This window comes from Uloborus diversus, chromosome 8 (assembly GCF_026930045.1).
Source record: "Uloborus diversus isolate 005 chromosome 8, Udiv.v.3.1, whole genome shotgun sequence".
In the NCBI taxonomy this organism is placed as follows: Eukaryota; Metazoa; Arthropoda; class Arachnida; order Araneae; family Uloboridae; genus Uloborus; species Uloborus diversus.
The window spans coordinates 147942550-148081651 of NC_072738.1; the positions used below are offsets into that span (position 1 = coordinate 147942550).

Sequence of the window (139102 nt, forward strand, 5' to 3'; positions counted from 1 at the left end):
CAGTTAAAAAAACAAACTGACTTGACTCCTCCCATTCACATGACGCCCGGCGTTTTATACCTAGCAAAGAAAGATCCAGAAAATTCTACAATGTTCTACCAATTTCTCATATTTTCTTTTTATTCCATTCACAAATCTTATCATTCAGAAATGGGATCACTGTATACTTCATTCGAATGTAAGGGTTGTATATTCATTACGAGAAACAATTTACAGGTGACGTTACTAAGACAATTTTAGATGAAAGGTAATGGAATAAACGCCAAATTTAGCTAGATTACAACAAATTAATCATAAAAATAAATACTATTTACAGAATTTGTAACAATATACATGTCAAACTTATGTACCCCCCTTAAAATCCGAAAATGGGCGGGTCACTAATTTGGACTCATCAGTCTGGAACAGAGAATAACCGAGCTGAAGCTGGAGGCAAAAGTCATCTGATTTAAGTTGAGAGTGCCAACAAACTGGCAGATAAAGGAAATTTATCTTACCAAGTGGTGTCACTACGGGGGGAGGGGGCGTTTCGCCCCAGGTGTCATCCGTCTAGGGGGTGACACCAGAAGTGGAATTGCAATTTTTTGAAAAATACAAAGTTAAAATGCATTTTTAAGTCTACAAATCTGAAAATTTTCCGGACCACACCACAAATTACCGCCCCGGGTGTCACCCTTGCTAGGTACGCCACTGTTCTTACCTGCGAAAGTCCACAGATATGGTGCGGTTCAACTCGTAAATTGAAGGCAAAGCTTGGATATTAAGCTGTGAGTTACAACCACTAAGCAAGGGCTAAGGCAAATTACATACGATATACTGGAAGTCCGGCCCCATGCAGAGACTGCAGGTTCGTCCACGTTTGAAACATCAGTATGGAATAGGGAATAACAGAGCTGGAGGTAAATGTCATCTCTCAGCTTCAATGAGATGTTTTTTTTTTTTTCGAGAGCATTAGTTTTCCAGATATTCCACCGTTTTTTTTTTCATAATTACTATTGTTTTTTTTTTTAATTCTACGTAATTTTGCAAATATATTTTCAAGTGTTTTACCATTGCTATAAAGAATAATATATGTCTTTTTCAGTAATTTTCAATGATGAAAGGTTTTAAGTTTGTAATTAATTATGAACAAATGCTTTTTTTTTTTTTCATTTTCAATTGTTCACGCTATTTGTAGTCCAGTCATATTATACAAAAAAAAGGGGGGGCTAAAATCGCAAAGCACGATGTAGTTCTGATTTTTCAATATGTGGTTTGGGTCGGTTAGGGGAGTGCAAATCTAAATTTGCAGTTTTCAAAAACCTGTGCTCGCTGTGTAATTCGCGAAAAACTGCGATAATTTCTTTTTTTAGTTTTTCCTTTCTAACTCCTAAACTATGCAACTTTTGATGCTACATGTGCATACCCGTTTTAAAGTACATTAAATTTTGAACAATTTAAGCTCAAGTGATGCTCTGTATGACCAATAATTTCGGAGATATCGTAATTCAAATATTGGTAATTTTTGGGCAAAAAATAAAAAGAGTATGCTTCGATCACATTTCAAGCCAAATATCGACATAAATTCCAACTCTACAAGAAAGCAAACTGGACATACAGTAACAGTAATTTTCATTTAAGCAAAAAACAAAGTCTGTAGCTTCATTAGTTCTTTTGCAATCGCAAAAGAAACAAATAATCAGAAAATTTGATTTTTGAAGATAAGAGACATAATACTTTTCAACACAATATGGATGATTCTATTCTAAACAAAGGGGAAAAAATGATGTAATAAGACTCTAATGTGTGTTTATATAAGTTATCGTTGCTGGGAAAACACGCCGGTTAGGAATTAAAAAATTAGGACAATAGTTGACGACACAGGTAAAGCAAACATTCCTCCCCCTACGTAAATATACTTATCACATTGATGTTTGGCCACATTTCGTTTTTCGACAGGAAAGTTACCTACCGAGTTTTATTTTGAATAGAGAATATTTTTGATATCACATGAATTTGAAATGAGATTCAATTATCCGGAGACAGACGAGCAGAGAAACAAAGAATATTAAAAGAAAATGAGAGTTCACTCATCCTTTTTACAAAAGAAAATGAAACTGTCCAGGTTCATCATCATATCAAACGTAAAACTTCAGCTGGAAACCTAGAATGAAGAGGGCCTACCTTTCCACTACAATGCAATATTATCGAACTAATTGAAAAAATTATTCGAGAAGAAGGAATGGAAAATAGGGATATACCTGGAAACACTAACCAAAATGCTTCCATTTTTTCACTTTGCAAGTCTCAATTTCAACGCCAAAAGTGCTCGCCTATATTTACAAGAGATCTGAAAAGGGAATGTATTCAAAGGATTTTTTATGTACACTGAAAGAAACTTGACGGTTTTTTGCGAATCAATAAATTTTCGCCTAGTTTGTGAGCATACTTGTGTAATGAACAAGTTCTAATTAAACTGATGCAGAGCCTGAAAGAAGTAATCCATAGTTGTAACATATTAAACAGTTCAGCTGTGTGCTTTATCGGTGAGTTTAATAAATTGTGTTCATGTTAAACCATAGACTAATAATAAGAGTAGAACGAGCTTTCACAGACTTGCTGATGAAAAAATTGGTTCATGGATACATCATGTGACTGGTGGGAGGCTTGGCGAAAACTTTGGCAGCGCGGTTGCTAGATGGCAACATCTATATATATAATTCTCTTACGTGCCGGCAAATGAAGGGGTGAATTTCTAAACCTCTGTTGGCAACACTTCGCCGATAAATCATGTAAACAAACTTCTACGTTGTTTTGAAATCTTGAATCACAGAATACTCAACGAACTTTTTTTTTTTTGAGATGAGTTTGAGTCGGGCTGTGGCCCATTTCAACCTTAATCAGCAAAGAAAAGCTCAAAGAAGGCAGGAAACCGTTCTTGAATCCAATTTAAGACGAGCCATTTCCAGAGTTGTATTCTCTGATTCGCTGCCGATAATTTTTAGCGGCTGGGGAATTTTCAGTCAGCAGTTCCTTCAACAGATCAGGTGCGTCACACAATGCCGGTAACCGCACCTTTCCGTCATGGCAACATTTAGTATATTTATTTGCAGTATTACGCTCTTTCTGCCAATAAAGAGCACCACAAAATTCGCATTCTTCACACATTGCTCCACAATCATGTTCATCGGCAATGTTGTTTTGAACGCGTAGGCGCTTTGAGCGTCGTCTATTCTCTGCTTCAGTACGACAGTTCAGTTCAAAATGAATAACCGAGAAAGAATTTACTTTATTCCTTTTATTCTCAGCTGAAAGGTTTCGCCAAATTTGTTTAGGGTTATAGTAGTTTTAGTATTGTGCAAGCAAAGTAGCCTTGGCGAGTTTTCGCGTTTTTAGTTAAACCATTTTTTGTTCGTGACGTGGCTGCTTCAGTACGACAGTTCAGTTCAAAATGAATAACCGAGAAAGAATTTACTTTATTCCTTTTATTCTCAGCTGAAAGGTTTCGCCAAATTTGTTTAGGGTTATAGTAGTTTTAGTATTGTGCAAGCAAAGTAGCCTTGGCGAGTTTTCGCGTTTTTAGTTAAACCATTTTTTGTTCGTGACGTGGCAAGGATTCAGAATAACAACAAGAAGGACAAACGTTTGAGAAAATATGTTTGGTGCTCTCTGAGCCTGTTTTTAGTCATGGCCAGCTCTATGTGGCATTATCAAGAACAAGATCTTTTGGAGCAGTGTCAGTTGTGGCTCCCAAACGGGACATTTTTAATTGTGTATATGAGGAAGTTTTCTCAGATTAGAATATATAAGAGTGTAAATATGTAAATATATAAGAGTGTAAATAATGTAAATACATCCCTCGGGGGAGCCTGTAACCCCTAGAGGGCGCGTCCCCAGGTGGCGGATAGGGGAATGCCTTCATTGGTTTTCCAATGGGTGGTAGAAGGGAAATAAAATACCTTCCGCGGACCAACAGGTAGAAGTGCAATCTCTCCAAAGCAATGACAGACACTTTTGTATCTATAATGGTAAAGTTGTGCACATTGCCAAGGCAGTCATCTTACATACAGCAAAGTTAAACTGTCGAAAATCTGGCTAAAGCAGACAAATTAACATTATGAACGTAATTTTCATATTGGTTAAATGGATGGTGACCTAAATGCAATTACCAACTTTAATTTTTACGGAAAATTTTAGCTAGGCTAATGTATTGGCATACAGCGAGCGAGCGAAGCGAGCATGGATCGCGAAGCGATCCACAGGGAACTGCGTAAGCAGTTCCGGGGGTTGGCGAGCGATAGCGAGCAGGGGGCGATAGCCCCCTAGTTATCTATAGTTTGGCACTCGACATATATTTTAAGACGTAATGTGTTTGCATTATAATTTTTTTCCAGGTGCAGAGATTGAACTGTTTTACTTTTAGTTATGCATTATTTTGACATTAGTAGTTAGTTTTTGATCACAGTTTTCAGTAACTTTTATTTCATTTGGAACTACTACGTCAGCGTTAGCGTGAACGTAATGGCGTAAACGTTTTGCGTTAACGCAAAAATGTACTAATCGGTATCTTAAATTGAAATTGTAGGTAAAAATCTTACCGTTTGCGATTCTTTTTGGGCGCTTGCATCTTTAATTGCTTAGAGAGTTATTGAAACTGACTAAAGAAAATGCACAGTACTATCTAAACGAAAAACACACTATATTAACAAAATATTTACAGCCTAGAATAACAAATTTACAAGTCGGACTCCATAAAATATCATTCTTCCGTTTTTCATCAATTCTATTTATTTTATTTCTCGCGATCGTTGATCGTCTGCTACGATCAACGCCCGCTGTTGCTAGGATATCCACTAGTCACATGGTTTGGTTTATGAGCAGCAAAAGGGTTGCCATAGCTCGGTCTATTCTTATTATTAATCTATGTGTTAAACTTTATTGAAGAACTGGAATGACTCTGGGATGTTTATACTGTCTTTGGATACATCAGAATGACTGCGAGCTAGAGCAATATGATTATACTACTCAACATCATTTGACTACTCAACATCAGAGTGCTCCAGATGAAAAGACTTTTCAAATCGTGTAATAAACGACACTTCAATAACGAGTTGCTCCCTAGGTTTGGACTTGAGAGCATTGAAAAAACAAAACAAAAAGTGTTTACAGGTGTATCTCTATTTTCCATTCCTTCTTCTCGAATGAGTTTTTCAATAACCCGGAGAGTTTCATTTTCTTTTGTAAAAAGCATGAGTGAACTCTCATTTTCTTTTAATTTTCTTTATTTTTCTGCTCGTCCGTCATCGGATGATTGAATCTCATAACAAATTCGTGTGATATCAAAAATATTCTCTACTCAAAATAAAACTCGGTAGATAACTTTCCAGTCGAAAAACGAAATGTGGCCAAAAATCAATGTGATAAGTATATTTACGTAGGGGGAGGAATGTTTGCGTTACCTGTTGTCAACTATTGTCATATTTTTTTTAATTCCTAAACGGCGCGTTTTCCCAGCACAGATAACTTATATAAACACACATTAGAGTCTCATTACATCATTCTTTGCCCCTTTGTTTAGAACAGGATCTTCTATATTGAAAAGTGTTTTGTCTCATTTCTTCAAAAATCGAATTTTCTGATTATTTGTTTCTTTTGCAATTGCAAAAGAACTAATGAAGCTACAGACTCTGTTTTTAGTTTAGAGGAAAGCCAATTAAATTTATTATAACTATATGTCCTTTTTTTTTTTCTTGTAGAGTAGGAATTTATGTCGATATTCGGCGTGGAATGTGATCGAAGCATAATGTTTTTAATTTTTTGCCAAAAATGGCCACTTTTTAAAGTACGATATCTTCTAAACTATTGCTCGTACAGAACACCACTTGAGCTCAAATTGTTCAAAATGTAATGTGCTTTAAAACAGGTTTGCACATTTAGTATTTAAAGTTGGTTAGTTTATGAGTTAAAAAGGAAAAATGAAAAAAAGTCCGAAAATTTCGCAGTTTTTCACGAATTACGCAGCGAGCACAGGTTTTTGAAAACTGCAAACTTAAGTTTACACTACCCTAACTGACCCAAACAACATATTAAAAAATCAGAACTACATCGCACTTTGCGGATTTTAATATCTAATATGACTGGACTATTAGGAGCTGTTGTCTTCCTTCTGATTTGGATTTTTAGGGATTGCTGCTCTCTCTCTAATGGGGCTTTCTAGGAACAGAATTGGAACTAAGGTTTGTAGTGTGATTTGACGCTAATCCGAGACTGTTGTCTTTAACCTAACGGCAATTTTAGCTATAGTTCGCCTTATTTATTCAGAAGGGATACGCATCACGTGATCTCTCCGTTCCTTTTTACAACAGAAGGCGATGCAACAATCGAGTTAACCTGCGCAGTGCCGAGTACAATCTGACGAAAACTGTTGACTAGGGTGGTTCAAAAATACATGTTTCTTTTTTACAAAAGAAAGTTTCCCCTAGATAACAGGACATCCCTCGATATTTTTAGACTTGTGGAATGTAATATACTGGAAGAATTTTAGCTTCCTATTTCAACTGAAAGAAGCTGCTCAACCCCCTCCCCCAAACATCATAAGTACGGGGAGGGGGTGTAAAAAATACATTGAACTGAAAAAACAATTTTCCATATTATAATATACACGAGTTTTTTTGCATATTACATTGCAATAAAATAACTATTTACAAATAAAACAGCTGGAGAAATTAAATGCTTCTAAATTTGTGGCATTTTCTATGCTACGGCTAATGTTAAATGAAGGGGTCATTGAGCACCCTCTTAAAACTTGAGTAAAAAGCTAAACTTTTTACTGCAAAATACTATTAGTAAGTCTAAAAAAATATGGGGTGTCCTTGGCTCTTGCTGAAAAAACGTTTTTTTGAACAATCCTACTGTTGACCATATTCAGATTTGAATTGTTTGGGATGTCCCAAGCAAACTTCGTTTCTACTACTTCTTTGCTGATTCCTCTCTCTGTTGAATGTTTCCGTAGTTTTTTTTTTTTTTTTTTGAGCAATCACGATTGCTTATTGTTCTTACTTGACTGTCCTTGGCGTTACGCTGATTTTATTTCCCCCCCCCCCCCGCCTCCCTCTGCAGCACCACCCTCGACCGGCCTCACGATGCTGTTCCTCTAGCAAAAACCGTCTCCAGGTTGCATCACTTACTTGCCTACACATACGCAAACGCATACACCTACACACACAAACACATACACACACGCATACATGCAGACACCTACACATACACACACCTACACATACACACAACTACCCACATATGCACATACCCCCCACACACAAACACACAACTACCCACACACACATACCCCACATACACCTACACACACAAACACATACACACACGCATACATACAGACACCTACACACCTACACGTACACACAACTACCCAGATATACACATACCCCCCCCCCCCCGCACACAAACACACAACTACCTACACACACATACCCCACATATACCTACACACACATACCCCACATATACCTACACACACAAACACATACACACACGCATACATACACACACCTACACGTACACAACTACCCACACATACACACAACTACCCACACACACATACCCATACACACAAATACACACGCCTACGTACACACACATACTCGTGATTGCGAAAAACATAATTTTAATTCAAGATGTCAAAATTCAAATTAATGTTTTCCCCCCTTTCTTTTGCAACTGTTTAATCTGTAACAGTATTGGATAACAACCGGAATTTTAAAAATTAATCTTTTTTACGTTAGTGCTTCCTGCATCAACCGACAGCCTACATTAATCCGAAAAAAGCTGCGAGTAAAAGCTTTTTGCTATTTTTGTAAATTTTAGTTTTTACATAATTACCAAATTTAATTCTCGAAAATGTCCCTCGTTGACTAACTTAAACGGAGCCTGACTTACTAACCTGAACAACTGCCTTTTATTTCCTTGATTTCCGAACTTAAAACCTAATTAATAATAATAATAAAAAGTTTTTAATGCGCACTTAGCGGATATAAATACAATATTACAATCGAAAAGTTTATGCGAGAAAAACATCACTATTCAATTTCAAGGCATTCAATTGAAACATTATTCTCAACTTTTTTTTCTCTTCCTGCAGAATTTCCAAATCACGAAATAGCGCCCCCCCCCCCTTTTTTTTTACTCTATGCGGTCATTGATATTCCTACTTTTCTGCACGCCATTTGCTTCTCGCGTTCGAACTTCTGTTAGTTCCGTGTTTCCCTTTCAATGCTGGGAACCTTCTAGCATTTCCTTCCGCTGGGTTGTTTATCTCGATAAATATTGTTACCGAGCTTCATTCGCAAGTTCGTTCCCAAAATGTGTGTGGCTGTAAATTTTCGAGGGTTCAGACTTTCTGTTGGTGCTGTTTTTAGCTCTGAATGTATGGATGGTCAGTGGAGACAGAGGTATGTCAATTAAGCATTTCAGACCTACAGAGTGGGCGAAAAGGGGGTTTACCCCCTTTTATTTTCAATACTAGTGGTACCCGCACAGCTTTGCCCGTAATAGATAAATTAAAAGGTCTTTTGGTTCGCCTGTATATTTACAAATAATGTATGGTGAATTTTCTCGCCAATTGGCTTGTACCCATGTTACGGTTCCACGTTATGATAATTTCGTAATTTACTCGTCCATCTTCTGATAATTTTGTTCGTAAAATTGGAATAGAAAAAGAACCACATCGAATTTTCGAAAAATCGCTTCGAGGTGCACACCCCCATGCTACAAACTAACTTTGTGCCAAATTTCATGAAAATCTGCAGAACGGTCTAGGCGCTATGTGCGTCACATAGATCCTGACAGACAGACAGAGATCCGGACAGAGATCCCGACGGAGAGACTTTCAGCTTTATTATTAGTAAAGAAAAGATAAAGATGAAAAGAAGATAAAGATAAAGAAAATAAAGATAAAGAAGATAAAGATAAAGAAGATTATGTCATTCTAACGGAGGGCGCCCCTTGCCGAATACAACTCCAAATTTTGCCGAATTATGATAATGTTGCCGAATGGAACTCCAAATTTTGCCGAATGACGGAGATTTTGCCGAACAGAATTCCAAATTTTGCCGAATGATGATAATGTTGCCGAATGGAACTCCAAATTTTGCCGAATGACGGAGATTTTGCCGAACAAAATTCCAAATTTTGCCAAATGATGATAATTTTGCTGAATCGTCAGACAAAATTTGCCGAAGAAGGACATTCTTTGAAGGTCACAGTGACCTCGCATCGAAGCGCCCTGGACATGGACAGTTTACCTAGAAGTCTTAAGATCCATAAACACAGGTGGATTTGCAGGTTTGGGAGTCTGTCAATGCATTTTTAAGGGCTCCTTTTTGAGATGAACAGAAGTTGTAAAATATTTTTTATGTGCCTTTTTTGATTCCCGTAGGGGGCACGAAGGGGAGGGGGTACCTCGCAAGTGTAATATATTAAATCCACCACTGATAGTGCACCATCCATGTCATACACTGTAAAAACTATTCAGAAACGGTCCTGGAAAATTATGGGCAGCTAATTTGAGCGATTTCTGCCAATAACATATCTTGCAAACAAATAGGAACGTTTTCCTCAAAAAAGTTAGTAACCTTCTTGAAAATATTTTTGAATCTTTCTGAAGAATTCGGAAATCTTCCAAATTCTTCACATAGAATCTTTGGAAATCTTCTCGGTTAAAGCCATGGAACCTTCAAGGGAAATTCGGTGGGTTTAATATAATACTGGTTTAAGAAAGTTCCAAAAGCATCAATGCAACAACGGCCTTCGCAAAATTGCAAGTAAAATCTCCCTTACCTTTTCAAACTGCAGCTACACAGAGACTTAGTCAACCTAGACAGGCAACAAGCGCACAAAAGCCGATGTACTTATAAAACATGCTCAGTCAATCTTTAAACCGGTAGATAATAAAAAAATTTTGAAAAAAAAAATAGAACCGACTTCAAAATTGCTCTAAAAAGTGAAAAATAATTTTATTCTTTAAACACCATCGATAATGCTTTTAAACATAATTTTTGAAGTTGGCGCAAAAACAAGACGTAAAATCCAGTGTAACCATGCTTCGTTCATATTTCTTTTCAGAAAAAGCATTCTAAGTTACGAAGAAACATTTATATCGCTATTCAAATATGCTGTCATCAATGCATAATGTATGTGATAGTGAAGAAACTGGTCCTGGTTAAATTTATAGTTGTATTTGAGTTATGACTGTGAATGATTTTATCTATCGTTTTTGCGCCAACTTCAAAAATTATGTTTAAAAGCATTATCGATGGTGTTTAAAGAATAAAATTATTTTTCACTTTTTAGAGCAATTTTGAAGTCGGTTCTATTTTTTTTTCAAAATTTTTTTATTTCATTCTTTTTAGTGTAAATGTAAGTATTTCAGAAATAATAAGAAGTTACCATCACGAAACTTTACATTTATTTTCTTAAAAATGCTCCATACTAAAAAAAAAAAACCATTCAAACGCGTTAAATTTAAGCGATTGGCACTAAAAACTTATATTTGTTCCTCTCTGGAAATCATGCGTAGTTAATTTAATTATAACCATTTAAGTATTACGTTTTTCCTAACTAATTTACATTCCACAGCATCTAAGTTGCTCATGATGCAATCCTGTACTTTCTTACTTAGCCCCGATCATCTGTTATCGGCATAGATGATAACGATAAAAATACTACAGAGTAGTTGAGTCAAACCTAATGGTAGCATTGTGAAGGCTAAGCAGATCCTAATCACTGCATCACCTCGCTTCCAGGTTAGGTTTACCCCTACTATGGAGCAATAGCACTGAAGAAAGGAAGATTTTGATAATTCACATAGGGTTACTATAAATCAGCAGGGTTACTAAAATAAAATTATTTACGCCAAAAATGAGACGACAGCGCCAGATTCCCCATTATCGAAATATCCCTTGAAGAAATTTGATGCTTGCTTCAGAGAAGCCTTCATTAAAAACTATCATTACAATTACTATTAATGTTACTGTTATAGGGCACCAAAGTTTTATAACAATGAGTTTCATATTGTCGCGTAGATGAAGATAGCGAAGACAATGTGAAAGCCAAATGAAGCGAATACTCGTTAGTCTCAACTCGAGATCTTTATTCAAAACCACGAATGAACGTTACATCTACTTATATACAACTTGAGAAAGTGCTGGATACAGAAATTAATAGAAGATTCGAGAAAATACGGGAAACAGTAGAAACGAAATTTTAGTAAAATTCACTTTGTCCTAGTCGGGATTTGAACTCGGGTCGCTCGTGTGGGAAGCGAGAATTCTACCACTGAGCCACCGTTATCCACGGATGAAAAGTGCGAACTTCGCTACAAAATCATTTAATAGGGAAATTGCATAAAATTTACTGTTTTTTGCCCATAACTTTTTTTCTAAAGAACAAATATGGTCAAACAAAGTAATGGGACCTAAGTTGAGCCATCCCCTATCCATTAAAGAAAGAATCATCAAAATCGGTTCACTAGGTGAGACGCTATGAGTGGACAAACAAAAAAAAAAAACATACATACGGTATGAATTGATAACCGCCTCCTTTTTGAAGTCGGTTAAAAAAAAATTATTTCACAGCATTGAACCGTCTGCATTCGTGCAACTTGTAGCATTTCAGGAGACTTTTTTGCAAAGATACTTGATTTTACGGGAAAAAAGATGAAAACCTGTGAAATCCCGATACGTTCCACGGAAATATTCAGTGACGTTTCGGGTTTTTTTTTACAGTGTAAGACTACTGAATTCTGCGTCATAGTCTCATAGATGTTCTGCAGAGTTTCGGGGATTTGGAGATATTTTGCTTCAAAACATGCATAATTCGGTTCTTTTGCGACATGGATGGTGTTCTAGCAATGGTTATGGCTCTTATGACTCCAAGGTAACTGTGTATACCAAACATTCAACCGTAACTGATACAATGTTGGAAATGAATTATTAATATATATATATATATATATATATATATATATATATATATATATATATATATATATATAAACACTGATTTTAAACTCTATACGATAAACTGTTTTAATACCTAACTAATTATGTACCGATTTATTAATTTTTAATCACCTTTTGCCACATATAAAATACTAATTAACCCACCTGACTACTCACCGAATCCTGAATTAAACACCAATTTAACTAAACATGAAATCAGTTTTTAAAGCCGAACCTAGTCAGTTCATACCAAAAAAATATACCAATAACATTTGGTAATTAATACATGCAATAGTTAAAATATACCAAAGCACCAGCAAAAAATATGTTACAAATTACTCATGTTTTTACCGTAATAAGAAACTTTTTTTAAACCATAGATATAATGAAGATAAAAAAAAATTGGGCAGTGTGTGTTTTGGTGTGTGTTTAACTTTCATTTAAAACTAATTGTAGTTTCAAAAATTAAAATTTTATAATTTGTAAATTCATAACCGCCTCCTTTTTGAAGTCGGTTAAAAATATCAGCTACAGTCTAGTTTTAACATTTATCAGCAATCCGAGCATCTATACATTTTGGTATGGTCTATTTCAGTTCATTTATGAAGTAAATATTGATGCAAATATAGAAAATATTTGAAAATAAATTCTTAGTTTTTGTTATTCAGGTTTTCGTACATAAAAATAATAATAATAAAAAAAATAATAATTTGAATTTTGACATCTTGAATTCAAATTATGTTTTTCGCAATAACGAGCGTGTGTGTGTATGTAGGCGTGTGTGCTTGTGTGTGGGGGGTATGTGTGTTTGTGTGTGTATGTGTAGGTGTATGTACGTATGCGTGTGTGTATGTGTTGGTGTGTGTATGTGTAGGTGTCTGTATGTATGCGTGTGTGTATGTGTTGGTGTGTGTGTATGTGTAGGTGTCTGTATGTATGTGTTTGTGTGTATGTATGCACGTGTGTGCAGGATATGAACGCAACCTGGAGACGGTTTTCGCTATAAGAGCAGCATCGTGAGGAGCCGGTCGACGGTGGTGCTGGCAGAGGGTGCTGGCGGGAAAATAAAATGATAGCACGCCAAAACAGTCAAATAAAAACAATAAGCAATCGTGATTGCTCAAAAAAACAAGCAAAAATTCTTGTATTGCGTTTATAGAGTTTACTCGGTGAAATATAAACTAAGGCCCCTATATATATAGCGGCTCTAACATAAACAGCAATCATTACAATTAATTGTCCATTTGCAGAGTGGCAACGACAAAAACGTATATCACCGATATCAGAAACATTATTGTTTTTCCCAACTCAAAAAATGCCCAAAGCGTCTAAAGAAGTTTTCACTTCAAAAATATTATAGGAGCTTAAAAATGTTTTCTTCTGGAGAAGAAATGCACTGACCCGGGTGAGGATCGGGCTCACGCTCACTCAAGAATCAGATTATGAGACTCACACGCTACTGACAGCGCTACTGAGGTCCGCAGCTCCCGACGGAAGCAACGTAATTAAGGAATTGAGGAAAGCCGCGCATGCGCTGTATTCCAAATGTCGGCGAGGTGAGGTGACGGTGTAGCGAAATGAATGGTTTTTCCCAACCTCGGAGATGCTCAACACGCCGAAAGAAGTTTTCATTTCAAAAATGAAATTAAGTATTTGGCAAGTTGCCGGGAGGTTGCAACTGTAACCACCTTCGGGATTTGTTTCTGGAATGAAAAAAGTAAACTAATAGTAGTCGCATTATCCGTCTGTTTAGCTCCAATTTGTTCTTGTTCAAGCCAAACACGTGATTGGCGCCTCCAAATGGAGCATCTCTTTATTTACATCTAGTCTTTTTTTCCCGTGAACGCAGTATAGTCTCGTACCATAGATATCGAAGGAAATGCAGCAAGCATGAATAAGTTGTCCCCTCGCAACGTCCTGTTCAACAAAAATATACTGCAGAATTTTCGCTATAAAATATTTATCCACCCACCCTACAGTCCCGAATTTGCTCCCAGAGACTTCCACTTGTTCTTGAACTTGTAGAACTTGCTGTCCGATCACCACAAGCGAAGTTTTCCACAGAAAGTACCTGGTTTCAATCTTCTCTTGAATATTTAATAGAGAGACGTTTATGCGGCGTAAAATAATTGTTACTTTAACATAGTTACTATTTTTATAGATGCATTTCTATTTTAATAGATATAATCCATTTTTATAGATGATAGACGTTCCGCTCAAAAAGAGAAATGTCCTGCTGATGCTCGAGAGGAGTGGAGTTACAATGGTTTGAATGGTAAGTAAATCTTTCTATTCAGAATCTTTTAATGCTTAGAGGTTTGCTTAAATCTTAAATTAGAAATATTTTCCTTTTGAAGAAGCAAAAAGCTTTGGACAGTTTTCTTGCAATTTTTAAATAGTGTTTTTAAATACCTTTTTCAGTTATTTTTGCCTCCCCCCCCCCCTCCCTCTTTCTTCGTTCTCTGTTTCTTTACTTATTTTCGCTATATAATTGTTTGTGCTTTGGAAAAGATATAACGCAGCAATATGAATACGCTACGGGCACATGATTCCTCGAGCATTGCTCTAGCGTCCATCCAACCGCTGGCGCTCACTCTCACGCGTCCTCATATCATTACACGCCTCTCGCTCTGCAGCAGTAACACTCACAGCAACGATCACTGCAGCAACAGGCACAACTGGTTTCGGTGCCTCATCTGTTAATAATAGGGAAGTTGCAACCTATTAAATGTTCATATTTTGACTATTGGATATTGTTAATTGACCCTCAAAACTAAAAAATTCACCATCGCCGAATTTTAAAACACCGTGGTTGATTTTTAATGCATTTTTAAAAATCCACGCGCAAAAGTGCGCTCTTCCGAAACGTCACGAGCTTGCGTCACAGGGCACTAATGGGCAGCCTTCCGCCGAAGATCCCTTGTTTTCGTACGGACATTTTGAGCGCGCTGATATTTTTATTTTTTAGAAATTCAAGAATCCTTTTAAACACACTATAGAGGCCGGATTCGTTAAAGCACAATCTAAATAATCTTCCTCAAGTAACACCTATGAGATATTCGAATATTTACGAGAGGATGAGAAGTTTAATGTTCCAGAAACGTGAGGAGTTAAATGCGAGGAGAAAGCCTTTTACGTTTTGTCTTCGAAGTCGAATGCACGTCCTTCGGTTTCTCCCCTATCGGAAGAGCGCATGATGTCACTTCCTATGCCATTTGACGTCACAAGCGCTTGAACTTTAAAAAAAACTACTTATCGTATCGCAAAATTTTTTTCACCTATGATGTTCATACATGTTACTCTATCATATAAAAATAAAATTGAAAAATCGAAAACTTCCCTATTGTATCGCTCTCTCGCTTCCCCGGGGGAGTAATGTGGCGTATGTCAGAGAGCACATAACCTAGCTTTGCCCCCGAGCCCTGAGGTCCTTTTGGCTCAGCGGCTAAAGCACTGAATAAGTAACACAAAGGTCCGTGTTTCAAATCCCGACTCGGACACGCACCACCACGGTCACGCATCGCTCCTCCACATCGATGTACCACAAAGAGTAGAAAACTTACTATGCACTAATAAATTTGAATTGCCACAAAGGTAACCGATAAGTAAAGGGAAACCTGTGTAAATTGGCCGGTACAGTGCTTTCGTGGTCAACTTTAGACAGGTGGTCAACATACACTGTAAAAAAATTCCGAAACGTTACTGATTATTTCCGTGGAATGTTTCAGGATTTCAGGGGTTTTCATCTGCTATCTGCGTAAAAACAAGTATTTTACAAAAAAGTTTCCTGAATTGCTACAAGTTGTACGAATGCAAACTATTCACTGTTGTGAGAAATATTTTTAGCTACCAGCTTAAAGATTGATCGAGAGTGTTTATTAAGTGTTATTGACTGTAAATCGATTGAAGCCCATCCGGATTGACTACGCTCTCAGTGAGAGCAAATAAGTCGATGGAGAGCTGCAGCTTCGCAAGGCAAGAATTGCAAGCGAAGGAAATGTCAGGTTCTTACCTGCAGTTCTGTCCTAACTTCGGCAATCGTTGCTTCTGGTGCTTTCTTGGTAAATCAGGAAGGTTATAAGTAAACTAGTCGACCCGTGCGGAACTCCGCACTGTGCTTCGAATCGTTTCATGAGGCATTTCGCTCTTTAAAAATTTCAAAGAAAGAACATTATGAAGAAGAACCGAAAAAAAGTAAGCGCAGAAGAGAAGGCATGTAATTTAAAGACATCAGTAACAAAACCTCGTTAAATACAGCGTTGTGATAATTTGATCATCGCTCACCTTTTGGTCGTACATATTTTCAATGCAAACATAAATATCATTAAAAGTGGCCGAGTAGTGACTCGTGAAAAAGCAATAATTGTGCACGTGAAAAAAACAGGTTGTGGCAAATACAGTCCTGCCCATGTGAGCATCTGACAGGAAAAAAAGAAACATTAAAGAGATATTTATTGGCACGGATTCGAATTGGCGCCATTCTAATTAACAGCCCGACACCCCAACAAACCTAGCAATTGCGCCTTCCTTTTCGAAAGCTATTCATTGAAGGAATGCGTAGTAAAAAACAGCAAAAAAGCTTTTTGCGAAAAAAAAAATATAATAATAAGATCATGCTTCTATATTTTGTCATTAACCAGCATGATACGATTTAAAATTATTCGTAAAGCATGGAATTTGATTAAAGAATGACGAATATCTCACGTAGCGATTGAAATAAACAGTCTAGAGAAGTAATAAATTAGATTGAAAATAAGTGTTTTTATCTTTGAATATTGAACTATTTCACATAGAAGAGTGCTTTAACCGCTACGGCTTAAATGCCCGCACATGTTTCTCTTTTAATCGAACACTTAAAATTCAAAACCAAAACAAGTTGAACTGAGTCCGTTTTTTAAGTGTAATTTTTCGAACGTAGACAAAATGTTTTTTTTTTTTTTCAGCAGAAAGCAGAGGAGTAGAAAATGATTTCTTGCTAGTGAAGTTGATAATAATTTTAATGCTTTATATCGTATTCGCGCGAATAAAAAATTAAAGGTTTACTGGGTGAAACTCGTAGTTTTAATTTAACGTAGTATTTTTTTTTTCATTTGTACGAAAGGTTGAACACTGCTATTAGAAACGTCTACACTTCAGCAGAGAATGAAAATGTTTTTCTGCACAAAAAAGATACATTATGCTGAGTGGTCTGGATGTAATCAAAGCTTAAAAAAAAAGGAAGAACACCCTTCGATTAACAGTCAACTTATCCGAATGATAACTGTATCCTACATACAGGAATAAAAACACCAAGTAGCATTCTCACTGCATTTATTTTATTACGTGTGTATGTTATGAGTACATGTAATGCGTAATACTAATATAAATTTGATATTATGTCGGACAGCCCCAGCTTGCCCGAAGTTCAGATAGTTTATAGCCGAACGCTCTACCGAAAAAAACTTATCAATTTAACCGAACAACTAAGCCCAGTGCTTTTAAGCTTTATTAAAATATAAACACACACACACACACAGGCTATTTTTTTTTTTTTTTTTTGCCGAAAGCGACGTAAAAAATTGGAAAACTGCATGAGAACTTTGCTTTAAAAAAATGCTTAAGAACTACAGGCTGCATCAAGGTTTTGAAACAGCAAGGGGCGTTTTCGAAAACTTGATTTTTCGACCGTAAGTCGTTAGCCAGCCTGATAAGTTTTAAAATGAGAGGGGAATAATATATAAGATAAGATATTGAAGAGAAATGTTTTTATTTTTTTGAAAATTTTTACAATTTGTTACCGCAGGCTGCTTGAACCGTTATGACTTAGATGGCAGCACGTGTTCAACATTTAACAGCACGGTTAAAATACAAAATAAATTGAACTATGCTATTTTTAAGCGTAGCTTTTCGAATGTAGTAAAAATGTGATAAGCTTTTTTTTTTGCAAAAAAAGAAAAAAAAAAGAAAAAGAAACAATATGTATTTTACCCATCAAATTGAGGTAGTAATTTTTTTATTTGTACAAAGAATCAAAAACTCATTAGAAGAATATATATTTCAATATACGATTTATTATTTTTTTTCTGAACAAAAAACAATTCTATTGTAGTCTGAAATCTTAAACCTGTTACTTATATTTTCACTTACATTATGCTTTAATTTTCTTACCAGAGCCAAAGCTTTAAAAAAAAAGGTACAATTCAGAAGTACTTTAGCACAAAACCACATCAAGTTCTCATAACAGCAAAGTGCGTTTCCTACTCGTTTATTCTATTCCCTCATATTTGTTATTCACTTGTTAATGCACGATATTTCTCTAATTTTTTGATGCAGATTGTCCGGACGTGGGCCCGAACACGCATTCTCCTAGTTACGAAGAGAACGCTCTGCCGATCAAGCTATTCAGCTCTGTCGGTCATAGTGCAAGTTAAAGTAATAAGTTTAACCAAAAATCTCATTCTGGTTCTTTAAAACAGGTTTTTCGGCTCAAAAAACAATTTTTAGACCGTGGGTCTATTTTTCGTCAGTAGCCAGCACCATAAGCTTTAAAATAAGGTGTAAATCAAAGAAATCGATCAAGAATTGAGAAAAATCTGGCGTAGAAACCAAAAACAGGCTACAGAAATAATATATAAGGATATATTAAGCCTACCTAATTTAAGGTTCCCGTGGCTGTAACCGGGGAGATTTCCAAATTCTTCAGAGAGTTTCAGGGATAACTTCAGAAAGGTTACTAACATCTAGCGGAGAGCGTTCCTGGTTTTAGCAAGATATGTTACTGGCGGAAATTGGGCACATAAGCTGCCCATTATTTTCCAGGAACGTTTCTGAATTGTTTTTACAGTGTATAGAGGATGATGACAAAAAAAAAAAGATCACCTGACAAAAGCGGACTTAGACCTGATCAACTTACAAGCGTGATCAACTTTATAAGTTTTACTATATTCTTCAAAGTTTCCCTAAACGACTGTAGTTTAATCTACATCAATATTTGATCTGTCATTTCAAAAATGACGATATCATCAACAGAATGCATATTTCAACTCATTCTTTAGTTACATTTTTATGTTTCTGGTTTTCCATCAGGTCCTCAATACTGGGGGAAAACTTTTCGACAATGTAACGGCAGAAGGCAGTCTCCTGTCAATATCAAGTATGAAGACGTGATAGAAGATCCCTATCTAAAAAAACTATCTTTCAAAAATTACAGTAAACCGATCTCAAGAGCTAGGGTTCGAAACACGGGTCGCACTGGTAAGTAACCTTTACAAATAATCTAATTTCAGTTATGTTACTGGTGGCTTTTTGACAATATCGAGCCTCGATAACAGAAGTGACGTAACTCAAGAAAACAGCATATTGGTGAAAAGCAAGGCTTTACTCATAAGATATACTGTCCACCTCCGACAAGTTGAGCTATGGCCTTGAGCAAGTCCATTTCTTTCAAGGGAGAGCAATCAGTAAGAAGAAGAATTGTTAGGCGCAGAGTTGGGCTGCCATTGCAACCCATTTATTGGCGAAAAAATCCTGTACCACTTGCTACTTCTTACCTGAATTATATTGTTTGCCAATTGGGTGATAACGCTGCAAACTAAATCCGCAAGTTCTTAAGTCGTTTTTCTTCGCCCATATTTCAACAAATGGAATCGTTTGATCGGTCGAGCAGCGGAGCTCAACTTGCCAGAGGTGGACAGTACTACATATATCTATGGCTTTATTGCGTAATTGTGCAATCCATTTGCATGGGCTTGACATTTTTACGCATATATTTCAGTTGGTTTGACATTTTTACGTATACATTTGTATGGGTTTGACATTTTTACACATATAATTGCAAGGGTTTGACACTTTACACACATATTTGCACTTTATTCCTCAAATTTTAAACTTTAGTCTTTTAATTGTGTTACATACGAACATAAAGAACCATTATTTATCATGATATGAAGTATTAAACTAATTAAGTTTGCATCTAACTCTCTCTCGGGACTTCAATTTTTAAACGTTATTTAATTGCAGCAACATCTTGAATTACAAGTTTTTAAAAAATAAACTCACAATTCTTGACTTTTAATTTTATATTTGCCATCTACTTAAATGATGAAACAGCATGTCTCAATTTGCTTTTGTCAAGCATTATTTCATTCTAAACCTCAGTCACCCGTTATACTCAAAATATTTTTCTCTAATTCGCAAGTTTTTGATGAATCTCATTTAATTAAGTTTCATTTAATAAATACTGAGCCTGTTTATTGCATGTTATTTCTCTTAGTTTTTATTTTTCATATAAAAGTACTTTCTGACATAAGAGATGCAAAAAACAGCTTTCTATAAATCGTTTAGTTGAAAAAAAAAAAACTATTTTGCTTGAAATACACCACCAGCTCAGTCATTTCCTGCCAAGGACTGCAGTTTCGTGCTTGCTCAGTCACTTTCCTATGCCGGGCTGATGAGTGCTAATAAGCACGAAACTGCAGTCCTCGGCTGGAAATGACTGAGCTGGTGGTGTATTTCACGTATTTTTGCTTTAGCCCTGGCAAATGGGTGTAAGTTACTGAATATTTTGCTTGAGTTCGGCCAGTTAGTTGATCACGTGAAAGCTAATGACGTCAGCTCATGCTAAAGCATTGGAGTTGACGTCATTATTTGTCATGTGATCAACCGACAGGTAAGCTACCGTTCGATCAACGAACGTAACCTTTATGTCACAACGCATCAGATGAAGTAAACTCTTTGGGTGAGTTTGGAAACAAGGAACAGTTGCACTGCGTCGCTCTTTGACGGTTGGCCCGGTTGCAGCCGATCGCACCACCGTCTCGACATGGTTAGCAAGATTACATGGCATTTTTTGGCCAGTTCAGTCGTGTTTTAAGTTTTACATTCTCTTTTATTGAAGCGTCGTCTGCTACTGAACTAGAACTACCGAGCTGTAACAACGAGCGTTCGGAAATACAGCTGCTCCACCGGGCTCACCAGAAAAAATACCAATGACCTAAGTTGTATGCATTTCAGTTTTTTATCAATTTATTGATAAAAAATGATTTAATCAATTAATTGATTAATTTTTTATTGAATAACATAATTGTCTTTTCTCTAATACAAATAGTGGAAATTACTCCACAAGATGGCGTACAAAGATCCATAGAAGCTAATGGCGAGTTATTTACTTTACAAGACCTGCATTTCCACTGGGGAACTGACAAAAACAAAGGTTCCGAACATGCTACGAACGGCGTACTTTACGCAATGGAGGTAAGAATGCTCTATTCCAGCTGTTCCGAACTTTTTTTCCCTTGCGAACCCCTTCCAAACTCTAAGCGAAGTTAGCGAACCCCTTGTGTAGTAAGTAATAAATAACAAGCAACTAGCCCCTGCCCTTGCCCACACAAACACACACATAGTTTTTCGCTTAATTTTATTTTTTGGGGGGGAAAAAACGACTACAATTAACTCTTAATACACTGCTCGACATTGAAAATGCAACACCAAGAAGGAGTGTTCAGAAATTTATGCAAATTTTAGAGTAGACGTACATCATTGAGTTATGTAAATGATGTGAAATGTGCAGCTCTCCGACGCACGTGAAGTAAGATATAAGGGAAGGAACTTGCAGAATGGGCGAGGAGAATTATCGAAGAAATTTTGTTTTTGTCTTGGAGGATACGTGTAACACGAGAGAATGCCAGGCCGCCGTCAACGAAGGCACTTCCATCAGCAGATAGACGATTTTACGAGGGGTATGGTGATCGGACTGAGAAGATGAGGTTGATCCGTACGTCAAATCGCAGCTGATACCCACATGGATGCGAGCACGGTGCATCGACTGTGCCGAAGATGGTTGGAACAATGAAATGTGGCAAGATTGAGGGGTGCAGGGGCAGCCAGAGTGACGTCAGAACGCGTGGATCGATGCATCCACCGGCAAGCTGTAGCATACCCACAAGTCACTTGTTCCTCGATTCTGCAGCAGGTGCAAGATACCCTGAATGTTCCCGTGTCAACCAGAACCATTTCCCATCGTTTGGTCGCACGTGGTCTGCAGTCACGGCGTCCCGCTAAGAAGACTGCCATTGACCCCACAACATAGACAGCAACGTTTAGTATGGTGCCGGACTAGAGCGACTTGGATGACAGAAAGGTGAAATCTCGTGTTCTCAGATGAATCCCGCTTCTGTTTATTTAGTGATAATCGCCGCATACGTGTGTGGCGTCGATATGGAGACAAACCTAATCCGACAGTAACTGTGGAACATCCCACCACACGACAACGTGGCATAAGGGTTTGGGGTGCAATTGCGTACAATTCCATATCACCTCTAGTTCGTATTCAGGGCACTATGACGGCCCAATGATACTTGGATAATGTGCTGTGGCCGGTGGCAATCCCTCTTACCTTCAATGGCTACCTAATGCAATTTTTCAGCAGGATAACGTCCGACCACACAGTGCTCGCATCTGCCAACATGCTCTCCAAGGCACACAGATGCTTCCCTGGCCACCATACTCTCCTGACCTGTCACCAATCGAACATGTGTGGGAAGTGATTGGACGCCGCTTGCAGACTCTGTCCCTGCCTCGTTCAAAAGACGAACTGTGGCAAATGGTTGAAAGGGAATGGAGAGCCATTCCTCTGGACACCATCCGCACCCTTATTGACTCAATGCCTAGACGTGTTTCTTCGTGTATCGCTGTCCGCGGTGGTCCTACATCCTACTGAGCCGACGCCGTCCTCGCTCTGTATTCTGCCTATCATTTTGAAATTGAGATCATTAATTATTCCTTTCTGTCTCTGTCTTTTTTCCAACTTTCATCACTTTCTGACCATTCCTTCTTACTGTTGCATTTTCAATGTCGAGCAGTGTATTTCATATAAGTGGTTCATTTTACTAAATTTTTTTTTTTTTTTTTTGCCTCACTTATAACAGAAGAGTTTTTGTGCTCAAATTTCATGAATTATTTTTATTATTTTTTTACATATACAAATTAAGTTTTGTGGTTTAATTCCGTTGAATTTTTTTTTCTAACTTCTCTCTCTCTCTCTCTCTTTCACACTTCCTACGATATTTTTTTTTTTTCGGGTTTCTAACCATTCCTTCTCTATCTTATGAATAAAGCTCAAAGTACATTGTATTTTAGGTAATATGAAAATCATACCAATAAACAGCAGCGCGGATCAAGCACAAGAGAAGTGTGATAGCTCTTCGTCGTACTTAAATTGTGAATAAAAGAAGCATCGAAAATTGTCTTAAGATGTTTGAGACGTTCGTATATACTCCATGTAATATTTCCATGAAGTTTAATCGAATTTTACGACTCAAAAGTTGAACTTTTTCGAAAACGTAAAATCCCGTGCCTTATAATGACAGACTTAATTCTTTAAATTAACAAAATATGTCAGCAAGTATGCTAACATTTGCACCCAAAGAATACCTATCGAATGTACATGAGAAAAATGAATAAATGATGAACAAAAAACGCTTTAACTTGAGACTTTATAATAAACAAACATGTTAAATTTCCGCCATCACTATATTATTTTCGTGACCCCCTTTGTACCTGTCGCGAACCCCTGGGGGTTCGCTAACCACCGGTCGGGAACTGATGCTCTATTCAATGCTACTGAATAAATTAAGAACTTTTTATCTCTTAATGTTTGGCAAATGGTAATTTACTGTCGACAATCTTTTGAAATTGCCAGAAAAAAATTGCTTCCATATTCCTGTTTTACAGAGAAAGGATTCCTATTAGAATTATTGAAAATTTTACGCTGGTTCAAAAGTGCAGTTCTAGTAACTTCATGGTCGACTTTGGACGAGCTCATTTATTTTGTTTGGGAAAGAAAGAAATGCTTAGACTGGCACGACAATAACCTTCATTTGCAACGCGAACCGGTTTTCTTTACACTTATTTTAACAAGCTAAATTGTTTAAGCCTCAGCGGCCAACTGATCAGAGCCAGACTATGCTCTTCTTTAAAAAAAAAAAAATCTAAAACAACGCTTTTAACAGACTTGAAACGATTTCTATTCACTTCTTTGAGCTTTTACTAAAGAATTTCCATATGTAATACAAACTTTAAAATAAGGGTTGGACATTAATTTGTCACAACAATCATTAAATTTCCATGTCTTTCAGAACAACATGTACAATATGGGGAATCGACCTTTGAATCTTTTCCAAGCCGACAGCATTACACTGTATAAAACATTCAGAAACGTTCCTGGAAAATAATAGGCAGCTGATGTGCCCAATTTCTACCAGTAACATATCCTGCAAAAACCAGGAACGTTTTTCCGCTAAAAGTCTAACCTTTCTGAAATTGCTCCTGAAACTTCCGAAGAATTGGTAAATGTCCCCTGTTAAAGTCAGTCATGTCTCGGGAACCTTCAAGAAAAATTAGGTAGGTTTAATTAAATTGATTCGAGTCTTTCTGATATTCCAAGAAAGCAAAAGAAGCAGTGATGCAACCATGACAGAATTGCAAGTAAAAACCAAGCATATCCCTTGCCTTGTAAAGCTGCAACTATTCAGTGACTTCTTCGCCCTCATAGGGAACTTAGTCAAGCTGGACGGATAGTATTTGAGCTAAAGCCGATACACTTAATAAACATATCAGTCAATCTTTATGCTGTTAGTGAAAAATCTGCATTCGTGCATCTTTTAGCAATTCAGGAAACGTTTTGACAAAAATACTTGATTTTCTCAAGAAGTGGATGAAAACCTGTGAAATCTCGAAACGTTCCACGGAAATAACCAGTAACGTTTCGTTTTTTTTTTTTTTTTTTACAGTGAACTATTGGGTTCCAATCAGTCGGGCGAATAGCTTTACCAGCGAAAATATCAGCGGCATAGAAATCTTTCTATACTTTTTCTCTAATTATAAGAGTACATTGTTTTGTTTGGTAGTAAACTTGTAGAGGGGACACCGGGGCTAGTTGTTACGAAGTTTTAGTGTAAGTTTTCGAGAGATCACTATTACGAGTATTTTTATGAAACATTCAAAGTTTACTGTTTTTATAGTAGATTCGTAATGTATTTGTTTCTTAAAATCAAGTTTAACTGCTGCTAAACCATTTTTCTTACAGCTTCATTTGGTTCACAGAAACAGAAAAAATGAAGTTGCTGTTGTTGCTGTGATCATGGAGGTAAGTACGTAATTTATAATCATTCTTCTTCAAATTAAGCTTTATTACATTGACTTTACTTTCAATTCAGCCATCTACATTAAATAGAATTGTACCACATGCATCTAAACTGCGTTATTAATCACTGCTGATTCTCATCTATACTAATATTATAAAGAGAGAGAGCGGATTTTTATGTGTGTATATGTTCGAGGTAATCTCTGGAACCATTGCAGCTATTTGAAAAATTATCTCAGTACATGAAAGGTGCATTGTTACTGAGTGACATACGGGGTGCCCACAGGGGGGGGGGATTATGGCGCAAGTTACGCCATCAAAATTTTTGGGGGGGATTTTTTTTCTCCAGAACTTTTTTTTCTTTAGAACATGAAATGCTTGAATTTTTAAAAGAAAAATTATTTAAACTTATTCAACAAGTAATAGATGCATTAATAATACTTTTTTCATGTACTCTTCAGGGCCGTCGCCAAGAGGGGGGCTACACCCCACAGTTTTTCAGAAGTGGGGCCGCCAATTTCATTTTAGTGATGAAAACGAACGAAAAGAAAGATAAACTCTTCGTTGTTTTAAAAACATTAAAATGGTAATTACAAACGAACAATTAAAATAATAGTGACAAAAAGTATTTTTTCTGTAAAACTTGAATGGAAAATGTAATCTTAAAATACAATTTGGGAACTTCCATGATTCTCTTTCATTAAGAGTCGCGGAAATGTACGCTTCAAACATTTTTATTAACCAAAAAAAAAAACAAGTATTCAGAACAGTACACTCCACTAGGCCGCAGAATGGGTATGTCTGCCTAGTCGGAAAGTACGGGCTCGGCTCAAATTAAAGAATTGTGCATAGAGTAAAATAAGCATAATGGGAGGAAGTAAAGGCGACAAAACTAACATAGTGCACGCTTTGTCTCTCGACGGCCCTGGTTATACAAAATTATGCTTCATGGATCTTCAGTTTAAAAAAAAAAAACATAAATAAATAGGACAGCTTCATTAGAACAGCCCATAGGATAGGGTTCGCCGAAACATTCCTATGTGTTTTTTTTTTTTTTTTTTTTGATGAAAAATGTTGTCCTGAAAATCATTGCTAAGTGGAGAAAAATGTATGGGTCGCCGAAATAAATTTGAAATAGAGAGGAAAAAAAATAATAAAACAGTTAAATGCAAAGAGAGATTCAATGTATTTTAATGAATACTCACACCAAAGTTCTAAATTTTTGAATGTAAAAATCGTAAGTAAATCACAGCTTAATCAAGAGATGCAGGTGGCATATTTAAAATATAACGGGGATAGTGGAATAGAGACCTAAAGTATCGCAGAAAATTGCCACATCCGTTCAAAATGTTAAAAGTCCTTTTTCCAAGGCCGCAAACGCTTGTATTACAAGAAAACAAAAATATTAGGGGGGGAATTGAAAGTTTTATTATGGAAAATCCAAGCAAATAATCGTGTTTGGCAAAGGAAAATTGGAAGAAAATATTACCACAATATTCAGTAAATTACCGCCCATTAGTCAGGGCTAAAACAGAAATACATGAAATAAACCGCCAGCTCAGTCATCAGAAAACCTCTTGGCTTCCTTAAGAGGTTTTCCATCTCCAGCTCAGTCTCTTTGCTATGCCGGGCTGATGAGTGCTAATAAGCACGAAACTGCAGTCCTCGGATGGAAATGACAGAGCTGGCGGTGTATTTCATGTATTACCACAATATGTTTATCAGTAATTAAAATTTACAATGAAGATAGAAGGGACGTCGTCAAACTGAAAGGAAGAGTGGGGAACTCCAAACCCTTCTTTTTATGTCCCCAAAGCTGGCCTGGAAGTGAGTTTTTAAAATTTAGGTTTTGAAAAAATCCCGGAAAAATGTTCTCAAACCCCATCCTTTAGCCTAAGGTCATTAAAGGTGGCCTACACCTGAGTATTTAGGACAGCAATTTCGAAAAACCATGAGAGTGCTCCCAACGTAACCTCCAAGAAACGTCCTCTCAATTAATCATTCATCCACAATCTAGGTCGAATAAATTTCGTCTTTTGAACTTTAATTTAAAAAAAACTCCCTGAGTTGTGTCGAAACTGTCGTCCTCCAAATATTACCGGAGATCCTCAAAAATATCATTGCTAAGGCTTCAATTTAGAAAATTTTTCGGGGGAGAGATCTCCAAAACCTTCCACCCCTCTAACAGTATTAATAAATCGTCTACGATTGCTTTAATTGAATTTCAATTTTTAAAATTTGCCAGGGGAGGACTCCGAATCTCTCCATTCATTAACATTAACAAAAATCTTCTAAAACTGCGGTTTCTACGGATCGAAATATTTTTCGAGAGAATGCCTCTCTCTCTCTTTCTCTCTCTCTCTCGCCAACATCATCGAAAATTGTCTTAAATCTCGCTTTTAGTGCTTCAATTACGAAACATTTCTGGTCGCGAGCCCCTTCAAAACTCCCCCCACCCTTTCATCGAAGGTTGGCTCAAATTACGTTTTCGGAGCTTTGATTTCAAGAAGCTGGCGGTGCACTAAATTTTAACAAAAATGTCTACAATCGCGCTTTTAAGACTTCAAAATTTCAAAAAATTTCGATGAGGTGGGGGCGCATCTCTCATCCCTTTAATATCACCATAGTTTGCCTAAAACTGCATTTTTCGATCTACAATTTTCAAATTTTTCTCTGGGGAGAGCCCTCGGACCCCCCTTTACGTGTCATAATCAGAAATAATTCACAATTGGGAATCATTATCATAGATCGTCTAAAACTGTGTTTTTCAAATAAGTCTTGAAAATTCCCGAGGGAGAGCCCCTGGACCCCCTCTTATGAATTAAATGTAAGGTACGATTGTGTTGGGAACTTAAATTTGGAAAAATTATCGGGAGAGGCTATCCTAGATCTCCTCTCCCCTTCCTCCAAAACTTAAAATATAGTTTTAAACTGCGTTTTTATGTCTTCAAATTGCGAAATAATGCAAGAAGGTAGCCCTCCGACGCCCCCTAATTCTGATTGAATATTATCCTAACGATTATATATATTGCTAGTACTAAGGTCTAGTAATATGACCAGGGTTGCCAGACGTCCCGGATTTCAAGGGACAGTCCCGTATTTTGAAAAATTGTCCTGCGTCCCGGGGAACTTCCATACGGGACGGCTAAAGTCCCGTATTCTAGCTAATAACAATATTGTACAAAACGAGACATTATTTTAAGGGGAAAACATATAAAAAAAATGTCAAATAAAGAGCAATAAGAAAATCAAAGAGCAAAAAGTTCCGAGACGGCTGACTCTATAGTAAACTGCTTGACTCTTATTAAAGCATTGATTGAATCAGACTTGGATTTACAGTCAGTTTCATCATTTTAACCGACAATACCAAAGCTAATTTTGAGACAAAGCGGTCAATATATGCCCTATTTAGAGAGGAAAACAAAAATTAACTTAAGTCAGGGTGTTTAGCTCATATAATTAGGGTGTTAGCATAGCAACACTGCATTTCGCTATGCTGTTGATGCTTTAGAAATTGATGTCAAAACTAAGCGGAATGACCTAAAGGAGTTTTTTGAGTTTGCTGCTAACTTACAAGGAGAGGTTACGGTCTCGGAAATTCAGATCGGGATGAGATTTGGCAGATTAGTAGTATCCTTTAAGGGTACTCTCAGGGTAAAGTAATAAAGCGCACTAGCCATAAAATTCCGAGAAAACAGCCTTTAAAGATTTGCGCGCAACTTATAAACTAGTAGAGATTATTCAGACATAAGTGTCCGGTGGTCACGTGGGCAGCGTTCTGGCGTTCCATGCGAGCGATCCGAGTTCAAATCCACTGCAAGTTTCTTTTTTGTTCATTTATAAAGTAACTGCTACAGCTTTGTGCAATTTGAATTGAAGATAGTGCGAAATTTTAAACACGTAAAGCACTTTAATAGAGAAAATGGAGATAAATTAAATCGATACAAGTTAAAATTTGAATTACAACGGCTACAAAATTACAGTAGAGCTTAATTTATAGATGATTTTTAACAATATAGTTGTTATTTATGTACATACACCAGAATGATATTTATCATAAAAGCATGGAAAACAAAAACTGTTATGACATCTCGCACAATTTATAAAGGAAGATTGCTTACAGGAGCAGCTTTTTTGTGAAAGAGTCGTTGGAAAACATACTTCATTTACATTCAGGAAAATTTCTTTTGTCAGAAAGTTTAGAAGCATACCAGGCATATCGAATCAGTTTATCAATAATTGGCGATGACAGTTGATGACGGACAATTGATTGTATTTTTATGCAGTCTTCACGGGTATTTATTTCTCTATTATTTTCAACGAGATACGCGCAATTTTGTATACGTTTTATTAAATTCTTTACCTGTCTATAAAAATAGACGTCGCAAGGTTGAACAAGTGGAGTACATTTTGGTGGAATCACTTTAACTGTACATGTTGGAGATTTTTCATCATCCTGGAATATTTGGTCGTATAGTTCAGGTTTTGTTTGTCCTCCCCAAGAGTCGATAATCAATAGAAATTCTTTTTTTCCCACATAAAACTTCAAGCAACGGTTCAAAAATTCGATATATAGTCCTGTCGTTAGCTTTCCTGATTTCGAAGATGTTATTATGACATTTTTAAATTTTAACGAGTATTCATCAATTGTTTTTTGAATTCGGGGGCCAAAAATACCAGTTGCTTCTTGTAAACAAACAAATACAAGGGGCAGAACTTTTCCAGACAGGGTAAAAGAGTATTGAGCGGTGTATGAATGCGTTACTCTATTCATGTCGTGCCTTTTGACGAAAATAGTTTTACTTCCCTTTTGAGCCAAAGTCCTGTTGTACACCGACTGATACTGACATCCTGGAAAAAAGAAATGGGAATTAAAATATTTTGTCAAAAGCAGGCGCGGATCCAGAGAGAGGGTCGTGGGGGGGGGGGGGGTCCATGACCCATCTTTCAAATGACCAAATATAGAATAAAATTGCATTTTTGGGACATATTTCGAAAAAAAATTGCCCATTTCACACAAAAATTACCCTTTTATACCCTTTCCGAAAATGACCTCCTCCTAAACCAGAAGCTGGATCCGCCTTTGGTCTGAAGATCGTAAAATAAGTTTTTAATTACTTACCTGTTTGGTCAGTATTGATAACATAATCGTTTTCGAAATTCGGTATCAACTTTAACGTCTGGATTACAAAAGTGTCTGCAGAAGCCAAAGTTTCTTCGATCGTCGCAGTTTCTCTTTTTGATACAAATTTTGTGACTTTTCGTTGACGAATGGCATTCTTCCTTTTGAATTTTTTTACTCAACTGTCAGATGCTTTAAATTCAAAATCTCTAAACTGTCGTGCTGCTGCTAAAGCCCACTGTTGCAAGTTCCGAGTAGTAACTTAAGAATTGATTACATCGTCTTTATCGAATAGATTTCCTCCATTTTTTATTTCTTTCTCCCATTGCGATAAATATTCATTTTTTTTTAACCGACTGCATCCTTTCTTTTGTAATATTTGTAGATTCCATGTGGGGTGAGCCGCTGCTATGTTCACAACTTTAATTTTGTACTCCAAAGGAAGATGCTCTACCTCTCTTCTTTTTTTCTCTTCTGGTTCGTATTCAGCTGATGAGCTTTGAATTTCGACTTGCTCAAAAGGTTCCTCCTCACAGTTTTCATTTTCATGAGCAAGTTCGTCATCAGTTACAAATATTTTTTCAACCAGCATATCCATAGTACGTTCATAAATTTCTTCGCCCATTAACATTGCTTCACAAGAAATTGAACTTGATGATTCTGATGCAATCAAATGATTTTCAGTAAGCAAGCTCTGGTAATAAACGACCGCATCTTTTAATCTCTGCTTCAACATTTCACTGTGCAATGAATTTTGATCCATTTTGCCAACAGATTTTATTTGTTTCAGGGTTACTTCAATGATCGACCATTTCGATTCACAATATTTTAAAAACTGAAATCCTTTTTCACGGTATAGAATGTTCCAGTCTAATATACAGCACAGACGATAAATAAATTTAATGATGAAAACAAATATGATCATTGCAGACGATAATAGATAGAAAATAAAGAGTTGAATATTCAATGTAAAATACAGTAGACGATAAATTTACAAATAACAGAATCAATGAGCAAAACCATTGCTCGATAAGTACGGTTAGGGTTTTTTAAATTTGACTACCTGCTTATGTGCAATAAAACAACATTCTAACTCATCCACAAAGAAACTGATTATGTATTTATTGCAAAAATCATTTACTTCGTCAAAGTTTATAATATCTAAAAATGTGTAATCACTTCTTTGTGAGAATAGTAAATAGAGTTTTAATGTACTATCACACATTAAAAATACATCATATTTTTAAAATTAAGAATTACCTTCAATTCAAGCTGCAAAAAGCGGTAATAGTCACTTTATAAATGAACAAAAAAGAAACTTGCAGTGGATTTGAACCCCGAGCGGCCGCATGGAACGCCAGAACGCTGTCCACATGACCACCGGACACTTATTTCTGAATAATCTCTACTAGTTTATAAGTTGCACGATGTCTAAGTCTAGCTCCTGCTGTGCTGTAGATCGACTCATTAAATTTTAGCCTTCTCTCATGAATTATTTTATAAGCGAGGAAGAATCCATCCCTAAGCCTGTCTGAAAATTATTGCTTTTAAGTGAAGAAAGTACAGCTGAAACATGTGAAACCAATAAGGTTGCATTAGTTTTCCATTTTCTTAGTAATGTGTCCCTTTTCAATAAATTTTCTGGAAGTAGCACAATTCTGCATGATGAATACGTGTGACAGTGATAAGACGGAGGGAGGTCAAAAATGCTTTATTGTTTGTAATAATTCGGGCCACTATGCTCTAGTCTTTCATTGATTCATTTGCACCTTGACGATCGTTAAGAACTAGTTTTGAAGTTCCTCCAATCGACAATTAATATATTTTCTTCATTAACTAGCTTAAGTTTATGAAGAATTTCTCTCTCTCTCATTTCACTCTACTCCCATCTTCTCAACCATTTTTAAATTGATTGTTTCAATTTATCATTAGATGATTTTTATTAAAACTTTCAGTGATGTTTGTTTTCGCTGATGGAAGTAGAACAGTCTGTTCTTAAGTTGTTTAAATTATTTTTCGTAAATCGTATTTACTTTCTTCCATATCTGAGAAGGATACTTGATTCGTTAAAATTCTCGAGTTCTGATTTTCGATGTGTGCAGAATAGCTGAATCCATTTTTGAGGATTTCCGAAAAATATCTGTCATGGTGTGTGTTATTCATCTTTTTTTGGCTATGCGACTTCAATTTTGGAAAATTTCCAGGAGAGCGCCCCCACTGTAACGCCAGAATGACACCCTCTTTATCCTCGAGAGTCATCTAAAACTGCGTTTCTAGCAATGCAATTTTGAAAAATTTATAGGAGAGAGCCCCTGATTCCCTCCCCCCCTCCCTTTTTCCTTAACACGATCAAAGACGAGCCTAAAATTGCGTTTTTGGAGTATCAATTTCAAAAAATTGCCGGGGGAATGGCACCGAAATTCACCTTCCACTAACATTATCAAGATATATCATAACTGTTTCTAAAGCTACAAGTTCGGAAATTTAAGTGGAACGCCCCTCTCCCTCCTCCCCACCCTCGTCGACATTATTAAAAAGTCGTCTTAAATTTGGTTTTTAGGGCTTCAATATCGAGAAAATTCCGGTAGAGTATTCGAAAACTCTTTTTCTTAACGTCACAAAGGTGGCTACAATTGCGATTTTAGAACTTCAATTTCAGAAAATTGCTTGTCCCCCAACCATAGGTAGCGTTTTTAAGACTTTAATTTTGAAAATTTTCCAGGGGCGAGCCCTAGGATCTCTTCTTTCCTTAACATTACCACAGATAGTCTAAAACTGCGCTTTTAGAACTACAATTTTGAAAACAAAGGAAAGCCCTCCTTAACACAACGGTAGACTATTTACAATTGCGCTTTTGAAGTTTCAGTATTGAAAAATTACCGGGAAGGGGCCTCCAAACCTTTTATTTTCCTAACATCACCAGAGATCGTGTAAAACTGTGGTTTAAAAATTACAATTTCAAAAAATTTCTGGGGGAGAAACTCCCCGGACCCCCTATCTAATTGACAATAAATTTCCGTTTCACGGTTCATGTTGTACACATCTAGTAATTACTCCATCCCAAGCCAGAAAGTTGTCCCTGTAATTATTCATACGTTTAAAAAAAAAAAGGTGTAGTAAAATTCATGGGTACCTAAAACTTGTTTACTCAAGGTCCACGTTTAAAATTAGGGAAGGCAAGGCGCGTCAATAATCCAATAACATTTCAGTTCAACTGGTATTTGTTAGCGCTCCCCCCCCCCCCGTGAATTTGACTGAAAATTAAACGCTCTAAAAACTGTTATGTTTAACCCAATTCGAAAGCGAGAAAAAAATTTTTTGGGGGGGAGGGGAATTTGCGCCATTGAGCTTGGGGGGGATGGGCACCCCTGGTGACATAGGCTATAAATTATGCGTATACATGCATTTATACTATTTTTTTTAAACCAATAGTTTGTCTATGCAACCAGTTTATGTTTCGTACCGTTTTATTAAAAATGTAAACACAAATCAAGCAGTGGATACTCATACAAACAAAAAAAAATTTCGAGGTAAGCATAAGAACCGTCAAACTTTGACATACAGGGTGTCCAGCAAAGGACTCCCTGGGTTAATTGTCTCGAAAACAAAGGACGATATTGGAAAAAAATAAACTGTATGTTTATTGTGAAACCGATAAAAATCATATACAGGAATACGAAAATTAGTTTTAAAAACTGCCAACAGGTGGCGCTGCACAATATAATATTGCAGTAGAAGTCTCCATAAATAGTGCTGCGAAGAGGTTAGTTGTTTAGTCTCTCAGATATGCTTACATATACGCTAGAAATTATCGTCCAACCTCTTCGGAGCACTATTTATGGAGACTTCTATTGCAATTACAGTGCGCAGCGCCACCGTTGGCAATTTTTTAAACTAATTTCCAAGTTTCCGTACATGATTTTTATGGGTTTCACATCAAACATACCGTTTAGTTTATTCCAATATCGTCCTTTGTTTTCGAGATATTTAATTTTGAAACCAGGGAGTCCTTTGCTGGACACCCTGTATATGTGAGGTTGCAGAGGATAAGGTATATGGCATTTCATTTGCCATGGCAGGCCCGTGTAAAGGATTTCATAAAGGGAGGGGTTGAAACTTTTCCCCTTTGTAACTTACGTTGTCAAAAGAAAACTAACTGGTACGCGTGTTGAATAGTTCATTTTAGTTCGATAACAAGGTTTTTTTAAAATACGTTTTGTGTGTGTGTGTGTGTGTGTGTTTTTTTTTTTTTTTTAATGAAATCTTATTTAAACAGTTGAACATTTTGTAAAAGCGGAAAAAAAGGCACACATATTCCTTTTATGCCACCTAATGCTAGTTTCGTTTTTTTTTTTCTTTTGTTTTTCCTTTAAATAACATTGAGCAGGAATTTAATGAAAATAAAAATTTTATTTAAAAAAATGCTGTTTCGCATAGAGACATTTTTCTAATGTGTGAAATGACTAATTCATCCAACGTTGAAGGCGTACCATAAAAAAACCTAATAGTAAGCAAAGTAACCATTTTCCCTGATCCTAAGTCTTTTTTTTTTTTTTTTTTTGGCTACATCATTGTCTAATATTCTTTTAAATAATTTTTCCTTGCATGCTTACAGCATTGCCGGACTCTTCAGCCATTCCTCCATCGTTAATTTTTTCAAGCACTTATTAGAAGCGAAGGTGCTTGGGAATCCTACAATTGAGGAAAATGTTAATTGTTAAACATGGGGAAATATTAAAGAGGGTGAATACTGTATCAGAGTTTAACTCTAAAATTAATTAAAACTTAAAATACGTTTTGGAAAATCGTTTAATGATTCACTGATTTTTTTTTTTTTTTTCAATGGGAGGGGTTTAACCCCTAAAACCCTCCCCTTGGACACGACTCTGTGCCGTGGACATTGCAAACCATTTAGAGCTGCACAGTGTTAAAGGCACCAACATTTATTTTAACGAAATGTGACTGAGATTCGCGTCGAGCTAATTAACTTTTGAATTCAATTAGTGCAGATAGCTGAAATTAATCTGTGCTTCTAAAAGTTCTAATTTTGCATGCATTTCTGGCTATCATTTGAGGTTTTTTAGGTGTACTAATATTATCAAGAGAGTTAGTATGTTTATACGCTCCCGATACTCGCCGAACCACTGCGCTTTTTCAAAAACTTCATTTATTGTATGGAGGTTTTTTAGAGGCAGAAAACTTGACATGGAAATTTGGTCACAAAAAATGTCTTTAATCAGTGGCGTCACTACGAGGGGGGAGGGGGGAGAGGTCCGCCCTGAGTGTCAACCCGTCTGAAGGGGGTGGGGGACACCCAAAGCGGAATTGCTAGTTTTTGAAAAATATGAAGCTAAAATACTTTTTTTAGACTACAAATTTGAAAATGTTTCGAGGGGGGGGGCAACCCCCCGGGACCCCCATTTTTATTTGTTTTTTGTACACTAGTCCACTTAAAACTTTGTTCTTACACATGTGCAGTTGTTTCCTAAAAATTACACAAATTTCATGTTTTCAAAAAAAAAAAAAAAGTTTTTTTTTCTTTTGCGTTTGTATGGAGGGGGGGGGGATACACCAAAAATTACCGCCCCGGGTGTCACCCTTGCTAGGTACGCCACTGATTTAATATCTATGTAATTTGCGTTAAAACCCTCGTGAGTCTCCCAACACTTGCTACAAATGTTCATGCTTTTGAAAAAAAAAATACACTTTTCACCACTCTTAGACTCAGAAGAATGTTAATCTTTACTAATAATAAAGCTGAAAGTCTGGATCTCTGTGACGCGCATAGCTTCTAGACCGACTCTTTCAGCCGATTTTCATGAAATTCGGCACAAAAGTAGTTTGTAGCATAGGGGTGTGCACCTCGAAGCGATTTTTTGAAAATTCGATTTTGTTCTTTTTCTATTCCAAATTTTAAGAACATTTTACTGAGCAAATTGTCACAACATGGACGAATGAATTACCATAACATGGTCGAAAAAATTACCATAACGTGGACGAGCAAATTACCATAACATGGGCGAGCAAATTAACATAGCAAATTGGCAAGAAATTCATCATAACGAACTACATCATAAAATAAGCTGGAAATATGCATCTTAGAGAAAAGAAAGTTGCCTCGATTTGATGACGTACACCTTAGCAACCAATTCAGTTGTTAGGCTTTCTCTGTTGCGACGGTAACGCTTTTCTCCGTTAAACCGATGCAATTATGATCCACTCATGCATCCATCAATCAATGTCAATGCTTCAAAGTTTGTTTATTTTTGATTGGATTTCGCCCATTTTGACCGCAAGAGGCGCTAAACGGAACCCCTGCATCCACCAATCAATGGCAACGTGATAAACAGGAGTTCCCTGTGGCGACCTCTTTGTTGCCATGAGTTTCCGTGATTGTGCCTATAAGAATTAAGTGGGGCCATGCTTCAAGGCACTTCTTGGAAACACAAAACGTGCTCCGGAGCGAAGAACAATAAGGGAAAAAAAATCATTTGTGACGCTCCTTTGGAGGGTTCAAAAATCAATCTTACAATTGTTTATTGAATATTTTGTATCAAAAATGAACTATTTAGTAAGTTTTCCTTTAAATATTGCATAAGCTCTTGAGCTGTTTACATTATTACTAGAAAGTCGCCCGTCAAGGTATGACGGATTAAAATTGCTTCTACTCTTCTACATTTGAACGAAGCAATTGCCTGTTTGGTGACATTTTGATATTTGAAATTTTAACTCTAAACTCCAGCGGATAGCGTTAATTTTCATCCACCTTTTTTTTATTCTTCATTCTCCTAAAATAACTGTCTTACAGTTAATACAGTAAAACAGTTAAATTATCAGATCGAGTTCAGCCTTGTCACAATAAAGCCTTTTCCTGCATGTTAAACATTTTCAAAACATATTATCAAATTATCATGCCGCGACGCGAGTTTCATTGTTGAAGCACCCGGGTTACTCAATCATCGGCTATTATATATAAGAGGATTACCTGGTTTTCAAACATAGTTACCTCTGTCACAAGGTATATTGGAGGGGGACGAAAGTGCATTTTTTATATTTAGAACATTTGTTTAATAAAAAAACAAATCGTTTAAAATGTATTTAAGCTTAAATGCCATGTGTAGGCTTAGTTAGTGGTGTTATATGATTTTTGAGTAATCACGATTGCTTATTGCTTTTATTTGACTGTTTTTGATGTCCTATCATTTTTCCCACCGCCACCCTCCACAGCATCACCGTCGACCGGGTCCTCACGATGCTGCACCTCTACCGAAAACCGTCTCCAGGTTTCGTCAATATCCTACACTTACACGCATACATACACTCACCTACACACATATACATATATACACCTACACGCATAACAAACACATACACACAAACACACACAGTCACATACACACAACTACCCACACACTCATGCCTGCACACAGACACAAACACATATGCCTACACACACATACCCCCCACACACATACACACAACTACCCACACTCTGATGCCTGCACACAGACACAAACACACATGCCTACACACACACACACATACCTTCCACACACAAACACACACGCTTACATATACACACACACTCGTGATTGCGAAAAACATAATTTGAATTCAAGATGACAAAATTCAAATAAATTTTTTTTTTTGGATTAATTGATAGTAACATATTTCTCAGATACTAAAAACATTAAAGCGGACGAAATATAGCGCTTATATCCTACTATGTTTCCATTAAAGAGGGAAAAAATAATGTGTTTATATCTTCACCTACAGGAATATTCCAGCGACAATCGAGACTTGAAACTTGTCGTCGATACTTTGCCCAGACTCCAGTATAAAAACTATAGCACCAACCTTGCTTCCGGATTCAAACTGAGCAACCTGTTGCCAAGCAATCCTGCGACTTTCTACCGTTATGAAGGGTCCTTGACCACGCCCCGTTGCGATGAAGGAGTTATTTGGTCAGTCCTGAAGAAACGCATTTCTATTGGGAAATCTCAGGTAAGCAAATGAAAGAGGTTTTTTTTTTAAAGAAATAAGTTGTTCTTCATGAACTGTTAACACAATTAAAAGATGTTCCTCATTAAATAAATAAAAAAATGGATAGAATGTGCCTAATGTGTACCAGCAACATATCTGGAAAAAAAATAGGCACGTTTCTCGCTAAAACTCAGTGACTTTTCTAAAATTAATCTAGAATTTTTCTGAATTTTTTTTTTAATTGAAGTCCGAAAAAAAGCTATTATAGGACACCTTTGCTGATTTTTTTTAAATGCAGGTTCCAAACTAGAAAAAACTTAATTTGAGACGATCTTTATGATGTTAGGGAGACGGAGGTTTTGAAATTCATAAAAGGGTACGCATCTGAAATCAATCGCCCCCTCCTTGAATATTTCCTGGATCCGTCCTTGTTACCATCGCAACGCCTGCAATTCTTGAAAAGCTACTGTATCCAGAGACTTCACTTCGCTCTCATTTGGTGCTGTAAGTGTGCTTGAGTTCTGTTACGTATCGTAACAGAACTCAAGGTGATACACTAAATAAAGACGCTTCCGTTAATCTTTACACCGGCAGTTAAAAATATTCTTCGAAACAGTGAGAAATCTGCATTCATGCAACTTGTAGCAATTCAGATAAAGTTTTCGCAAAGATACTTGATTTTCATAGGGGAGTGAGGAAAACCTGTGAAACCCCGGAACATTACCCGAAACTAATCTGATGGTTCAGAATTTTCTTACAGTGCAGTTGCGTCTAGTTAAACAGGATTACACTTCACATCAACCTGGATTGGCAAATAATCCGCACGGATTTGGTTAGAAGAATAGTACGAAGAGTGAAAAACAAGAGGTTTTTCCCTTTTTTTTTCAATCAAAGGTATATGATACTTTAAATGCGTTTATTAAAACATGATGAAAACAACGTAATTCTACCAATTAGTCACCGACGATTCAGTAATTAGCAAGGGCGCCCATATGGGTGGGGTGCAAGTGGGGCTTCAAGCCCCCCCCCCCCTTGAAATTAAAACTTCTTTGCTTTTAGTGCTTTTTGACAATTTCAAAAATATAGGAAATATAGGACACTTTTGATGCTTTTTCTAAAAATATAGGATATATAGGACTACTTCTACCCCTGCGTTTCGGGATTTCAATGGTTTTTATTCACTTCCAGGAAATAACAAGTATCATTGTCAAAACGTTTCCTGAATTGCTACAAGTTGCACAAATGCAGATTTCTCACAGTTGTGAAAAATATTTTTAGCTCCCAGTTCAAAGATTAACTGAGCATATTTATAAAGTGCATCATCGGCTTCAGTTCGATTATGGCCCGTCCATGCTGATAAAGCGCCCAAAGGGAGCAAACAGGTATGGACGATGTTGCTTTGCAAGAATTGCAGACGGGTACGATTCTCGATACTTGCTTGCAATTCTGGCTTGACTTCGGCCGTGTTTGCAATACTACTAATGAAACTTTCTTAATAAATCAGGATGGTGCAAAGCTATTATAATATACCTACCTAAGTTTTCGCCAAAGTTCCAGAAACACGACTGACTTGAAACGGGAAGATTTCTGAATTTTTCAGGAGGCTTCCGGTATAATTTCAGGAACATTACTGAATTTTAGCGGAAAACGTTCCGGTTTTTGCAAGATATGTTACTGGAAGAAATTGGGCACGTCAGCTGCCCATTATTTTCCAGGAACGTTTCTGAATTGTTTTTGCAGTGTATAAGCCTTCATAGCGGCCTTAGTTCGGGTAAATCTAACCTGACAGAGTAGTTATGCTGTGATTACGATTTGAGTAATACTTATATAGCCTATTAATTCATTTACCACCTGATGACAAAGAGGTCGCATTAACTCATTTTCGAGCAGTACGATTCTAATTTCAGTCATATTTTTCTTACAGATAACCAAGTTCCGACAGCTGAAATCTGCTGACGATTCGAGAGAAAATGTCAACTGCACTCTAGTGAATAATTACAGATCAGTGCAGTCTTTGAATGGTCGCAAAATATTTTTGTCAAACTGATTTTTTTTTTTTTTTTTTTTGTGGCTCTTCATTTTTGAAGTACCTTCACAGTTGGAAAATGCTTATCAATTTTGCTTACAAATAAAACTTTCTACAATGTATTTTGCTTGGTTTTCTGAGAAAGCTAATGAAAAGACTAAAATATAGGAGGCCCTTTTGGTAAATATAATTTATCTAGATAGATATAGATACATTTGATCCCCTTCCTCATTTTGTCACACTTCATTTTACTCCTCTTCTTGTCACATTTTTTATAAACATATTGTCACAATAACTGTCACTTTTTGTCACCCTCTCTGTTCCCCTTGTCACAATTTCATGAACACGTTTCCCCCTCACGGCATGACATCACCTGAGGATGACCCTTTTTACAATATTATAACTGCGATTACTAAACATTTGTTTTTTAAAAACACAATACTTAATATAGTAGATTTACTTATGCATTTTTAAATACTAAAATAATTAAACAACCTGACTTTTGCTGCTGCGATTGTAGTGGAGGGAAAAATAATCAAAACTTGAAAAAGTAGCCAAACACCATTTAAGCATGGTTTTTTACTTCACTTATGAAATGTCTTCGTCATCTAATATTTTCACCTTCAACTTAGATGACGTCTATGATCAAATTGTAAATCACATCTTTATGAAAAAAATAAATATACTGCATTAAAATCTCCCTTGTGACAAAGTTAAGTTGTCGATTGAAGTATTTTAAGTTACGGTCATAGAGTAAGATTATGTAGTCTTGAACTAAAAAATGAGTTTTGAAGGAGCTATAACCAAAATGAAAGTTTGAAGGGCCCTTCAAAAAAAAAAAAAAAATTCTTAAATGAGAGTATTTAAGGAGTTTTGAAGGAGCGTACGAATCCTGTATATAGTGAAGCGCCATAATTAATCTTACCTGAAATCCGCGTTGTGTCCAAAACTGATTTTGCAATTAAGTCATATTTGCGAACGTAAACTCCAACAAAATTCGGGACCATAATCCGCCGATAACGAATAGAGAAGTATCGACCTATTAAATGTTCCTATTTTGACTGTTAGACATCGTAAAAGAGAGAGAGAAAAGAGGCTTACATTAATCAGTTAATCATCTCTAACTCCCCATTGAAAGTGGATTCGTTAAAGATCATTCCAATAACCTACTACAGGTGACGTACATAACTATGTTTAACTTTTTTTTCCGGAATACGTGCGATTTAATATCCACACTCGCACGGAGTTGAACTTGTCAAACAGCAAAAAAAAAATCATTTTGTTAGAAGAGAACCAGAACCGATAGTTTTTTGCCTTAAGTTTTCCTACTTTTTGGTGCATGTTTTAAAATTTTCTCCGAACTTATAAAGCTAGTCGAAACTAACGATCGAGAAATGTTAGAATTTAACGTATAACCAAGCTTGTACAATTATGTTAACGTACAGTGGATGACAAAATACAAAAAAGATCTACGGTAGTAAATTCTTTCTAAAGTTTTAAAAATAATCTTGTTAGTTGATTAAAAGATTATCTGTAATCGTTTGGGGTGCTATTTCTCCAATAACCTACTACAGGTGACGTACATAACTATGTTTAACTTTTTTTTCCGGAATACGCGCGATTTAATATCCACACTCGCACGGAGTTGAACTTGTCAAACAGCAAAAAAAAAAATCATTTTGTTAGAAGAGAACCAGAACCGATAGTTTTTTGCCTTAAGTTTTCCTACTTTTTGGTGCATGTTTTAAAATTTTCTCCGAACTTATAAAGCTAGTCGAAACTAACGATCGAGAAATGTTAGAATTTAACGTATAACCAAGCTTGTACAATTATGTTAACGTACAGTGGATGACAAAATACAAAAAAGATCTACGGTAGTAAATTCTTTCTAAAGTTTTAAAAATAATCTTGTTAGTTGATTAAAAGATTATCTGTAGTCGTTTGGGGTGCTATTTCTCCAATAACCTACTACAGGTGACGTACATAACTATGTTTAACTTTTTTTTCCGGAATACGCGCGATTTAATATCCACACTCGCACGGAGTTGAACTTGTCAAACAACAAAAAAAAATCATTTTGTTAGAAGAGAACCAGAACCGATAGTTTTTTGCCTTAAGTTTTCCTACTTTTTGGTGCATGTTTTAAAATTTTCTCCGAACTTATAAAGCTAGTCGAAACTAACGATCGAGAAATGTTAGAATTTAACGTATAACCAAGCTTGTACAATTATGTTAACGTACAGTGGATGACAAAATACAAAAAAGATCTACGGTAGTAAATTCTTTCTAAAGTTTTAAAAATAATCTTGTTAGTTGATTAAAAGATTATCTGTAGTCGTTTGGGGTGCTATTTCTCCAATAACCTACTACAGGTGACGTACATAACTATGTTTAACTTTTTTTTCCGGAATACGCGCGATTTAATATCCACACTCGCACGGAGTTGAACTTGTCAAACAACAAAAAAAAATCATTTTGTTAGAAGAGAACCAGAACCGATAGTTTTTTGCCTTAAGTTTTCCTACTTTTTGGTGCATGTTTTAAAATTTTCTCCGAACTTATAAAGCTAGTCGAAACTAACGATCGAGAAATGTTAGAATTTAACGTATAACCAAGCTTGTACAATTATGTTAACGTACAGTGGATGACAAAATACAAAAAAGATCTACGGTAGTAAATTCTTTCTAAAGTTTTAAAAATAATCTTGTTAGTTGATTAAAAGATTATCTGTAATCGTTTGGGGTGCTATTTCTCCAATAACCTACTACAGGTGACGTACATAACTATGTTTAACTTTTTTTTCCGGAATACGCGCGATTTAATATCCACACTCGCACGGAGTTGAACTTGTCAAACAGCAAAAAAAAAAATCATTTTGTTAGAAGAGAACCAGAACCGATAGTTTTTTGCCTTAAGTTTTCCTACTTTTTGGTGCATGTTTTAAAATTTTCTCCGAACTTATAAAGCTAGTCGAAACTAACGATCGAGAAATGTTAGAATTTAACGTATAACCAAGCTTGTACAATTATGTTAACGTACAGTGGATGACAAAATACAAAAAAGATCTACGGTAGTAAATTCTTTCTAAAGTTTTAAAAATAATCTTGTTAGTTGATTAAAAGATTATCTGTAGTCGTTTGGGGTGCTATTTCTCCAATAACCTACTACAGGTGACGTACATAACTATGTTTAACTTTTTTTTCCGGAATACGCGCGATTTAATATCCACACTCGCACGGAGTTGAACTTGTCAAACAACAAAAAAAAATCATTTTGTTAGAAGAGAACCAGAACCGATAGTTTTTTGCCTTAAGTTTTCCTACTTTTTGGTGCATGTTTTAAAATTTTCTCCGAACTTATAAAGCTAGTCGAAACTAACGATCGAGAAATGTTAGAATTTAACGTATAACCAAGCTTGTACAATTATGTTAACGTACAGTGGATGACAAAATACAAAAAAGATCTACGGTAGTAAATTCTTTCTAAAGTTTTAAAAATAATCTTGTTAGTTGATTAAAAGATTATCTGTAGTCGTTTGGGGTGCTATTTCTCCAATAACCTACTACAGGTGACGTACATAACTATGTTTAACTTTTTTTTCCGGAATACGCGCGATTTAATATCCACACTCGCACGGAGTTGAACTTGTCAAACAGCAAAAAAAAAAATCATTTTGTTAGAAGAGAACCAGAACCGATAGTTTTTTGCCTTAAGTTTTCCTACTTTTTGGTGCATGTTTTAAAATTTTCTCCGAACTTATAAAGCTAGTCGAAACTAACGATCGAGAAATGTTAGAATTTAACGTATAACCAAGCTTGTACAATTATGTTAACGTACAGTGGATGACAAAATACAAAAAAGATCTACGGTAGTAAATTCTTTCTAAAGTTTTAAAAATAATCTTGTTAGTTGATTAAAAGATTATCTGTAGTCGTTTGGGGTGCTATTTCTCCAATAACCTACTACAGGTGACGTACATAACTATGTTTAACTTTTTTTTCCGGAATACGCGCGATTTAATATCCACACTCGCACGGAGTTGAACTTGTCAAACAACAAAAAAAAATCATTTTGTTAGAAGAGAACCAGAACCGATAGTTTTTTGCCTTAAGTTTTCCTACTTTTTGGTGCATGTTTTAAAATTTTCTCCGAACTTATAAAGCTAGTCGAAACTAACGATCGAGAAATGTTAGAATTTAACGTATAACCAAGCTTGTACAATTATGTTAACGTACAGTGGATGACAAAATACAAAAAAGATCTACGGTAGTAAATTCTTTCTAAAGTTTTAAAAATAATCTTGTTAGTTGATTAAAAGATTATCTGTAGTCGTTTGGGGGTGCTATTTCTCCACCCTGGATTCAGGAAATATTTTTAGAGCGGTATGCATCTTTGCAGAAACAAACTTATAGGGTTACTCACAATCCCTCCTTTGTTTCAGTAAATGAATACAGCAAGATATAGAATGTGTGAACAAATACGCAAACAAACCATATCTTACAAGTGTTCGGCGTGAGAAAACTTCATGTCACTCGGCATCCGTTATTGTACATGAAATACACCGCCAGCTCAGTCAATTCCAGCCGAGGACTGCAGTTTCGTGCTTATTAGCACTCATCAGCCCGGCATCGGATTAACCGAGCTGGAGGTGGAAAACCTCTTAAGGAAGCCAAGAGTGCCAAACAAACTGGTAGCTAATATAGAATTAGCACTGACCAGACAAGTGACCGAAACAATGGTTCGGTTCGGCTCAAATATTGCAGGCAAGGCAGGTATATACAGTAAGTTACCGCCCTATAGCCAGGGCTGAGGCAGAAATACATGAAATACACCGCCAGCTCAGTCAATTCGTGCTAATAAGCACAAAACTGCAGTCCTCGGCTGGAATTGACTGAGCTGGCAGTGTATTTCATGTATTTCTGCCTCAGCCCTGGCTATAGGGCGGTAACTTACTGTATATACGTCATTGTGATTGCCCAATTTCTACCACTCTTCTATAGCAGGATCGTGCCTCCTCCCCCCTCCCCCCCAAAAAGGGACACTATTATGCATCCACCATTTTGTTCTAAAAATTTATGAATGAAATGTAAAGGATTGCAGAAATCCTTTTCATTAAAAAAATTTTAAAGTAAACACTTGAAATACTACTTTCTTTTCATTCCTTCTCTACTAATAATAAAGCTCCAAAGTCTATCTGTCTGGATCTCTGTGACGCACATAGCGCTTAGACCGTTCGGCCGATTTCCATGAAATTTGGCACAAAGTTAGTTTGTAGCGTGGGGGTGTGCACCTCGAAGCGATTTTTCGAAAATTCGATTTTGTTCCTTTTCTATTTCAATTTCAAGAACATATTCCGTAGCAAAATTATCATAAGATGGACGAGTAAATTACGAAATTATCATAACATGGAATGGGTGAGCGAATGAACATAGCCAATTGGCGAGAAATTCGTCATCCATTATTTGTAAATATACAGGCGAATCGAATGACCTTTTAACTTTCAACTACGGGCAAAGATGAGCGGGTCCCACTAGTATGAAATAAATTAGTAATATGTTTACCCTGTTATGTGCATTACTCCTAGCCAATTTAGGGCTTTTTATTGACACCCAAGCAGTTCAGAATTGTTTTGCACCCCAAAACCATAGGTTCGTTGGTAGGGGGTTCATTCTTCATTATAACCCCCCTACAAAATGGTAGTTTGTATCCGTCCCTGTACAATGGTACCATAAAGTATTAAACAAACAGCATGTGTCATCTTTTCACACCATTTTACCTACAAGGCAAAGGGAGTACGAAAAATGTCTTTCACAGCCCACTCTCCCTCCAAAAAACCTAAGGATACCTGCCCCTGCAGTCAATAACGTTGATAGCAATATGTCGAGTAGTTAGGTAGGAACAGGACTATGCAATTGAACACTGATGGATGGATGTTGAGCAACCAAGGTTTCCCGTTTAGCAAAGGCCAGACGACTTACGAAGATACTAGGCTTGATCTTCATTTCAATCACATTTTTGGATCAACATTTGTTGACTGTCTCTTTTAGTCATTTTTTAAAAAACTACTTTGATATTGTCTTAATTATAAATTTAGACAGAGCAATTAATGCAAAAAAGAGCAAGAATTTAAATGGCACAAATTTGATAACTCATCTTGCTTGAAATCTGGATATGCAACTCAATTGATACAAAGCGCTCTTAGTCCAAGGCAAAACCACAAAATACTGCACACCCACTTTTAGCCTGTAGAGAATCCGATATTTGCCAAAAGTTTTATCAGCTTAAGAATGAACGCCAGCAGAAAAAAAATGTATTTTAAAAAATGTATACTTGCTCAATTAAGATGTTTTAATTTCGACAACATTACAATAAATATGCTTTAAGCTTCAAATCCAAACATCTGTTTTAGAACAATGAATATACTATTTGATTTTATAATATTTTTTCCCTATGGAATTAAACTGGAAAAATTGCTAACTGTACAACAAGAAAAAAATGTCTAAAAAATAGTAAAAATCAAATAAAACAGGTATCAAAGAAAAATGAATCATTTATTCATTATTACAAATATTAGAGATAATCTTGACAAGGAATGATTTATTACAAAATTGTTCCTTGTTAATTTTTACAGAAGATTCCTGCATAGTACATATAAGGTCAATCAGAATGTTTTACAAAAAAAAACGCAGAAGCAACTGAAAAAGAAATGGATTAGAACCTGTAAAAAATCATTAAATTTGCTGAAAAAAATTTTAATTAGCTACAGGAACTGCTGCAAGAAATGTGATTCTTAGAAACATTGTGATTTTAAAAGCTTCCAATGACTATTCAAAAACAAATAAAATGATACTTACTGCACTCATGAAATAAATACTTACTCACATGAAAGTTTCTTGAAATTCTGCGTACTACTGGTTCTAGAATCCAACGTCCGCAACAACACTGCTTGAGGAGTAGCCAATCCTAATGCAATGATACTCTATGAAAATCTCTGGGGAGAAAAATATTAATACATAAACAAGAAAAAAACAGTAAAATTGCTATTTGGAGATGTCAAATTCGATTGCAAGCTGAAAAATAAATCGTTAATACTCAGTGAAGGACAGTTTAGGATTTTAAAGGATAAAACAAAATAACAAAGTTAAACAAATAAGAGGAAAACAAAACAAAAAACATTCATTCAAGATATACAAAAATGCAACACATTTTTGGCTGAGTTAAGAGTATAAAATAGTAAAAGAAAAAAAAATGCAGCTTCTATGCATTAATTTGATTTTAACAAATCAAACTCTGGAAACTGAGCAATTTGCTCAAAGCAGCAGAGATGTAAATACAAGCATGATGGTACCATGAGGCTGGGAACCTTCCTGTTGAGCTAAGGAACTTTCTTTGTAGTTACTTGGTCCCGGTTGTGACTGTTCATTATATGACATCATCGTGCCTTCTGCCTCCTCTTCAGAATCTTCAAACTGAATGATAGGCTTTACATCTTCTAAAAGAGACAAACCACATTTGTAAATAAGTTGAGATACAACACTTTTAATGCATAAATCTCTAGTTAATTTTGTTCTCAGGCAAGCTTAGACAACCTATCATCTGCAAGAAACTGGGTAACTAAATTCATAATTGGGAATGGAAAGCAACTATAGGTGGCGCTATAAATTGGATAAAAAGGAAACCAGCTTGTCTGCTACGATGTTCTGCTGTGGTACTAAGCTAGCATGAATCATTACTTTTCTAATTGCTTTTAGTGATATTATTGCCTTGTTTTCATATTTTGTGCTTGGTTTGTGAGGCTGTTGTTTATTCTTAATGCATTAATTATTCATTAACTGTAGATTTATTGGTTTTCTTTTCCTATTTTGATTTGTAGTATTGGTATTTGTTGCACATCCATTCTTTGACTTTTTACAATCATTTCATTTTTTGTTCCCATTTCTAATTTTAGCTTTGATCTATTCTTTACTATTTTCCCTTTGTCACTGTTGGTATTTATTTATACACAGGGGGGACTGCATATATTTGCACTGGTTGATCTAACTGTTTTTGTGCCGATTAATATAAAGTTTCCTTTAAAAAATGTAGCTAAAACATACTTGTATCATAGCAGATCTTAGTAGTTTAGCAATATATACGATTCAGGGTCAGTTTCTCGAGTGGTTTACGTTGCAAAATATTTTCATATCTCACAAAGTCACACTTAGATCACTAGGATGATCGTAAGTAGTATGAGTGACAAGACAAGTTTTATTATGATGCCTTTTTCAGATTTATCAGAAAGGTTAACGGTTAAACAAGAGTTTCAAAAACAGTTTGAGAGCTTTTCATTTTCGTTCAATGAGTTAAAATACACGAATGATTTTTTCCCTTAGCTTAAGAACTTGTAACAACAGCGGGTAATCGCCATCGTTTCCTATTTAGATTCTCTTGCCAGATGGCGTGTTGGTTACTTTCAGTTCCCAATTCCCACTTTGGTTTTGAAAATGATAAGGAAATCTTAAAGAAAATATTAAACCATAAAACCTTTTTTTTCTTCTTCTTGATTACAAAGCTTTAGTAATGAGCATGTACTTACATTTTTCAAAAAGGAAAATTAACTATTACGATAAATAATCAATAACTTTTAGTAAATGAAAACACCACTGACCTAAAACCTCTTGTAAATATATTTTAGCCGGGTTGCCAAAGTTGGAGAAACAATTTGAAGAGCAACTGCTGGTGATTTTAAAGGAGCATATCAAAATTTTGCAGAGAAATATGTCTTTTATGTATAAAAATCATTTAAAAAACTAAAACAATTTAACTAAGTTTGTTTTTGCACTTTGATAACCATTTTCAGCCCCCTCCCCCAGCATAAGAAGTATTTTTAACTTACTAAAGCAGCTTTTAAAGCTATACCCTTACTTTGAACATAAGCAACTTTAATTTCCAATATTTATATGCGCCCTAATAAAATGACACCATAATAAAAACTTATTTAATTTTATTTAACTTTTCATGAACCTTTGTTAAACATTAACACTAGATTTGGAAAATGGTATTGGCCAGTGGCGGCTCGTGGGAGGGGACAGAGGGCGCCCTTTGCCCCTCACTTTTTTCAGACAATAATTTATAACTTTTTATTTATTTTATTATTATTATTTCTTTTTTGTGCATACGTGCTTAAAATAAAAAATGGATTGTACCGAATTTCCTGCGTATAATCCGTGGTTTATCCGTTAGAAAAGTGAGATTAATAATTTTCGTGATGCATTTTTCAGCTTTTCCCTATCTGATTACTTAAATTTTAATTTGAAAGTCAGGGAGTTGGGGGGGGGAGTGTACCTTATTAATATCTTTCGTGATTTATTTAGTATAAGTTTTTTTCAGCTTGTCCTATGCTTAAAATGAATTTAATTTTATTTATTTAACACAAATAATTTTAAACAAGTTCCAATATTTAAAAAAATATTTTTTTTTAAATTTTTTTTTTGAAAACCGGAGGGGGATGCGAGTGCACCCACATGATCTGGCCCCCTCACTTTTTCAAGGCACGAGTCGCCACTGGTATTGGCTTAAATTAGCTCAGATGGAACTGGATTGAAATTTTGGAATTGGCATTGCAAAAAGATGAGCCTGCAAGTCCTTAACAAATAAGTCTACACCAACGTTTCTTAACCTTTTTTGATCCGCGAACCAGCATAACTTTTTGAAAAAAAAAAAATCCCGCAAGGTGAGGTTTTTCTTTTTTTCTTGTAAAAAAATAAAATTTTGCAGAGGTCCAAAATTTAAAAAAAAAATGAAACACTGAAAATTCATGAGAGTAACATTCATGATAAAAGAGACCCAAATAATGAGTAGATATACAGTTATAGATATTTTATTACCTTTAACTTGTACCTTTATTGAAGAAATATATTTTTTCACACATATAATAAATTCACATTTATTAAAAATTGAAGAGCAAACACTGACTCATGACTTGTTCTTTAGGATAGCTCAGAGAGCATTAGCACTGCGACCAATGGTCTATTGTACTAAGTGAACAGCGGCACAAAGCTAATGTTTGCAAAAAATGAAATGTGGGTGCCTTCTTTGGGAAAAAACACTAATTGTGAAAATATGGTATTCAAATAACTACATACTTTAGAAGAATTATTGCCAAATCTCAACAACAAATTCATTTCAGGAGTCCATCTCTCATTAGTGTTACTATAGCTAAAATACAGCATTTGTATTGTTAAATTTTATTTTTAATCTTTACAAATTGGTTTTAATATTGAAATTGTTTAGCTATTCATGCTACTTGCAGGCATGATAGAGGACTCAAGAAAAATTTTCAGAAGACTGAAATTTTTGGAAATTATGAGAAAGCTCAAATTTTTCAGTGTTCTATTTTTGAGAATTTAAAAAACTCTTTGGTGAAAAGTCAAAAATTTTTTTGAAATTTCAAAATGTAAACCAAAAGTAATGCATGACCCCCCCCCCCCCCCCCATATGTTACATTTCCAGGAGCGCCTCATTGGGAGGTCACTGTGACCTTCCAAAAATTACCTTATTTGGCTAATTCTGTCCGATGATTCAGCAAATTTATCATTCGCCAAAAGTTGGACTTCCATTCGTCAAACTGAGTTTTCCCCTTCCCAAAAACTTGTGGGGTCCTTGATTGCTATGTGGAGTGCTATTTTGAGTTTTTCTTCATTTTCAAAAGAAAAATAATCTCTAATGAGCTTGACGTTTTTATAGAGCACTCTTCAAGCATCTCAAACCACTGTGATGATGGAAATGTATGTTGTCTGTGCTATGAAATGTGTATGTAAATGCACCCAATTGTTTTATAGTTGTAATCTTACGCTTTCAAAGCTTACAGTAACGTAAACAGCCTGCCTAGTTAAAAACATATGACTTATGATGAAAATTTGGGAGAATATGATCCATGGCACAGGTTGCACCATTGAAAAATTTAGGGAGGGGGGCAATTTCGAAGGTTTTTGATCTTACTTGGGGAGGGGGGTCAATTGCATATAAGGGGTTTGCCATCCCCCTTGGGGTTGGGGGGGATTATGAGCACCCATACTTAACCGATATTTTTTTACGCAGGAGGCATAATTTGTCGGATATTGAAACTTGACACCCCTTACAAAAATTTATGGGTCTGCCCCTGTTATCATGTATGCCTTTTTATTAATAAAACTACAAATAGAAAGTGAACAAATGCTGCAATAAACATGAATGAAAGATGCCGAGTTTTTAACTTGACCAAGAATAGATTACATTTCAGTAAACAACATGTAAAAAGTAATTACCTGGGTTTTCTAGAGTACCTTGCATGTTGGAAGGCTGTGTGTCAGGCGTGCTCCGCATTTTCTTTTCTATCCTCAAACCGTCTGATGACATTGATAAACCATGGTTACCTTGATTATTGGATGGCATCTAGAATTAAGAGAGAAAAAACAATAAAATAACATGCAAAATTGCACAAAAATGTTTTCAGTTCAGGCTTTTTCCTTTAAATTTCTGACTAAACTAAAATTAAAAACTTGAAAAACCCCCCAACTAGGTTGCAAATGTAGAATCAAGAGGGAAAATTGAAAATCCTTTTGAAAGCCTTATACTATTAAAATCAATTCCAAGTATTTTATTTATTAACAAATAGAAACTGGCAACAGATAAAAAATTTTAAATCATTGCTTTTAATTTCCTTGTGGGCCAACAATGAATTCGGTTACTAATAGCTTCAAAGTATAAAAATTGTTTTCATGGCGATTGACTATATATTTCGAACATTAGTCAATGAGCAAGAGGAAACAATCATTCGGCTCCTCATAGTCTGCCACCAAACCAAAAGCCAAATTCAAACAAAATTTTTGTGTTTGCTGCCGCATGATTTTCTTATTGCTCTTTATTTCAAATTTTTTATTTTTCTTAGTTTTTCCCCTTAAAATGTCTCGTTTTGTTAAATATTGTTACGGGACTTTAGTCGTCCCGTATGGAAGTTCCCCGGGACGCAGGACAGTTTTTCAAAATACGGGACTGTCCCTTGAAATCCGGGACATCTGGCAACCCTGGTCAAGAGTCTAATTTTTAACCTCCTTTTCTGTACTAAATTTCTAGCCTTATATGCCAGGTTTTCATATCATCCATTCATCAAAAAATTATCAAAATAAAAGAAAACTCAAACCCCAGAGTATCAGCATATTAATAGAACCAATGCAAGTGCGTAGAAAATATAAAAAACGATAAAATACTTACATTACCAGCCAATGTTTGTTCTAGCAATTTTGATGATTCCATTTCATATTCTTCATCAGAGTCAGGTTCTCTAATGATACATCCAGCAGACTGACGATGGGAGGATGAATAAGCATTCATAGGCACATGAGAATTTAAGCGTAAACCGTCATTTGATTTCATTTCACTTGAGGTGTAAAACTCATCACCAGAAATTTCGTGAATTTCTTGACTTTCTGGCGAGAGAGGCTCTTGCTTTATAGACCCTATCTCTTCATCACTTTTATTCGAGTCACTCAGAGATCTTTTCCGTCCCCTGTTCCGTTTCTTCATGGGAGTCGAAACTCTTTGAGAATAAGATGCATTGCTGTCGATCCGAGAATTCAGGCTTTGAGCACATACCTCGCTCAACTTTTTGACTTTGAGTGCTTCGGCAGCCTTTAGGAATGCAGACAGTTCATCATGGGCAACATTGACTTCTCCGTTATAAATAAAGTCCATAATAGCTTTCATGATTTCAAATCTCATGTCGCTCATAAAAACTATTGGATGTTGGCAAGGATTTTCTGTAAAAAGGGACTGAAAGTATGGACTACAAGCAGACAAGACTAGCTTATGTGCTTTTAGACTGTGCCCTTCACATGACAGAGTTACATCGACTAGCACATTTGATGATTGGAAGCTCTTGAAGGATGACAGCAGATTTATTGGATGATTTTCCCACTTCAAACAGACTTCTTTTTGTGACATTGTGGAACATTAGGTAGGGCTGACTAGGAAACTAAATGAAAAAAAGTTCAATTATGAAACATTCATTTATTATAGCGTTATAAATGAATGAATTAACCAAACTAAAAATATAGATTAATATTTCATCTATATATTATGTCAATGTTACAAAAAAGATCTCTTTAACAAGGTGAGGACTGTGAAACTATTACTTGGAAAGCAATAAGTTACCGCCTTAAGGCAAACTGTTTTGGCCCCCCATTTCCCAAATTGGACTCGAGAGTTGTAGGGCGTTTTGGCAGGTTATCTCCTCATATGATGTCGACAGTGGACGCTGGTTAATTGAATCTACCGCGTTAATGAATCAAACTGTCAAAAACAGAACAAAATCCAGCTTTATTGAATTAGCCATTTTATGGAATCAGCCACTTTATGGAATAAAAACTGTTTAGAACAAACGTGATTCATATAAGCAGCGGTCTATGTACTGAACAATTTGGTGTAGGAGCAATTTCTTCTCTTCTTTTAAATGTTGAAGTTCACTCTTCTTTGAGCCTTCTTTGACTGCACCTAAGGGGGCATTTCATGGTATTTGTGACATAGGGTTGTCCGTAACAAAACTTGTTGAAAATAAAATTTATATATATATATATATATATATATATATATATATATATATTGAAAAAGCACATTCCAAAGGACATGAATGTCATTTTTTTTTCTTTATTTACTTCATATTATGCATATAATCGCAATCAAAACATCAAACCTACAACTTTTATCGTTACGGACTCTACATTGAATTTTCCTTCAATAGTGACTTGAACTGAATTTCAAGCCAAAATTGATGATTGGGACAAATAAAATAAATGATCATCTCTAATACAGATGATAATTTTAATCAAAAAGCGCATTTATTAAAAAATTATAAGTTGTGAAAATGATGACTGTAGAGTCAGTAACAATAATTAAAAGAAAAGTTGTTAAAATTTTTATTTATGCATTTTATATCACTAAATTGAATATTTTCTAATCTCACTTATAGTGTTACGAAATTTAAATTCTTTTTTTAATTAATTTTCTAAATTTGTTACAAATTCTACATTTTGCAACTGTTTCAACACAGCTCTTTTTTTACCAAAATGCTTGAGCAGCCTGCACAGAAAAAAAAGAATAAAGGTAGCCTTTTACAGAGAATTAACTTTAAGAAGAATTTTGACTGCGCAAGTGTATATGGGGAGTCAGGGCACATTGGTCTGGCTCTCTACTTTTCTTCTTTTTTTATCTTATCATAAAATTCAATGAGTAGTTTTATTTTCTACCATGAGTTACATTAAATATTTTTCATCATCCCAGAAAATTTTCAATTCATTACCTTTTTTCACATTAATATTTTAAGAGAACTTTGTGAAGTGAACCAACCTGCCACAGTCCCGGGGTTATCACATTACAAAAACTTCTATTTCAATTTTAATGTTAAATATTATCCAACATTTGTACCAAACAAATGTTTTGTGATTAGAATCAAAAACGAAAGTTTAAAGATCAATATAATTAAAACTGACCAACATCATTTTTAAAAAGAATAAAGTTGCTTAGTTATGATAGTTAATCAATCAAAAATAGCACTGCCAAAATAAGTTTCTGAAATTTGTTCAAAATAACTGTACCATATGATTTCATTATAGGTTTTGTAGAACTATAGGCGCTACTTTTTATTGGTCAGTGTTATATTGTACAAAAAAAAAAAAAAAAAGAAAGATCACTTTCACGATAAAATAAAGGAACAAAGTAAGGCATGTCAGATGTCATTTAGTGCATTAATATTAGGGCCATTAAACGAAATATATGATCTTTTATGCCATACATGACGAATCATAAATTTAATTAAGTAAATTCAATTATTTCAACCGAAATGAACAAAATTTTGTTGTTTAAAAATATATGTTATTCCTGAAGCAAAAAATTTTGCCCTTTTTAATTGAAGTAACAGAAAATTTAGCTTACCTTTAAAAATGCAATTTAAAAAGTTTTGGCTTAAAAACATCATCTTCCTAACATGTCTCCCCCCCCCCCTCCTTAAAATTCATCCAGTAATTTCGACTTACTGAAGATGGTCCTGTATTATCTATTATAAAAGTTAAATTGTTCGTAAAATTTGCATTAAAACCTTTATTTCTAATAAATTCATGACTGAAAAAATCAACATATCACTTGGTCTGTTTCAACAGGAGGTCACCTTCAATCTAGTACCCCCCCCCCCCCCCCCACGGCTAAAAAAAGCTTGGGCGCACTTTCCTAAATATCCCACAGAACCTCCCCCCAAAAATAAGAAAAATGACCCTCAAAACTTCAATGGCACAGTCTGCGGCATGCCCCCCCCCCGGGGGGGGGGACCCTTCACACATATGATGAAATAGCCATAAGTTGATTCTATCATAGTAACTATTGAACAACGAGGTAGTGTTTTTGTTGTTTAGACTATTAAACAGTAATTCAAACAATACTCAAACATGACAAATATGTAGAGTTCGTAACATATTCATAAACGTGCAGTTCTTTAGTAAATAGTTCCGTAAAATTTTTTTTTACCTTTTTAAAAACTATTTTGATGCTATAATGTATTATAGATAAACTGCGACATAGTAGAAAACCTTCATTAGGTAAGAATAGTTATTACTTTCACAGAAAATTTGAAGATAGTTTAAGGGGCATTCCAAGGTATTTTTGACATTTATGTAGAGTCCATAACGTAACCTTTTTTGCCATAACGTTTTAGTTTACTGTTTGATTAGCATATTATTTTATTTTGATCTTTTCCTACCAACACACCAGCTCAAATTAAAATTACTTGCAAATCAAACGGTAAATTAAAAAGTTATGGCAAAAAAAGGTCACGTTACGGACTCTACATAATTTTAAAAATACCTTGGAATGCCCCTTAAGCAAAAATTTCCATGTCTTTTGAGTGTAGAGTCCGTAACACGCTATATATTTTCCTATATCTTTAGAAATTCAACACAAATCTAAACTTTTTTCAATGTTATGACATAAGTACACATAGGACTAATCATTTACAAAAAGTTTAACTTTATTATTTGCACTAATCATGAGTAGGAGGCTAAAACATCCTTATGAAGTGTAGAGTCCGTAACAGCCAAATACTGTGAAATGCCTCTTAACAGGGGAGGTCTCACAGACTGCTCAAAAGTTCATCAGATCACCCCTATTTCATTTTCTGTCCGATTGAATGGTCCCTCCCCCCAATAGCTTTTTGTTTTGTGACCTTGAACACCGCCCCCCTTGCTTATCAGTATCTTTAGGCAAGTGCATCTGATTTAAACTTCATTGCATTCTTAAAAGCAGTCTGTGAGACCGCACCTGCCCTTCAGTGTTACAATTTTCAGCAATAGCAGTAGACATGGTTCTTAACGTTAGAAACCGCGGATATAGGTTAATTTAATTTTATCTGCGTTATGTGGCAGAGATGCAAAACATTCTAGATGAGGTTGAGAATTGTTTGAAATGTTACGCAATGATGTTCTAGAGACAATGAAGGCTGAATATTCCAAGAAATACGAAGCAAAATACTAACAGTTAAAGGGCTATCAAAAATTTCCCGTAACGTGATATAACCAATTTTCTGGTACTAAAATGTTCTGTATATATTTAAGAACTAAAATGAAATCATTAATAAATAATAGATTCGATTTTATTATGAGTAGATAGTTATTTACTACAGCATATGATTCTCTCGAAAAATCTTAAGACTCTAGAAAAATTTCCTCGGAAAAGGTACATTTCGATTAAAAATTAAAAACATTTTTTTCCCCTTGCTAGTAAAATTTCAAAGAACAGCTGTGGGAAATGAGAGGAATTTTTCATAATTACACGATTTTTTAAAAAATTTGCAAATAGAGCGGTCTCTGAGAACTCACGTTCCCTGTTACGAGTTAATATGCCTACAGATTTCAGAATATCTCTCAACCTCTCACATGCATTTAATTAAAAAAAATGAATTTGAACATTTACTTCTCTATCAAAAACTTTGGAAGTTTGAGGAGAATTTGGAACTTCTATAGTAATTTAACAATCAAGCTTATGAGAAGAGAACCCTGAAATTTCAGGAAGACGTTGAGAAATATAACAGTGTTCTACGCTTAAGAAAAGTAATAAGTTCTTTGGTGGAGGGGTTGGCCGGAATATAAATTGATTGTAAAATTTCATTCTTACATAAGAAATTTGATACCTTAGAGGAAAAATCACATTCGAAATCAAATCAAATTTAACGACATAAACTTAAAACTAGCTCCATGGAACAAAGATAAGAAACGAACGAACAACGAGCCAAGTCGAATTACTGTTGCCATTTTTACTTCCTTAAAAAAAAGAGTGCTATAAAACAAGGCTCAGCTTAATGTTTTCGTGCTTAAAAACAGTGCACAAGAGCGCTGTTGTTCTTTTATGTGTTTATTAGTGGTACCCGCACGGCTTTGCCCGTAGTAAAAAATTAAAAGGTCGTTTGGTCCGCCTGTATATTTACAAATAATGGATAATGGATTTTTCCCCAATTTGCTATGCTTGCCCATTCCCCCACATTGTGATAATTCCCAACTCCAGAGCTCGAATACACTACCTTGCGGAGATTAATAATACTAAAGAAAAAGGTAGGGCCGTGGTAGCCCGATCGGTAGAGTGTCGGATTCAGGGACGGAGGGTCCTGGGTTCGAACCTCGATGGTCGAAGACCCACCGTCGTCATTAAAGGGGACTGGGTGACATTAAATATGCTCGTGGTCTCAATGTCCTCCAAGTGAAACGATACCTCTGGGGGTGCTAGCACCAGGTAGCTATTAGCTCCTGGACTAGTTCTAAATTCTCATTAACTGTTCGATGCGGTGATGGTGCTGTCATCTATCGGTACATAAAATAATGGAGGCAAGGCACTTAGTATGCAGTCCTCGACATAGATACAGTTGTAGTCAGATTGTGACTCTGAATAGGATTAGGAATAGGAAAAAGGTAAAACATTCCATTCCTCGTGTTTTCTTAAGGGTAAATTACAGGCTTCAGACAGTGATGTAACGTAATTTCAAAAGAGTAAAAGAGAAAGCTCCCCACAAACACGATGAAAAATTATTGTCATTCACTAAGCGTCAAAATCGCTTCGAGGTGCTAGGCGCGTCACAGAGATCCTGACAGAGAGAGTGATCCAGACAGATACTTTCAGCTTTATTATTAGTAAAGATATGTACCAAGATAATGGACAGTATTCACCTGACGTCACTGCGGGTCAAAAATGTATCCGCAGTGTATTGTCGAACTGTAGCGGCGAACTCTTCTTTCTATTTAAAAATGAGAGGGTTTTTTAAAGTTTTTTAACTAAGAAAGTTGTAGAAGAATGATAAATGATTCATTTGAGACGAAATACTCTTTTTATTATCGTATTTTCATGGGTTTTAGCCTCTTTGGTTCCTCATCAGAAACATGATGAAAACTCGAATTCTCTTTTTACTTTTCCCATCTCTCGGCATTTTTTATGCAGTCATAAGTCTCTGTGTAAACCAGAAGCATGTTCAATATGCGCATGAAGTCCAGTAATCCTTAAATAAAGCTCGTTTTTTTTAGCACTGCTGACACTAACGTAGTTGATCAAAATACCCGCAGATGGACAGCTGATGGGACCGTTGACAAACCGTGAATAAGGTTCAAATTTTTGTATGTATTTTTTGAAATTCGTAGACTACATGTAAAGTGATGTTTTTAAAAGGGCTAGAACCTAGTACAGAAACAGGAAAGCCAATTTAGAGGGGGGGGGGAGTGGTAAAATTATTTTTTGGAGGGGCGTCTCACTCTAAAAGGAGTCTTTGTGGTGTATAGGGGGTGCGCCCTTGCTCTAGGAAGAATAGGCACCCATGACAGAAACGACTAAAAACGCTCTTAGTGACGTTCTAAACGCAGAAAGCGTCTGAACACAGTTGCTTCGGAAACGTGGTTATATGCTGCTTGGGGGTACAATCCTACAATTTAGGTTTAGAAAATAATCGGGGGGGGGGGGGGACTTGTAGGCGAAAGGATTGGCTATTTTCATAGCTTTTTATGGCAACTCTGGGCGAGCGGAAGGAGAGAAAAATTTCTCGTTTCAATAAAAATAAATATCAAACATTAAGTTTTTGAAAATCATCTTCAATTTCCGATGTTTCACAAATCCGACATTAGATTTCAATAAGGACTCACAACCCGGGTTGTTGGGACATTTGGTAACTCTATATAGCTGTGTGCTTCATTAGAAGTCATTTCTTATTTTTGAGGAACTGTCACATTATCATTAATTTATAACTACAATAAAATCATAAACTTTGAATATCGATTCTAAGTACCGGAGAAGAGAAATTGAATACACTGTTTCCACATCAACGGGTGAGATCGTGGTCCATTGGCTTCTTACACTACTTTTCTCAATTAGCTGGGTACTGTATGTGTGTCTACAAAAAAGTAACACTGAATATTTGATACCTTTATTTTTAGGGACAAATCAATTGATATCGGGTAATTTATACTTCTGTCGTTTCATTTTGCAATTTTACTTTCATTTTAACAAAAAAAAAAAAAAACTATATATATATATATATATATATATATATACCACAGTTGAATTGTACTCGTTTAGAAAGACCAATTCGAAACAATTGCGGGAACTCATTGAATTTCAAACTAAACTTTCAATGATAGCAAAAAAAAAAAAATAATTTTCTTTTGTGTAACCAAACGCATTAAATAATTGGACCCCCCCCCCCGTCAACCTCCAATTCTTGTAATGGATGCAGGATGATTGTAGAAGGTAAGCAAAAGAAATTTTAAAATATCCATTAGCATATTATTTCCCTATTATGAAAAAGCGAAGTAATTTTCTCCACATTCCATTTGCAAAACAAAGTTACTGATCTATTGCAATTAAAATGAAAGACGAAAAAGGAAAATAAACAATCTTAAGAACCTGATTTTCTCTCATACTGTGAGAAAAAGGAAAAAAAAAGGGGGGGAGGTACTTTTTTAAAAAAAAATTCTGTTACAAAAGTCGGAAATAGATAGAAAATAGCAGAATAATTTTGGCACATCTGTAGAAGTTTAACTAAGAAAAAAGCAAATTCGCAACTCCAATAAACTATAGGGAGCGCTGCAGCCAGTATCTAATGGCGGATGAAAAAGGTAAAAAAACGCATGCCGTAACTTATAACTTGATTTAACGCTAAGTGAATGACAGTAATTTTTCATCGTGCTTGTGGGAAGCTTTTTTTTCTATTCTTCTGAAATTAGATTACACCACACAGAGCCGTGTCCAAGGGGAGGGTTTTAGGGGTTAAACCCCTCCCATTGGGGGAAAAAAATAAGTCAAATGAACAAAATCTATATTTGACTGAAATTAACTTTAATGTGAAAGTTTGCGTGGAACTTTTTTTTTCTTCTTTTTACTTTCTCTGAAGTTTTTCTGCAATTTAACTATTACAGCTTTACCAACTGAATATTTTGGAAAAACTATGGTGGAAGAACCGCTGAATGATCTACCAATGCATAGCATTAATATTGCTTATTGTAAAGAGGTTATGATGAATTTAGCATACGTTGTAGCTATGAAGATAATAGTTGATTGTGTTAGGTTATGTAATATTCATCTGCAATAAGCTCTTGTTTAGTTAAGTAAGCACTATATCTGAGCATAAAACCTGATATACATTCTACATTATAAAATACTATAATTATTAAAATAATTTGTAGAGGACTGTTTTAATACTTTTTGCAGTATACCGCACAGTAAACGTATTTAATTAAAAAGAAACAAAGGTTTTATCAAAGTGAACCTGTAAAATAAAGGAATACTTTCGACACTTGTGCAGCCAGAATTATCTTTCTAGGAAGGGGGGGGGGGGGGGGTACAGCAGTCCTTACAGGTGTACAAACGTTGCATTGGGACCGACAATTTGTCGTAAAACTAAAGTTTGAGAGGGGTTGAATTCCCCTCCCCCCTAGGTAAGATTTAAACCCCTCCCTTTATGAAAATCTGGGCACGAGCCTGACACCACAAACTGTCTGAAGCCTGTAATTTACTAATTTACCCCGAAAAAAAACATGTGGAATGGAATGTTTTACCTTTTTCTTTAGTACTGTTAATCACCGCAAGGTAGCGTATTCGAGCTCTGGAGTTGCGAATTAGCAAAACCATAACGAACGAATGAATTCGTTCATTCTGGATTCGCTCAATTTCTTATTCTTTACATGAATGGCATATAAAATTAGTCAATTTTAGCGTTTCTACTATGGTTTACTAAAAAAACAATTTAAATATTAATTTTCTAAAATGCAACTCAATTTGAGTGCTAAAATTTAAATTTGAAAAAACATCTTTTATTCTTTAAAAATCTTAATGAAACAATAAAGAGTTGACATTCATTCTATTATATGTTAAAATAAATATACATTTTGTGTGTCTTATAAGAAAATACATAAACGCTAAAAGCTCGCAAGATATTTTTTAGGGCTAATAAAGATTTCATTTATTAATGACAGCAATTAAAATTAGTTTTAACTGCAAAAACATAAATAAAAATAAAAATTTTTTCCTTTCATGCATGTTCTTTTTGACAGCTATTTTGATGAATTTTTCATTGTTATTCTTTAAATCACTGCTGTTGTGCAGAGTTCAAGTCCAAATGAGACTTGAAGCTGTTGTTGTTGTTGGTTTGTCCATATAGTTATTACAAACACATTTTAACTGCTATTACAGAAGTTATACATTGTAAGAACTCAAAGTACATTTCATCTACGGCTGTATTTTTGATCTTAAAAAGAGGGGGGGGGGGGAGTGGGGTCTTTGATTTTGCATAGTTGAAAGTAATCTTAAAATTATTGGATTAAAAAGGAAATGCTAACGGAATTCTGTTCTGTTCAAACAGACAGATATACGTATATACACAAGCTCAGCAGGTTTATGTGACGCATACTGTTTTGCATATTTTGATGAGCTGAGATTGATACTTCAAATTTTTGAAATTGGGATTACTGAAAAAACTTCAAGGTGAGTTTTAAAAATAGTTCTCCCTTGTGAGAATTTCTTGACGTTTGAAAAAAAAATTTGAGTTTCTTGTGGAGAAGAGTCTTGGATTACATTTCTATGTAGTTTCAAGCACCTGTTGCTGCCAGCAGAGCCCAATTTCCCAATAGGCAGAGTAGGCAGCTGCCTAGGGAGGCATTTTTTTTAGGGGGCGGCAAATTTTGCTTCAATCTTACGTTTTAAACTATTATTCTTGAAAATGAAACATCAGTTCTTTTTCAATTTTCCCCAAAACAGGTACCTAGGATATAACTGATCCTAACTTATCGGCAGATTTGACCGTAATTGTCGAAACCACAAAAAATGCAGTGTGACAGACTTCCGGTAATACGTATTCAGTTTTAGTTTGTGGCAGGAACGAAGGGGGACAGATTACATCTCTACCAGGGAGGTAGAATCTCTACATAGTATAAAATGAAGCCCCCAAAAAGCGTCTGTGTGTTTGAACTCGCAAAACTCGAGAACTATCCGGCCGATTGCGCTGAAATTTTCACAGTTTGTTCCTTTAAGTCCTGAAAAGGTTTGCAGACCAGTTTGAATAAAATTCGATGAATAGTTCTTTTTTTTGTTCCAATTTACGTCCAATTTTCACATAAATTCTCAAATATGGGGGAGGAAAATTACTTGCACATATTAATATTACATATCGTTAGAAAGGGTAGAACTTTCCGCGTTCTACGCAATTTGTTTCAATGCTCTAACTTTATTACGGTGAGAGTTATTTGCGTTTTTTAGGCTTAACTGAAATTTAGGCACTACTTCCTTCATTAAATAAATCAATAAAAAGTGAATTAATTGTCAAACAGCTTTCTTTTTGAAGCCATTGGAAAAAGCGACCTTTTTTACTCCGGATCTAATTCGACCTATGGTCGAAAAAATGAGCTTTTATTTCGAAAGGGAAAAAAAAGTTACAAGCCTTTTAAAATCAAGTTTAAGAAATCTCGACTCCATTCAAATTGTGAACCATTTTCTTTCGCACTTTAATTCCTTAAACTTATTTTATTTTGTGTTTCCATGGTTACGCGTTTTAAATCCATTTTCCTGGATTTAATTTCTTAAAAGTATTTTAATATCTGTTGTCTTTGTTTGGAAGGGAATTCATGATAATTTTTTCATTTATTTTTTCCGCCTGATTGTTGAATATACGTCACTTGACACAATTTTTATTTTCAAGGTGAACCGGGCAAAGCCGGGCTACGCAGCTAGTCTTCTCTATAAAACATGCACTTTGATCTGTACTATACCTTCCAAGAATTTCTTTCAGAGTGCATCAAGAAGAGACTCAGGTAAGACAGACATAACATCTGGTTTCTCTTATAAAGCCTATGTGCAGCACTGGAAGGGCTGAGTGACCATTATCTCCTGTGTTTAAAAAGCACATTTTATTTGTTTATACCCTTAGGAGTGTTCATTAACAAAACATTAACTTGAATGTTTAAAGAATTGGAAAGTAATTTGGGATTATTACTTCCGCTCAGTAGGTTAGTTAAAACCTACTCCTTTTGGAAAAGCTTAAATACTGTTTTGTCCATTTATATGTAGAACAGATCAAAATATTTTTAAAATTTTTAATATGAATTGTTTATTTACAAAAGATGACGCTTTAAAACGCCACAATTTGATAGTTTTAATATATGTATTTGAATATTGAAAAAAAAAAGTAAATGAAATGAAGGATTTTGAAATTACGGTGTTTTTTATTGCTCAGTTAATTTTGTGGGGTTACTTTTTAACAAAAAATTGAACTAAATTCTGTTTTTGTCAATTTAAATACCATTGTCAGTCTTTTGAAAGTGTTTAAAGTCAAATGTAAAGTTTCAGACACACAAATACTAAAATGCTAAAAATAAAGTTGTAATAAAAAGTTTTTGAAATCATCGCGCTTTTGAAATGAGCTAAAAGGAATAAAAAAAATAAAAAAACTCTCTAAGCCTTGTGAAGATTTAAAGCCCCATAGAGATTCAACATGTCTAACAGCTTGCCTGACAAGGGTTTAATAAAGTCATTTGCATTGGAATCGGGGAATTAAAAAAAGTCCGTATAAGAGGGGTGTCCACACTTGAGGGAGGGGTTTTACTGTACTTGCAATATTTAAAAGGAAAAACATGGGGTGCATGCACTACATGACTATAAGAAGTGTTATAAGAGTACATACACATATATATTTTCACGAAAATAAAGCTATCGACGATTTCGCGTTTTGAATATTTTGTGAATTTACTGTTAACAGAATCAAAATTTGATTATAATATATAACGTTGAAATATTTCGTGAGTCTTAAATTTTCTCCATTGCAATGGGCTCGTGAAAATAAGTGCTTTTCAGTACTTAAATTGACCTTGGATAAGTCACTTAAGTGGAGTGGGGGGGGGGGGGGGGGGGCAGATTTCAAACCTGCCTAGGGGCGGCATGATGCTAAATTCGGCCCTTGCTGCCAGTGCTCTCAAAACACATGAATAAATATTAGAGCCTGTGTCTTTGTATTATCAAATCCTACTATTTCTCCTGTTATTCCATCAATGCATGGACAATTGAAATCTATGTCCAGACAGAATATATCTTCAGTATGGCTCATTTCGCACTATGTGCATGGTGTAGAAAAGAGTGACAGTTCACTTACAAGAACTCATCATACAATTCCCCCCTTTCTTTGAAATTCAATTTTTTGTTTAAGGTTTTTCAAATTTAATTTACGTTGGCCAATGAAACAGATCCTAAATGGACTATCAATAATTGCTCAGTAATAATCTTGCCGGCTTAAAGTGCTGAAAAAAATCTTATTAGTGATGATTGCACAAATTTCTAATTGGAAAGTGACAGAAAACAGAAGGAAAAATAAAGGAGAAGAGAGAGGATTTACATTAAATAAATATAAATAAATATATATATATATATTTTTCAAAATAACAAAAAACTGATACCTTTCTATAGTTGGGGCAAACCTAACCTGGCAGCATTGTGAAGGCTACGCAGGCCCTAATCATTATGATGTTGACAGGTTAGGTTTGCCCCAACTATAGATTTTTTGTACCGTGGCTCCTGGTGCGTCATTCATTTCTAGTCAGTGGTTTTTCCTTTCCTCAAAGGCATTTAGATGCACAGTAAGACATGCGTAAAAATACATAAGGTTAAAAACCTGGCATACTAAAACATACACTTGGATTTAAAAAATGTTTAATGTAAACTGTTTTACAAGTCAAACAAACAAAACATCACTAGATATTCAGCAACTGAGATCAATACTCGAACACTCGGCAAACACAAGATACCTAATTAAATAAGATTAGACACAGTATTATCTTATGTTGCAGGTAAATGGGAAAATTTTAACATCAACAAAATTATACTTATTGTAACATACAAGTAAACTTTAAAATAATAGGGGGGGGGGCATTTAAAGTCTCCCTTTTAAATTACCATTAGATATTAAATATGTAGAAAAATAGATGTATTAATAAAAATGTGCCAACGAGACAAAATAACAATATGAAAGAAAGTCTACGCACAAAGGAAAAAAATCAATCCATTTTAGCTTACTGATCTGAATGTATTAATGTAATAAACGTCATTATACAATTATAAAGTTCTCAATCTAAACCGAAACAGAAGATCACACAAGAAGAATTACTTCAGTACACAGAATCAGCTTTAAAAATTGTATCAAGTTTTTTAGGGGATCATTTCAAGTCAATAAAGTACAATATAATTACTTTTTGGTTTAATTTTGTAATTTTTACTAAAGTCGACTGTGAATCAAAGTCCCTTGTCAATCATTTGAGAAATCAAGTCCATTCATTAAAATAGGTAGAGAAGGAAGAAAGGATGCATGCCATATTTTAGAATTAAGCAACATTTTGGCGATATGAAAAAAATGTACACTCAGTCTTTTTTCGTTATGTGATTATTCAGACCTGAAAGGTTTAAGTTGCAGCAACAACTGCATTGAGTTGAAAAAAAAAGTAAAATTGCAAACTTGCCACCCTTTATGGTAACCCTACTCTTACCAATTTTCAATTGAAATTAATTACAGGAGACGTTGTTACCTCTGAGCAATGACTGCTGAAAGAAGTAAAACTAAGACTCACCCACTTACGTAGGATGTGAAATGTCCAATGACACATCTACCTTAACCGTGCAAAATTAAAATGTTTTACCTCATTGGTTGATTTCTTAAATTCCAAGGTGACGTATTCAAGCTCTAGAACCAATGACGCACTTACAAATTCCGTTCGTCAACTTTCCTCTCCATATCGCCCCTTTACGAAAAATGGACATTTCTAAAAACAAGGCGGAGCCAAGGGCTAACTCTTCACAGACAGACTTTACCTTCATTCACTTTACCTGCTTCAATACTAAGCTTAAGCACAAATGGACAAATATCGCTTTATGTTTAGACATTTATGCATGAAAAATAACCAAATTTTAAAATGAAGGAAATAGCCAAACAGCCGAAAATGCAGATAGGACTAATCAGCTACGAGCTGCTAGCAGAAAATCAAATTAAATTCCTTCCATTATCCATGAAAACAATTTGACAATTCTCAACAACTTATTACAGTTCTAAATTTTTCTAGGAATATACAAGACAACTTTGAATATGTAATGGTTGTGCTAAATCATCTTTAGCTCGTAAATCTGCATCTGAAAATATGATTTATATCTTAAAATAATAGGGATCTGTGGTTCTTGAAATACAATAGATCCTTATTAATCCATGCTAATGGGAATGAAGTCTGATTTGAAACAATAAACGGGAATATTAACCAAATAGAAATATTTAAAGTTAATTTTCTTATGCAAAAAGTACTTTCACTGATAAAAGGGAGTGCAAATTAGTTAAAATATTTATTATCGATATAAAAGTCAAAATAGAAAAATTAATAAACACAAAATGTCTTTTCCATCAATGAGTTTATGGCTTGGAGGTAAATTAGCTACTCATTAACCAATTCAACTGACATGAAATAAATAACAAAAGACTATTTAACCAATGTAATTTTGCAGAGATTTTTATTAAATGATGGAACATTTCATTCATACTTAAACAAAAAATATCCATATCTCCAGCTCAATTTTGTCCTTATCCCCAACATTGATTTGGGTAATGAAGTTCTATTGTACTATATCATCAAAAACATATAAAATACTTCTACACAGTGGATTGAATTTTACAATTACAATTTTTTTTTGATCATTTTTAAAGCACAGTAAGAATAAAATTTTTAGTGGGTTACTTTCAAGAACATTGCTGTTATAACAGGCAATTAGCATTTTAAAAAGTTTTACATAAAAATTAAAAATGCATAATTATTTCTTTTGTATTAATCTCAGTAATTTATAAGGTGAACACCACTATAAATATTATGAAAAATGAATTTCGGTAATTTCATGGTTAATATCAAAACAAATGGACGGTCATAAGTAAAAAACCAAACAAAAAAGAAAACTGCTACAGGCGGGGGAGGGGGTTAAAGAATAAGACAAAACAAGGTTTTAGTATTAGTGGACTGACAAAAATAAAGCTTTAATCAATAAGGAAACTAGGATTTTGTTATAAAATACATACAAAAATTTCACTTTATTAAATATGACTTGAACTGTTCAAACAAAATCACAAATTTTCAAATAATAAAACTAAAAAAATTAATCACAATTGCAAAAGATATTTGCAATCTAAAGACGGAAAGAAATATATGGGTCATTCTTCAAAAAATGTAACTTTTCTGTCACACGCCTTTTACAGTAAAATTTTTAAGAAACAAATTAAAAGTATTTAACAACTGCTTTTTAATTTCATCAAAAATATATCTATTTAAACCTGCCAACAAGTTTTTAATAATAATTTTTATTTTAATATATTTTTGGTTCACAACATGTTAATTCCTACCTCCATGGCATGTCACACACCTGGTGCGACTATTTATGTTGTTTAATAACTTGTTTAATTAAAAGTAATAACTGGAATTTAGCTGAGCCATTGTTTATGGTTACTTCTAGTAGGTAACGCTTTCATGTAAGAATAAAAAGAAAAGAAAACAAAAGATTTCGAAATTGAAAAATACTTTTGTTCAAAAGTTACACTTTCTAGAAGAATGACCCATATATGTATATATATATCAGTGACGAGACTTTCAGTCATCTATGGATGCAGCAATGACAACAAAGAAAAGTAAGAGAGTAAGTTATGTTTAGCTCTAGCGGAATTTAACTATAGCGTTTTTAAATTCTAAAACTAGTCAAAGAACAAACACTTTCCTATATCATTAGATTCTGGTGCTGCCACTGAGTAAAAAAAATGAGGCATGGTAGACAGATGCTATAAGCTTGGCGAATTAATTCTGTGAATGCCCGTGCTCACGCAGGCGCATTCTCATTGTTTTCAGTCAATCAGATTACTTAACCGCTGGAGTGTTAAATCGTTCTCTCAGTTGAAGGCAGATGAGTAGTTGTCTATTCTGTTTCATATGTTGCCTGATTGCCACTGGTAAATAAAACGCTCTTTACAACATTTTGTACTTGACATGTTTTCCTTTTTGATTATACAATAGTTTGGACGTTTACATTACTACAAATTCACATAATTTCAAAACAAAAACTGAATCATTTTAATTCTATTTTTAACGGGCAATTTTTTTCAAATTACTGAAGCCCATGAAACTCGAAATTTCTCGCATTTCTCTTAGGAGATTTGGGAAGAATTAATTCAAATATTTTTGACCTGTTTGGACTAAAAAAGGAATTGGAAGAATTTTATAGAATAACTACGTTTTATGGAAAATTAGATAAGTCTTTTGACTAGCAACATTAATATCAACTATACTGCAACAACAGCGTCTGTGGAACATATTTTTTCAGATATTGCAAAAGATCAACTCAACGTGAAAGTCGCCTAAATAACCTTTCATCACTATCTACTGAAAAGAATTATTGGCATACTTAAGAGAAAAGAAAAATTCCTATTTTAAATACATAGACAAATTGGCTGCACAGACCCGAAGACTTGATTACACTTTTATACAAGTAATGTTGAGTTGGAATCTATTTGATATTGCTTATGGTTTTTACTGCAATTTTCAAATATAATTTTAAATCTTAAATATGAAAATAAATGTTAATTTAAAAAATGAGATTAAATATGCAATAATTTTTCTCAAATTAATTCAGCAAACTTATATGTGTCATTGACATTTTTACATGTCATATGTTCTAGTTATATTAGTTACAAACCTGCAAGTTATCAATGACAGACACAAGATGGCACACTCTCCACTGATATATATATCGGAAACAAAAAACTATCAAAAATACTTAACTGTACAAAATATTACCATAAAATATTTAAATGCATAAATATTTAAATGTGACAAATGAGAGCATAGAGTGGTATTGAGAATTATTTTTTATGCAAAAAAACACCTTGAGACTTAAAGAGCATTACAACTTTTACAGTGTAAGTTATATAATCTGTTAACTTAAATTAACGAAGTATTTAATTTTCTAATTCTAAAGAGATTTTCAATAACTGTTTAACATTGAAGCATAATTTTGCATCACTAATAGTTTAATTTTCTGTAAAATACTTTGTGCAAAACCTTAAAACTTCACAAGATGAATAACACCTTAAAGCACATTTTGAAATGCTATAAATTTACATAATGAAATATAACCACACTTTACAATCACTTATGTTAGAGACCTGTGCAGGCTATGCCTAGATATTTGCATTTGTCTTCAGATACCAGGAAATTAAATTACATACACACACAAAAAAAAAAAGCAAACAAACTCAAAGGAAATAAAATGATTTTGCTCTGTCGCTGCTCCTGTAATACTAAAAGCCTATCACTCAGTCGTTTTTAACATCAAGCAAAAAAGCACTCGAAATTATTTGTTAACACTGCCATCTATGGGAGACATTAGAAATTATTATAGTGGAAGAGCTGATTGTAAGCTGCATTGCTCACCCCAATTGAAAGTCTGCGCGTACAGTCCGACCACTAATGACATGGAAAGATGAACATCTGGTTTACAGGTGGAATGGATGCATCTATTAGTTAGCAAGGATGTCGGTTTTCAATTACAAATGTGTGTTAGTTTCTATATTAAGCACAATCACATTCAAATGAACAAAACAAGCAAATCAAAATTTTTCTTTCCTGCCTCAAACCGTATCGTCTTAATTTGACTGCTTGTCAATCCCAATCCAAATGCGAGCAGAGAACAAGTGCTACCTTTGCCATAGAAATACCATATTTAGATGGAAGCTGGATGGTGCTGTCACTGGGATACTTTTAGGAGCACCATTTGAGGCAATTGGGGTAGGCCAGCGTTTCTTAAATTGTGCTCCATGAAACCAAAGAACCTCCATGAAACTTGCATCCCTTCCTTCATTTCATATTTGTCATTTAAAAAAATCAATAAAAACATGGTCTGGGGTGAAAATGACAAAAATTCTCAAGACAGAAATGTTCCAAATTAAAAAGAGATGTATCCCAAAATTAGTTTTTATGTTATTAAAACAGAACTTGCTACTTGAGCTTATAATGATTGCCTAAGAAATGAAATTACATAAAATTATTTCATTTTATTTAAGAATAATTTACTTGTTCTGAGTTCTCTTTAATGTGATCAGATAATTACAAATTAAATACAAAAGCTAGTTCAGAATTTTTCCCTGAACTCTGAGATATAGTTCATTTCACAGATTACCCATTCTACTTTTAAAATTTTATCTTATTCCATCTCACTTCATTTCAAAAAACTTTTGAAAAGACGGAAATCTGTCAAAAGACGGAAAACCAAGTGTACAAATTTTGTTTGAACGAGTTTTTTCGCTATTTTGGGAAATTTTGTGCTAATTTTTGAAGTTATTCAAGGACAATAAATGGTATTTGAAATATTTTGTTTCTATTGCAAGTAAACCATTTTCAGAACATAATTTTCAAACTAGAATATAGAAGAAAAGATCAGGGGCACCACGATACCCACGAAGAATGTGGGCACTGAAAAGTGTTACACTTACCAAAATCAAGAAATGTTGCGATAGGCATGTAGTATAATGGGGACAGCGGGCCTGCTAAGACGATGAAGAAGATTGCATTAATGAGGCCAAAGCTTTGCTAGCAATAAAGTTGGATATAACTGATTACTTTCTTCAACGGTATTCATTAGCAGCAGCACCCCTCCCCTATCTTAAAAAGAGAGGGAGGGGGGGGGGGGAATGCATTTTTATGCCAAAAAAGAAATACTTCCGGACTAGAATGGACAAAGTTAGCAAACAGATTCATATTCATTTCAATGGTGCAGGTCTCTAACTATGTGATAAAAGTTTCAATACATTTGGTGATTTAGAAAGAATTTTAATTTTAATAGGCACTAAGAATTGCTTTGATCCTTTCAACAATGTTTTCTTTTCTTTTTTTTTTTTTCAACTAAATGATAAGTTGTACTTTAACTATTCTACTTTAATCTCATGAAAACACTAGTTTTAAAACAAAACAATTTTTTTAAATAATAAAGTGGAATGCAAATATATATACAGTTAAATTTATGTTTCAGTACATTTTCTAAAACAAAGCATTAAAGAACATTTAAGTAGTAACACAAATGCTTAAAAATTTAATAAAAATAAGTACATAAGTTCAAAAGTTGTCTAACATAAAAAAATAACAAATAAATACTTTGCACAGAAATGAACATTTAATTAATCTATAAAAATATTGAAATAAATTTTAGAAACTTTATCAATGTTTCAAACAACAGCTGAAAATGAAAATTATTCATGATAATGCTAAGTGTCTTCACTATAGTCTTCCTGTTAGGACAAACTAGGTGATGAAAATTTCAAATAAGCCTTTAAGCTAATTGTTCCCTTAGTAAAATCTACTAAGTAAACATTGTTCACAAAAAAATGCCAGCAAATTCTTTGGAATATAAATTTTAGGCTGCTATAAGGAACAGCGGAATGAATTAGGCAGCGAAAACACTGGTTATCAAAGTCAAGACATTTTCTTGACATAGTTGCTATTTTCTTGACTAGAAGTGTCTTTGGCATTGGTGTCTATTTCTGGCTCACTACTGATACTTTCAGTTTCCTCACTATCACTTCGCAAATCTTTGACCTAAAATAAAAAATATTTACTTAAATTAGTGATCCCAATGAAAAAAAAACCTATCAATTCAACAATAGCACCAAGCTCAATCTCGGGACTAAATTGTAATAAGGGGTCCTCAGTAAAACTAAGTTTTTTAGAAAATCTCTCTCAGTTCTATTTTTTAAATGAAGACATTTATTGTTCAGGCACAAGTGAGCTTGGGGTTACTGTAATAAGTATATTCAAAAATTGTATTTGCTTGCACAGCATAATTAAGTTGACTATTTACTTTGTTTTCAGAAAACAGGGGTTGTCAAATTTAGACAACTGAATTTATATTTAAAAAAGAAAAGTTGCATGTTTTCTAGCTTATATTTTATTACAGGGAACAGGATAAAAAATTAAAAATATCTAGCATTATACAGTGAAATCCTGTTACAACAAAATATCCGTTACAACCAACAAAATGTTCAGTCCGGTTTTAAAACCCATTAAGATGATGTATAAAAAATCTTGTTTTAACAAAGCGATTTTTTTCAAAAATTTGTTGCAACAAAATGTATTTTTTCAATTTCAGTTCGAATATTTTTTCTCAATGCTGTTTTCGGAAACTAAAAAACTACTGTCACAAGTCGCAACATAAAAACTCTGTATTTTTGGAACAGAGCCATTCAAGGTGAAAATCTATTCATGCTGAAACACAAGTTGATGTGTGCCAACAGAAGCGTAGTTGATTTCTGCACACTAAACATAAAGCACCTTGCGAATTCGAAAGGAGGGGGGTCAGCAAGTTTTCAACTTTTCTTGTGGTGTAAGTACCATTCACAAATTAGAATCTTTTATAGTGTCCTCTGGGACCAAATTTTTGTGAAGATGACCATCAATGAATAAAAGTTCAGTGTTCAATAGTTTTCTCTCTGTTTCCTCAGAATAAATAACATATTTACTTATTTTTAGATTGTTAATAACGGTAAATGTTGCAGATTTCATTATATTTGGGTGCAGATTTGTAAAATTAACAGTTGTATAAAACAAAGTTTTAAGACCATTCTGTTAGAACGATTTTTTTTCTCTGGTGCCTTGGAGTTCTTTGTAACGGGATTTCACTGTAATTTTTAAATGCACAAACTTGCTTGAGTATATTTGGTACTGATTTGAAGTGAGAATGAAATCATTAAATTGTGTGAAATGTCCAATAAAAATTTAATAAAAAGCAATTGGAAATAAAGTTGTTGAATCTTTACTGAAAATTAATCATCTGAACAGCATGTGTTTCTTGATTCATTCTTAGCTAAAATAGAAATTCCCTCTCCCCCTCTAAATATCAGAAAGTATTTTTTGATTGAACAAATTTCAAGTATGGCAATTGTTTTGAAGAATCAAAAAGCCAATTCTTGATGTGAGCAGTAAAAAGTAGATTTTTTTTTTTTTTGGAACATGAAACAAAGCATCAAAGATGAATGATAGTTAACATTTTTCTGAGTTATAGCCCAACCTTTAAAAGTATTTTCATTCTTCATGTTATAAATATGCAAAACCGATAAAGAGGAATATTTTTATCTTTTACTTGTGGACAAAAAATTTTGTTGTTATTCTTGAGTAAAGTGTAGGACTGAAACTGTATTGAGAAACTATTTTTAGAGTTCCCACTCAAAAGTGGGGGGAAAAAAAAGTCCTGGTAAGCCAGGGCCCAATATAGGCTGATTTTGCTACCGTTTTTCGGTACCTTCACAAAAAATCTTGTTTTGAAATAGGTACTTTCACAAAAATCAAGTAATAAAATCAGGTAGCTTCACAAAAACATCAAAAATTTCACGAAAATTCGCATTTTAAAATATAAAATTTGTTTCTCTGTTTAAAACAAAATTTACTTATAACATAAAATTCTAAGCAGGTTTATATGAACAATCGCTTAAATAGCAACCTTTTTGTGGTATTTTAACTAATTTTTAGCTGTTTCTCGCCAAAGTGTATTTATGCAATATTATCGCAATCTTTTAGCATGTTTTGAGGAACCGTTTTTCTCATAATTTCCAATACTGTACACAGTACATAGCCCATTAAGCTGAAATTACGATGGTATTTTTGGTATTTCTTAGGTTTTTAGCCCCCCCCCCCCCCCTCCCCAAAAAACAAAACCTGTCATAAAAATAATACTAGATGACATTTACATTTTTCAAATTAAAATTTCACTTTTTCTACTTCTCTTTTACAAAAATTAGGATGCCTCTAAAAGTTCACAAAAACAATGCTGATAAAAAAAAAACTTTAACAAAAATAGAATGATGCAATACTTTCACAAAAATAGGCAGCGAGAAAAATATCCTGGATTGGCCCCTGTAAGCAGTGGAAAAATAAGAGTGCTTTAAAAGCACTCTTTTTTTTTAAAAACTATATAAATTTATTATTTAACAATAGTTTTTTTTTCGGGTTCTTGGTAAATCATGAGATTTTCATATGTTATGTATTATCAGGATTTATACCTTGTTCCTGCCGATCTGAGTAACATACACAAGTACAAAAATACGAATTTTGAATAAGATGAAATGAAAAAATTAGGAAAACGCATAACCAGAGTAAAAATGTTGAGGAGCATTTTATGATTATGCAGTGGTTCAATATTTTGCAGAAAAATCATTAAAAAGACATTTACCTGAGGATGGAGTTACTATTTTGACTATCATTAAAAAAAACCACATAAAAAATTGTTAATATTTAATTAATAAAAAATTTATAAAACTAAGTCAGTAAAAAAAATAATAAGAGGGATTGCTCGTTTGACAAATTTTAGTAAGAAATGCCAAGCACACTTCCTTGCAGAGTTTCTGTTATTGCAGAGAAACTCTCCAAAATGTGGAGCAGTTGGTGATCCTGAAAATGCACAAAAGCTGATAGGTGTCTAGTTATTGAAATAACTACCAATCAAACTGAAACATGAACTAGTTTTTCTGACCAATCAAAAATAGATTATCAGTTAAAAAAAAAAAAAAAAAAAAAACTGGAAAGCTTTTAAGTTTTTTAAAAATAAATATTATTTCGGAAAAGAAAAAAAAAATCACTTCATAATATTGAAAAATAAAAACAGTTTTTTTTTCTCAGTAATTCATTGACATGACAAATTGCATTAAAAGAAATAAATAATGGGATTTGTAATTCAAGGGAGAGAGATGATCGAGAAACAATACAAGGAAAAAAATTATATTTTTTAAGGACTTGCTTTTAAAAAAAAAGAAGCCCCCTGTCGAAATAATTAAGGTTTTTTTTCCAGGTCACTGAAATAAAGCAATTATTAGGATTACTTACACCGGGATTTTTTGATGACATGGCACGTATTGCAATTTTCACTATCATCCAGGTCCACACAATGTGCAGTATTTGAAGAGCACATAACAATGAGTTGAATACATAATATGCAGGAAACATTGGAACAATTAGAAGAGCTTCATACATAGTGTAATAAATTATTCTAGAAAATAGAACAATATTTTAATACAAGACAAATATAACAGTAAGAATTCTATGTTTGTGCAACATTTTTCTAATACAAAGCAATTTTGTTTTTATTATAATTCAGAATTTTGTTTATAATGTTTTTTGGATGCTCTTAATTTAACATAATAAATTAATATTTAAAAAAAAAAATGTTATATACAGCAAATCAAATTTTCAAAACTGCAGGGAGGAAAAATTCATGTCCACACTTGCAAAATATACTGTAAAATATTTTTTTAGAAAAAAACCCTAAACTGCTTAAACAAAAATGACAAACAAATACTGCATAACAAAACAAATCTCTTGTTGATTACTGATCAATACCAAAGAAATTACAGGCAACATACCTTAAAAAAAAAAATCAATAACTCACACATACGTTGAAATCCTAGCTAAAAACAATAAATGTTAAAATCTATGCAAAATGCATTTTTTCTACATTAAGTAAGCCATTGCCACACACCACACACACAAAACAAATATTTTCTATTCCAGGGGTCTGGCCAGAGGATATTTGGGTCCGTTAACGGACCCTTCACAAAAATCCGATCAACCAAAACGGACCTTTCACAAAATCCCGATCAAACAAAACGGACCTTTCACAAAATCCCGATCAAAACAAAACGGACCCTTCACAAAATTCTGATTAACAAGATCGGATCTTTCACAAATTGTTTATTGAAAGAGCAAATCTGAAAGCAAAATAACACATATTTCTATGTATAAACCGATAATTTTTGGAACCTTTTTTGAAATCAAGTTAGAGGGATCAGCTTATACAAAATCGGCTAATTTTGAAAAAAAAAAAAAAAAAAAAAAATCGGCACTCTTGCGATGCTCCTGCAAGCGATAAATAATTGCTACTGCCAAATAAATATAATGGTTGTTTGTTTTATCACAGCTAATTAGCAGCGGTGTTGTTGTAAACTTTTCTGAAAAGGCATTGGTAAGCACCTGTCTCCCCGCTCATGATTTAATAAACAATAATAATATATATCTGCGAAATGAACTTAGAACTGCAAAGGGATAGGGAAAAGGGGGATATACGTGGGGAAAAAATATGATCGCTTCAGATAGGGTTACCAACATCAAAATTATCACCACTTAGCGTCTGGCGTTGAACCTTTATAATGACTTGATTAGAAAATATTCTCATCATTTTACCAGTTTGTCAATATTTGCGTTTTTACGGGTGCGGTGCGATGTTTAATTGTTATTTTGGGAGAAAACTATATGGGTTTTGATTTTTCGATGCTAACAAGGATGATTAACTTTAAATAAACTTTTAATTACCATTTTTTTTTCTTTAAAAGTCTACATTTTGAAAAATGCTATCTTTTAACATCCGATATGAGAATCATATTTTGTTCTTTTTTCAAGCTAACTTCGCTTTATTAGGATGCAAATAAATGAAAAGTCTCTTTATTTCTGTTAAAACTCTCTTTTCAAGTTTTTAAAGCAAAATTCCATTTTCTGTTATGAGTCAAAAATTAAAATGCTGAATAGCTGGTTTATTTTATTTTATTTTTTTATTTATTTATTTACTTATTTATTTATTTATTTTATTTTTTTGCGTCAACTGTGTCTACAGATATTAATGAAATGTTTATCATAGGACTCTAAAATGCAATTTTAAAATAATTTTATCAAAAATATTTCTTTTACAAGCCGTTTTTATACTCTTGATGCCTTCACTTTGAGAATTGCGATCTCTTTGCATCCGCTATGGGAATCCGATTTTTCGAATTTTTGATGATTATTATGCTTTGTTAAGAGGTAAACAATTAAAATATCTTTTTATTTTTGTTAAAATCACGGAATCACGGTTTTAAAACGAAATTCTGTGCTTTTTAAGAATGTCTTGGGTCAAAAAGCTAAATGCTGAACCCTATTCTGAATTTTATTTTATTTATTTTTTTTTTGTTACAATTATTTTAAATACTGCACAGAAATATTTCTAGTATAATTTAACATAATGTAGAATGGTAGATAAATATTGATATTGAGAGAGCGATGCCCCCCCCCCCCCCCCCGCCAAATATCAGAAAAAACACCACAGAATTATTTTCTTGACATAGAAGAGGAAAACACTCAACTTTAAGTTTAATTGATGCAGTTTGTGCCATCTCTAAATTCTAAAATTTCGTTTAAATTTTTTTTTTTTTTTTTTTTTTGCGAAATTATTTGATTTTTCACAAAATTAATTCATTTTTCACAAAATTATTTGCTTTTTCACAAAAAACGGACCCTGTGAAAAATCCTGGACAGACCCCTGTATTCATGAAAGACTGAATAATCTGTCTGTAGATAATCGGGAGTGAACTGTACATAAATTTTGAGAACTATTTTTAGAATAGAATCTATGCCCAAAATATTAGCAAATTATCAAGCTAATGGAATAGAATAAAATACACTTTAAAAGATATATATATATATATATACAGTCAAACCTCCCTTAATGGACAGTCCCAGATAGCGAACACTCCCTGTTAGCAGACAGTAAATCAGCTGAGTTTCATTTTATTTTTCTGTATCTGGTAAGTTTTTGCTCAGCACTGCTTTTGTGGCAAGCATTTTTTTCTACTCCTTTACTATGTTCTGGGGTTAAACAGTACCGATAAAAGAGTTGATACCCCTTTCTTCTCCGAAAACAGGAGCCATTCAAGTCTAACTTTTTAGTCAAAGCATATGAAAGTTTTGTTTTCATTTCATGCACGAAATTCCAGCAAAAAACAGAAGAAATATCTTTCTCCTTTTACTCAGTACCTTGCTTCATCAATTTGCTTGAGAGAGAAAATACTCTTTTGCAACTTATCGGCACCCCCCCCCCCCCCCACCTTCCTACTAGATTTTGGGAGAAAAGCGTTGGCGCCGCATCCTTTCCCTCCAGATGCTGATGAGGAATCGGCACAGTATTGCCAGAATAAGTGAAAAGTAGCCAATTGCGCTATATTTTGCTATTATCTAAAACAAAAAAGGTGCTGAAAATCAGCGACATTGATTCCATTGTGCTTGACTCCTTTTGTTCAGTTAGTGGAGACAATTTACAAATGAGTTCCTATTTTATTTTCCCGCAAGATTCAGCGAATTATTTACTTATTAGTAAAGTTCACTTATAAAAGCAATACTTATTGATTTAATTTCGAACTATGCACTGTATGTGTCGGTTCAAAATACCATTAAAATGCCATTGTAAATTCAGACTCCCCAACAGCGGACAAAAACTTTGGTCCTGACGGTGTCCGCTTTTGGGAGGTTTGACGGTATATAATATATATATATATATATATATATATATATATATATATATATGTATGTATATATATATATAATCTAAACAAATATAAGGAAACAACACTTTTTTTGAATGTTATTTATTGAGGGGGGGGGGAGGGGGGAATGCCATATTTAATCATTATAAAAGAAATTCACCAAGACAGCTCAAAAATATTGCTTTTAGCTACGGGGGGAAAGTAGTTACAGCATTCTTACCTATATGGATAAAGACCAAGGCGTGATATAATCCATGCAATAGTGAAAACAGCAAAACAGCTATCAGCAACTTTCTGACTTTCAACATATTTAGCCATCTTTGCAGCCTTAATACAAAATAGAATAGCATACAATGTAATAAACAGATAAAAGAAAGAAAAAAGAAATAGAGTGAATACTCAATAATCACATTTTAGAGAGAAGAATATTTTCAGAAATAAAGATACTTATTCACATACGTTATGTAAGTAAATCAATATTACGCACATGCAGTATGTTTTCCAATAAAGAGACTTATAAGAACTTGCAATTGCAAAGAAAATGCACCTTTTATTGCTTCAAATACAAGTATTGCTTACAGTTAATATACAATGAGAATTGAGGATAAAAGATATAAAGATCAATATTAGAGGTCACCACTCTGTGACTGAATTAAAAAAAACCAGTGATGACCAAAAATAGTAGCATCATTTGCTACTCAGTCAATATTCACCCAAATCCCACCTGTTTCAAAAACCAACTTAAACTAACTTAATGTAACTTCAGCAGAAAATTCATTTTACATTCTATACAAGAAAAATCTTAAGAAAGTTGCACTTTGAAACACTAGATTTATTCAATCTGATGCGGCGATATTTTTTTCTAATTAGCATTAACACTAAGATATAACAAACAACATACCTCTAAAGGAACATCTGCAAAATCGTGAATTACAAGCACTAAACTGCCTATACGAAATAAATTTGATGTCCATGAAAATGTGAGAAGCATGATTGTTACTATATGATGCACAAACATTTGCAGAAAATCCTAAATAAAATAGATAAAAGCAAGGTTCAACTTTTTTTTTTTTTAACTTATGTATCTTACAGCAAAAAAAAAAACAAAAAACAGTTAACTGATTACATGGAAAATATTCAAAACCAAAATTCATAAGAAAACAATTCTATACATTACCTTTCGCTTTGTATCCATGAACTGGGAAATTGCAAGAGACCAGTAAAACCCTAATTCAAGCATGTAATACCACCAGACATCATCTGTTATACTCTTAAAATGAAAAAAAAAAAATAAATAAAATAAAATAAATAAATAAAATTAATAAATAAATATTATATATATATATATATATATATATATATATATATATATATATATATATATATATATATATATATATATATATATAAAGAGTAAAAAAGTTTTTGATGAAAGAGATTATGTAAATAGTCATAAAATTACACTATTAAATAATAATATATTTGAAATTAAATTGCAATAGTTATTTATAACTACAGGGTTCAGCCTATGTTATGCTCAGCAGGAACGTCTTAGGCTTTGGATTTGCCGTAATCTTGACAGCAGGAGGTTATGGACACTAACAGTCATCCTTGGTGTAGCATTTGGCAAAGAACAATCAACAATTTTTTTTTTTTTTTTGGCTAAACCTACAAGAGTTAGAACAAGGGGTCGACCTAACCTTAGATGGGTTGATTGCCTTGATAAGGATTTTTCTACCATAAAAGTGATGAATTGGCAAGCCATGGCCAAAAAGAGAGGCCAGGAAAAAAATTGCTGAGAAGGCCAGGGCTCACCAACCCAGAGGGGAGAATTTTTTCCCACCCACCCAGGGCTGTCGTCTGGAGGCGAAGGAAGCATTTGGCAACAGTCTAGTCAATATCACATTAAATTTGAAGCCCCAGTTGCCAGCAAATTCAAGTGCCAGATGTCCGGACAGACAGATACATACATGCTAATAAATTTTAATGGTATTACTTTTAATAAACATCTCTGGTAACTTTAGAGAGGTAAAACTAGGTACAGTGGCTTTCCTGGAGTATTCGAAATTCGACTGCACGTGCTCCTGCCCTACATGCACAGACAGTCTGGAGATGTATGGACAAAAAAAAATGTGTATAAATTAATACAGCGGAACCCCGATTTTATGTTTTCGGCCGGACTAGTGATAAAAGACGTACCAAGAGGGAAAACGTAAAATCGGGGGTAAATTCCAAAAGCTAAGCACATTGTTCAACAAATAAACATTTACCTAATGAATTACAAGGCTCATAGCAAGTGGAAAAAAATATACAAGAGTTTAAAAGAAAAAATATAGGAGTTTAATAGCAAAATATATAGGAGTTCAATAGCAAAATATATAGGAGTTTAAAAGGAAAAATATAGGAGTTAGGTAGAAAAATATATAGGAATTTGAAAAAAAGTATAGGATCTAGTAGGCATGTTTGGATTACTGTACAAAAAAAAAAAAAAATAAAAAAAAATGCCATTATCAATACAATTCTATATCATGCATGAAGTCATGGCAATGTGAAGAGTCACATATGTGAGAGCAAATGAATTTTCGTACCTACAGCCGCTTATATGAATCATGTTTGTTTAAGACAAATTTGATTTAATTTCGCAAAATTGTATGTGCCTGTTTCTTTTTTTTTTAAAGGAATTCTACATACAATTAAAGAGATTTTTAATGAATTTTTGGTCAAACGAGATATTATTAGAAGTATACCGTGCACTCAAAATATCTATTCTCTGATTATTTAAAGAATTTTATCACAAAACAGTATGAAAAACAATTACAAAATTCAGTTTTTAACTTACGTGCTTTGAAAAATGCATCTGTTATTGATTGCTAAAACTAGGTAATAATTATTTTGGGCATTCTTTTTTTAATGTCATAAATCTACTCATAGTCCTTGATATTGGTACCTTATTGCTTCAATGATAACACTAACGATTAAATGTCCTGTCGACTCCATGTCTCTCTCCTCCCACTGATTTTGTTGGACATATCGTTGAGAAAAATTGTTACAAAAAGTGTGCAACGCTCAGTCTCCAATTTGTTTCACTATTTAAAGAAAAAAAAACTAACTTTACTAAACAAAGGCAAAGAAAAAAAGGCTGCGCTAATGCACCACGTTTGTGGGAAATGGTGAGTCTCATATGCTTGATTCATTCAAACGGCATGTTTGATTCAAAAATTCAGCAATTTCTTAGTATTAAAACTGGATTTTGTTTTGTTTTCGAGGAATTGAATTATTAAAGTGGCTGATTTAATTACCCGGCGCTCACTGTAATGGCATTATCCATAATGTGTGTATTATTATATTTATTAATGTGTGTATATATATTTACACACACCATGTATAAAGAGTGAATTTAACCTAATCTGCCAAATGAAAGGGGGCGTTAGAAGAGCTCAAGTGGAGCACAGAACTATCCAGTATCCTGTCCAATTTGAAACCATAATCAAATAGATTTTAAAAAAAAGTCAAAAAAAAAAAAAAAGAGATCTGAGATGAAGACTGATTTTTGAAATTCTTGGAAAATCTACACACAAAATAAGTACATATTTGAAAAAAAAAGCGAACAAAATCCTATAAAATGCCTTTTTTTTTTCATTGAGATAGTTACATTTTTCAGCGAGCTACAAGTTTTGAAACAACTGAAGTACTCAAAGTTGAATTAGTACCAAAATCTGTACACGGCCTTTTACAAAAATAATCATTTGAGCTACAAGCGGTCATTTGAACTATATGTAAGATTGTATGTGACAAAATTAAAAGCTTTTAAAATCTTTACAGCAGTACACACTTCAAATTAACATATTATACTATTAAAATTACAAAGTAAACTTATTAGAAGAAAATAATTAATTGAAAACAAGTTAAAAGTTGCAAGTAAATATTTTGTCTATTTCATAAAAATTATCAAACATAAGTTTAGTACATATGCCAACATTTAACATGTAAGAGTGCACATTGCAGGGGAGAAAGAAGGAAATAATGGATCAAAGCATTTTGAATATTTGGGTAGCATTTAACATCTGATGAAAAAAATATTGGAGTAAGTGAGAAAATATAGGAAATATAGGAGAATATCTGAAAATTGTGAAAATATAGGAGATATAGGAGGACTATGAGCTCTGGAATTAATGAGTATTAAATCCGGTATTTAAGGAATTTGGTAGTGAGACAATATATGCATTATCAACTTTTGGAAGATTTTCAAGAAGAACATTAACAGTTCTGTTCCTCAATTATGATGAAGGGAAAATTGCCAGTGAATGGAGTTTCCTCCAAGTGTTCTAAGGATACTAAGACAAAACAAAAGGAAGGCCACAGCAGCTTCAAACTTCTGTGAAACAAATTTATCTTCAAAAAAAAGATTCATGTGAGTCTTGAAGATTAAAAAGAATTTGATCGTTTTGTAGAAAAAAGGTATGAAGCAGATTTTTTGAAAAGGGTAAAGTAAAATCCGATACCTTTTAGTATTATCAGTGTAGCAATTTTCACGGACTTGGGGGGGGGGGGGGGGGGGGGGGGCTTGAGCCCCCACTAGCCTCCCTCCCCAATATGGATGCCCATTGCTAGGATTGCTACAAAGAGAATAATAATCATGGCAAGGTAAATTTTTTATCCCCCTTTGCTGAGTCCCCTCAGTAATTTACCCCTCGAATTTTTAATCATCAACACTGGTGCAGGGGGCGGAGGATAAGGTTAGATTTAGCCTTTTTAATGGACAAAAAAGGAAAATTTCTAAGTTTTGCAGGGGGGACATATCTCTAAATCCACCGCCTTAGATACACCACTAATCTTCAAGACTAAGAAATGAAATAAAAATCCTAGTTTTAAAGCTTGGAATGAAGATATGAAAAACCCAAAATTTAAGAACAAAAAATTCCAGGGAGGGGGGGGGGGGGGGAGGGCAAGAGTTAAAAATAGCCATTACACAGCAAAACAAAATATTCCCTAAGGATTTGAGAAGGATACATTTCCAGTGCTGAACAATCAACCTTCTTATCCATTTTGCTAAATAATCAAACACCTAAAGCTTGAAAAATTATGCCTAATTTTCTTTGTAATACCATTTTCACATTAATTATATCGAACTACTTACATGATGAGGATAATCATAAAAGCAGTCGTTAGTAGACCACAGCCAGGGTTTCTGGAATAAAATATTTTTTAAATTTAAGTAAGGAGAATGGATATAACAAAGTTCATGCACTTGATAATAATTAAAATTTGAGCACTTTTCAAAGAACTATTGAATTATTTTTTAGAGACTTTCGACTAAATGAAATAATTTAAGTATGATGTATGTAATTCCTTGTCAGTGAAATTTAAAGTTAGTAAGTAACAAATTTATGTTTCCAAATAATGCAAGATATGAAAAACAGAAGCAAGGTAATGCCTTAGAAACAAATTTTAAAATCACTAACTTTTTGACCAAATAAATTAATAAATAGCAATATATAAAGTTTGAAAATCAAAAAAAATAAATCCTATGCAAAATATCAGAAACAAACAAAATAAATAAATAAAAATAAAAAAATAATAAATAAATTTAAAAAAAGAGCAAAATTATTTAAAAAAATGCTGTAAGATTTATATTTATAAAATGTTTTTGTACTTATTAACTATTATTAACACCAATACCGATTTTATTTATCATAGGCAAGGAGGAATTTCACTTTAAAGTAAACTAACGAGGCAGATAAAGATACAATATATTCACTATTATTATTCTACTAGCTAGAGCTCAATATGTGTGATATTCTTTTTTGTATTTATCAGTTTCTTGTACATGATAATCATTAAAAACTGAAAATTTTGTTTAGGAATGGCTCCCTGGCGACTTTTGGCTGTTCCCAAAATCTACAAGCCATTGAAAGAAACGCTTTCAGAGAAAAGAGGACATTGTGGCGGGTAACGATAGTCGAGCTAAACTCCATTTTGAAACAGGCTTTCTTGGAATGATTACAACTAGAGATGTACCAAATATTCGGTAGGGCCGAATACTGCAATATTCGGCAACCAAACAGTAAACAATTTAAATGTGATAATTGGTAAACAAGCAGTTTTTCATCCAATGAATAAAAGTGACATTATTGTACCATAGTACAACATTAATTCAAATTGTTACTTCTTAATTTTATCACATTCAAAATTATTTTAATGTAAGAGAAAACTCACAGATGTTAAATTAAAATTATGTTGCTTTTCAATTTTTCTTAAATTTTATGACACATTACATTAAGTTTATTATTAAAAACTCATTCACAAATGTCACAGTAACCAGAAAGATACAACTCATAATGGTAAATGATAGTAAATATATGAAATACAGCAAAAAAGGGGGGGGGGATTTGGATATTAAATTTTACAGTATTTCAATTTCTTAGGTACATGAACTATATGAAATATTAATTTTTGTTCAAAAGCAATCTAATTAAAATTGAACATTCTTATCAAAGTTTAATAATCCTTTGCACGAAAAAACAAAAACAAAAACAAAAAAAAAATAATAATAATAATAATAATAATAAATATCTGGCAATGTTTCAATTTTACTCCTTGATTTTAATGATAAAATTATTTACCAGCAATCAAAAAGACTAAGATAGCAGAAAATATTTGAATAAATTATAAATTAGAGACATTTTAAACAACTTTGGTTTCTATATGGTCTATTTATAGGTACGCTCAAACCTGTTTTTGTGCAATAGATTTAAAAAAAAATTGCCCAAAATTACAAAGCACTTATTGAATTTTTAGTCAATTTAGTCCCAATTATTGAAATTATACTTAATGTAAATAAATTCACAATGTTAAATGGAATTTACATTTCTTGAAATAACTAAACATTTTCTACTCAAAATTATCATAAAAGTCATACAACAATTGAATATTTTTGACTAAATGTTCGGTATTTGGCCCTATATTTGTTTCCATTTTCAACTGAATATTCAGTATTCGGCAAAATATGGTATTTGGCTCATACAACAATGGCAACATCGCAGGAGGAAGTGTGTGGAGTCCCAAAGACACTATTTTGAGAGTCATTAGATTTACAATGCTAAAGGCATGTTTTTTTTTTTTTTTTTTTTTGATCAAGGGTCAGATATTTTTCTAACAGACCTCATCTGTATTTGCAATTCCAGGTACCAATGCCAGTGTTGAAAGATTATTTTCATTGATCTTAGCTCAAAGGAAAAATAAACCATTGAACTTATAAACAGGTCATGGGTGATAGTGGACTCAAGTAAAATTTTCTGAAAATAATGTGAAATTTTTGTAACCTTGTTTTATTTTATTTATTTTGGAAGAATATTTTTTTTAGAAACTACCTTGTGTTAGTTTTGATAAGATTCAAGTGATTTAAATTATTGCCAAAAATATAGAGTAATGCTGCCAGAATTTCAAGAAACTCATCTACAGTGGCTCCCAAGTTTGTTCGTATACCTACGACTTTCAATGAAATAGGCCCCTATCCATTCGTTAGAATTAATATTTTGGAATAGGTATTTAATTATAAGATGAATGATCAATTTTTAAAAAATATTAAAACTTAATTTTTTGAAAATCAAAAACCACAAAGTGCCAGAAATTATATTTCACAAAAGTTTTCTTACTCTTTAAAAAAAATGTCTATATATTATTGCATAATCTAACTTTTTATTAAGTCATTATTTAGTAGAATATCATGCAGTATCAACACCTTTTAAACATCTGGGAATAGATTTCATTCTTTTATTTTTCTTTTTCTTTTGCTTAATTTCTGAGTAAGTGTTCAATCGCACTTCGAGTCTTACTGTTTCTAGCTCTATTTTCGTTTCAAAGCCCTATTTTTGTAATCTAGCCTCCAGATATCTCTAAATATATTACATAAAGTTCAAATCTGGAGATTGAGGGGGTATTTTCTAAACTTTAGGACAATTTTCGAGGCACCAGACGCAAACGTTTAAAAACCATGTGTTTTTATTGTTATCATGATAAAAAACAAAGTTGTTTGCAATAATCAAATTTTTGACTAAGGTCTTAAAATTGTTTTTTAAAATATTTAAATGAACAGCATGATTAATTATTTCATCAAAAAATTTCAAACTATTAAGTCTTGATGCTGATATGCACCCTCACACAAGAATACCTTCAAGGTCCTGATTAACTGATCCAACTAAGTTCTTAAGATTAAGTTCATAATTTTTTCTTCTATTTACAATTATACATCAATTTAACCAAAAAGTTGAATCATTTTTATTTGTAAGTAAGACGTTATCCAAAAACGTTTTGAGCTTATTTATCATTGATTTTGTGCCGAAAAGCGTCAGCTTTCTGTTTCTCGCATGGCCAAGTACATTTCTGCAGGAAGAGGTCCCATTTAATCCAGCTAATTACAGAACTTGGTGAACAATTTTAGGTGAAAATTAAATGTAAACATTTTCATTTAACTCTGCAGAAACTTTTACAGCACTCAGATGTGTGTTTTTCACAAAGCTTTTAACTTTAAACCTCCGATTGCGCTTTGTCAACTTTGCCGGTTGACTTTTCCTTACTTTGTTTTCGGTCTGATTCTTTTCTTTAAAGCATTAACACTTTACTACAGAATGGAATAAATTAACTAATTTAGAGACATTTCAAACCAATTCACCGCTACTGTGAGGAAAAAATTCAAATTTCGAATGGTGTTTGTTGTTTTTCACAAATACCGGTCATTTTAAAGTAATAAGCACAATTTTAAGGAATAAATAAACAAAAAATTAAAGCCAAGTGACTTTTATGGATCAACACAATACAAAAATAATGAAGAATCAACATATAATTTTAATCATGAATTTATTTGAAAATATTTAAGCGTACGATGACTTTTGTGGTGTGTTATTTCTCTGTCTCTTCGTTTTTTTGACCCATTTCAAAAAGAAGATCCCTCAATATTTTGAAAAAACAAATGGGTTGTATTTAAAATGACAGAAGAATGACGTGAAAAAATATTGGACTCTATATTTGAATTCAGTTTCGCATTATTTTGGTTCTACTAAAAAATGTCAAAGTGTACGAACGCTTTTGGGAGTCACTGTATGTACATTAACAATTAGAAAGAACAATGTATTAAATTCATAAAATCTTAAAAAGAGGAATGATATAAAAGAGGATAATATGAAAAAAAAAGGGAGGAGGGATAAAGTAATAATAGGTTACCTAATTTAAAATGGTTGAGAAAAAAAAAAAAAGAAATACATATTCATTGAAATGAAACACTAAGATGAAAATAGTTTGAATAGAACACACATCTAAAATTTCACCTATGTGGAAGGGGGGGGGGGGATTGTTTAGAAGAACAAAAACCAATAATATAAAAGAAAAATATCTTTTTTTTTTTTAAATTCAGATTGGAATAAAATTAACAGCACTCATTACTACAAAATAAAATGAGAATTATCACATTTGAAAAATTTAATTGTTAATTAAATTTTGCTGTAGCTATGGTGAAAAAATACTTTTATGGTAATCAATATTTATATCAACAATTATAAAGCCAGAGTAAAAGAAATGTTTCACATTATACACTACAGAAAAACAAACAAATAAACAGGAAACAGTAACAAATTAGTACAATAATAGGGAAAAAAGTGGAAGTAAGTACCAATTACATCTAATGAAAAGGGAAATTATGTTAATACTGAAGGAAAACATGTGTTTGAAAAGTAAATATCAAGACTCTTGTCATCAAGGAATAAGGAAAAGGTATTTATCATTACCGGAAAAAATAAACAGAAATGAACTTACATCCCATAAGGTGTATAGACCATAACAGAATGCACATAAGTAGAATGTAAACCTCCACCTAAGAACAAAAACTTCCTTAATATTTCTAAGTTAATGTTAAAAACTAGCATTTAATTCTTTGAAGACTAAAGTAGTATAATTAATAAGATTTTCAAAGAAAAGTAGAAACTAGTTAATTCTAAAAAATTGTGATGGAAATTTATCAACAAATTAATAAATGAATATTAATTTTGTAGATGGGTTAATATTCATAAATTAATGGTAACTTTAAAAAACAGAAAAAAATGAATTATATCTACAAGAAGTTAATATTGGAAATATATATATAAGTTGAAGTTTCCTACTTACGCACTTTCTGTAAATTTACTTAATGTTGAAGGTTTTGATCGAGAAATTCTTCTACGAATCCATCTTTCCACCCTTCTTTCACTCCAATCCAATTGTTTTGCTAAGCCTTTTACCTGAAAAATAATGAGGATTCTTAAATATATAAACTAAAAAAAAAAAGTCATGATACTTTGGATATTATTGTTCTGCCAGTGATATTACCATCAATTTTTCTGAGGGTATACTCCTAGTAATCAATTACGCACAATATGTGAATGCAGTCATATAAATAATATGTCTTAATATGAAAACTTTTGAAAATTGAAAGTATACGCTGTATGTCTAAAATATGTTTGAAAGTATATGGTATACATGGAGAACCCTGTGGGAACACCCCTGATGTTCTGTACTTTCAAATAGAACACTTAACTATTGAAATCTGCATCTGTCTGTAACCCTATCTCCTCTGGAGTGTGAATGTCTGCCAGGTTAATTATAGTGCTGTTGAATACAGAACATCCAGGGAAAGCCATTTCGCTTGTCTCACACAGCTAAACTTTAGGGGGCCCAACATTCAATTGTTACCTGCCGCAGGAGGGTACTGAGTGAATGAGGGTGGGCGAGCAAAGTTAACAGAGTGCGGAGCGCCTATTTAGTTCTACATTCGTTTGCAAATAATATATTTCATGCTTTACAGAAACTTGACATTGAGAGAAAAATGAGAAAAAATTACGGTCAAATTATGCATTTGTGCTTTAACAGTATAATTTTTTGTTTTGCTGATTTCAAACACAGCACCAGTTTTTCTTCATTAGATATGAAATACAACAAGACTGCAAAATGTTGCATGATACCACAAACCATATGTCACATGTGAATTGCGAAAAAAAATCAAGAAAAAGTTTACTTAACTTTTTAAATTAATACCTTGAAAGAAGTGGTGCCAAACCTATGGCTTGCAGCCACATCCTGTCCGCAAAGCTGATTAATGTGGCTCAATACTTTCTTAAATGTACAAATCGAAAAGCAGTTAATGATAATGTAACAAATTTGGATCCAAAAACTCCAAAACCGGTTTCAGAAAAACAGATGCATTTAATAAAAGAAACATAGTAATGATAACACTTGGGTTTTTGATTTTCTTCTATTTTCCATATTTTCCCATGTCATTTGGAAAATTTAAAAATATTTTTGAATTTATATGTGTTCTGGCCTGCAAGAATAATTTTTGTATGAGGTTCAGATGTGGCGCTCAAGTAAAAATAGGTTGGGCACCATTAGCATGAAATTTTTTTTTAACTCTTGGAATTTTTTAGAAACCTTAATTTTTTCATAGATATTTATGGGACACTAATAAAAAGGATGGCTGAAGTTGGGTTTATCTTTTTCAACCGAACCCAAACTTCTTAAGTTTCAACGTTGGACAGAAAGCAGATAATACGTTCTTCAAAAATTTCAAGGAGTAATCAAGGACTTGGTACGGATAAAATGAACTATTTCAAGGACAAGTTAGGACTATTTCAAAGCATGAGCTTTCTTAAATAATAAAGTAATAAGTGTTGGTTTGGTTCCAGTTCATTCAAAGTTTAAGCATTAGACATAACCTTTTACACCACGCAACAAAAGCTTCAAAATCAACCTTTAAAAGTGGGCAATAAGGATCCCATAGAGTACTAGACTTTTTTTTTAAGGGTGATATTTAAACATAAAAGACGAGTGTTGTGCAATCAGTATGACTTTAAAAATATCAGAATTGATTTCAAAATTCATATTAAAATTTTGCTGGGATTGCACATTCAAGAAACATTATGCTGAACTATTTTTCTATTGCTTGTTTGCTTTATGCAAGTCATGATTTTTGAGTTTTTGATGTGCACCAAGATTTGGCACCTAATACAGTCGAATATCGATTACTCGAAGTTTATAACCGAATATTCCTTTACCTCAAAGTTTTCATCGGGTCCCAAACTCTTGAGACTGTTGTGGAAACTTCCCACAACTCGAACGTTTTGGCCGGTCCCTTGGGACTTCGAGTTAATGAGAGATGACTGTACATCGTTTATAGTCACATGTGATTTAAAATCGCAAATTTGAAGCTGTAGATTTGGCAAATTAACGGTGCTGATTGCTATGTTAGATGCATGCAATTTTTGGTGAAACACAAGCTTGATGATGGCAAGTTTCCAATAAAATGAATTTTATTACATGAGTTATGTGAAAATTCATTTGAATGGAAATCTAAAACACAGGTCAATTTCTTCAACGCACTAAAGTTAACACCAGTTTTTCGAATAACAAAAAAAGGGTTTCCTAAAATAATCAGATTTTCCTATTTTAAAATATCAGATTTTTAAAACATACAAATAAAATTGGAGGTACTCCGCGAAAAACGACAGCAAAAAAGAAAAAAAAAGTTTGCCTTTTTTTTAAAAAAACTTTTTATTTCATGAGCAGTTTTCTTTTCTTTTTTAAAGCATAAGAATCATGGTTATTTTAGGAGATTGTTGATAACAACACATTCACTGTACATCAAAGGATTTTGAGTGATTTATACAAAAAGCATTCAAAAGAATAAGTATAAATATTTTTAATTATCACAAGACTTTTAAAGCACAAAATAATAAATAAAATAGACACAGAAAAGTGTTTACTTGTTTATAACCAATTTTGCCATTTTCACTAAAAGCTTTTTCTAACACAGTATTATCAGGAATCTTTGCTTTTTTGGGTCTTAACCCAAGATAGCATCCCAAAGGTGAGAATATAAATCTGAAAGAAAAATTATAGATCACTTTTAGAATTTACTTTGCAAAAACTAAGACACTGAGAAAAACAAATTCCAAGGGTCATTTTCAACTGGGTAGTTTTATAGCTTTGGTTATCTTTATTTTTCATTAATATTCGCCCCTCGAGCAGAGTCGATCATGATAGCTTGGGGAATGGGCAGATATTTCTTCAGAAGCTCTTTTGTGTATAATTTTGAAAATCAGAAGAAAAATGAAAATATCACAAAATTGAGTTATGTAAACCTCATGCAAATATTTCCGTGCACATATGAGCAAATATATTATGAATTAGCAAAACACAACATTTACCTGACGGCTAGAAAACAAATTTTGTTTTTTTCTAATCAAACATTAATTTTTTTTTTAAATGTTGAAGAAGAAAAGAAATCTTGCTGTGATCAAGCCATCATAATAATTCAGTTTTCTTAATAGGTTTAGGGAGGCAAATTTATCAAAAAATTTCAAATTTGAAGGTACGTTCTAACTAGTGACACGGAGCATTTGCCACGCTTGCTCTTGCAGTGTAATCAGGTCGACCCTAGTGGCCTGACCAGTAAGGCATCGGGCTAGTAATCAGAGGGTTTCGGGTTTGATGCCAGTTGGTCGAAGACCCTCCATTTTCGTTAATGATGACTGGGGCATGTTAAATATGTTCCTGTCACAAAGTCTTCCAAGTGAATCCATATTTTTGGGGGGTGCTGGATCAGGGGTTGCTTAGCTCATGACCTGGTTAAAAAAAAGAGCTGCCTTCAGGGCCCCATCGAACTGGTTGAACCATGTACACTGCTCAAAAAAATTAGGGGAGCACATGGTTTAAACAAAATTGAAAAAATATTACTCCGGAAACTAATTTCCAATAAAGCTTCCATGTTTTCAGAAAACACGAAAATGAAATGTAAATTTCTGAAGCAAATCAAAGTTTCTGTCATCGAAAAGCAGACAAAGGACACAAGTGCAGAAATCGTGATTTAACAGAAGCCCATTTTTTCACTGTCCGAGCAGTAAAACTTAACAATTCATTTTTTAAAAACTTTTTTTTTTTTTTTGGAAAATGCCACTACACCGTAATTTACCGGATTCCATGACTTGACGTTTTGTTGGGGGTCTGGAATTCAGGCAAACACAGAGAACTGTAGTAGACATTGTTGGAGAGGCATAGTTTTATGTTCAGTTCACTGTTCTAGAGGAGTAAAGTTCCCAGTCAAATGTTTTCTGCTTCTTTTTTGATGTGTATTGCATCTTAATAAACGTGTATACTCCATTTTATGTCTTTGCAAGGCTACCTCACAACGGTTTCTTCTTTTTTCTTCATTTTTGTGTGATTGCTCCCCTAATTGTTTTGAGCAGTGTATAATGGTAGGTATGGGGCACCCTGGACTATGAAGGCTAATCAGGCCCTGACTGGAGATAATTGTCATATCACATTAAGTTTTTGTTTGGATTACACACATATGCAATCAAATCCTGCAAACATTTACTGAAAAATTTCAAGCTAGGTTACAAAAAAAAAACCACCAGGGAAATTTTTTGAAGACTGGTCTGGTCACTCGTTTATGTAATAATGTAATCTAAGAATCCATAAGTAGTGTAGACCTAAAAATCAATAGGTAAGTAGTGTAGATCTAAAAATCAGTAACAGTTCTAAAGCATTAAGTACTGTTGATCTAAAATTCAGGATTCAACTAGTCAGGTTTCATTTTAAAATAAGAAAAGGCAGCATTTTGTGCTATTTGTTTTTACTTTGCTTTTTTTTATCCAGGTATAAGGTATTTATTCAATTTAAGTTTCATTTTGTTGAACTCGTAAAGTGTTTTGTAGATCTGATCGGCCAGGTGGTCTCATTACAGTTTTTAAGTTTGAAACTTATGAGGTATATTAACATTTTTGTACAACATTTTGAAAAGCATTTTTATTTTTTAAAATGAAGTAATTAGAAAATGAGAGGTTTTTGAAGAATCACAGTCCACTACAAGTTTAGGTTCATAAGAGTTAACAGTACCATATTTTGAGACCATAGAACATAAGAAATACTCTTTAGCATTGATTTCAGAAGCTATGACAGAGATGATAAAATGCAAGGATTTTCCATTCAATAAATACATACTTGCAAATAATTTAATGCAACAATTACAACTTTCTTTTTTGAAGTTCATCAAAAAAAGGTCTTTAAACATTTTCAGTTTGATCATGCTTAACTTTTTTGTATGACCTAATAACTGAGTTCATTACAGGCTAAAAGTTAACTCCATAAATAATGTCTTAATGAACAATTCTGTGCAGATCATATTTAAATACATATTATAATGTAGCATATAAAATTGAGACTTCAATTATAAAAGAATCAGCAGCAGGACAGGCAGTACACGTGAATTCATAATAAAAACTAAGTTGTAGGATTTTCGGCATTTGTTCATGAATTAAGATATATTGAGTTACGGATTACATGCTTGAACTTAAATATAATATGTGAGGCGGAACATCAAAACTTACTGATCTAGGATATATCTCAAAGCCAACAACGCTAAAGCTACTTTGAATGCCGCATTTAAATCGCTGAATTGTGCATAGTTTATAATACTAGTGTCACCTATGTGGTTCCAAGTAATATTTGGTGGTAGCCATACGTAATCGTTCCAAAACCAAGTATTTATACTTCTTAAAATTTCCATTTAAATATTTATCACACAATTTACATTAAAGTTGTACGATGCTTATTAGGAACGCCCAAAATTTAAACAACTTCAACGAAAGCACACAACCATGACTAGTGAGTGAGCTCGGAGCTGAGATGATAATTGCCTTCTTATGTTTGGGGAAATCTCAGTGACAGTTAACTTTCGGCTTTGCCTAACCATGAACTGGAGGAAAAAATATTGTGGCTTACTTCAACACTCTTTGAATTTGGAAATGTACTCCATCCAGAGCTGAATGCTTTAAAGGTTTAATCTTTAATGAACGTATTGTTAACACTTTCACTGCCAATCTCGTGCCAGGGCGTAACGCTGAACCGCTTCTTTAATCAGTATTGCATTAGAGTTTTGGAAAATCCAAATACAAATGTGACGACCAACAACAGGCTCTGGGCCCAGCTAGGCTGGTCCTAGTCAATTTACCAGTCCCCAATGAAGATCAATGGCCCTCATAAAGCTATCCACCCCCTGCTCATTACCGCCTCTTCCGGTAAGCTGTTCCAAATGCCCACGACCCTACTAAAATAGAGAAGTTTTTCCTGATTTCCTAGTTAGCCTGAGATTTAAATAGCTCAAACTATTTTTTAGATCAATGGCCCGCATAAAGCTATCCACCCCCTGCTCATTACCGCCTTTTCCGGTAAGCTGTTTCAAGTGCCCACGACCCTACTAAAATAGAGCAGTTTTTCCTGATTTCCAAGTTAGCCTGAGATTTAAATAGCTCAAAACAGTGACCCCTCGTCCTGCTTTCCGTGCAAAAGTTTATTCCATTAACATCTATAATTTTGATAAATTTAAATTACTGAATCATGTTTCCCCTGACTCTCATTTGCTCCAGGCTATATATTAAGCCCATATAAGTCTGTTATCATAATCTAAATCTGAAAGTCCCCTTACAAGTCTAGTTACCCTTCTTTGAACCCTTCCAATACAGAAATATCTTTCTTCAGATAAGGCGACCAAAACGGTACAGCATACTCCAAATGAGGTCTTACTAAACTCCTATATAAAAGCAGAAGAACCTTTTGTTTGAAATAGATCTATTGATAAACCTAAGCATTCTGTTGGCTTTGTTACTTGCAATGCTGCACTGTTGACTAAACTTGAAGTCCTGAATTATTAAGGTACCCAGATCCATAACATTTTCTGAATGACTAATGACTGAATCCTGTAAAGTATAACTCGTTAGCTTATTTTCATGACCTAAGTGTAGCATTTGACATTTCCCTACATTAACCTCCATACTCCATCTATCCACCCAGTGGCGGCGCGAGAGCAAAAGTAGACGTCGGCGATGCAGTTTTGTGAGGCCCTTCTAATCATAAAATATTTTTAAAATCATTGAATTCATGGAATTAATTTTTGTACTAACTATTGGCACTTAGAGTTCCCAATTCACTTAATTGCTAGGCAAAACATTTCGTGATTTGTAGCGCAATCAAAAAGTTTTTTTGGTGGTGGAGGCAGGGGGCGGCACATTGAAGGGGAAAAAATGACCCGATAGAAAAGGGGGGGGGGTCCAGGGGTCCTCCCCCGGAAAAATTTTAAAATTTGTAGTTTAAAAACGCCATTTTAGGCTTTTTTGTGCTGATGTTAGGGAAAAATTTTTACAGAGGTCTCGATGGGAATTTCTAGAAATTGAAACCTTAAAAACACAATTATAGGCCGTATTTATTGACTTTAGAGTCAGAGACTTCGATTCTTTTGCTTAAAAAAAATAGGTCAAAATCAATCCCCTGCAAATTCTCGAAATGGAAGTTTCAAAAACAGAATTTTAGACAAACTTTGAAGTTTTTATGGGAAGGAAAGGAGCTTCCCTCGAAAATTTTTGAAAATTATGGTCCTAAAAACTTTAGCAATATTTTATATTCAGGGGCCAGTCCGCTTAAACTTTTTGTTAATGTAGTTTAAAAAACCTAATTGCTATAATGATATGAAAGAAAGGCGGTGTGGGGACCCTTGCTTCCTTGCCCGAATATTTTCTGAAATTCAAGCCTTAAAAATGCCATACTTTGTAATATTAGGCTCCATAATTTTTGAAATTCAAGCTACAAAAACACAATTTTAAGCGATTTTCAATGTTGTTTAGTATTTGGGGGCTTTAAGCTGGAAATATCGCGAAATTTAAGATCTGGAAACGAAATTTCAGATGCTCCATAATACTTTCGGTGTGCGTGTGTATGGAGGGGTGTGTAAGGAGGTGGGGGAGGGGTGTGTGTTTGGAGGAGCAGCATTTTGAATATTTTCTTATTTTTAGACGAACTTAGGGTACAAGAGAAAAAGAAAAGAAATAGGACGGGGGTGGGGAGAATAGAGTTAGCTGATCAATAAGCTGTAACTACTGAATATTTTAAACTCAGGCCCCGACATGATTGGGCCCAGCATTTGCTAAGTCTGGCTCTGTGCAGTCTCCTCCGCACGCAATATTTTGATTACTTTTGTATCTGTTGCATTTAATAAGAGCTTCCATTGAAAACACGGAAACTTCTTAAAACTTTTGAGAATTTACTTCTGAGAATTTTGCGAGGCCCTATCTGCGCGAGGCCGTCGGCAGTCGCCGACGCCTAGCGCCGCCACTGTATCCACCCACTTGATCTAAACCTCTTGAAGCTGTTTTACTTGTTTTTCATTTTCGACAATCCCCATAACTTTTACATCATCAGCAAAACAATTCAAGCTTCCTGAAATAATTCTTTCATGTCATTCATAAAAATAATAAACAAAAGAGGCCCTAAAACTGATCCTTGAGGAACCCCGCTAAAAAAAATCACTCCATTTAGAATGATTTCCCCTCAAAACTACTCTTTGCTTTCCTTCCAGCGAGCCAATTAAACAATCTATCAGCAGCGAACGCGTTAAATAGCCGATAAATTAAAAATTAAGCATCCATCTCAAACTCGGTTAAACACAGTGATGCCTATTCTTCCAGGAATGTCGGCACGGCCTCCTTAAACCCTATGGAACACACCCACGCCACCAAAAAATGAGAACCTTTCCCAAGAAAGAGGCGAAGATACACCAAAACACTCCCATAAAGGTTTCAATGGCGCAAACCTTGTGCTGTGATCCACCATCACCCCAGTGCAATGGTGCGTGATCAGGATCTCCTCTCCTATCTTCTCCCCCCCCCCTTTTGTTTGCAGCCCTGGTTAACAGCTGCGGTCTTTAGTTATTGTTGGGGTGCGTGAAGCTATTTTCACAAGCTTTAATATCATGCTATAAATTAAATGCTTTAGTGTACAAATTGTTTCAAAATAGGGGGGGGGGGCTTCTCCTTTCTCTTGTTTTTTGCTGAATACTCCCCCAAAGATGAGGATTGCAAGACTAACGCAGAAAACGAGAGCAATGTACAGGGGTGTTTCCACAAGGTACAAGGCCGTATTCAGAAATTTTTTTTCGGGAGGGCCCGAAAAAATATTTCTCACACACACGCACACACATACAAGCATAAAATTATTTAACATAGAAGATGTTTTTGTCTCGACTTTTAATGATTCCACTGTTTGACTTGTTATTTTTATTTGAATTTATTGTTATTTTTTTATTCATTTTGTTTTTTGTATCAATTAAATCTTCTTAATTTACAGTATAAAATAATCAAATATGAACCAGGCAACACATCTAAAGCTTGGGCACCATTTTTCTTCAACGAGGCTTTTGTACAAATAGTAATTTTGAACCGACTATAATTTGGAATCAAAATGCCGGATGAGTCAGATTCCCTTTTATATAGTAGCCTCAGTAGGCGACTCAGGACTAGGGGGCAGCACCTGGAGACAGTGGTGCTCGCAGAGGATCCAGGCAGGCACGAATCCGGTAGCATACATAAACTTCGGTGCGCCCCCCCCCCCCCCATAAAAAAATTTACTTTTTAACGTGAACATTGTGTTATTTTTTTTTTTTTTCAGAGCGTGCGCCCTCATACCTCTTGCGGGGATGCTGTACGCCACTGCCCGGATCTAAGGCCCCTATATATACAAGCCGACGCATCAGCTTAAGATCAGCCCTTTTGAATAGGAGCGCGTGTTTGAGTGGTGTGGTTTCTGGCGAGTTATCGCGTTGGTGATTGTTCACTGTAAGCAATTATAAGCGGCACGTGAATTGTTTATAAAATAAAATATTATTTTCGGCAAATTTGGCGAAATCTGAAACTTTGCTGTGGTAACCCAAGCAGTGCAACAATGAAAAATCCGATCCAAAATGGCTAAACTTATGCTGATGCGTAGGCCTATCTATATAGCTGCTCTACCCGGATCTATGTACCCGCAATGCAGGGGGGGGGGAGCGGGCATAGGGAACTAAGGGGTCCGCAGCCCCCATGGAAATACAGTAGAGAATTAGGGGTTCAGGCAGACCCCGACTAAGATTTTGAGGATAATGGGACTTTATTTGGTGCCCTCCTCCCCTAATGTATATTGTATCGGGTGATCAAAAAGTCAGTATAAATTTGAAACATTAATAAATCACGGAATAATGTAGATAGAGAGGTAAAAATTGACACACATGCTTGGAATGACATGAGGTTTTATTAGAACCAAAACAAAAAATAGTTCAAACAATGTCCGACAGATGGCGCTTCATCTGATAAGAAAAGCAATAATTAGCATAACGAATTAAGACAAAGCAAAGATGATGTTCTTTACAGGAAATGCTCAATGTGCAACTGATTCTCTCTCTGATGACAGCCCCTTTTATACACGATTTTCATGCGCAGTCACTGACGTTTTGCTGTCCAACGCCATCTGTCGGACATTTTTTGAACTATTTTTTGTTTTGGTTCTAATAAAACTGCATGTCGTTCCAATCATGTGGGTCAATTTTTATCTCTCTATCTACATTATTCCGTGATTTAATAATTTCAAACACATAGTTTGATCACACGATATTAATATAATATTTTGATACTTAAGTATTTTCTGCAATCACGCTAAACGTGGTAACGTCTTGCATTGCGCAATAAATTACGAAATTAGTACAATATGAGATGTTGTCAAACTTTTGCCTGGTAGCAATGCGACATAAATATCAAATATCTTTAAACATTTGAAATATAATAAAATATAATATTAAGTTTGTTGTTGCTTAGGGAGACGTTATAATCTTAAATATGTAGAATTTTTTTCTAGACTTTTTATTATATATATATATATATATATATATATATATATATATTTTTTTTTTGCTGTGGTGCGACTTGAATTTGCTCCATTTTCACAATAATTTTGGCTACAGATTTGGTGTCCCCCAAATGCTGGTGCCCTATGCCCGTGCCCCGAATGCCCATGCCTTAACCTGGCCCTGGGCCCTGCCGAACTTTTGCGGGGGGGGGGGGGGGAGGGACAAAGTTTATAGATCAGGGTCTCCGGGGGCAAAAATCAAAGGACGCGAACGTCATTCAACAGTCAAGTGAAAGGAATGAGCAATTCGTGATTGCTCAAAAAATAAACAAATAAATTAATTAATAAATAAATAAAAAAAAATAAAAGCAGTATTAATTTTATGATTTCGTAATTTACTGCAGCTAGAATGCAAAAATAATTTCTAGTATTCTGAGCTGAATATAAAATTCTATTCGCTGAAAAGGATCTATTATTACATCTCAGAAAGCTATTCTATCTAATATTCAAAGAAATAACATTGGCGAGTGCGTGTTCACTTGAAAATAGAGGATACAGTTCGTTCAAAGCATTAATTCATACATAAAGAAAATTGATATCTTCAGAAAAGATCAAGTTAAGCAGGCACTTATTCCATTATTCCATTCTGACAAACTTTTTGTCCTAGAAAAGTAGGAAAAATAAAGAATTAAATGCATTGTTCTTTTAAAACAAAGCTGCTCTCTTCTGAAGGTGAGGAAATATCCAATAGCTGTCTCTTTTCCCCTTCCCTACCCTCTGCTTCGACTCGCTGTCAATTTTTCAAAATGAGGTGATTTTCTGCTATTCTACCACTCGTTATCGGAACTAATCGAAAGGGTGGTCTCGTTAAAACCGGAGAGAAAGTGACAGCAAAAATGTGTGTCATCATCTATTCGAAATGACGTGGTTTAAGTCACTTCTGTTACTCAAAATGTTTTTTTCTTTTCTTCTCTCTCTCCTGTGGGTGGGTGTCTCTTGGATTTCTACTATGACACGGGGGCAAAGTCATATGAGTATCAACGACCGTCTCATGAATGATCGTATGTCTATCTGCATTAAAAAAAATATATATATATATTAATTTGAATTTTTGGCATCTCGAATTCAAATTATGTTTTTCGCAATCACGAGCGTGTGTGTTTGTGTAGGCGCATGTGTGTGTGTTTGTGTAGGCGCATGTGTGTGGGTGCGCGTGTGTGTGAGTGTATGTATGCATGTGTGTGAGTGTTGTGTATGCAGTGCTGTGCGTGAAGGCGTTTGTGTGTGTGTATGTAGGTATGTGTGTTTGTGTCTGTGTGCAGGCATGAGTGGGTGTAGGAGTGTGTGTATGTGTAGGTGTGTGTGTGTGTGTATGTATGCTTGTGTGTGTAGGATATGGACGCAACCTGGAGACGGTTTTCGCAAGAGGAGCAGCATCGTGACGCGGCCGGTCGACGGGTGATGCTGCAGAGAGTGCTGGCGGGAAAATAAAATCAGCGTAACGTCAAACACAGTCAAATGAGAACAATAAGCAATCGTGATTGCTCAAAAAAAAAAAAAAAATTACAGAAGATCAAAAAATGTATTTTGAGCTCTTTTTAATGAAATACATAAATACTGATTTTCCCAAGCTTTACATACATAAAAAGGTAAGGCAAATTTTTCATTTGCCCTTTTTTTTCATTTTTGTCATCTATTGTACTATAGGTTTTACTGTACAAGCTTGCTTATTTGGTCTCCGTTGAAAACAAAGCACAATAAATAAATAAATAAATATAGAACATAAGCAAAGAAGTCAAGTTTCAGCATTTCTCTATTGTTAGTATGGCATCCAAAAAGGCACTTCTTTCAAATATCTTAAAACTTCATTTCATCAGATACTGCGCTTTACCTTCTCACGGCAGAAATAGGTGTATGTACTAGCTTGAACCCACAGCTTTGCTCGTGTTGATGTAGAGTTAGTCAATCAATTCAGGTTGTTGGTCAACATTGGCAGAGGTTAATTAGTTACAAAGAAAAAACACTACACAGTATAAAACAGGAATATGTACAGGAGTAGAAAAGAGGTTAGCACGGGCGATCCGTGAAAAATCCTATTGGAATCAGGTCAATAGTTTTTACATAAAGTCATTTCCCTTAAAAATCCCGATCCCCGTCAGATTGTGTTCGCCTTTCCGGGTTCATTTCAGTTTTACTGCATCGTTCCGAAGAAAGGAACGGAGATAACAAGACTTATGTCCTTCATGAATAAGAGAAAATCTAACAAAAAGGCTAGAACTGCCATAAGAGTAAAATCAATGTTCACTACTAATCCTAATTCGAATACAGTTTCTAAAAGCCCCTTTAGAGTGAGAGCATCAGTCTCTAAAAATCCTCATCAGAAGAAAGTCAACAGTTCCTAAATAACGTCGATAGTCCAAGAAGGATAACAATAGATAGCAGAGCAAGGAGTTTTTTTCAAAAAATTCCCATTTGAATGATGAGAATAGTACACAAAACTTTACATAAGAGAAACAAAAAGATTTCCTAAATTCCTCATTAGAATAACCACATCATTGTCTAACTATCCCCGACACAATTAAAAGCAACGGTGTTCAAATAACGTTGACCACCTTCTGAAAATCTCGTAGGGAATAGTTCCAAAAATCTTATTCAGATAAGGTCCAATAGCATAAATAAAACACCCTTTAAAATAAGAGAACTATTTCTCATTATCGCCATTAAAATAAGCACATTAGTTCCAAAAATCATCATCAACATCATTAATCTTTTAAAAACACACACCCCCACACACACACACCAAAAAAAAAAAGAAGAAAGATGTTTCTTAAAATTTTTAAATAATTTGTCAAATTCTGTGGTTGCGGTTGCGTGATCGCTCTGCGTGACAAGAGATAAATAATGGATTTGGCGGATTATTTTACATTTTAATGTTATTTGAGGGTTCCCCGTAAAATCAAGTATCTTTCCAAAAAAGGTTTCTGAATTGCTATAAGTTGCACGAATCCTGAATTTTCACTGTTGTGAAAAATACTTTTAGCTACCAGTTTAAAGATTGACAGTTTGTACTTATTTAGTGTATTGGCTTCACTCCATGCTTGCACGTTTAGATTGACAAAGCTCCATATGCGGGCGAATGAGTCACTGGACAGTTGCAGCTTGGCAAGAATAATAGGCAAGCGAGATGCTTGGTTCTTGCTGCAATCCTCTCTCAGCCTTGGACATGGTTGCTTAAATGTAGAGCCCCTTGACTTATCTGACATTTTGATTCCTAGACAAAATTGAATCCAACATTGTTTCTAGTATTTATAAATACTACGTTATAATAGTCGTTGGTTACTATGTCGTTAAACAATTGATAAGTTGAGTAAAATGTCATTTAAGGTGAATCTAGAAAGATAACTTAGTTCACAAATTCATCAAAAATGTGTCGGGAAATGTTAACTGTAATAAACCCCATTTTCACACCTTATTTGTTTTTGATTTGCAATAATTAAATAGTCTTCATATACAGAATAAAATAATTAAACATCAATCAGGCAACAGATCAAAAGCTTGGAGAACAGTTTTCTGCAACAAGGCTTTTGTACAAATACTATTTTTTTCTCCCGACAAATTTGGAACCAAAATGTCGGATAAATCAGCTCTCCTTATATAGGAACCTTACTTAAATGCTTCGGGAGCGTCCTTGGTAAATCAGGAAGGTTTTACACAATTACATCAAAAGTATGCTCTGTTTTTCTTGAAGAGCCTCCCAAACATGACTGGCTTTATATAACAGGGGAGATTTCACAATTCTTCAGAAAGTTTCAAGGATACTTTCAGAAAGGTTACTGACTTTTAGCGCAAAACGTACCTGATTTTTGCAAGATATGTTGCTGGTAGAAATTGGACACATCAGCTGCCAATTATTTTCCAGGAACGTTTCGGTATCGTTTTTACAGTGTGAGGTAGAGACATGTAATTTTGATCTTAGTCCGGAATCGGATGACACTGCAATAAAATGAGTTTAAAATGATACAAATTGTTCAAAATTTAATTTTAAATTCAAACGAGCTGATGTGTGCATCACATGACTTCATTTTACTCCAATTTAATGTCATTTCCCCATTAATGGCAATTTTAATGTGATTCAATAGTTTACTCTCTAAATTTCACCAACAGTGACCAAATTGAAACAGATTTTTAAAAAAAATCGCCAATTTTGTCGCCAAGCTGGAGACAAAAATTTGGCGACCAAAAGACTGGCGATATATCACCAAATGCCCGCCAAATAATAACACCGCTTGAGTTTACGTCGAAATTAACAATGATTTCCTCCTAAAATGGGGCAAAAGACCCCTTCAGAAACACCCGAATGCAACCAAAAGAGAAGGTTCACAACTAGACTCCACTAGGAATCTACGTACCAAATTTCAACTTTCTAGGATGTAGCGTTCTTGAGTTATGCGACATACATCCGCACATACGCACTTACGCACATACGCCCATACGCTCATACATACATATGTACATACAGACGTCACGAGAAAACTCGTGGTAATTAACTCGAGAATCGTCATTATGGATATTTCGCGTGTCTATACGTTCTTAGGCACTTATCCACGTCTGGTCAATCGAAAAAAAAAACTCAACATTCATTCGGGGGTGAGTAAAATGGAAATCAAGGTCGATTTCTGAGTGAAAATTTTTTCGCGAATACAATACTTCATTTTTTGTAAAAGGAAGTAAAAACTGTAAAGCTTTTTTTTGCTTGCAAAGGAAGTGTAAGCGTGAGTGTATGTGAGTTGTGGGGTATGACCACCGCCCAGGAGGACAAATCAAAGGACATAGGCTGCTACTAAGTGAGAGTGAGAGTAATATTCAACTCGTGATTGATTTAAAAAAAAAAAAAAACTCTTTCGGGTTTCTTCAATGTTTTCCACCATTTCCTCATCTTGTACAAAAAGTATAAAATTTTCCTTTTCACTCCACCTGACCCTACTCATATTTAGTTTTCACATCTTATTTTTTCTAATGCTTTAGTAATTAAACTGTTGAAGTTTACAGATGTATAAAGTTTTAACGCCAGTCCATCCCCTGCAGAGATTTTTCATCACCAACAGATTTTCCTAAGTCAATGCCAAGTAGTTACTTTATTATGTAGCACTCAAAAATCTGTTAGAACAACCGTTTTGCTAAATTTCTGTTATGTGCATTTGCAAAATGTAACTAACCTGATAATGCGCATCTAGCACTGACTGGTTCTTTAAATACAAAAATCAAGCTGGTATGGTTTTACTCATCTCAACCAAACTTGTAAGGTTGAAAAAAAGAAAAATAAAAAAAAATAAAAATAATAATTTGAATTTTGATCTCTTGAATTCAAATTATGTTTTTCGCAATCACGAGTGTGTGTGTGTGTGTGTATGCAGGCATGTGTGTTTATGCGTGTGTGGGGGTATGTGTGTTTGTGTGTAGGGGGATATATGTATGTGTGTGTAGGCATGTGTGTTTGGGTAGTTGTGTGTATGAGTGTTTGTGTGTGGTGGGGAATGTGTATGTATGTGTAGGCATATGAGTTTGTGTCTGTGTGCAGGCATGAGTGTGATGAGTGTGTGGGTAATTGTGTGTAGGTGTCTGTATGTATACGTGTGTGTGTATGTGTTTGTGATGGGCATGTGTGTAGGTGTATGTGTGTATGTGTATGTGTGTGTGTACGTTTGTGTATGTATGCGTGTAAGTGTAGGATATTGACGCAACCTGGAGACGACTTTCGCTAGAGGTGCAGCATCGTGAGGAACCGGTCGACGGTGATGCTGCAGAGGGTGCTGGCGGGAAAATAAAATGATAGCAATCAAAACAGTCAAGTGAGAACAATAAGCAATCGTGATTGCTCGAAAAAAAAATCTTTAAAATTTCAAAGTTAAATCTTAACGTGAAGTCAGAGAAAATTTGTAGCTGTTCACATGAGTTCGTAGTAATTTAGATAATAGTAATTTCTAATAGAGATTTTAAAGAAAGCACCCCCGCCCCCTTTAAAAGAGAAATAGGTGCAAGAATTTGTTACATCGACATTGGGGGGTGTGGCTCCTTGCTCAATCACAACGCATATTCCTTCAGTCTTAAACCAGAGTTCTGTCTTCTGTGAAATCAGCGGAATGCACGTGTAATCTCTTTATTACAAGGAACAAGAGTAAATTTGTTTTATTCTCGTGTTTTTTCAAAAACTGAACGATAACGTTTGCCATAATATGAAAAAGAAAATTCAGTGAAGTAGCACAGAGCAATGAAAACATTAACCAACATGTAATCATCCTCTGTAGAGATAAAATTATTTACCAATTGTATCTGAACAGAGATAAAGCGATGCATCGCACCTTCAAAGGAATAGAATCTAGATTTTTCTGATACCATGTCAGCGATGAATAATGGTTGCGTTACTAATAAAAAGTAAAAGTAAACATCTAGCATTCATTTGAATTTTGAATTCAAATTATGTCTTTAGCAATCGCGAATTGCGATAGGACCCTGCTCGTTGGGTTTCTTGTTTCTACACAAAAACAGAATGGAAATGGCCAAGAAATTTGCACCACTTATGTTATTTTCTGGAATAGGTTACAAACCTTAAATTTTAAAAATTTTATTGTAATACGAAAAATAATAAATAAGTTAGGCAGGATGGCGCTCCACCCCATTAACGTGCGATAGATCTCTAGCGCGCGCCATTTGGTGATGATCACGTGCTGAACCGCCACGTTCGTCATACAAACCTCCCCCGGATTTCCTTCCGTGTGGTTACTGACTCTTGGGCAGGGGCATAGAAATATTGCGGCCCGACACAAATGTTTTTTCAGGGCCCCACCCAATATTATTTACCCTTATATCTCACCCCTAGTTTCAAAAATATTGGGCCCCCTTTTGGCTCAGACTCGGGGGAGAGCAGGTGTCCCCCCCCCCCCCCCGTGAACGCAACTGCTCTGTGGATACCTGAAATAAACAGTCTACCGCGATTGACCGACATCAATAGGGGTACTAAAAATAACATCCAACGCCTATGTTATAACATTATCATTATTATTATTTATTTACTTTTCTTGGTTACAATAAAACCCCATGTCATTTGAATTATGTCGTGTGTTAATTTTCACCTACGCACATTAATCCGAATATTATTGATTTTTCAAATGCATTCTCATTTTCTGATCAAACGGTACATATAAATAACCTTTATTTCCAGTAACACATTCTAAAAGTGACTCAAGATTAGTTCCCCAATATATTTTATGCAATTTAAACATAATCGAGGCTATTTTATCATAATTTCCAATAAATAGTATTGTTTTAAGTTGGTGTTTGTTTTCAAGTGAAAATCCTCATAATGTGAAGCTGTTCTAAATAGTAGTGAAAAACACATTAAACTAAAACCCGAAATAATGTTACACGAAAGCTAAATGAAATGGAACACGTTGGGTACAAAAGGAGAGTTCAAAAACCGACTCAGTCAAAAATGCAGCACGCAATTTCTGACATTTTTTGGAAGCGTTGAATAATTCCATGGTAGTTAAGGGGCTGTGACAGTGAGTTATTCATATCAAGGCACGTGCAGGGTGTTCCAAATATGACTGATACATTTGAAAAACCAATAAAAACTAAACGGGCAGCGATAGAAATATACCGCTTGTTGCATTATACTTGGGACAACAGTACATTTTCAGTCAGACAAACTTTTAGTTACAATGTTCCTCAACAGATGGCACTGCAGGTATTTAGAGGAGGCTTCAGGTTATGTCTGTCTGAATATTTACTGTCTTTCCAAGCATATTGCAAATAAATAGTGTATTTCTATCGCTGCCCGTTTTAGTTTTGATTGATTTTTCAAATATGTCGGTCATTTTGGCGATTTTACAGACTGCGTTATCTTTTACACCTTTTAAAATATCTGAAGCGCCATCTGTTGATGAACATTGTAACTAAATTTGAAAGTTTGTATGTCTGAAAATTTACTGTTGTTCCAAGCATAATGCAACAAACGGAATACTATTTCTATCGCTGCCCGTTTAATTTTTATTGATTTTTCAAATGTATCAGTCATTTTTGGAACACCTAGTTTTTTATCTAATTGCTGGTGCAGGGGTGCTCCGATGGAAGGTCACAGCTTGTTTTAAAATTTAATAAGTATGCGAGATTTCTATTGTAGAGTTCTATAGTAGTTACGGCGGACTGGCAAGGATGCTCAACTAAATGCTTAGGGTCGGTGCTTACCTGTCCCTGATATCCCATTTGTCCGGTGAACTCCCCGACATCTAATAAAACAGATGAGCCGTGGAAACGGTTGGTGAGGGGGATTTCGGGGTGTTAGGTCATGGGAGGTCACAGTAACCTTCCAAAAATGTTCTTTTTCGGCAAATTTTGTCCGACAATGCGCAAAAATTATCAGCATTTCGCAAAATTATGATAATTCCGCGAAATTTGGCATCCTCTTCGGCAACCCCTTGTTCGACGAAATTTGGAGTTCCATTCAGCAAAATTTGGGGTCTATCCGGCAAAATTATCATCATTCGGTGCACTGTTAAAACACTTCAGAAACGTTCCTGGAAAATAATGGGCAGTTGATGTGTTCAACTTCTGCCCCGAATCATTTTTGTACAAAACGAAGTAGCATGTCTTGCAAAAAACAGGTAAGTTTTCCGCTAAAAGTCCAGTAAGCTTCCTGAAATTATCCTGGAATCTTCCTGAAGGATTCAGCAGTCTCCTCAGAAGCACCAATGTTCCCAAACGGGAACATCAACTTTAAAAAATCATATAAAATGAAGTTTCGCTAGTGGGGAATGGGGATTAAACTTTTTTTTAACAGAATTTATTGACAAAAGTAGACTTGATTTTTTGAGAACAAATCTAGTTTTCCTCTACAATTACTGTTTTCTGCAAAAATGTGCTTTTTTGTTGATTTTCACGAAGACTTATGAAGAAATTTATAAAAAAAAATTTTAAAGCTTAATTATTTTTTAAATTTCAGAGGGACAATAGATATAGATCATTTCGGTGATCAAACATGACCGATAATAATTTCCAGCAGAAATGTACAGTAGACCCTTTTTTTTAGGAGGGGGTTACGTTTCATGGAAATGCCGTGTTTATCAAAACCGCGTAAATTAAGACTTAATAGTCGAGTTAAAATCTGCAGGTTCCATAGATAAAAAAATACTTCATTTTAGTGGTGACTAATTACACAAAAAGTTTAATGTGTACTTATATCGATACATACGCACAACATTCATAAAGAACACATTAATTTATATAGTGTTTATAAAAAGGAGCTGATTATGATAGTCTTTTGGCAGTCATTAGGAATTTTTGTCTGTATTTCTTTGCAGAGCATAACGCATTCATGGACACTTGCACCGCTTCTTATGGTAAAATCTTCTTTCACTAACAGAGCAGAAAGATTATGATTTGCCATTGTCAAGGAATGGCTCAAAAGTTTCAATGTGAACGCTCAACAGTTGGAACCAATCGCATAAAATGCCTCCAGTGGCCCAAAAGTTCGATTATTAGCACGCCAAAATGCAGTTGATTGCGTGTAATCTGCAATCTCAGGAGTTTGGATTTTGAGGGGGGGGGGGAGATTTTATCTGTTTGCAATGCCGCATCCGCGTAAAATAAAATAAACGTGTCAAATCTTCTTAACCTGTGTATAATCGAAACTGCGGAAAATGAACCCGCCTAAAAAGAGGATGTACTATATCAATAACCGATCTGACTTCTTAGTCTCTGTTCGGGAACATTGACATTATCCGTTATACGAGGTCGGTCAATTTGCATGGCATTGTTGGCTCTGATAATGACGATGCTTCTTGGTGGGTTTCATTCGGTCCCCATCAAGCACTATGGCGATGGGGACTCTTTTCAATTGCAATAACTGTCGTTACCGCCAACCGAACTTTAAAACACATGTTAATTATATATATACAATGTACTATAAATACAACTGGTAGTCAAAAAATTAATAAATTAATTAATTAATTGATTAATATTAATTTAAACAGATTTCACCTTTGACTATTGATTTTTTTTTTTTTGCAATTAACATTTATTATTTGCCCAGAATCGATTATTTCGAACGGTACCAGTAGTTTTATAATAAGAAATATCATCACAATCTAGGCCAAGTCAAAATAAGTAGTTAGTTAGTAGGTTCATAGATGGCGCATACAACACCCAATCTGAAAATAGGTTCCCGTTTTCAAGCGCCATCTGTAAGTTGCGATGCAATCAAAATCTGTTTGAGAAATTTCTTTCCCTTGTAATGTGATTTTTCTGAGATTCGGCTGCAGTCAATGTTTACACTTTCCCCCCTCTTTGTAGAAGTTTCGCATTCTGGAAGTAGCGACGGTGAAAATAGTTTCTAACATAGCAAGAAGCGATTGAGTATTTCTAAGTCTTATTTGATACAAATGAATCAGCAGATTCTGTTATAGATATTTGTCAGACGTTGGAGACTTTCGAGGAGGAGTGGCTTTGAGTTTACTTCGAATGGAACTCAAAATTCATGTCACTTCTCCCTAGGGCTTCGGGACACCCAGTACTTGGTATAATCTCCTCAAGGACGCTGTGTTGTGTGTCAAAAAAACAAGAAACATGTCCTTCGAGTGCCAAAAACGTTTGCATGAACACTTTTTCCCTACTTTTCACCTACAATAATGTGAACTTAAAAAGAATAATCACAAGTAGCTAAGAATATTTTTAGAAGATAATTTGAATTTTATAAATTTCTTACATATGACAGTAAGCAGTTATTATTTGCAGTTCAATTGCAATTTTAGAGTTTTTTCCCTCCATTTAGTTTTTTCTGATTTTATGTAGTTAGTCTTAAATTTTTGATGAATTTCTCCAAAAAAATTCGCATTCATTTTTCTCTTTTTTTATATATTTTAAAATTTGAAATTGAGATGAATGTGACAAATAGTTCGAGGCGGGAGTCGAAGACGGCGTTGCAGAGGGAGGCGGGGGAAAAATAAAATCATATAGGACATCAAAACAGTCAAGTGAGAACAATAAGCAATCGTGATTGCTCAAAAAAAAAAAAAAAAAAAAAAAAACCTTCTGAAAATAACTCAGAATATGTTCATTCCTGACCCATACCGAATGAATTAAAACAATTTCCAGCTTTACTTTCGAATTCTACTCCCCAACCACATGACATTACAGGTCTCATCAAATAAAACCTGAGCAATGAGCTCCGAGAAGAAGCAGCTTTCAGTTTTGTTGCAATGACACACCACACACTGTAAGAAAATTCCAAACGTCACAAGATCTGTTTCGGGGAACGTTCCAGGATTTTACAGGTTCCCATCCATTTCCTGTGAAAGTCAAGTATCTTTGTCTAAAATATTCCTGAGTTCCTACTAGTTGCACGAATGCAGACTTCTCACTGTTTTGGTTTTGTTTAGCAACCAGTTGAAAGATTGACTTAGCTTACTTATTAAAAGTATCGTCCTCTATTACGGCAGTGAAACCTGTGTAAGTTGACCACTTGCGGTGCACTACTTTAGGGGTCAACTTCAACAGGTGGATTACATGAGAAGATCGAATTCTGTGCCAGAAAACAGCGGTCAACTTACAAGGGTGGTCAACTTTACAGGGTTTACTGTACGGTCTATCCAGATAACTCTCCTCGCAATGAGAGCGAGTTGTAAGTCCTTAGATTCCGCAGCTTCGCAAGAGAAATGCTTGGGGCTTGCAAATTCAGTTCTAGTAAGAGCCATGGTTGAAATTAATGCCTTCGGAGCTTTCAAGACAAATCAGCAAGTGGCCAAGCTACATATTTTAATAATCTTGCCAAATTATTCTCAGAAGGTTCCTGATTTGATCCCGACTACTGTCCAACCACGGATTGCATGGAATTTTCAAACGTCCAGGTAAGACGAATCTATGTGAATAAGGGGGAAAAGTAAAAAATTGATGCGCGTATTCCGCTTATTGGAATGAAATTCCGCTACTGCAAAAGCTACATCGGTAAAAAATAATAGATTCGTCCATTTCCGGCTGTAAAACGGATGTGTTTGTCTTTCCATACAATCCGTGGTCAGACAATACTGATCGGTTTCTACTAGGAAGATTTCTAAATTCTTCAGAAAGATTCCAGGAACATTTTAGGAAGGTTACTGACTCTTTGCAAGCTATGTTACTGGCAGAAATTTGGCACATTAGCTGCCTATTATTTTTTAGGAACGCTTCTGAATTGTTTGTTCATTTCAGATCATAAACAGATATCTCTTAGGAAAGAAAATGACTATTTATTCGTTTCGGAATGGATGCACCACTCCCATGCAAATAAGCCGTGATTTGTTGAAAAGATATTAATACAATGACAAAAAAAATTATAAGAAAAAGTAAACTTATTTAATACTAGGTATGGATCATTTTCCCGCATAATATGCAACAAAATTTATTAACCGCTCTATGCACATACGTTAATAAGTAAAATGATACAACGTGTATAAAGTGCAAATAAAAGCATTTAAAAGACAGTTAAAAAACTCAGTAAATAACTGTTTCGGAGCTATCAAATGAAAGCCCCTACCAGTTGAAATTGATAGCCCCGAAACAGCTATTTGCTATGCTTTTATTTGTACTTTATACACGTTGTGTCATTTTACTTATTCAACAGTATCAAGTCTTCGACTGCTTTGTTACAACAGACTTTAATATTCTTACGTTTCTAATTTTCGCATTCTGTAAGAGAAAATTACACGTCTAGCCAACGCAAAAATTAATATCTCCCATTGCAAGGACATACTCAATAACATTCTCTTAGATCGTGTGTGCAAGTTCCGTGTATTTATTGTGAAGAATTATCACTTCCATCGAAAATTTGCTCAATGTTTTAAAGCTCTTTGTTCAAGAGTTAGCACGGTTTATTCGACTTTTGTTTACAAGGACTCAGCGTAGGTGGGAAAAGAGGCACATTGCTTATAACTATGGCAACACAGCGGAGCGTGACCGTTACGTTGAGTTGTGCAATTACTGCAAAAGCCGGTGAATCGTTTGGTGAAAAGTTACTTTCTCTTTCGTCATTGTGTCAGTGCCCTACGTCATAGCGGAAGTGACGGAACGGAAATCATGAAGTGAGACTGTAATGCAGCGCTCCAAATATGTAAAACCAGAGCGACGTTTTAATCTTCTCACTCGTTGCGTTTTCAGTAGAAACACTCCTCCCCTTCTCTCCCCCTCTCTTTCTCTCTTTCATGAGTTTTCAGTATCACATGCGAAAAGAAGAGCTTTTCAAACAGAAAAATCTAAGTATTTTTGAAACGAAATTTCCTTTCTCGCAGAAGACTAATATAATTCAATTCAATCATGAAATTGTAATCAAAATTTCATAAAAAGTCCCTCACAGACTATAATAATTATATCAATTCCTTAAAATTTTCTGAAAAAAAAAGTAAATTTTATATTAAATTGAAAATTTTTGCGTTGTATTTAGAGAAAGTTTATGCAATAGAGAGAGAGAGAGAGCAGTGCATGAAAATAAATAAAAAATCTGATTCGGACACCCGACGACTTCCATGAATGCTAGTTAAACAATCGGTGCTTTTTAAAACTAAAAACTTTCTAAAGTATTTCTATTGCTACAAACTAATAGAAAAGTGAAACCCAAATACGGGGAGGGGGGGGGTCATAACGGCAAGTGCTTATCATGAGGGTCATGCATGGTCCCCCACATTTTGTTCACACCTTTGGCCAGATCGTGTAGGGGCTCCTTCGTAGTTTTGTCGATCTCAGAAATGTGTACATAAAAATAAACTTTATTTCTGCTTTTTTTTTCACACCGGGCCCATCGCTGTCGCCCCCACCCCCTTGCTTCCATATCTAGGGCCTAAGGGACCATGTCCATCCTTAACGCGACTGAACATAACACACTATTATCTTTTAGGGAGTTGAATTTTTAGAAATTACAGTAGAGCCTTAGACTTTCAGTTTGCAGCTGAATTTTGCACTTGGGCAATTCCATGTCAGATCAATCACCCTGTTGACCTCACCACCTCTGATTTTAACGACATTTGATGTGAGGGACACATATGACACAATAAGTATCCGGCCAAATTTTAGAATTCTACTTTAAAAATTTTACGAAACACAGGGCTGTTAAAAAACTGAAAAAGTACGAAAAAAACGAAAAGTCGTGACATTCAAATGACTGTAACTTATCTCCTAATTATAGTAAAATTAATATTCAAAAACCATTGTAAAGCTGAGGAATAGAGCTTTCTATTGATATAAAACATGATTTTCTTACGACAGGTTAAAGCTTCTAGGTCATTCACTGTGACTTTTGACCTCGAATATCTCAAAATATGCCCCTTAGAATTTCTTCAAAAAAAAAAAAAAATATTTTATAGCTCTAACACATAGACTAATAATAAGAGTAGACCGAGCTTTCCCAGACTTGCTGATGAAAAAATTGGTTCATGGATATATCACGTGACTGGTGGGAGGCTTGGCGAAAACTTTGGCAGCATGGTTGTTAGATAGCAACATTATCTATAGTTTGACACTCGACATAACTGTTTTTTTTTTTTTTTTAGTTTTGCATAATTTTGACATTAGTAATTAGTTTTTGATCACAGTTTTCAGTAATTTTTATTTCATTTGGAACTGCTAAGTCAGCGTTGGCGTAAATGGAATGGCGTAAACGTTTTGCGTTAACGCAAAAATATACTAATCGGTATCTTAAATTGAAATTGTAGGTAAAAATCTTACCGTTTGCCGATTCTTTTTGGGCGCTTGCATCTTTAATTGCTTAGAGAGTTATTGAAATTGACTAAAGAAAATGCACAATACTATCTAAACGAAAAACTCACCATATTAGCAAAATATTTACAACTTAGAATAACAAATTTACAAATCGGACTCCATAAAAGATCATTTCTTCCGTGCTCCATTCCATCAATTCTATTTATTTTATTTCTCGCGGGCGTTGATCGTCTGCTACGATGAACGCCAGCTGTTGCTAGGATACCCACCAGTCACATGGTTTGATTTATGAGAAGCAAAAGGGTTGCCATAGTTCGGTCTATTCTAATTATTAGTCTATGCTCTAACACTATTCTTCCACTACACCAAAACTTAGACTGGGATTACAATGGCAAGGAACTGAAAAAAAATAAGAATGTTCACATGTTTTACAGTGTTGAATTCCATAAGCATAGCATATACTGACTCCCTGGCTGCGAAATGCCTTTTTTCTTGTTCTTTTTTTCCCCTTTTTCATTTTTTCTTTTTTTCGATGTCATAAAAACTCTTGAACCTGTGAAGTATTATGGTGCAAACCGCAAATTCATATGACAACTTGTTAGTTTTCTATGATTTTTTTAAATGCGTCAAGGACTTTTCGGACATCCTGTATATTTAGTCATTTGGAATATTTTTTAATAGATACCCCTCGTCATATTGACCGATTTTGTTTGGACCATAGGGGTCGTTAAAACGAACTTCGACTGTACACCGTAAAAACAATTCAGAAACGTTCTTGGAAAATAATGAGCAGCTAACGTGCCCAATTTCTACAAGTAATATACATTCCAAAAAACAGAAACGTGGGTTTTCCAATAATATTCAGTTACTTTCCCGCAATTATCGTGGAATCTATCTGAAGTATTCAGAAATCTTCCCGTTTAATGCCATATCTCTGGAACCTTCAGAGAAAACTTAGGTTGGATTAGTATAATAGCTCGGCACCTTCCTGATTTACCAAGAAAGCTTCAGGAGCATTATTGCAAACACTGTTAAAGCTAAGACAACAGATATGGATCAAGAATCACTGTAAAAACGGCTCAGAAACGTTCCTGGAAAATAATGGGCAGCTGACGTGCCCAATTTCTGCCAGTAATATATCTTGCAAAAACCAGGAACTTTTTCCGCTAAAATTTAGTAACGTTCCTGAAATTATACCGGAAGCCTCCTGAAAAATTCAGAAGTCTTCCCGTTTGAAGTCAGTTGTGCTTCTGGAATTTTAGCAAAAACTTAGGTAGGTATATTGTATTAGCTTTGCATTTCCCTGATTTAATAAGAAAGTTTCATTAGCAGAATTGCAAATACGGCCAAAAGCCAAGCAAAAATCGCGAATCGTGCCCGCCTGCAAATCTTTTTTAAAGCAACGTCATCCACACCCAATTGCCTCTTTGGGCGCTTTATCAGCAGGGACAGACCATAATTGAACTAAGCCGATACACTTTATAAATACGCTCAGTTAATCTTTGAACTGGGAGCTAAACATATTTTTTACAACAGAGAGAAGTCTGCATTTGGACAACTTGTAGCAATTCAGGAAACGTTTTGACAATGATACTTGATATTTCCAGGAATTGGATATAAACTATTGAAATCCTAAAACGTTACACGGAAATACTCAGTAACGTTTCGGAATTTCTTTACAGTGATCTAACTCTCCTGCAATTCTCGCAAAGCTACGGAATCTAGAGCCTTATTCGCTCCCATGGGGAATTGAGTCATAATCTGGACGGGTTCGTTATCTTTGAACTGAGAGCTAGAAACATTTTTCACAACAGTGCGAAGTCTGCGTACGTGCAACTTGTAGTAATTCGGAAAACTTTTGGACAAAGACACTTGATTTTCACAGGAAGTGGATGAAAACTTGTGAAATCGTGAAACGTTGCACGGAAATAGAAACGTTTCGAAATTTTTTTACAGTGTAGTTACATTTTTTCGACTTATCTAATAATGTAAGTCTTTTACTAACTGAGGACAATATTGTTTCAAATTCTGTAAATAGTAATCATTTGTTGTAATCTGGCTAAATTAGGCGTTTGTTCCATTATTTTGCATCTAAAATTATCTTAGTAACGGTAAATAGCTTCTTGTAATGTACATACAACCCCCTAACATTCGACTAAAATATACGGTCCCCCATTTCAGAATGATAAGATTTGTAAATGGAATAAAAAGAAAATACGAGAAGCATTTTGAATTTCGTCGAACTTTCCAATGCAGTATAAAAAGCTGAGTGGTATTTGAAGGAGAGTCAGTTATGCTCTGTAGCTGTCTGAGATTCGTCTGAGCGTTGCTCTGTTTATTGTGAGGCATTTCGCTGTGTTTTTGCGTATTTGGATGTAAATACGTGTGTCATCGTTGAGTATACGGTGTTAATTGATATTTGCCTAATTGCTATGGTTAATTTAGCAGTTGTTAACGATATTTCTTGTAGATAGTTGTAAATAAATCTAGAGTGTTATTCTCAAGACATGTGTCGTCATCTGAAGAAAGTTTGAAGCTGCATCGAACGAGTAACAATATCATTTTACCGCATAGGAATATGTCATACAGTACAACCACGATATCTCAAATCTCTCGGGACGGAAAAAAATTCGAGATATCAAGTTTTTGAGTTATCAAGGTTTTAAAAAATTACACTGAAACTCTCACAATTACACACATGTACGCTATATGCATTTATACATGTACTATGAGACCACTTTGAATAAAGATCAATAAAGTAGTCTTCAATATTTTACTAGATTTGAAATTATAATTATCGAAAGTGCACAGGAAGAGATTTTGAAATGAACAACAATTTCAACTTGGTTTTTCACCTAAAAATTTAAAAATTCTTCTCTTCAACTAGTAGCTCCCCACATTCAAAACGTTTTCAGCAGCCATTTTGTAGGAGTTATAAAAGCAGAATGATGAAAATGAGGAACACATTTTCCGTTTTCACTTGAAAACTGACTGGCGAAAAATCAACCCCCTTTCCTCAAAGTGGAGAACATGTTCGAGAGAAATGCACAAAGATTCTAAACTCTGGAGAAAACACAGCACCCCTTTCATACCAACACTTTCCTATTATCTTGCTTCAATCCCCTAATCACTAAGTTTCCAAGAAGAGAGATGAAAACTGGTCCCTGGAACTGGTTTTACTGCAAAAAATGACAATTGAAACTTGCTTCTGTGCAAAAATTTCGACATATCAAGAGTTTCGAAAAATAAATTTCGAGATAACTATGGAAAATACATAGGGGTTTTTATAGAAAATGCAGGGGAAAAATGTTTTTTGGAGACATCAAGGGTTTCGAGATAAACAGGTTCGAGATATCACGGTTCGACATGCCTCATTTTAGATGAAACATGAAAAATAATGATTGAAATAATAACTATCCAAGTTAAAATTTATTCCCCATTGTTCACTAAGTTGTGCAGTAACGACGAAACTTATTATCATCTCTTAGAAATCATAATCTGTTAGTGCCTTTGGAAACAACATCCGGAAAAATACTCCCACGTCTTTCTTTGATACGAAAATTCCTGACTTAACTTCGAAACCGGCATAAAGCTTTTCATACTTAAGAGAGCACTAATGACATACCTGTCATGAAAAAAGAATTTATATTTTATTCGACAAGGCTTCTATCGGTCGAATGCACGTCAACACATTTTTTCCCCAACCTACGCAAATAGCTCTTCCTCCGACTATCTTCGCGTGGCAATGCTTTCAGAAACGGCTAGATCCTAAAAACAGGAAAGCGTCAACAGAGGTAAATAAATAGACGTTCGGAAGTAAAAGAAGAAAAATAATTTCGAAAGTTTCTTAAGCAATGATGGCGGACGTTGCCAAGAAGTTAAGGATAACTTCATTTTTTGAAGATAAGTTGTATAGAATGGAGTGTTTCTCGGGGTCTCGTTGAAATGTCCTTCACTTTCTGGGAAACTATCTCCACACATGCCAATTTAAAAAATAATAATAATAATACAGTAAACTCCCGATTATCCGCGGAATTGGGTGGCACTAGTGCCGCGGATAATAAAAATCGCGGATAACCGCAAAAAGTCTAAAATGGGGGACAAATCTGGTAAAAATTGTCCTATCTCAAATTCTTAACTGTATTGATGCATAACACTTTCTGCAAACAGTGAAAATATATATAGAGTACAGTACAAATGTTTTGTATTTTTGCACAACCGAACTTAACAAACAAGTGTATGTACGATGAAGAACGCACAAAAATAATAATAATAATAATAAAATAAAATAAAATCAATCAATCAAGCAAAAACAACTGAGTGTAAATTTACAATTTTTCAAAAAAAAAAAAAAAAAAAAAAAAAAACAGCCACTGGTATTTGCTTTTTACTGCGAAAATACATGTTCGTAATTGTTGATTGATTCGCGGATAAACCGCCCCGCGGATAAACCGCTCGCGGATAATCGGGAGTCTGCTGTAATAATATTTTGAATTTTGTCATCTTGAATTCAAATTATGTTTTTCGCAATCACGAGTGTGTGTGTGTGTATGTAGGCGTGTGTGTTTGTGTGAGGGGAGTATGAGTGTTTGTGTGTAGGGGGTATGTGTGTTTGTGTGTAGGGGTATATGTATGTGTGTAGGCATGTGTGTTTGTGTCTGTGTGCAGGCATGAGTGTGTGGGTAGTTGTGTGCAGGTGTGTGGGAGGGGGGCTATGTGTAATTGTGTATGTGTGTGTAGGCATATGTGTTTGTTTCTGTCTGCAGGCATGAGTGTGTGGGTAGTTGTGTGTGTATGTGTTTGTGTGTAGGTGTATGTATCTGTGTGTAGGTGTGTATACACTGTAAAAACGATAGAGAAATGTTGCTGGAAAGTATTAGGCAGCTGGTGTGCCCAATTTCTTCCAGTAACATATCTTGGAAAAACCAGGTACGTTTTCCGCTAAAAATCAGTAACCTTTCTGAACATAACCCTGAAACTTTCTGAAGAAATGCGAAATCTTCCCTGTTAAAGCCAGTCATGTCTCTAGACCCCTCTAGAAAAAATAAGTAGGTTTAGTGTTATTAATTAGATCCTTCCTGATTTACCAAGAAGCCTCCATGGAAATCAGAGCGACCACGGTCAAAGCTATGCAAGAAGGAAGAAACCTTATCTCTTGCCTGCAATTCCTGCCTTGGGAAGCTGTATCTATCCACTGACTTTTTCGCTCTCATTAGCAGTCAACCTGGACAGGCCGAAAGCAACTTCAGGCCGATACACTTAATATACACGCTTATTCAATCTTTAAACTGGTTGCTAAAAATATTTTGCACAACAGTGAAAGTCTGCAAGCGTGCAACTTGTAGCGATTCAGGAAACTTTTTTGTGAAGATATTTGTTTTTACGAGGAAATAGGTGAAAACGTGTGAAATCCCGAGACGTTCCACGGAAATAACCAGTAACGTTTCGGAATTTTTTTACAGTGTATGTATATGTGTGTACGTGCGTGTATGTATGCGTGTAGGATATTGACGCAACCTGGAGACGGCTTTAGCTAGAGGTGCAGCATTGTGAGGAGTCGGTCGACGGTGATGCTGCGGAGGGTGCTGGTGGGAAAATAAAATCATAGAAACGCCAAAAACAATCAAGTGAGAACAATAAGCAACCGTGATTGATCAAAAAAAAAAAAAAAACAATTTGTCTGCATTTAAAGTCCTATGCTCTTTGTCGACATTTTAAAGCATGCTAGCGAACCTTTCTGTGTCGATTTGTAGGGCATTTCAGATTATTCAGGGATTTATTCAATTTTATCGGAATTTTAAAGATCAACTACAGCAGAACTTAATTAATCCGGACTAATGGAGAATTCGGGGCGTCCGAATTAATGAAAATAGGGATTAAGCAAAATGTCCTATAAATTGAACCGAGGTACAGGGGCTGATTTACTGAGTTTGTATTCGATGACTGTGCCCGGGCTTTAAGAGGATACTCCAAATTTAAAACAAAGATTAACAAGATAAATAAATACCTTTGTGCTGAAAAGTAAAGTAAGAAATAACAACGTCAAAAACCACAAATACCAGATTGCTGCAGACACATGTTTCGGCGTTACAAGGAACGCTTTTTTCAATGCAAACGAAATGAGTTTATGGAAGAATAGACATCCGACAAAAGCTTTAGTCATTTAAATTGTAGTTTTATCTTCCTCCGTCTTTGCTTTCACTTTTACAAAGAAATAATTTAGTTTACAAGTAATCAGCAGACTTTGATCTTTCGATCTCAATTTTTACTTCCTTTTACAAAAAAGGAAGTATTGTATTTGCGAAAAAATTTTCACTCAAAATTCGGCCTTAATTTCTATTTTGTTCTCCCCCGAATTAATGTTGAGTTTTTTTTTTTTTTAACCCGACCACACGCAGATAAGTGGCTAAGAACGTATAAACACTCGATATATCCATTTTGACATTCCCCCGAGTTAATTACAACGACTTTTCTCTTGACATCCGTATGTGTGTATGTATGTGTGTATATGCGTATGTGTGTATGTATGTCGCATAACTCAAGAACGGTATGTCCTAGAAAGTTGATATTTGGTACGTAGACTCCTAGTGGGGTCTAGTTGTGCACCTCCCCTTTTGGTTGCATTCGGGTGTTTCTAAAGGGGTCTTTTGCCCCTTTGGGGGGGGGGAATCATTGTTAATTTCGTAGTATACTCAAGTGGTGTTATAATTTTTCGGACACTTGGCGATATATCGCCAGTCTTTTGGTCGCCAAGTTTTGTCGCCAGCTTGGCGACACATTTGGCGATTTTTTTTATTTTTAAATCTGGTTTCATTTTGTCCACTGTTGGTGATATTTAGAGAGTAAACAGTTGAATCACATTAAAATTGCCAATAATGGGAAAATGACATGAAATTGGAGTAAAAGGAAGTCATGTGAGGCACACATCAGCTCGTTTTATGTTTGTATTTAGACGCTATTTTTAAATTGGTGCAACACACACACACAAATGAATAAATAAATAAATAAAATCCATCAGTACTGATCAAATTTGCCATGGAAATAAATGCACTATTCGTAGTAGGGGGATGTGGGGCAAGTGAAGCGGTGAGATATTAACTCTGTCCTTTGCTCCACTCATCTAGTATTATAACTATGTAGTAACACAAATAGTCTATTCGAGTCAGGAAAAAGTTATCTCTGAAGATCAAAGCATATGATAATACAAGCAATTTTTAAAAATTGATACTTATATTGTAATATTTTGTTTGAGCCAAAAATTATTTTTGTCATTACAAAATGATCAAGTTTTTGTTATTAACATTTCAAATACTAATGGAGACCAACTATTATTCTGTGCAGTATTTATTGATTTAATATTAAGCTTATTTAAGAAATAAAAAATTTTTTGTACAAGTAGTCAAAAGCACGTGGGGAAGATTGGGTGCAGTAAATTGAAACAGTTCATTTCGTTTACTCATTCGATCATTTATTAATTCACTTACGTATTCATTTATTAGTTAATTCATTTACATTCCTTCATTTAATAACTAACTTATTTATTCATTCATTCACTTATAATTTTATTTTTTCATTATTTTATTCATCTATTTTTTTTCTATCATCTTAATAAATTTATTTATTTATTTATTTATTCATTAATTGATTCATTATCTATTCATTTTTTAATCGACTTCAAAAAGGAGGCGGTTATCAGCTCATACCGTATGTACGTTTTTTTTTTTTTTTTGGTCCACTCACAGCGTCTCACCTAGTGAACCGATTTTGATTATTCTTTTTTTAATGGATAGGGGAAGGTTCAGTTTAGGTCCCATTACTTAGTTTGAAAATATTTGTTCTTTAGAAAAAAGACCAGACCCTAGTATTTATAAGGTGTATCGGCTTTGGTTCAGCTACGGCCTGTCCATGCTTGTTAAACTCCCAAAAGGAGCGGGTAAGTATGGACTACATATTGCAAGAATTGCAATCAATTGCAATACTGCTTTTGGAACGGTTTTGATAAACCACGAGGGTGCCAAGCTGTTATGCTATATCTACTTAAGATTGTTACAGAGACACGACTGGCTTTAAAGGAAAATATTTCTGGATTTTTTAGGAAGGTTCCTGAAGTTCAGCGGAAAACGTTCCTGGTTTTTGCAAGATATGTTACTGGCAGAAATTGGGCACATCAGCTGCCCATTGTTTTCCAGGAACGTTTCTGAATCGTTTTTAAAGTGTGGAATATGAGCACACAAATGAGGAGACTTGTGTTGTCTATGTGGAATCTAGAATTATATGCTTATGTGTTGCATGCATATTACAAATCTTCTTTCTATGTGAAAAAATAAATAAATTGATAGATAATATAGTTTAAATTTTGAGATCTTGAAACCAGTTATGTTTTTCGCAATCCCGAATAGCGATAGGACCCTACTCGTTGGGTTTCTTGTTTCTACTAATGGCTTTTATCGCAACTATAATTTGAATTCAAAACATTAAAATTTAAATAAATGCCAGAGGCCGGATGCTGGATTTTATGTGCTGCGTGTTGGATATTGTTTTTGCATTAAATAGATTATGTAAAGTCGAGAAGGTCGTTTATAAATAATTTGACTGCTAGGCTCGTGGACGCCGGCATTCTAAGCATAGAAAAATAAAATCAAAGGACGGACGTCGTTCAACGCTCAAGTAAAAACAATAAGTAATTCGTGATAATTTATATAGATTTTTTAAAATAAAGCAATATAAACATTGCGTTATGGGTAAATTTGGAGCATAAATTGGGGTCCAGGGGTTACACCCTGGAAAATTTCCTAATTTATAGAACTAAAAACTCTATTTTAGACTTAATGATATTAGGAAGAGAAGGAATGTTAACGGGACTTTACTTCAGATTTTTTCAAAATTGAAGGCTCAGTACGGCAGAACGAAATTTTAAGCAATTTGAAATTTTAGTTCTTTGAACGAAATTTAAAAAAGGGAAGGGAAGAAGAGATTGTTTGAATGTCTAGGCAGGAAAATGTTCCAAAAAATAAATAAAAATAAAAATAAATAAAACTTGCAGTTGTTAGCAATCTTTCTTTTTTTATTCTGTACTAATGGGCATTCTTTAATGTAACACAGCTATCGGCAGATGCCTCGAGAATATCGACGCCGAGTTTTCTTATCAAATGAAGGTTCTAGGGCTCTTATGATGCGAAACTGAGCTAGGAATTTAATTTTTCCGAGAGTACTTCAAGCCAAGCGAATAATCGAGGGATCTTTTACATGACGAATAATCATAGGGCCCTGTCGCTCTCTAGTTTCTGCATCTTCAAAATCCACCGATTGGAGCCCGGTTTGAGCCTGCGTCTTCTGGCGTTAGATGCAACGCCTAACCACTACACCACTCGGTGGCAGGCAAAACTTTTGTTGAAGTAAAGGAACGAGATGGTGTCTCGGATCATCCACCATACATTTTTCGTCCAAAGTACGAAATTGTAGGTCATCTTTGTTTGTCCTAAGAGAAAAAAGGAATGGGATTGGACAATTTTCCATAGAAAATTGTCGGAAGTTTAATTTCCATAATTGCAGTTCTAGACGATCTTCAAAATGTGTGGATGAGGAGAGTTAAGTGGCTCTCCCCTCAGAATTTTTTCGAATCTGAAATCGTTTAAACAATATTTGATCTTTAATGATGGGTTGGGAAGGTTTGGAAATGCTTCCGCGGAAACTTTTCAAAATTGAAATCATAACTACACAATTGTAAGCAATTTTTTGATGGTGTTTTGGGAAGGGATGAGATTAAGCTCACCATCTCGGAAATTTTTCAAAATTAAAGTTCTGAAAACGCAAGTGTGGACAATCTTCGATGATATCATAGGGATCAGGTTTTTACGGCTTTCCCTTAGAATGCTTTCGAAATTAGAGCACTAAAAAAGCAAATATTAAAATTTTTAATTTTCACCCTGCCTTTGCATTTTAATATGTTCGAATTCAAACGCCTAAAGCCCCAGTCAAATATTTCATAGCTTTGCACTGAGGTGTTTTTATTTATTTATTATTTTATTTTATTTTTGACTTTTGTGTAATAACTATAGTTATTTTTTCCATTTTATTTTATTTTAAATATCGTGCCTCTGGAATCTTCTGCAGAATCTTCATAGTAAGGAGGGAAAAATGAAAGTAAGAAAAACAGAAAGAAAAAAAGCATTAGCTCCCCGGAAGCTATCTTGTTTATTTATAAATTAATACATTTTTTAGTCTAAAGCTTGCCTCGAGTTTCTGTAATGCACTGATTTGAGCAGTTATAAAAGATAGAAGCACTTATTTTCGCATGGCCTTAATTTTCGTGATTTTCGTGACATCGTTCGTAATTACGAAAATGGAAACCTCTCGAACTCTTTTTTTCGTCGGATTTTCAACTTTCGGTACATACAAAATTCGCGAATTTTTCAGCTCGTAAAATCACCGTTATCTTCATTTTTGCGAAAATTAACGGTTCGCGAAAATCAATCCCTTTACAGTTGCGTATTTTCTTTCCTGTTTAAAACGTTCATCTCAGCGGCTCTTAGTTGGTTTAGATGTTTCACGAAATATATTTATCTTTTAATTTGCATTTTCTTCTGAAATTTTAACGAAAAAAAACTTGTATCATTTTTTTCTTTTCATCTTTAACGCCGTGCAGGGTTTCCCTTCGCTACATTACAAAAATCTATTGGATTGGACTGAGATGTTTGGGTTCATTGAGATAAGAGGTCACTGTAATCTCACAAAAAATTCATGATTCCGCAAAATTTGGCTCACGGTTCTGCAAATTCGGAGACATAATTAAAATACTTAAATGCCTAAATGTAACCATTTAGTAGATGTAAGTACATATGTGTGCAAATCCGTATTTTTATCATTCTACAAAATTTGGAGCCCCGTTTGGCTATTTGAGAATTTCTCCCCTCTCAAAAGTTTTAACTTGGAGGGCGCCCCTGCTGGTGATGATTCCCCTTCGTTTAAAATGATTTTGAAGTTTCTAATTAGTTAAAGTTAGACAAGAACTAAAACCTTTTACTTTAAACTTGTGCGAACTACGATTCTAGAATAGATAAGGGGATATCGCAGATCGCCTTCATTTGAAGATGGCACCAGAATGTTTTCCAGGGAACCATTTTTTTAACCGCTCGGTTGCAATATTTCTCTCATTTTGATTTGGCAATTTTGCGCCCCTCAAATTTTTTATTCCGTGCAGGGGCACGGACTGACGGAGTATTAGTCCGGCCCTGAACAGCTTGTTTTAAAATTCAATAAATGTGGTAGATTTCTCTTGTAGAGCGTAGTAGTTACGGTGGACTGGCAAGGATGCTTAACTAAATGCTTAAGGTCGGTGCTTAACTGTCCCTGGTATCCCATTTGTCCGGTGAACTCATCGACATCTAAAACAGATGAACCGTGGAAACGACAGGTGCGGGGGGACTTCGGGGTATCAGGTCATGGGAGGCCACAGTAACCTCCCAAAAATGTCCGTTTTCGGCAAATTATGTCTGACAATTCGGAAAAATTTTCATCATTCCGCAAAATTATGATAATTCCGCAAAAGTCGGCAAAATTATACTTATTCGACGAAATTTGGAGTTCCTTTTAGCAAAATTTGGGGTCTATCCGGCAAAATTATCATCATTCGGTGCACTGTTAAAACAATTCAGAAACGTTCCTGGAAAATAATGGGCAGTTGATGTGTCCAACTTCTGCCCCGAATCATTTTTGTACAAAACGAAGTAGCATGTCTTGCAAAAAACAGGTAAGTTTTCCGCTAAAAGTCCAGTAAGCTTCCTGAAATTATCCTGGAATCTTCCTGAAGGATTCAGCAGTCTCCTCAGAAGCACCAATGTTCCCAAACGGGAACATCAACTTTAAAAAATCATATAAAATGAAGTTTCGCTAGTGGGGAATGGGGATTAAACTTTTTTTAACAAAATTTATTGACAAAAGTAGACTTGATTTTTTGAGAATAAATCTAGTTTTTCCTCTACAATTACTGTTTTCTGCAAAAATGTGCTTTTTTGTTGATTTTCACGAAGACTTATGAAGAAATTTATAAAAAAAAATTTTTAAAGCTTAATTATTTTTTACATTTCAGAGGGACAATAGATATAGATCATTTCGGTGATCAAACATGACCGATAATAATTTCCAGCAGAAATGTACAGTAGACCCTTTTTTTAGGAGGGGGTTACGTTTGATGGAAATGCCGTGTTTATCAAAACCGCGTAAATTAAGACTTAATAGTCGAGTTAAAATCTGCAGGTTCCATAGATAAAAAAATACTTCATTTTAGTGGTGACTAATTACACAAAAAGTTTAATGTGTACTTATATCGATACATATGCACAACATTCATAAAGAACACATTAATTTATATTGTGTTTATAAAAAGGAGCTGATTATGATAGTCTTTTGCCAGTCATTAGGAATTTTTTTCTGCATTTCTTTGCAGAGCATAACGCATTCATGGACACTTGCACCGCTTCTTATGGTAAAATCTTCTTTCACTAACAGAGCAGAAAGATGATTTGCCATTGTCAAGGAATAGCTCAAAAGTTTCAATGTGAACGCTTAACAGTTGGAACCAATCGCATAAAATGCCTCCAGTGGCCCAAAAGTTCGATTATTAGCACGCCAAAATGCAGTTGATTGCGTGTAATCTGCAATCTCAGGAGTTTAGATTTTGAGGGGGGGGGGAGATTTTATCTGTTTGCAATGCCGCATCCGCGTAAAATAAAATAAAGGTGTCAAATCTTCTTAACCTGTGTATAATCGAAACTGCGGAAAATGAACCCACCTAAAAAGAGAATGTACTATATCAATAACCGATCTGACTTCTTAGTCGCTGTTCGGGAACATTGACATTATCCGTTATACGAGGTCGGTCAATTTGCATGGCATTGTTGGCTCTGATAACGACGATACTTCTTGGTGGGTTTCATTCGGTCCCCATCAAGCACTATGGCGATGGGGACTCTTTTCAATTGCAATAACTGTCGTTACCGCCAACCAAACTTTAAAACACATGTTAATTATATATATAAAATATACTATAAAAACAACTGGTAGTCAAAAAATTAATAAATAAATAAATTAATTGATTAATATTAATTTAAACAGATTTCACCTTTGACTATTGATCTTTTTTGCAATTAACATTTATTATTTGCCCAGAATCAATTATTTCCAACGGTACCAGTAATTTTATTATAAGAAATATCATCATGATACAGGCCACGTTAAAATATGTAGTTAGTTAGTAGGTTCATAGATGGCGCATACAACACCCAATCTGAAAATAGGTTTCGTTTTTAAGCGCCATCTGTGAGTTGCGATGCAATCAGAATCTGTTAGAGAAATTTCTGTCCCTTATAATGTGACTTTTCTGAGATTCGACCGCAATCAATGTTTACACTCCCCCCCCCCCCCCCTCTTTGTAGAAGTTTCGCATTCTGGAAGTAGCGACGGTGAAAATAGTTTCTAACATAGCAAGAAGCGATTGAGTATTTCTAAGTCTTATTTGATACAAATGAATCAGCAGATTCTGTTATAGATATTTGTCAGAAGTTGGAGACTTTCGGGGAGGAGTGGCTTTGAGTTTACTTCGAATGGAACTCAAAATTCATGTCACTTCTCCCTAGGGCTTCGCACCCATCAAAAACAATCTGCGCGGCAATCAGACACCCATTACTTGGTATAATCTCCTCATGGACGCTGTGTTGTGTGTCAAAAAACGCAAGAAAAATGTCCTTCGAGTGCTAAAAACGTTTGCATGAACACTTTTTCCCTTTTTTTCACCTACATGATATAATCATATAGGACATAAATAAAATCATATAGGACATCACAACAGTCAAGTGAGAACAATAAGCAATCGTGATTGCTCAGAAAAAAAAAATTAACTTGAACTCTGAAATTTTGAATTCAAATTATGTTTTTCGCAATCACGAGTTGCGACGGGGCCTTACTCATTGGGGGCTATTGTTTCTATAAACAGCTCCTGTCCCCCCAAGCCTACCCCTCCTCCTGGGCGATTACGTGTGTATAGTTGTGTGTGTGTGTGTGTGCAGGCGTGTGTGTATGTGTAGGAGCGCGTGCGTGCATGTGTAGGCTTGTATGTGTGCGTAGACCTGTGTGTATGCACGTAGGCGTGTGTGCATGTGTGTAGTGTAAAGGCTTGTGTGTGTATGAGCGCACTTGTGTGTAGGAGATGAACGCCATCGACCAGGAGAAACGGATTCCAGGAGGCAGTACTCGGAGCCGCGCCTGCAGAGGCTGGCGGGCGGTGGTGCTGGTGTCCCTGATCTAAGCTGAAAAAGGAACCACAACATCAAGGACGGTCAAATAAAAGCAATAAGCAATCGTGATTGCTCAAAAAAAAATAAATAAAATAAAATAAAATAAATTAATAAATAAAATAAAATTAAATAAATAAAAATAATTTGAATTTTGACAACTGGAATTCAAATAATGTTTTTCTCAATCATGAGTGTGGGTGTGTGTGTGTGTATGTAGGTGTGTGCGTTTGTGTCTGTGTGCAGGTGTGAGTGTGTGGGTAGTTGTGTGTATGAGTGTTTGTGGTAGGGGGGGGGGAATGTGTATGTGTGTGTAGGCATATGTGTTTGTGTCTGTGTGCAGGCATGAGTGTGTGGGTAGTTGTGTGTAGGTGTCTGTATGTATGCGTGTGCGTGTATGTGTTTGTTTGTACGTGCGTGTATGTATGCGTGTGTATGTAGGATATAGAGGCAACCTGGAGACGGCTTTCGCTAGAGGAGCAGCATCGTGAGGAGCCGGTCGACGGTGATGCTGCAGAGGGTGCTGGCGGGAAAATAAAATCATAGCACATCAAAACAGTCAAATGAAAGCAATAAGCAATCGTGATTGCTCAAAAAAAAAAAAACCTTCTGAAAATAACTCAGGATATGTTCATTCCGGACCCTTACCGAATGAATTAAAACTATTTCCAGCTTTACTTTCGAATTCTACTCCCCAACCACATGGCATTAGTTCTCATCAAATAAAACCTGAGCAATAAGCTCCGAGAAGAAGCAGCTTTCAGTTTTGTTGCAATGACACACCACACATTGTAAAAAAATTCCAAACGTCACAAGATTTGTTTCGGGCAGCGTTCCAGGATTTTACAGGTTTCCATCCATTTCCTGTGAAAATCAAGTATCTTTGTCTAAAAAATTCCTGAGTTCCTACTACTTGCACGAATGCAGACTTCTTCCTGTTTTGGTTTTGTTTAGCAACCAGTTGAAAGATTGACTTAGCTTATTTATTAAAAGTATCGTCCTTTACAACTACAGTGAAACCTGTGCAAGTTAACCACTTGCGGTGCACTACTTTAGGGGTCAACTTATAGAGGTTGAATTCTGTGCCAGAAAATAGCGGTCAACTTACAAGGGTGGTCAACTTTACAGGGTTTACTGTACGGTCTATCCAGATCAACTCTCCACCTTCGCAAGGGAAATGCATGGGCTTGCAAAAACCTGTGCAAGTTAACCACTTGCGGTGCACTACTTTAGGGGTCAACTTATAGAGGTTGAATTCTGTGCCAGAAAATAGCGGTCAACTTACAAGGGTGGTCAACTTTACAGGGTTTACTGTACGGTCTATCCAGATCAACTCTCCACCTTCGCAAGGGAAATGCATGGGCTTGCAAAAACCTGTGTAAGTTGACCACTTGCGGTGCACTACTTTAGGGGTCAACTTATAGAGGTTGAATTCTGTGCCAGAAAATAGCGGTCAACTTACAAGGGTGATCAACTTTACAGGGTTTACTGTACGGTCTATCCAGATTAACTCTCCTCGCAATGAGAGCGAGTTGTAAGTTCTTGGATTCCGTAGCTTCGCAAGGGAAATGCTTGGGCTTGCAAATTCAGTTCTAGTAAGAGCCATGGTTGAAATTAATGCTTTCGGAGCTTTCAAGACAAATCAGCAAGTGGCCAAGCTACATATTTTAATAATCTTGCCAAATTATTCTCAGAAGGTTCCTGATTTGATCCCGACTACTGTCCAACCACGGATTGCATGGAATTTTCAAACGTCCAGGTAAGACGAATCTATGTGAATAAGGGGGAAAAGTAAAAATTTGATGCGCGTATTCGCTCATTTGAATGAAACTCCGCTTCTGCAAAAGCTACATCGGTAAAAATTAATAGATTCGTCCATTTCCGGCTGCAAAACGGATGTGTTTGTCTTTCCATACAATCCGTGGTCAGACAATACTGATCGGTTTCTACTAGGAAGATTTCTAAATTCTTCAGAAAGATTCCAGGAACATTTTAGGAAGGTTACTGACTCTTTGCAAGCTATGTTACTGGCAGAAATTTCGCACATAGCTGCCCATTATTTTTTAGGAACGCTTCTGAATTGTTTTTTCAGTGCAGATCATAAACAGATATCTCTTATGAAAGAAATTGACTATTTATTCGTTTCGGAATGGATGCACCACTCCCATGGAAATAAGCCGTGATTTGTTGAAAAAATGGTAATACAATTACAAAAAAAAAAAAAAATTATAAGAAAAAGTAAACTTTTTTAATACTAGGTATGGATCATTTTTCCGTATAACATGCAGCAAAATTTAATAACCAATTTGGCTCTATGCACATACGTTAATGAGTAAAATGGCACAACGTGCATAAAGTACAAATAAAAGCATTTAAAAGACAGTTAAAAAACTCAGCAAATAGCTATTTCGGAGCTATCAAATGAAAGCCCCTTTAACATAGCCCCGAACAGCTGAAATTGATAGCCCCGAAACAACTGTTTGCTATGCTGTTATTTGTACTTTATACACGTTGTGTCATTTTACTTATTCCACAGAACCAAGTTTTCGACTGCTTTGTTACAACATACGTTAATATTCTTACGTTTCTAATTTTCGCATTCTGTAAGAGAAAATTACACGTCTAGCCAACGCAAAATTACCATTTCCAAAAGCAATATCTCCCACTGCAAGGACATACTCAATAACATTCTTTTAGATCGTGTGTGCAAGTTCCGTGTATTTATTGTGAAGAACTATCGCTCCCATCGAAAATTTGCTCAATGTTTTAAAGCTCTTTGTTCCAAGAGTTAGCACGGTTTATTCGACTTTTGTTTACAAGGACCCAGCGTAGGTGGGAAAAGAGGCACATTGCTTATAACTATGGCAACACAGCGGAGCGTGACCGTTACGTTGAGTTGTGCAATTACTGCAAAGCCGGTGAATCGTTTGGTGAAAAGTTACTTCTCTCTTTCGTCATTGTGTCAGTGCCCTACGTCATAGCGGAAGTGACGGAACGGAAATCATGAAGTGAGACTGTAATGCAGCGCTCCAAATATGTAAAACCAGAGCGACGTTTTAATCTTCTCACTCGTTGCGTTTTCAGTAGAAACACTCGTCCCCTTCTCTCCCCCTCTCTTTCTCTCTTTCATGAGTTTTCAGTATCACATGCGAAAAGAAGAGCTTTTCAAACAGAAAAATCTAAGTATTTTTGAAACGAAATTTCCTTTCTCGCAGAAGATTAATATAATTCAATTCAATCATGAAATTGTAATCAAAATTTCGTAAAAAGTCCCTCACCCCAGACTATAATAATTATATCAATTCCTTAAAATTTTCTGAAAAAAAAAAGTAAATTTTATATTAAATTGAAAATTTTTGCGTTGTATTTAGAGAAAGTTTATGCAATAGAGAGAGAGAGAGAGAGCAGTGCATGAAAATAAATAAAAAATCTGATTCGGACACCCGACGACTTCCATGAATGCTAGTTAAACAATCGGTGCTTTTTAAAACTAAAAACTTTCTAAAGTATTTCTATTGCTACAAACTAATAGAAAAGTGAAACCCAAATACGGGGAGGGGGGGGGGGTCATAACGGCAAGTGCTTATCATGAGGGTCATGCATGGTCCCCCACATTTTGTTCACACCTTTGGCCAGATCGTGTAGGGGCTCCTTCGTAGTTTTGTCGATCTCAGAAATGTGTACATAAAAATAAACTTTATTTCTGCTTTTTTTTTCACACCGGGCCCATCGCTGTCGCCCCCCACCCCCTTGCTTCCATAATCTAGGGCCTAAGGGACCATGACCATCCTTAACGCGACTAAACATAACACACTGCTATCTTTTGGGGACTTGAATTTTTAGAAATTACAGTAGAGCCTTAGACTTTCAGTCTGCAGCCGAATTTTACACTTGGGCAATTCCACGTCAGATCAATCACCCTCTTGACCTCAACACCTGCGATTTTAACGACATTTGATGTGAGGGACACATATGACACAATAAGTAATCCGGCCAAATTTTAGAATTCTACTTTAAAAATTTTACGAAACACAGGGCTGTTAAAAAACTGAAAAAGTACGAAAAAAACGAAAAGTCGTGACATTCAAATGACTGTTACTCAAATGCTTGTTAACTCGTCTTCGCATCAGCCATACCAGACTCACCCATAAATACCTCTTATGCCGTGAACCAGCTCTCAACTTGTATTAAATGTAACGTCAACCAGACAGTGTTGCATATTTTATGCAACTGCCCAAATTTTAACCAAATACGTTTTAAATATTTTAATAATTTTAATCCATCTCTGAAGGAGTTGCTGGCGGACCCACCCCATCGCAATTTGTACTCCTTCCTCCAGGAGATTAGCTTCTCCTTTTTAATTTAGTTTTTGTGTCGTCAAAATGTAATTTTGTCTCTTTTCTTGTTATTCAAGGTTTTTTGTCAACATATTGTCTCATACGTTTTTAAAAGTTTTTAATGTTTACATGTTTTTATTAGTTATTTAAAACTACTGATGTTTATACCTCGCTCCCCAAACATGTTTAATTCTATTATATCCTGACTTTATATTTCTGTATAAATTTTTAAACTAAAAAATCGTTTGGCGCAGTATAGCCCTCAAGGGCTCTTGCGCCATTAAAAATAAGAAAACCAACCAACCAATCAAATGACTAACTTCTCTCCTAATTTTAGTAAAATTAATATTCAAAAATCATTGTGAAGCTGAAGAATAGAGCTTTCTATTGATATAAAACATGACTTTCTTACGACAGGTTTAAGCTTCTTGGTCATTCACTGTGACTTTTGACCTTGAATATCTCAAAACATGCCCCTTTGAATTTCTTCAAAAAAAATAATATATATATATATTTTATAGCTCTAACACTATTTTTCCACTACACCAAAACTTAGACTGGGATCGCAATGGCAAAGAACTGGAAAAAAAAAAAAAAATCAAGAATGTTTACATGTTTTACATTGTGGAATTCCATAAGTAATAGCATATACTGACACCCTGGGTGCGAAATGCCTTTTCTCTTCTTCTTTTTTTCCCCTTTTCATTTTTTCCCCCGATGTCATACACTAAAAAAATTTCGAAACGTTACTGGTTATTTCCGCGGAACGTCTCGGGATTTCACACGTTTTCACCTATTTCCCCGTAAAAACTAGTATCTTCACAAAAATGTTTCCTGAATCGCTTCAAGTTGCACGCGTGCCGACTTTTCACTGTTGTGGAAAATATTTTTAGCAACCAGTTTAATGATTGAATGAGCGTGTTTATTAAGTGTATCGGCCTAAGGTTGTTTACGGCCTATCCAGATTGATTAAGCTCCCAGTGAGAGCAGAAAAATCAATTTATAGCTAGTCCTTGGAAGGCAGGAGTTGCAGGCCAAGAGATATGTTTGCTTCCTTCTTGCATAGCTTTGGCAGTGGTCGTTCTGATTTTTATGGAGTCTTCTTGGTAAAACAGGAAGGTTCTAATCAATAACTCTAAACTTACTGATTTTTTCTAGAATGTTCTAGAAACATGAATGGCTTTAACAGGGGAGATTTCGCATTTCTTCAGAAAGTTTCAAGGTTAATTTCAGAAAGGTCACTGACTTTTAGCGGAAAACGTTCCTGGTTTTTTCCAAGATATGTTACTGGAAGAAATAGGGCACATCAGCTGCCCATTATTTTCCAGGAACGTTTATGAATCGTTTTTACAGTGTAAAAACTCTTGAACCTGTGAAGTATTATGGTGCAAACCGCAAATTCATCCGACAATTTGTTAGTTTTCTACGAATTTTTTTAATGTGTCAAGGACTTTTCGGACGTCCTGTATATTTAGTCATTTGAAATATTTTGTAGTAGCTCCCCCTCGTCATATTGACCGATTTTGTTTGGACCATAGTGGTCGTTATAACGAAATTCTACTGTACACCGTAAAAACAATTCAGAAACGTTCCTGGAAAATAATGAGCAGCTAACGTGCCCAATTTCTACAAGTAACATACCTTCCAAAAAACAGAAACGTGGGTTTTCCAATAATATTCAGTTACTTTCCCGCAATTATCGTGGAATCTTTCTGAAGTATTCAGAAATCTTCCCGTTTAATGCCATATCTCTGGAACCTTCAGAGAAAAACTTAGGTGGGATTAGTATAATAGCTCGGCACCTTCCTGATATACCAAGAAAGCTCCAAGAGCATTATTGCAAACACTGTCAAAGTTAAGACAACAGGTAAGGATCAAGAATCTAACTCCTCTGTAATGGGGTCGTTTCCAAAATTTTAAAAGTAATTTTTTTTTCTGAAAGAGCATCAAGGGCGAATCTAGAAAGGTTTCAAGGAGGGTGCGGGTTCCATTTTTAACTTATACTTTGGAGGGGGGGGGGGGGGAGGCTGCCACAGCATTTTCACCAAAAACAACAAAAATATAGAGATTTAGCCAAGGAGCTCCCTGAACCTATTTCTTTAACTTTCCGTTGAAAGTGGTAGTCTTAAATTGTGTTTTAGATTTTCAACTTCGTAATACTTCCGTTGGAATGCTTCAAAACCCCTTCCCCCTAACATCATAGAAGATACTCTAAAATTGCCATTTTGTAACTTCAATTCCGAGAGGGTGATTCAAACCCCATTCCTTTCCTTATCGTCATCAAAAAAGGTCAACACTTGCATTTTTTAAACTTCAATTTGGAAAAACTGCCAGTGCAGGGACCCCTAAGGGAGGAGCGATCGCCCCCATCGCCCCCATCGCCCCTCCCGTGTATCCGTCCTTGAAGAGCATGCTTAGAAACATAGGATCTGACTATTTTTTGATAAATTTGCGTTTAATATTAAAAAAAAAGAATTACTTAAATCGGAGCGCTTTTATTGTTTACGGCTTCTGCCGGTGACATCACAAATGATGAAATGCCATTCAGTGTTGCCATTCACAGTGTAAAATATTTAATTCGAATCTTTACTCACGTGTATTGGCAACGATAGGGTTGGTAGCAAGCGTAGAGTGCAATTTTAATTCGCTGCTTGATTATCATAACGTGGAAACGCAGTAGAAAGATGCGGCAAAGTGCATCATTTGTGACGTCATCAAGACCACGCCTTGTTTGAAAAATCGGACATTTTAAAAAATTAATTAAAAAAAACTGTTGGGAAAATGAAAGTACTTTCTGGGTCTATGTTTTTTTTTTTTTTTTTTTTTTGCTCATTCTATCCATTTCAATGACTAAAAGTAGTACTTTTGACTGAAGGAAACCACCCCATTCTCGCAAAGCTACGGAATCTAGAGCCTTATTCGCTCCCATAGGGAACTGAGTCATAATCTGGACGGGCTGTAGCCGAACTGAAGCACATACACTTAATAAATACTCTCAGTTTACCTTTGAACTGAGAACTAGAAACATTTATCACAACAGTGCGAAGTCTGCGTACGTGCAACTTGTAGTAATTCCGGAAACTTTTTGACAAAGACACTTGATTTTCACAGACCTGTGAAAACTTGTGAAATCGTGAAACGTTGCACGGAAATATAAACGTTTCGAATTTTTTTACAGTGTAGTTGCATTTTTTCGACTTATCTAATAATGTAATTCTTTTACTAACTGAGGACAATATTGTTTCAAGTTATGTAAATTGTAATTATTTTTGTGATTAATTTGTTATAATCTGGCTAAATTAGGCTTTTGTTCCATTATTTTGCATCTAAAATTATCTTAGTAACGGTAAATAGCTTCTTGTAATGTACATACAACCCCCTAACAATCGACTAAAGTGCACGCTCCCCCCATTTCTGAATGATAAGATTTGTGAATGGAATAAAAAGAAAATACGAGAAACATTTTGAATTTTGTCGAACTTTCCAATGCAGTATAAAAGCCGAGTGGCATTTGAAGGAGAGTCAGTTATGCTCTTTAGCTGTCTGAGATTCGTCTGAGCGTTGCTCTGTTTATTGTGAGGCGTTTCGCTGTGTTTTTGCGTATTTGGATGTAAATACGTGTGCCATCGTTGAGTATACGGTGTTAATTGATATTTGTCTAATTGCTATGGTTAATTTAGCAGTTGTTAACGATATTTCTTGTACGTAGTTGTAAATAAATCTCCCTTGTTATTCTCAAGAATTGTGTCGTCATTTATAGAAAGTTTGAAGCTGCATCGAACGAGTAGCAATATCATTTTACCGCATAGTAATATGTTATACAGTACAACCACGATATCTCAAATCTCTCGGGACGGAAAAAAATTCGAGATATCAAGTTTTTGAGTTATCAAGGTTTTAAAAAATTACACTGAAACTCTTACAATTACACACACGTACGCTATATGCATTTATATATGTACTATGAGACCACTTTGAATTAAGATCAATAAAGTAGTCTTCAATATTTTACTAGATTTGAAATTACAATTATCGAAAGTGCGCAGGAAGAGATTTTGAAATGAACAACAATTTCAACTTGGTTTTTCACCTAAAAATTTAAAAATTCTTATCTTCAACTAGTAGCTCCCCACATTCAAAACGTTTTCAGCAGCCATTTTGTAGGAGTTATAAAAGCAGAATGATGAAAATGAGGAACACATTTTCCGTTTTCACTTGAAAACTGACTGGCGAAAAATCAACCCCCTTTCCTCAAAGTGGAGAACATGTTCGAGAGAAATGCACAAAGATTCTAAACTCTGGAGAAAACACAGCACCCCTTTCATACCAACACTTTCCTATTATCTTGCTTCAATCCCCTAATCACTAAGTTTCCAAGAAGAGAGATGAAAACTGGTCCCTGGAACTGGTTTTACTGCAAAAAATGACAATTGAAACTTGCTTCTGTGCAAAAATTTCGACATATCAAGAGTTTCGAAAAATAAATTTCGAGATAACTATGGAAAATACATAGGGGTTTTTATAGAAAATGCAGGGGAAAAATGTTTTTTGGAGACATCAAGGGTTTCGAGATAAACAGGTTCGAGATATCACGGTTCGACATGCCTCATTTTAGATGAAACATGAAAAATAATGATTGAAATAATAACTATCCAAGTTTAAAATTTATTCCCCATTGTTCACTAAGTTGTGCAGTAACGACGAAACTTATTATCATCTCTTAGAAATCATAATCTGTTAGTGCCTTTGGAAACAACATCCGGAAAAATACTCCCACGTCTTTCTTTGATACGAAAATTCCTGACTTAACTTCGAAACCGGCATAAAGCTTTTCATACTTAAGAGAGCACTAATGACATACCTGTCATGAAAAAAGAATTTATATTTTATTCGACAAGGCTTCTATCGGTCGAATGCACGTCAACACATTTTTTCCCCAACCTACGCAAATAGCTCTTCCTCCGACTATCTTCGCGTGGCAATGCTTTCAGAAACGGCTAGATCCTAAAAACAGGAAAGCGTCAACAGAGGTAAATAAATAGACGTTCGGAAGTAAAAGAAGAAAAATAATTTCGAAAGTTTCTTAAGCAATGATGGCGGACGTTGCCAAGAAGTTAAGGATAACTTCATTTTTTGAAGATAAGTTGTATAGAATGGAGTGTTTCTCGGGGTCTCGTTGAAATGTCCTTCACTTTCTGGGAAACTATCTCCACACATGCCAATTTAAAAAATAATAATAATAATAATAATATTTTGAATTTTGTCATCTTGAATTCAAATTATGTTTTTCGCAATCACGAGTGTGTGTGTGTGTATGTAGGCGTGTGTGTTTGTGTGAGGGGAGTATGTGTGTTTGTGTGTAGGGGGTATGTGTGTTTGTGTGTAGGGGTATATGTATGCGTGTAGGCATGTGTGTTTGTGTCTGTGTGCAGGCATGAGTGTGTGGGTAGTTGTGTGCAGGTGTGTGGGATGGGGGGTATGTGTAATTGTGTATGTGTGTGTAGGCATATGTGTTTGTGTCTGTGTGCAGGCATGAGTGTGTGGGTAGTTGTGTGTGTATGTGTTTGTGTGTAGGTGTATGTATCTGTGTGTAGGTGTATGTATCTGTGTGTAGGTGTATATACACTGTAAAAACGATAGAGAAATGTTGCTGGAAAATATTAGGCAGCTGGTGTGCCCAATTTCTTCCAGTAACATATCTTGGAAAAACCAGGTACGTTTTCCGCTAAAAATCAGTAACCTTTCTGAACATAACCCTGAAACTTTCTGAAGAAATGCGAAATCTCCCCTGTTAAAGCCAGTCATGTCTCTAGACCCCTCTAGAAAAAATAAGTAGGTTTAGTGTTATTAATTAGATCC

At 34.8% G+C, this 139102-nt stretch overlaps 3 protein-coding genes across 4 annotated transcripts; 1 reads left to right on the top strand and 2 right to left on the bottom strand.

Annotated features, from left to right (window-relative positions):
- The first annotated feature begins 8306 nt into the window (after positions 1-8306).
- Positions 8307-40282, top strand: LOC129228029 (carbonic anhydrase-like). The gene is made up of 7 exons (XM_054862655.1): positions 8307-8447; positions 14197-14271; positions 19062-19229; positions 21082-21227; positions 25060-25119; positions 38015-38242; positions 40146-40282. The coding sequence occupies exons 1-7, from the start codon at positions 8429-8431 to the stop codon at positions 40266-40268; spliced, it is 819 nt and encodes a 272-aa protein (XP_054718630.1). The 5' UTR covers positions 8307-8428; the 3' UTR covers positions 40269-40282.
- A 6497-nt stretch (positions 40283-46779) lies between these two features.
- Positions 46780-57544, bottom strand: LOC129227462 (protein abrupt-like). 2 transcript variants are annotated; one of them, XM_054862029.1, is made up of 4 exons: positions 57436-57544; positions 52479-53238; positions 51533-51659; positions 46780-47739 (listed from the first exon to the last, which is right to left on the bottom strand). In XM_054862029.1, exons 2-4 carry the CDS (start codon positions 53205-53207, stop codon positions 47558-47560), a joined length of 1038 nt encoding a protein of 345 aa, XP_054718004.1. In that variant the 5' UTR covers positions 53208-53238; positions 57436-57544; the 3' UTR covers positions 46780-47557. The 2 variants fall into 2 exon arrangements, with proteins under 2 accessions (XP_054718004.1, XP_054718002.1); XM_054862027.1 differs by having other exon boundaries at positions 57420-57517.
- A 14293-nt stretch (positions 57545-71837) lies between these two features.
- Positions 71838-94817, bottom strand: LOC129227604 (ceramide synthase 5-like). The gene is made up of 10 exons (XM_054862190.1): positions 94563-94817; positions 91938-92055; positions 89308-89420; positions 88960-89017; positions 84290-84340; positions 80330-80422; positions 80054-80182; positions 79373-79479; positions 75692-75854; positions 71838-72415 (listed from the first exon to the last, which is right to left on the bottom strand). The coding sequence occupies exons 1-10, from the start codon at positions 94739-94741 to the stop codon at positions 72293-72295; spliced, it is 1134 nt and encodes a 377-aa protein (XP_054718165.1). The 5' UTR covers positions 94742-94817; the 3' UTR covers positions 71838-72292.
- Positions 94818-139102: the final 44285 nt, after the last annotated feature.

Excerpts from the sequence above, each read along its gene's own strand:
- LOC129228029 (XM_054862655.1), top strand. Across the intron at positions 21,228-25,059 it reads GCGTACTTTACGCAATGGAG|CTTCATTTGGTTCACAGAAA; the intron begins GTAAGAATGCTC and ends TTTTTCTTACAG. Across the intron at positions 38,243-40,145 it reads TTTCTATTGGGAAATCTCAG|ATAACCAAGTTCCGACAGCT; the intron begins GTAAGCAAATGA and ends TTTTTCTTACAG.
- LOC129227462 (XM_054862029.1), bottom strand. The coding sequence starts at position 53,207 with ATGTCACAAAAAGAAGTCTGTTTGAAGTGGGAAAATCATCCAATAAAT. Across the intron at positions 51,660-52,478 it reads AACAAACATTGGCTGGTAAT|ATGCCATCCAATAATCAAGG; the intron begins GTAAGTATTTTA and ends TCTTAATTCTAG. Across the intron at positions 47,740-51,532 it reads AGGTACTCTAGAAAACCCAG|AAGATGTAAAGCCTATCATT; the intron begins GTAATTACTTTT and ends TGTCTCTTTTAG.
- LOC129227604 (XM_054862190.1), bottom strand. The coding sequence starts at position 94,741 with ATGGAAATTTTAAGAAGTATAAATACTTGGTTTTGGAACGATTACGTA. Across the intron at positions 80,423-84,289 it reads TTTATGATTATCCTCATCAT|AGTATAACAGATGATGTCTG; the intron begins GTAAGTAGTTCG and ends TTTCATTTTAAG. Across the intron at positions 79,480-80,053 it reads TTGCAGATGTTCCTTTAGAG|GCTGCAAAGATGGCTAAATA; the intron begins GTATGTTGTTTG and ends TTTTGTATTAAG.